This window comes from Brienomyrus brachyistius, chromosome 6, assembly GCF_023856365.1.
Source record: "Brienomyrus brachyistius isolate T26 chromosome 6, BBRACH_0.4, whole genome shotgun sequence".
Taxonomy (NCBI): domain Eukaryota; kingdom Metazoa; phylum Chordata; class Actinopteri; order Osteoglossiformes; family Mormyridae; genus Brienomyrus; species Brienomyrus brachyistius.
The window spans coordinates 30,162,194-30,283,466 of NC_064538.1; the positions used below are offsets into that span (position 1 = coordinate 30,162,194).

The following is a 121,273-nucleotide window of genomic DNA, read 5'->3' on the forward strand; positions in this document are numbered from 1 at the left end:
TTGAAAAGCACTCACGGAAAATTCCTGGATACATGTTTATTGAAAGAATTATTTGGTGTGAGTGAGTTGGAGTTCACCCCAGTGAACAAGAGTGTCACTTTCCTTCGACTTTGAGTGGGGGGACTGGCTCTGACTGTTGTCTGTGTGTAAATGCCAAACACCAGTTCTGAGTATCCGGCCATCTTGGAGACCTTGGAGGGGGTGCTGGAAGGTGCCCTTTCTGGGAAATCTATTGTTCTGCTGGAGGACATTAACGCTCATGTGGGTAATGACAGTGAAACCTGGAGCGGTGTGATTGGGAGGAATGGCCTGCCCAATCAGAATCTGAGCAGTGAATTGTTATTGGACTTTCGTGCTAACCACAGTTTTTCAATAACAAACACCATGTTTGAACATAAGAGTGTTTGTGGGTGCACCTGGCACCAGAGCACCTTAGGCTGCAGTTCAATGATTGATTTTGTAATCGTATCATCGGGATCTGTGCCAGTATGTTTTGGACACTCAGGTGAGGAGAGGAGCTGAGCTATCAACTCCTCTCTGATCACCAGATCTCTGGTGAGCTGCATCTGATAGTGGGGGAAGATGCCAAAAAGACCTGGTAGACCCAAATGCATAGTGAGAGTTTGCTGCAAACATCTGGCAGAGGCTTCTGTCTGGGAGATCTTCAACTCACACTTCCAGCAGAACTTCTCTTGCATCCCAAGGGAGTCGTCAGGGAACATTAAGTCTGAATGGAACATGTTCCGGGACTCCATTGCTGAGGCAGTAGTGCAGAGCTGTGGCTGTAAGGTCATTGGCGCTTGATGTGGTAGCAATTCCCAAACCTGGTGGTGAACACCAGCAGTGAAACGAGCTGTCAGGCTGAAGAAGGAGGCCTTCCAAACTTGATTAGCTTATGGGACTCCTGAAGCAGCTAACAAGCCAAGCAGAAAGTGGAAAAAAATTCTGGCATACTGTCAGGGGACTCAGGAGGGGTAGCAGGGCTTTACCCATGCTGTTTAAGGGAGAACTGTATATAACCTCAAATGAGGATATAATAAGGCAGTGGAAGGAATATTTCGAGGTTCTCCTGAATCCCACTAATACACCTTCCTTGGAGGAAGTAGAGCTGGAAGACTCAGAGGACTTGCTCATTTGTAAGGCTGACGTTATCAAGGTAGTCAAAAAACTCATATGCAAGGCTCCAGGGGTGGATGAGGTTTGCCCTGAGTTATTGCAAGCTCTGATGTTGTTGGGCTGTCTTGGCCCTTCAACATTGCGTGGACATTTGGAACAGTGCTTTTGATTGGCAAACTGGAGTGATGGTCCCAATGTTTAGGAAGGGGGACTGGAGGGTGTGTTCCAATTTCAGGGGAATCATACTCTTCAGCCTCCCTGGGAAGTTCTATGCTGGGGTCCTGGAGAGGCGGGTCCACCCATTGATCGAACCTCAGATCCAGAAGGAACAATGCGGATTCCTTCCAGAACACGGAATGCTGGACCAGCTCTTACCTTTAAAGATACTTGATTCTTCATGGAAGTTTGCCCAACCAGGCTACATGCATTTTGTGGACTAGGAAAAGGCATACGATCATGTCCCTTGGGTGGGTCCTGTGGGGGAGAATTCAGTAGTATGGGGATGGAGTCCGCTGCGGGCCATCAGGTCCATATATAAATGGAGCGAGAGTTTGGTTCACATTGCCAGCAGGAAAGAGACTCATTCCCGGTGTGTGTTGGACTTTGCCAGGGCTGCTTTTTGTCATTGATTCTGTTCATAACTTTTATGGATAGAATTTCTACGTGTGGCCAAGGGGTGGAGGGGGTCCAGGTCAGGGGCTTCAGGATCGCGTCTTTGCTTTTTGCAGATGATGTGGTCCTGTTGGCGTCATCAGACTGTGACCTGTAGCATGCACTGGGGTAGTTTGCAGCTGAGTGTGAAGTACCCAGGATGAGGATCAGCATCTTCAAGTCTGAGGCTATGGTTCTCAACTGGAAAAGGGTGGATTTTCCTCTCCTGGTGAGGGATAAGTTGCTGCTTCAAGCAGAGGAGTCTTATTCACAAGTGAGAGAAGAGGGGAGAATGACAGACGGATTAGTGCAGCATCGGCAGTAATGTGGACGCTGTACTATTCTGTCGTGGTAAAGAAGGAACTGAGCCGAAAGGTAAAACTTTCGATTTACCAGTTGATCTATGTTCCTCACACCAATGGTCATGAGCTCTAGGTAGTTACTGAAAGAATGAGATTGCAGATACAAGCGGCAGAAATGAGTTTTCTCTGCAGGGAGCCTGTGCTCAGCCTTGGGTGAAGAGCTCAGACATTCGGGAGGAGCTCAAAGTAGAGCTGCTGTTCCTCTGCATTGAAAGGAGCTAATTGAGGTGGTTTAGGTGTCTATATGTAGGATGCTACCTGGGAAGCTCACTGGTGAAGTGTTTTGGGTATGTCCAGCTGCGAGGAGGCCCCGGGACAGACCTATAACATGCTCGCAATTGGCCTGGGAACGCCTCAGTATTCCCTTTGTGGATTTGAAGGAGGCGACTGGTGAGAAGGAAGGCATCCCTGCTTAGACTGCTGCCCCGGCGACCCGACTGCCGATAAGCAGCAGAAAATGGATGGATGGGATTCACCATGGAGATGTAGTTCAAAATTGGTGGTGGGATGAGAAAGTCTGCAGTTTGGTCAGTGCTTACCACTTGTATATGCCTTTATAGATGACATCACAGTCCTGACAACAACGGTCCCCTGCACCAAGAGACCACTTGAAAGCTCCATTGTAACACTACTTGGGCTAGGATGAAACTTAAACCTAGCAAGTAACTCTATTGTCAAAGGAAAAATCACAGAACAGAGACCCCATATTGATGCAATACAAGTCTTGGCAGTTTTAGAAATGCCATTGAGCTTGGATGAATGGTACGATTCAAAGTTCACAAACACCGAGCATACTAGACAATTGAAAGAGGACATCATCAAGTACATGGCCGGACCTTACTGTAAGGAAAACATAAAGTGTGATTTGGTGTTCTTCCAAGACTCATGTTTTATTATCAGATCTACTTGTGACATTTTTCCTCCTCCACAGAACCTACCCCTATGGTTAAGAGAAGATCTTGCATACCTTCTATGTAAAACATTTGCATCACTGAGACACATCTCAACTGGATGCACAGCAAGCCTCACACAAGGCCGGTATACCTGAAGACAAAACCAAGTCCTGAGGCAGCTGGTTTAAATCTTACAAACACTGGTGAACAACACCAATGGAAAATGCTATCTTAGCTCCCAGAGCATCCAGTAATATCAAAGGATGCAAGCATTCTGCAGGCAGCTTGGGACTGGAAAATGGAGGTTGTTATGGACCACAGGTTCATATTACCACCAGAGGTTATAGCCACAGTACTCAGGCCTGACAGTCCTGTGGTCTACAGCAGCCAAGCTGATATACACTGCAGAACTTACAAACACTTTGAAAACAAAGATTTTGTCATTGGAGCAGCAGGGGATTTCCCAGATAACAATTTTTCATTCTAGAAATGTTTATTGAACATAACAAATAAGGTATTGAAATGTTCACAGTGTTGAGTCTCCTGATGTCCTCTGAATGTTATTGCACTAATACTATGGCTATAATGTTATTACTACTACTATAACTAAGACTAATAATGTATAAAGACGCAAAGGGCATGGTGAGGCAGTAGGTAACACTGTCACGTCATACCTCTAAAGTTATGGGTCCAAGGCTGGATAGTGTGCTTGCAGCATACCCATGTAGAAATTTTATAAAATAACATTATTATTATAAACCAATATTTTTCTGCATTACATTAAAAGGATGCTCAGGCAATTATGTTATTGTGTTAACACTGACAGAACCCGAGTTAAAATGTAAAAATGGAAATAACATTCATTTAACGTTACAGAAAGAACATTCTCTTCAGCTTTTGGAAATCTTTCACATATCTATTAGCTGGGTTGTTGCTTCATCAAGCAAAGATGGGAGTGAAGGGTCACTCTTACCAATACGCCACTAAGTCCTTAACAAGTGCTGTGAAGAAGCAGAAACTGGCTTTGGATTAAGAGGCAAGAGAACACCTGGGCTGTAAAGTGGAGAAGCATGAAGGAGGGTTTGACACCGCGGGGTACATCAAGGAAGGAGGAAGCCCTTATAATGTGTCTATCCTCCCTCCCACTCCAATCTGACTCTCAGTATTAACAAATATGTTTGAAACATAAAGTCCTATAAGCTCTGACTTTGACTGGGGCACATTATGTTTTCTGGGAGTGCAGCTCTCTCTAGTTACATATATTGAGTAATTACCAGTAATTTAGTTCAAACAGCTATAGGAGCAACATAGACCCTGGATGGCACCAGAGGATTGGCTGAATAACTGTGATGTGCCAGAAGATTGGCTGAATAACTGTGATGTGTCCCCATATAGCACCCACATGGAACTTGAAGCTGGGCTCTAGATGGGTCTTATGTACGTTGCCCAGTTGGAGCCCACCTGTACCCCAGTGAAATACTGTTTGAAACCCACATGGGCAATTGTCATGGGGCCAAAATGAAACCTGCGGACAATCCCACGTGGGGCCCATTGGGCAATTCCAAATGGGGCCCATTTTTCAACCCACTTTGTACCCATATGGGCCTCACATACAAATGTTGGCTGGGATGTAGGATGCCTCCTGGGCAGCTCACTGGTGAAGTGTTTCGGGTATGTCCAACTGCGAGGAGGCCCCGGGACAGACCTATAACATGCTCGCAATTGGCCTGGCTTTGACTGGGGCACATTATGTTTTCTGGGAGTGCAGCTCTCTCTAGTTACATATATTGAGTAATTACCAGTAATTTAGTTCAAACAGCTATAGGAGCAACATAGAACCTGGATGGCACCAGAGGATTGGCTGAATAACTGTGATGGTGCCAGAAGATTGGCTGAATTACTGTGATGTGTCAGAGGATTGGATGAATTACTGTGATGGTGCCAGAGGATTGGCTGAATTACTGTGATGTCAGAGGATTGGATGAATAATTGTCATAGTGCCAGAGGATTGGCTGAATAACTTTGATAGTGCCAGAGGATTGGCTGAATAACTGAGATGGTGCCAGAGGATTGATTGAATAACTGAGATGGTGCCAGATGATTGGCCGAATAAATGAGATGGCTCACACCACCTCGAGCTTCATGTGGGCTCTGCCTGGTACCGTAACACTCATACTGAACTGATGCATTATGGATCTTTCAAAGTTTTCAAATGATACTAGCACAAAAATACATTTATGTTGTCCTTCAAAAAACATTACACTGTAACATTTGATGTTCGTTACATATATGTAATATTTCTGATTTTTGGGGCAACTTCAATTCAATTCATTTAGCTTTCTGCTGTTGTAATATGTTTGGTTATATTTGATACCTAAAATATAATGGTAAGTGATACATCTGAGACCTTTTATGATGTAAAAGAGACATTAAAACTGAACTAAAGGCTGTGCTGTTTAAAAACAATCTCTAATCCCCAGTGCCTCCTGTTTTCCCAGGGTGTCATTTGTGGCTACCGTTGCCCTGACAACATCTTGCTGGTGCCACCTATAACCCAATGCATCATGTCTGTACTGCAAAACCCACTGCAATGCAGGTCCGACCTTAAGAAGAACTTAATAAAAGTGACAGTATTATATTTTAAAATACATTTTATGACATATCTTAACTGATGAGTAATGTATTTACTAAGATTTGCCATGTCTGCATTTTTTTAAAAGCATTTCAAAAACTATATATTTGGTTGAACTTTACTGGCATCCCGTCCAGGGTGTAACCCCAGCCTGAGGACAACCTGCAGCCTAACCAGGTCTCCACTCACTGTTTATCAAATCACACATTCTCATATTTTAATGCATATGCCAAATTTCCAGGTTCAGACATAAATTATCCTCAGAACCCTAAGATGTTACAGCAGGATCAAAGCGATGGAACAATGCTGCTCATAGATCCCCCTGGAAACAGCATAGCAATAAAAGTTTTATTGAGAATAAAGTTACTGCAAATACTACCACACTCATGCTCACTTCTGCTTTAAAGACAGCACCTAAATTAAACAGGGTTTTTTTCCTAAAAAAAATCCAAAATCAAAGCTTTCGCTACATGGATAATTTTATGGAGTGAAGGAAATGCTATATACTAAAATTAAGCATTTTACTCATCTTCCCTCACTTCTGCTGACATGTTGGTCACCAATTCGTGTGTAACCAGCAGGGGGAAGTCAAGAGCATGTCACGTTATATTTCAGGGAGTGGACAGGGACGCTATTAAAGAACATGTATTTCAATGGACCAGTATCCTGTATTCATGGCATGAATCATATTAATGCCTGTGTATAAAATCAAAGTTGTAGTTTTAATTTTTATACAGATGGGTAATATGACCTAAAAAAACACGTGCAACTTTCCCACTGCTTTCCCCAACAATGAGTGTATTAAACCATATAATTCAGCAGCAATACAGTCTCCATTTTCAGTTTGGGAAAGACTGAAGCTAACACCAAATATGAACATTTTATAATATGTAGCACTTGCGATTATCCTGTAGATTTCTCAGTCAATAAAAATGCCGAATAACCACACCAGGAACTGAACACACATCATCAGAGAATATTTTTTTCCTCCAATCTAAAAAGCTGATCCTCCCAGTCGATGTTAAACCAGTATTCCCCCCCCACCCCCTAGCAGGTGGCGCTGTGTGGTCTGCACGGCTGTGGGGCTCGGCCTGCCTCCCCAGCTTCTTCCTCGTTGCTATGACACCTGCTCCACTGGTCTCATCTGCAGATCTCCAATCTGGATGACAGAAGGACAAAGAAGACAAGCTTTCCCTGTTTTGTCATAAGATTCGTCCTCATAACAAGCATCATTTTACAGCAAATTCCTGGTTGTCCTTTCATTCTACTTGCTTGGCCAAGTAAAATTTATTTTAAATAAATTTCAGTTATTCCCAGCTATTAAAAACCTCAGGCATCAGGACTTGAAATTCTATTCTAATGAATCTTATTTCCTCTCGTAATGTATAACAGAAAATAGCACGTCATATGCACAAAAAGTACAAAACAAATGACTAATATAGTGAATATAAAATTATTTTATACTAAAAGATAAAGTGAACTTTAAAAGATAAATATTTGCAGTTAGATTTAAGGAAACGACAACAGTAACGGGGAACAGTATGTCACCTACTCAGCAAACTGCTGTAATGGCGCCCCCATCAGATTCCGACGCCTGACTTACCTGCACATGGGAGGGTGCGCTCAGCACATACGTGACCGCATTCGCTATGTCCTCTGCTTTCAGGCACTGTGGAAACCAGCATGCTAAGCTGATAGAGCGTCACAGCCACACTAATGTCTTCCCCGTTTGATGACCTCCCCAGACTCCCTGAGGTCCATCCCTGCCCCCTCACCTTGATGCTCTCATAGGTGGCTGCGGCCTTCTCAGGGTCACTGTTATGGTGCCGGAAGGCGAACTCCGTTTCCACTATTCCTGGGGAAATGCACTGGGGAATATCAGGGAAGGTGTTATACAGAGTCCGGGATCGATGGCTCACAGCACCGAGATCATCGCGGAGGTGACATGGGACGTTGGCCCGCAGTGTCTTTTTATGCTGGGTCAGTTGGTGGTGACGATGTGGGCATGGCGGCGAGAGCAGGTCTGCCTGGTGGCCTCACCGTGGCCCGGATGTGTGTGTTGGCATCCCGCAACTCCTGCCGGAGTCCCTCGGTCAGCGCAGTCACTGCGTACTTGGTGGCACAGTAAAAGTGCTCGTCAGCGCTGGGCACCATCCTGTGGCCCCCCATGCTGCAGGCACAGACAGAGATAGTTGCAGGTGAACTTTCATATCCTTGCCAGGTCCTCCAGAATCATAACATGAAGGGATGAATCTGTGGATAACTGTACTTATGATTCCCAATAAGCTAAAAATGTCAACGTGTCAGTTTGTGGAAAAGGATCTTAGAAAAGAATTTACAGTGCCCTCCATGATGTTTGGGACAAAGACACATTTTTCCTTGATTGACCCCTCTGTTCCTTGATGTACCCCTCAGTTTAAAATTTAAAATCAAACAATTCAGACATGATTAAAGTGCACATTCCAGACTTGCAAGGACTACTTGTCTGCAATTCATAGACATCACCAGGTGCTCAGTATCTTATTTGGTGATTCACTGCCAAGCCTCTATTTCGGCCTATTTAGAGAGTTTGCTGAAAATGAAGCATACTCCTACAGTATATACTCCCAGTCTGGTTGTGTGTGCTATAAACTGTACCTACTAGGAACAGCCAAAACAAAGAGACCTGCAAATGAAAGATAAAGAGGAAAGTCAAGCCGCACAGGTGACCATATATGGGTTGACAGCACAGACACAGTACCTGTTTATGTTGATGATGTGGCCATCATCCACGTGTCTTTCTTTCATCGACTGGTAGGCCTGACGCGTGCATATGGCGAGGGCGAGCACATTCACCTGGGGAGCAGCGAAAAAGCACACAAACGCAGGACACCATCACCCATCGTTTCAAATTTTAATATCATTAAAATCGCGGCTGATTACCACGCTTTGAAAAACTCACATTAAATACTGTCCAGCATCAACCAAAGTTGGCAACACTCTGCCAGTCACAGGAGGTTGGACGCAGAATGCAGGGTGGGTTTGTTTGGTGTCAGTGAATACGTGGTGGAAGGCAGTGACAACGCTCCACAGGTTTTAATGTTAATGCACATTCGATGTGATTTTCACGTGTTTACATATGGTATTGGCTGTTATTTTAATGTTCATTGTAATAAAAACTGCAGTGAAGCTAATTTTATTTACGGTTTTCAATATAAAGCTTGGTGAAAGTATAAACTTGTGCATCAGTACTTTTTGAACATTTTCAGCGAATTTTAACATACTGAGATACTGATAACGGTGATAATTCCCGTCACTATAATTATGACATTAAATTTTCATTCCATTTCATCTCTAATGTGTAGCAAGGACTGGTGGGACAACGTCCTAAAAGAATTTATCATGTGGGCATTAGGAAAAACCTCAGAAAGATGCAACATTCCCATACATCCACTTATGCTTGCCAGTTCCCTGCTATATTTCTTCAACTCACAATGTCATTACTGCATGTAAGAAACATGCTCAGAAAGTACCAAACACAGAGGGACAAGCATTTAAATGGCTAATATTTTTATATTTTGCTTATCAGAAGTCTAGACCACTCCTTTCAACCCAAATTGAAATGAACTGAAAATTCAATTGGTTTGGGGTAATTTATCCTTATTGAGGTGTTTACATAAGGCGATTTCATTAAGATCAATGTAATGAATTAATGTAGGCAATGTAGCGATAATAGACAGGGTAGGAATGAGGTGATCGTTAAGCTGCTTTGTTTCTGAAATGTCACATTTGCTTTCTGTGAATATCTTCTAATGGTCTTACATATAATGACATGTAAGTAATAACATCACATGTTAGGTGTGCCCTGACTTGACCACAGTGTTTGCTGGGATAGACTCTGGATGACTATGACTCTACAAGGATTAGTGGGCAAACAACACGGACAATTTGATGTATTAAGCTATAATCTATAATACTGCTATTTAGGTGGCATCCGCTTTGCTTCCAAGCATTAAGGGTAATACAAGTTTATGAGACATTTTAATTCTTTTAAATGTCTCTTTTACATGATAAAAGCTTTCAGAAGTATCATTATATTTTAGATATCAAATATAACTAAATGCATTACAACAGAGGGGAACTCAATGAATTGAACTAAAGTTGCCCCAAAAATTTGGGTAAGGTCTGGATCATGCCAGACCTGCGTACCAGAATAACATCTCCCTGCAGTCCTACAGCATTTCATTGATCTCTGAATCAACACACAGGCTGAGATGTTCAGGTTTAGCAGTGCTACACAGAAGAATTATCTTACTCTCACCCCAGTCTTTGAAAGTTACATTCATGCCAGAAGACTGCAACCTCCAATTGACTAAAAGATGCAACTTTCATTAAATAAAACCAAGGCTCGGGCTGCTTAATAAAGCCTGATCGTCTCTCTGATGTGAGCCCCCCCCCCCCCCCGTCCCTCACACCCACGGTGAACCTTCACATGCGTACAGCCATCTACCCAGTATCGCCAGGGCTGTCACCATTGCCACGGAGATTGGCCTTGACTGGGGGCAGGAGGAAACAAAGGGTGAATATCTAAACACAGCGGGCTTTCTGAAGCATCCAGTGGACATCAATGACGTTAGTATTTCAATCACCAAAACAAGACACAGTCACTTCTGAAACATAATGTCCATCAATCCAGTAATGTCAGTATGATGTCAATGTTGTGAACAATAAGGGCTAAAAAATACACCAAGATCATGAACGCTGCTTGTCTAAATCACAAAAATAATAACAAATAAACAAATGCTGCCTATTAACTTATAATTTTGATTTCCTGTTAAAATATATGGATTTTGTGGCTTTCAAGACGCCAACATATGTATGTGAGCGGAAATACTGTTTGCTAATGTTAAAAGAATTAAATGAATGAGGTTTAAACAAAGGAAGTCTCATTAAATGACAAACATGAAGTGTGGCTCAAAACAGGTCAGGCGTTCCTGTGATTAGATGCCCAGTGATAAAGACACCGGAACCAGAGTAGAAGAGTGAGTCACAGGGGCGCAGGTGCGAGCTATAGCAGCACTTGACAGGAAGAGGAAGAGGGTCAGTATGCAGACCTCAGCGCTAAAAATACTCAGAACGCATTTATCTCAGGAGCCATGGCAATAGCTGGACGGCCACAGGAAACAACGCGCGTTTCGCTAACCTGAATAGCATAGGCCTAAAGAGTCACCCAGGCAGTATGAAAAGGCAAGGAGCTCCCACAAGCTGCCTTTTGTCTGGGGCCGAGCCTCTCCTCGCAACCAATGGGGAAGCTTCCTGCGAGCGATCACCCCACCAAGCTGAGGGCCGGTCCCCACAGACAGGGCCTGGCTGTCAGTAACCCCCCCACCGAGCCGAGGGCTGATCCCCAAAGACAGGCCCTGGCCGTCAGTAACCCCCCCACCAAGCCGAGGGCTGGTCCCCAAAAACCGGGCCTGGCCGTCAGTAATCCCACGAGGGCCAGTCCCCAAAGACAGGGCCTGGCCGACAGTAACCCCCCCACCAAGCTAAGGGCTGGTCCCCAAAGACAGGGCCTGGCCGTCAGTACCCCCACGCTGCTGTATTCTCCTCCAGGGTCACCACCGTCGAAGTACAGACACAAAAAAAGCTGCTTGTTTTTGGAAAGTGATCCTATTGTAGCAGAGAGTGAACACTGCCCCTAGGTCATAAAAAGAAAGGAACATAAATAAATAAATAATGGAAGAATAGTAAATTTATTTGTATTTGGAGTTTGCATGCTCTGTCCGTGTCATCATGGGGTTTCCTCTGGGTTTGGCAGATCCTCTCCACAGTCCAAAAACATGCTAAGGTGAACTGGAGTTGGTGTGATTGTATGAGTCAATCATGTATGTGCCCTGCAATGCATTGTTGCCCTGTCCTGGTTTATTCCCTGCCGACTCCAGACCACCGGGACCCTGCACAGGATAAGCGGGTACAGAAAATAGATGGATGGATGGAGTTAAGTAGTTTTTGGTCAATCGCCTACACAATGAAGCAGACCTAGCCAAACTGGTTTTTATTCTGAAGACACATAAAAGGCAGCCTCATTCTGGCATCAGTGGGTCAAGATGTCCTACCTCCACGCCCTCCATTTTCCTGTTTACAATCTCAGAACGCGACAGTGTTTCCCCATCAATGAGGTAGCTGATTCCTGCAGTGGACTCGAAGGAAAAGATCCTTTGGATGAAATGATCTAGGACACCAACATACAAACCTGCTGTCTCCACAGACACAGCCTATATCTATTCTGCCTATAAAGTAAAGTAATAACACCTTCAAAAGACCTACATCTGCACAGCACTTTAAGTACTGAAATCTCTGAGCATGCTGTCAGCACAGGAGTCTCTTATCCAGTCAGCACTGCTGTGATCCAGAGTCTATTCCAGAATGCACCGGTGTATGAGGGATAGTCCTATAAGGGACAACAGGCACACACCCATAAGTACACATTGACACAATTTACAGACATCTCCTCACCTATCATGCAGGTCTAGTGACCTGAATAGGAAACCCGAATAGCTGGAGGAAAGCCGTCTTTCACACCCGCCTTCACTGAATAGAGTTAAAACCCTAAAGGCTGTGTTGCCAACAGGCCTGGGAACCTAATAATATGAGTAGTTTAATTAGCCACCTGAAGGATGTGGTCGGCTTCCATTCAACATAATACACAGGAAAAACCCAGCAAGACTAGCCAACGCCCCCCCCCCCCCCCCCCAACTTCAAGCAGCCACACAGGGACTTCCACCCAGAAGGCAGCCATTACACCAGCACCGCCCACCTTTCTCATGATACTGGTTCCAGCAGGCTGAAGATGAATTGCTATAATTTCTCTTATCTTTCTGCCTCAATTTCAGAACATTCAAAGCTGCTGCTAAAAAGATGTTCAGTTTGTCAGCTGGCTAATGTGGACACCTCAGGTCAGTCTCAAAAGATGCTGCACTTACATCAATCATGTTTCTCCAGCCGCTGGTCCTCCCACTCAGCAGGGGCTCTGCTCGGGCCAGGCCGGCGTTGTTGATGCACACATCCACGCCCTGGTGCAGAGTCTTGATGGCAGAGAACATGGAGAGAATCTCCTCCTCGTTAGACAGGTCACATTTGTAGGGGATCAGGGTTCCAGCATAGCCAGCACTCTGACACTCTGCTGCTAGCTTCTGTAACCAAGAAATGAACGGCATTAGCTTGATGCTAATGGGATTGTATACTAATGTATAGCTCGACAGTAAAGGGATCATATACTTATGTACAGTGTTGGGGAAGCTACTTTTAAACTGTAGCGTTTCAAGCTACAAGCTAATTATGTTTAAAAGTAGCTAAGCTAAAGCCAAGCTGCTGTTTTAATATAGTGGTTAGCTACACGACAAGCTACAGAGAAAAAGCAGTTAACCACATCAAAGCTATTTCATCTGGCAATACTTAATATTGGTGCTGTAGTATACTCTTAAAGCAAATTAATTAAATGTGAAACGTGATGTTAAAAGTAATATGAAAATCTACATTTGTTCTAAACAATGTAATGTCAAATTACAATAAGGTTTCAAAAAGTCTCTTAGTTTGGTATAAACCCAGAGTATTTCACTGGGCTGTACGAAAATTAGAAGGGTTACAAGAAAAAAGTTTTTGATAATCTATCCAAGAACCAAGTGCTCCTAGGCATTTTAATGAAAGTGTCTGAAACATTGTTTGCCGTGAATTATTTTTCAACCTTTTAGCATCCATCCCCACAGTATTCAAGCAAATAACACTAATCAGAAATACCTGGCAGCTGAAAATGCCTATCTTTGTAAAGAGAGAAAAATAATACAGGTTATTGAAGTATTAATCAGATGAAACAAGGCGAAAAACTGCAGAACTAGGGTCAAGCGTCAACAATGAAAACAGCAACAGACATGGATAGGGTGGAGAATGCAAGCAAGTGGATGGAATCAGTGTGAATTATACCTGACCACACCCTCAACATAATCTTACCCATTTTAACTGGCCAATTGCCTAGAAGGTAAACAAAACTCAAGATAACTTGCATCACAATCCTAAAGCAAGCTACTAATGACCAGAAGATAACATTTAAAATGTGCAGAGACATTTAAGGACAATATGATACAGACAGAAAACGTGGTGTCTCTATGTGTCCTTATCAGAACAGGAATTCAGCTTTACAGCATTAACAGCTGTAGAATTTTCTGTACAAAACATAAAATGGGAAGAACAAGGAGGAACAGGTAACATGCTTGACGTGAAGCGGCCATTACCGTGACACAGCAAGACCCTGTGAGTGACAGCTGCTGTAAAACTGATTCGGCATACATTCATGCCTCCAGGATCCATTAAAAATACGTTACTTAGGTTCTATGTGTTGTCAAGCTGTCAGATTTACCTAGTAATACACGACCAACTGCAGCATAAGGATTAACTCCACAATGCTTTGGGCAGGGATTCCGTAAAGCACTTTGACACATGTGAAAGTGCGCTACACAAATAAAACTGAATTTAATCGAATTACAGTGATGATGAGCTTCAGCTATGGGGGTAAAGGAGGTTTATGAATAACTGTCTGATTTCAAAAGATACACAGGATAATCAAGCAGCTTCAGGGAGGGTTTTCCCTCTTGCTAGTTAAGGATCTGACTGTAAGTGTAGTGAAGAGAGCATTATCAAATTGGGGATATCTGATCATCATAGTACTTCGAACAGGAAGAAAATCTGAATCTTTGTGGCTCCAGCCACACAGTAAATTTAGTGGGATACCTTTCCAGTAATCAGCCAGAATCTGATTCGTTTGAAAAAGATCCATGAGAAAAGGCAAACCTATTTCCGTCATGGTGGACATCCGTTGCTTACCCTCGGTGTTTCACAGTAATTATAGTCAATGTGATTCTTAGGCAGTATAGGCTTTCAGTGGCTTCTAATCCAATTTAGAATTGATTTTAAGATTTTACTGTTCATTTGCCTGTCCTTGAATAGATCATCACCACCTTATATTTCTTACATGTATACTTCCCAGCAAGGTCACTTAGGTCTTCTAACTGCATTAATACATATTTTTATTCCTGTTTCTTACTTTTACACTTTTCTTGTCTTTTAATTCAAATATGCTTATTGGTTTCTGTGCTCTACAGCACTTTGGTCAATATGTTATTTGAAAAGTGCTTTGTAAATAAAGTTGCCAGTGACTAGATAAGTGCTGTTGACTTTTTCATTAATCACTATAAATAGCCTGATTTTGAGGACCAGGTGTGAGATGGAAATCTGTCTATTCATGGTCCAGTGGTTCAGACATACTCTAGGCAACACTGCTGTGCATTAACTAGCATTCTGCTGAACTTAATAAATGTTCAATTAGTGCTGGATTATCACAGCTCTGCTCCATAAACCACAGCAGTAGGCTAGGTGCTAGGTCCGAGGTTATCGGCATGGGCTCCACAGAGCACGCTCCCATGGTGCATGGGCTGCACCAAATAAGGGGATCCATCACCAGATTGCCAATAGTGCAGGTTGTGGTGGGGGTTGGTACAGCAAGGCAGCCCAGGGGGCTGTGCCATCAGACTCTGCTGATGCTGACACCAAAGGCTGATATGATTGGGTCACTCAGGGTGTACTCTCACTTGGCCCAGCTGCCCGAGCATGACTCTCCCCCCACTCCACTCCCCCACTGGTCACCGGTCGCATTGCGCTTAACAATCCGGGCCCAAGCACGCTTTTGTTATCACCGTGTGACTTTTTGCATTTTGGAGTTATTTTTGAAGCAACGCCGTTACAGGTTTATCAAGTTATCAGTGCAATGATTTTCATTTAATCATGGTGCATATATGAATATAGTCCCGTATTTTACCAAATATACGAGTTTTTGTGTTACGCATCCAGCTATTCCTGTTCCTCGCCAGCCCAAACTTCCGGGAAACACTGAGCCTCTGCAATAGACCAAAGTGACTCCTTTACTACGAAGTCCTTCTGGGTCCAGTTCATGTATAATGCATATGTGTGCATGCTGTAATCATCATGTAAGCAAACTGAGCCCCTGTGCATCGCAAGTAACATAGACAATTAATAGGAGATGCAGAAATGACACCTGTTCTTCACCTTCTTTGCACACCTGGACATTGGGGGATACTGTTGTAGAGAATAATCAGCCTCGCGCATAAGCACAGGGATGGAACTGTTAGGTTACAGAAGGATGATTTTACCATTAGGGTACAGAAAAATGCCTTCACCTTTAAGAAACAGAAGCATGCCTTTACGGTTGGACACGTCTTTACTGTTGGACATGCCTTTACTGTTGCAACACATTGCCACATAGTACAATTACGGATTTGCAGTAAAATCAAACCCTGTTTGCCCAAGATCAGGGACATAGCTAGCTTGAACGCCTCTGGAAATTTGCTGCCTCTTCCAGTTGGCAAAATCTACCCAGGAAGTACCCCCTCCCAAGTTGAAATCTATCGTGGGTCTCCCCCCCCCACCCCTAGTCAGCAAACATCTACTAAGGGAGACCCCCTGGTCGGCAAAGTATACATATACCAAGGCGGACCCCCGCAAAATTTGGCTAAAGGCCAGCTTAGTGCTGTCACTTACTAGTTACTTGTTCCCAGTCTCCCCCCTCCCCCGGAACACCCACATCTCAAAGATAATGATGGCTGCAGTGTTTTAGGGCTTTACAGACTTCTGCCACATGCTATCACCATACACATCTTTGTTTCCAAGCCTGTATCATATTCCAGAACTTATTACCAGTAAATATTTCTGTACTCCTTTTCTAATTAAGTTATAGTGCTGTTACATCAGTTGCTCATATTTATGACATAATATTAGCATCCCTTGTAAAATATGTTATCCTGAACAGCAGCAGAAACTATGCCATTGCACTTATTATGAACCAGCAGGGCCTTCACTGAACATCTCCTCCATGCTGTAACAGAATTACAGTGCAACGGCATAAATCCATTTAGTTTGAAATGGCGAGCCTCAATGCATAGTGAAGGAAGTCAGAACTACAGAATAAGTGCATCTGGCATTGATGTCTGTGTTGGATTTGATCTCCCATTTGAGATGTGGGTTTGCTGAGTAACCGATGCGCTCGTTCAGAAAAGCACCTTTGTGAACAGAGTTTATTTCGGAACCCTGGTCAAAGACACCGCCGGGCCGAACTCCTTCAAGCACCTTTAACATAACACAATGTGTCTTGTAGCATTTGATATCTGTTCTCATTATGATAGCGACTAGCACTGAACTCACAACACCAAAAAAAAAGATAAATAGGGCCAGATGCGATGACGGAGAGAATCGAGAACGAGGATGAAGGACGGATGTGAGACAAAGCATCCTGCTGTGCTGGAAAACAAGCAACATGGAAAACCATGCTGACTGCACTGATGGAGGCCCGGCATTTGACCCCCACGTCCCCCCACCTATGGTCAAAGCATTTTTAAACTTGTCTAAACAGGGAGCAGCAGCTCAAACATCAAACATTCATGACATGCACACAAAACACAGATTTTTCTGAAAATAATAATAAAACAGTACTGATTTTTATCCCCTCATCCATTCTTTGAGATGCAAAAAAAAAAACAAAAATCAGAAACAGAAAAGCCGGAGCCCTGGAACAAGAATCCATGGAGAAGCCGCAGTTTATCCACGTGCTGTTGTTCATTCCACACTGAAATGTGACACTTTGCAGCTGAAGTTGTAGGACACGAAAACACAAGATTATTGTCAACAGGCACCAGCTGAATGTTCAAGGAAAACACATTTCAAATAAATATTTAAGGAAAGGACAATCCATCCTGAAAAAGCGATGTCGACATTGTGGGAGTGGTGGGGGCCCACAGGAGTCCAACATCATCTGAAGACGAATGAACTGGGGAGAGGCGGTCACTGATACCATTTTCAAACAAGCATGTTCCTTGTCCATTTGTAATAAAGTGATAAATAAGATGAATGGGTCTGAAAATGTTTCTTTTTTTCACCAAACACATTCACCAAAAGCTTCCTGTTTAGAAAGTGTGCGGGTTATTTTGCCACTAGGACCATTCTCCTTGGTGGAAAAAAGCATAATTAAGGTGCAATTAGCTCCATGGCAGCAGGTCCAAAGCTCACGCCTTTACTGCGTGCAGAGCAGCCACCAGAGAAAATTACACAGCTAAGATGCATTAAATAGAGAACAATAAAAATTCACATGTAAACACAGGCGCATTCACTTCTCCACCAAAAGCGGTCAAGAGACAGACATGGAAATCCTCTCTGGGGATCTGTGGAGCCCATGCCAATAAACCGGTCGTGCAGGTAGAAAGCGGCGTCCATGGTCATCCAGCTTTTTATAGAATAAGTATTGTCTGATGGGTGTGCCGGCGTGAAAAGCCGCCACACCTTGCACCCATAATGAATGCCTCGTACGGTGAAAGCTGCACCGGATCCGCCCGCCTCCCGTTCAGCTGCGCTGTCTTATCCTGCCACTGCTCCCAGCCCAGCAGAATGTACACGATGTTCCCTGCTTGACCTGTTAGACTGGTTATGGCCGGAAATGCAATCTCAGATAAAGTGCTGCACCTTGCCCACATGACGCCATGCTCACCAAGGCACCGTCAGGCTACACATGAAATGAACGAGACACCACATCACCTACTTACTCAGCAAAATGATGAGGAATTTAAAGGACCCCTGTGTCTGTATACATTCTTATGACATACACTACCAGTCACAAGTTTTTTCACACCACAGGTGTGGTGGCGATGCGAAGTACCACCGGGTCCGAGAAAGCCATGTGCGGAGGCAGTGTACGTAGAATACACTGACATCTCAGAGAATGCCCAGTGCCGTGAATGGGTCATCTGCCCAGCTGTGACTGTGTCAGGCCAGTACGCTATAGAATGCCAGCCAGTTGCTTGGGGTAGCACTGTGTTTACAAGAGGCAGAGGGCATGTTGTGGAGGAACAGACACCCCAAGGCCTGTATGTCACCTATGGCTCATCATGTGGTTTTTATACAACTCTCCCACTCAAGCACCCCCTACTGGTTCGGCCACAGCTTGACAGAGGTTGCCTTGTGGGGTCTGAACTGAGTGTCACAGAGTTTCTGTTTCTCCTCTGGCGTTTATCTGAATGAGAAGCACTGGTCTTGGGTTCTACCTGGCATCGTTTCACCAAGATGCCACATGGTTCTAGTGATTATAGCGGTGATCATCAGGAGCTGATAGTTATTAAAATCGCATGCTTGCCATTTTAACACAAAGAGCCCAAACATTCTTAGAAGCAACAGATTCCATATATCCGAAACAGACCATCACTTTTATCCTGTCCACTTCTGGTTGTCCACACAAAGTCACTATTGACCAAAGAGCTATAAAATGATGAAAAGCCTCGGTGGTGTGATGAGAGAGGTTGTACAGACTGTCAGGGCTGCCCAGCCCTGTCTCAGCAATGGAGTATTCCTTGTCATATGGCGATGACAAAAGCTTTTGACCTTGGGGGGTTGCAAAAATGAAAGTTTTCACCCGTGGGGCAGTTGAAATGGTAAAAGTTGTCAACCCTGGAGTAAATGCAACAGTGAAAGTTACAGAGTGGTGGTTGCAGTGGTGAAAGCTGTCGACCCTGGGGAGGCTGAAATGGTGAAAGCGATCGACCCTGGAGTAGTTGCAATCGTGAAAGTTGTTGACTTGGCGTAAGCTGTGATGACAAAAATTGTCGACCTTGGGGTTGGTGTGATGGTGAAAGTTGATGACCTGGGAGCATCTGTGACGAGAGAGTGAAAGCTGTCACCCTGGAGTGGTTACAACGGTGGAAGCTGCCGACCTGAGGGAGATTGCAAGTGAAAATTGTCCTGCCTGGACCAGTTCTGACAGTGAAATTTGCCGACTGGACCAATTCTCTTTTCATGGCCAGTCTGCAGCACCTCGTCATTTTGCCTTTGGTTTAGGCATGACAACATGGGCTAGAAAATGCGAGTCTCATGGGTAAAGACACCTGTGCCCTGACATTTTTGATAGGCATGCGGGCAGTGCTCAAGTTAGGGGCCCTTAACTGCAGAATGCTGTCCTTCTGTCGGGCTCCGCATTGTCTAGAGCTCCTGGGGGCCAAACAGCCCCATCTTAGTGGGCTTGCATGAACCAAGATTCTTAACATCCACTTATCTTCCATCTGCTTATTCTGGTCAGAGACATGATGGGGGGGGGGCAGCTGGTGTCCATCCCAGGTAGCCCATGGCTTATAGCTTGGGTTCCAACCCTGATGGCATGTAGATCATGGTTAGGCTGCTGACTAGAACATTCAGCAAAATATCACTGAGGTACCCTGAGCAAGGTATCACTGCCAAGCACTGCTGCCCAGGTGCTAAATAATAGCTGTCCACTGCTATATCACATATGGCGTCATCTTAGATACAAGCCCCTCATTTAAATCACATGTAAGTGTAGCATCGAAGGCGTGCTTCTTATAGCTAAGCCAAATCGCCAAACTGCGACAATTTCTTACTATTCAAGACACTGAGAAATTGATACATGCCTTTGTATACAGTAGGTCACACTACTTAAATGCTCTGTTATCTGAGGGCACACGCTGTACATGAAATACTTTGCAGCGTATTCAAAATGCAGCAGTTCAAATTCTCACCAGGAGCAGGAAGTTTGAACACACAACCCCTGTTCTTAGTTCCATGCATTGGCTTCCTGTTAGGTTTAGAGCTGACTTCAAAGTTCTCCTACATACATATAATACAGTTAAAGGTCTAGCTCCTGCCGACCTGACAGAATTTAGTTTACAAGCCGCATTGTCCACTCAGATCACAGAATGCAGGTTTCCTTGTTGTTCCACATATAAAGTGACATTTGACAGTAAATCATTCTGCTACAGGGCCCCTATATTGTGGAATGGTTTACCAGGTTATGTTTGTGATGCCGAATTGATCTCAGTCTTTAAATCTTGACTGAAGATCTATCAATTCAGTTTAACTTACCTGCAACCTTACACACCATAATTAAGGCTGCTGGTGCTGCTGTACATATCATTTTTACCTACTATGCTTGTTCATTAATGTGTCAATGCATGTTCTGACCATCCATGCTCTCTGCCATGTCATGCCATGTCTGGATGTTCCCCGGTATTTATCAGTTTCTTCCTGTGCCTAGATATGTGGGTACATTTACAAACATTCCACAGCACACTAGCATGAAGCTAGATGACCAAAATTTTAAACTTCGATTACTGATTTTTTTTTACATAGATGAAGTAAAAAAAAAGGACAGCTGTCTGCAAAATGTGGGACAAAATACATACTTATAACCACTTTGAATTTCATTCAATATTTTAAGACCCAAACTAGCAATAACTTGCAAACGTGGAACGTGCAAATTAGCATTTTATTTTAATGTTAAATGTCCCAGTGCTCTTGCTGACATTACAAGAGTCATTTTCGAGCACTGACAGGAGGCTAGGGATGGGGTCAGAAAGCCAAACTCCACAGCGCTGGTTTAAAGCTCTGTGTCATTATAGTATTACTGCTGGGACCTTCTATTCATGTGTACATGTATAGTTTTCTTTTCAGTGTTTTGCTTGTTGATTGTTTGGTCTCAGTTCCTGCGGTGGGAAAGTGCCTACAGTGACCCTGAATTTGATAAGTGGTGCGACACATAAGGCTTTAAGGATTGAACATGTTTACAAAGACACTAGCATGCCTATCATTTTTTAAAAATCAAGAGTTCTTTTGCTCGTATGTTCTGCCAATACCAGGGCAACAAAGCAGAAAGAAAGCATTTAATGTAACAGAGAGACATAATCTGTCAACCAGTAGATTCTGCCGCTGATCTGTATGGCTGGTGACAACTGGTAAGGTGACCACAAGCAAGCTGAACAGCCAGTAAACTCATTCACCCAGAAAATACATACACAAGTGTCACTAAGAGTTCCTCTAAAAGGCTCTAAACTAATGTAGCATATTTATGACGGATGGTGCTAATTTTCACTAAAGGCAAAGACAGTGTTGTTTCAGATTCCCCACAGAAATATGTACTCCTTTTTGAGACTGAAGTGTTCTGTGTTAAAGAGGTGAAGTCTGGAGGTTTACTGCAGTGCAAACTGCTAGCTGCAAACCTATAAAAAACTGGATGCTACTATATAGTCATTAAATAATTCATGAAGTGAGAAGTGTCTCTTTTTGGATTTGGCCCACTTTAAAAGAGTTTTTTTCTACCAAATCCACAAACTACTGTTTGGATGGCTGTCGGCCCAGACTCACATTGAAAGAGGCACTCTCACTCACTGAGGAACATGGGGCACTGGAAACCCGCAGGCCATGAGCTCAGTCCACCCATAGGGGAACGGCAGCATAAATTCACAAAATGCCACCATCTATACAAAACACGACTGAAGACATTTTGATCAAATATGTGAAGCGATGAATACAAATCAGATGAGTCAGGCCATGCTTTCAGCTAATAGTACTAACACATTACTGCTCCAAGCTAACACATTACTATCCTAAGCTAATACGGGACTATCCCAAGCAAACACAGCTATCCCGCGCTCACAAATTAGCATACAACCCTCCAGAGCTAATACATAGCTATCCTGAGTAGGGCTGTGCAATATCAAATCAATACAATATCGCACATGCAAAATAATCGCCAGGGCTTCAGATGACTAGCGAAGCAATTGGCCAGAAGCCAGCTTTTCGGCACTATACAGATGTTTATTTACGCCCATAATTTGTTAAGCAGATTAATAGTATGGCTAAAATATTAATGAGATGTGTTTTGTGACAGCCAAAAGTTCATAATATGTATACATTTGGCGTATCTTTAAATTTATTCAATTCAGTTAACGGAGCACAGCAAATAATACAGTTTTAGTATGCTATGGTACTTCAGTACAATACGCATTGAAGTGGCGATGAAGAAAGGAACAGCTCAGCAGCTGCAACATCTTTTAAAAGAGGAGACCTTGTGGATAAACAAGTGAAAAGACATTGGTGGTGTGGTGGCACTTTTTGATATTAAAATTCAGTCAATAAAATATAAGGATATGCTGAATTTATGCTGATTACAAAAAAATATTATTTGATATTTTTAACTTGTGTGGCAGTGTTAATCCAGACTGTGGTTCTCTGAATTCTGCTTAATAAAAGATGTCACTTTTGCAGACTTCAAAGCGTCCGAGCAGAACGCCAGTGCTTCCACATTGTCTTCCAGACAAGCTGGCTTTAGGGGACGCTGGGACTCTCTGAAAAGCAGCTTTTACTTTCAAAAATGTGATTCATCTGTCAGAAATGCAAATTTCCACTTTTTGCTAACTGTTCCCAGGCAGACAATCAGGGCGTTTCTCATGAAGACCCAGATGAAGTTTTGCTGTGAGCCTAACCCAGCACAGGATGCACATGTGGCACTTTGCGTTTATGTTCAGTTATCCTGCTAATGATATGATTTTAGCCGCAAAAGGTCCCCATCCTTTACCCTCTGGTATCCACCTGATGCTACTTCAGTGAAGGTCTAAGGGTGTTAAGCTTCCAGCTTCTAAGATTCTATTGCCTGGAGGCATCAAGACCTCTTCATCTTTGACAGGTTCTCCTTTGGGCGATAAGCTGACCCAGCAAGCAAGGTGCACCTTAAGGAAGAGAGGAGGGCACAGCTTCTCTATGGGACCCAGATACGGTGACACTGAGCACTCATCCTCCAGGTGGGCTACAGGACTGGCTGCTCACCCTCTATTCGGGGTGCACCCCTCAATTAGGGGTGAAGGGCCTTACCCAAGGGTCCAACAGTGACATCACTCTGCCAGCCATGGGATTTAAACCAGCAACCTTCTGATCATAGAGAATGTCCTAACCTGCAGAGACATAAACACTAAAATACAGCCCTTAATGATAAAGGATGGCTACAACACTAACAAATGCAACATTTTAGGCGACCTGGCATCACAAATGCTGGTTTCATTCATTCTAAGTGAAATAATTTTTTTTCTCATATTTTTCACCTCTGCGAAGCAGCAATCATTTTTGGGGATGTACAAGGCCATAACAACATTTATATCCAACCAAATACTTAGATCAGACACTTATCCGAACTCTGCAGTTATTGAGTGAACAGAGCAGTGGCCACTTTTATGCATTATGTGCCTCAGCGCTCGATGATCCTGCTGTTACTGTATCTAGCAGTGAAGAAACTTCACAAACTGCAAAGGTGACATCCTATGACATTACCAGGCCTGAATTCCCTTGAGCTCTTCTGAACAACTCATTCTTTCACAAATGATTATAAACCTGACTGCATGGCTAAGTGCTTGATGCTATACACCTCTGGCAATAGGTCTGAATGGAACATGAATTCAATGATTAAGAGGTGTGTCCCAAAACTTTTGTCCATCTAGTGTAAGTAAACAGAGCAGTCATTTAATTGGGCAGCAGAAAGGATGTACACACACTAAAACCCACTTATATGTCGCTGTGTTGGGTGGGAATGGAAGCAAAATGGTGAGTTCTACCCATTAAATCTATCCCCAGGCAACCTAGTAACATTAGCGATGTGTGACACTCACTCACACTACCCCCACACCAAACCTCTTGATCCACAGGACACAATGTGTATATAAGGTTGAGTGAGACATCTTCAAGAATCTTAGAAATGCAAGCCTTAGTAAAATAAGTACAGTGTACTACCTCACACTGTAGCAGGCCATGTTTCACACAGATAGACCAGCTGTGTACTCTGCCAAGGATCTCCACCCAAAACTCCTGTGACATTTCCTCTCCAAGATCTGGATCCCATAAAAGCTTGACTGAACTGAGAGAGTCTATACTTAGGTTATGAATATGGGCATAAATCCATCCATCCATCCATCCATATTCCAAACCACTTATCCTACTGGGTTGCGGGGGGTCTGGAGCCTATTCCGGAAGCAACGGGCATGAAGCAGGGATGGGCCAGCCCATCGCAGGGTACACTCACACACCATTCACTCACACATGCACACCTGTGGGCAATTTAGCAAGTCCAATTAGCCTCAGCATGTTTTTTGGACTGTGGGGGGAAACCGGAGAACCCGGAGGAAACCCCACGACGACATGGGGAGAACATGCAAACTCCACACACATGTAACAGTGCTAACCACTGCACCACCAAGCCGCCCCCATGGGCATTAATTTTTAGAGATGGAAATGGAGTCAATAAAAATCAATTTTGTGATTCCTCCAGTAGATTAGGAAAATTAGGAAAAGTGTTGTCTAGAAAGCTACAGACCTGCAAGTATCTGAAAAAGTGTTATTTAGGCAGCCGGAAACATTATGACAATTGCTAAAAGGGTGCAAAAACATGTCAATTTATAAAACTTTAAAGGATGTAACTCCTGCTTTGGACCACACCAATAAGCCATTTTAATTCCATTACTGACAACTTCTACATATTCCATGAGATATGTGCTAGCTCAGATAAGAGAACTTACCTACAGACATTCAACAGCTTAAATTTCCAAAAAAAAAAAAACTACCCTGTGTGTGATTTTTCCAGGACACATGTCAAATGTTATTCCCATCACACATACAGATTCCATCCACCAATCTGCATACATCCTGCTCAGGGTTGTGGGGGACATATACAAACTGACCAAACCTAATGCCTATAATATAATGGCACATATAAAACTGGCAAACCATCAATACCAGCCTAGCTGGTGTCCAGTGAAATTCAGCACTTGCATGTCACCCCAAAAAAACAAAGCAGTCCTTGTGGACAATTGGATGCCATTAGACACCTACAAAGCACCACTGAATGCTGTTTTCGAGAGCCTTTATTTCACTATAATTACAGCAGACCCCGTGATCCCAGTGGATGGTGACAATGGGGCTTTGTGGGCCACGCAGATGGCTCTTACATGCTCGCGGGTGGTACTGTTGATCGCTGAGGAGGGATCTGGCCCACTCAGAGAATGTGACATCTTTTTGTAGACTGACGCCAGGTTGAAGTCATTCTAACTTTCCAAGCTACTTTGAATGGTTGCATCAAATTTATTGCCTTTCTTAGCCTTGCTTTTTAATGCAGGGTCTGGCTGAACGAGACACTTCAACATGCGTTGATGCATTAATGGTTCCATGAAGAAATTATTAAAGTCAGCCACATAAATTTTCTTAAAACTATGGGCTTGTTCACTGTGCATTCTGCAGCACTGTACACAGTATATTGGTAATATACAACTACAAGAAGCCCAAAATTTTGCATAATATAGCAAATACAACCAATGCATGGCAATAACGATCCATCCATTTTCGGAAACCATTTATCCTATTCAGAGTTGCGGGGGGCGGTTGCGAGGCCATCCTGGAGGCTACAGGTGCAAGGCAGGGAACAACCCAGGATGGGGTACGCTCAAACCCCATTCACAATGTGGCAGCTCCAATGAGCTGGAGCATGTTTATGGACTGTGGTGGAAACCCAGCATAAGAAACTCTACAATAACAACAGCAACACAGAGAACATGCAAACTCCCCAAACATGGAGCCCTAGCAGAGACTTGAACTCAGGACCCAGAAGTGCGAGGCACCAGTGCTAACCACTGCACCACCATGCCATCCGGCAGAGCAAAATAAAGGGGCAAAGGCAAAAAAAAAAAGTCTTGAGAAGGCCATCGGGAAACATACGGGAAGCTGGGAATATCAAAGCTAAATCACGAAAGCAACAAGAGCGTCACAAGAGAGAAATGAAAACGAGACTTGTAGACGGTCACGTTTGGTCAGTGATGCTGCGCAGAGGTGTCACTGATCCGCGGCTCCCTCCGCACACGTGTGGATACCATCATGTTACCAGACGTCGTTTTCCAGGCACTGATAACTCTATGAAGTACCACTTATGACATCACATAACCCGTTTCAAGAAAATTAAAAAACTCGCTACAAAATGTAATTTTAGCAATGTGCACACTATTGATTACTGAAATTTGGACAAGCAAAAATAATAGTGATGTTCACCAGTCTGATCAAATCGTACGTTTTAAAAACCATTTTTAAAATAAACATTCCATTAGTTTTTTTTTAAACTTAGATGTAATCTGCAAGAGTTTACTCACCATAATAGAAAGGATCAAACTGTCGGAAAAAGTCAAAGGCGGCTGCTCCAGTAATTAAGCGTTAATGTTTGACAGGAGGAACTACAGGTGAACTTGTACATTAATAAGCGCCGTTATTGAGAAACCGAGTAACAACTGGGAGGGTTAATGCTGTGTGCTGGAGTTACGCTAAACAAACACTTATTGCTATAATGTGTTATAGTACTTCTTAACCTCAGGCAACATCGCGCTGTATTACGTGTTACAGTACAGCAAAGAAATGCAGTATCTACACTCGGCAACAACTTCACTGTTCACACGTTATTCACTCTTTAAAAAGAATAGAATTTAAAATATATCTATCCAAATATTGGCCAAACACGTTAAAACACATTTTTATGCAGCTTGGGGTTTAATTTTGAACCAATTTTGCACTCAGTATATTTGAACAGTACCATTTATTTTAAATGATCGAAGTGTAACTTTTCATCCACACTACTCCATGGATCAGGCTTTTAAAAAAAATAATTCAGCGCGAATAAGTCACGTATTACTCAAATTAGTAATAGAATACAATAGTTTATCGTGTGATGCTTAATTACGCCCATGACGCTCTGTGCTGAGACACGAAAATGTTTGACAATGTTAATGTTAAGTGTCAATTTTGAAGTGTATTATTGTACTTCATGCAAACAAAAGCAGGAAATAAGCATGTTTCTGCAACAGCTATACAGAAACAGTTGAAAGTATTAGTTACAGCAGAACTAAACACACCGCACATTAAAGTTTCCAACCTCTATTTTGTCCACGTTCCTGGCACAGCCGACCACTCTCATACCCTGCTGGACCAGCGCCCGGGCCACCGCCGCTCCGATGCCCACAGAGGCTCCGGTCACCAGCGCCACCCTGCCCGTCCAACGCTCCATGTCCACCGTGCGTAGCAAAGCTGCCACTCTGCGATACGGCCGCGGAGGAGGTTGCACTTTCTCTCCCTCCCTGGCGTGGAAGGCGGGCAAGACCGCTGTCAATCCGTCCCCGTAGACATTGGCGGTCACTATGCGCCGCGTTAAAAATGAAATGGCAAAGCGAAGTTGGCACCCTTAGACTGACAGCGCCTCTCGCTTGTTTCTGCGCTTATGGTGTTAATTATGCCTACTAATAGTTCGAAAAAAGATGTACGACTCGGTTTTCTACATGATGGTTTCTTTAATATACAAGTATTAAGAATTGCTAGCTTGCAGGCTAATTCTTGCTTTTAACCAAAATGTGTTGAAATTATGTTGAAATTTATATTAAGCTTTAATATGGAAAATACAGACAAGAAGTGGAGACAGATCGTGTTGGTGTGTATGCTAATGGATTCTTGTAGGTTTTGCTAAAAGGTACATTTTCTCCCCCAGATTTTGAGAATCCAGTATATTTCGCGATACAATCCCAGATACTGTATATCAGCCATCCTGGGAGAGCGCTGTCGCCACCTACCGATGGACCTGCGAAACCAGTGTTTCAGGCCATAACTTTCATTACTGCAGGTTACAACAAATCCGCACTCGAATAACAGCAACGCAAAGGATCATTTATACACAAGCATTCAACACACCCAATCATTTTGCATATTAATAAATATTCTTTATTTTGTAAATTTTGCGCATCTTAACATTACATCTAAACCTCTTTATAAATGGATGCTTTGTAAAATCTTTATATTCAGATAATTTCATTTCTGTACACATTTATTGGTACAACATTGCCACTAAACTGAAGTGTCATAGTCAGAAAACAAAATGAGAACAGAGAGGTCAGACTATCACAGTTACTCTAAACGTCACACAGCTTGCAAGCCTGAAAAGAAAAACTAAGAAAAAAAAAACGATCAGTTGTGCTCTCCACCACCAGCCCTAACAATGATGCCAGAAATTAATACAAAAATGTGGTCTATGAGGAATGGAGGGGATCAAGGAGGAAATACAAAAGAAAGTCACTGAACGAGACACCGAATGTACTTCAGAAAGTTGAAAGGCGACACAATGCTCAGCATCTCCTTAAAAAGACAGGGGGCGCAGTGTGTGGAGAAAGTTAGTTTACTCCTGTAACGGTCAACCACTCCCCACTGCAGACCGGCTTCTTCTGCACACTTGAGTGGCAGTACTTGGTAAATTTATCTTTCAGGTGCTGTCGGTACTGATCTCTGTTACTGTAAAAGGACTTGTTGTTTTCGAGAAATGACCGGATCTCGTCTTGCGTTAGACAGTTCTCCTCATCTGAAGTTACTTCCGACTCGTCCTGTTGTTTCGGGTAAGGAAAGAGCATAGAGATTAGCAAAATGCTGTCTGCACAAATCCATGTCTGACAAGGAGAAGGTAAACAACTTTAAATACCTCAGAATACACCTATCTGAGGACATGACACGGTCACACCACATCCACGCCCAGGTCTCCAAGGCAAATCCAAGGTCTCCCCAAGACTTCCTATACTAATGCTTTAGAAAGTGTAATCTCAACAAACATTTCATCCTGGTATGGGGACCGCATCGTACAGGATCGCAAAGTGCTGCTCGGTCAACTCTCCCTATCCTGCAGGATATCTGACACTGCAGGAACATCATCTTTATAATAATAATAATAATTGATACTTTATTGATCCCCGTAGGGAAATTGTCTTTACGCCTCCCACAACTTGCTCTTTTTTCATAGAGGAAGTTGTCTGCGAAGGGCTGCCACCCGTAGCGGCGCCCAGCGAGCTGGGGGTTAAGGGCCTTGCTCAAGGACCCATAGGCTGAGGCTGGGTTTGAACCTGCAACCTTCTGATTACAGGCACACAGGCTTAGCCCACAGAGCCACACGCTGCCCATCTTGTTTGTATATATAGTATATACAGTTTTATCCATCTTGCCACCTCTCCACACTTTAACCATTTAATCTGTTTATTTGTTGTTTTGCTTCATAGTCTAAGGAGCAACCAGATCTGCATTTTATCTACAAACTGAATCAATCTTGACAAATTCTCAAAATATAAAATCCCTCCAGATGTGCGAGTTGCAATTCAGTCATTTCAATACATTTGTCAGAAAATCTTTTTTTTTTTGTTTTGCTAGCAACCCTTGTAAATTATAAAGGTTTGCTAGCAACCCTTGTAAATTATAAAGGTTTGCTAGCAACCCTTGTAAATTATAAACCCTTGTAAAGTATAAAAGTAAAGTAAGACACCCAGGTGCATTTGAGTCATTTGGTTAACAAAAGCATAAAACTGAGTTACTAACGTTTCACAGCACAATTTTAAACCGGTATTTTCAGTCGCGTTCCAATGTCATCACTCATTCCAAGTGCTTACCACTTCAATGTAATTACAATTTCTGAATACTCAGGAATTAATTGCACCATCCATCCTCCATACCTAGGCAGACTGGATGAAACACCAGGCCATCACAGGATGATTTAGGAGGTGGCAATTTGTTTAATCAGCATGTGTTTGTACCATGGAAGGAACCCAGAGCACAAAGAAGAAATCCACAACATGGGGAGATCATGAAAACCCCAGAGATGTGCAAGTGGGAATCGAATCAGTGCTGCACACCGTCAAACCAGCAGACTGTTCAACCATGAAACCTTGCAGCACATATCCAGTAAATGTAACCCAAATAAATTCACTAGTTTAAAATAAGATATGCTGAGCAGTAGTTTCAGCGCAATACTACATTACGGTGCCTAATTAACTGTGGCTAATTAGCAGATAAGTAGTTTTTTTTCCCATTCATATTTAACATTTTCAGACGTTAAATTGACAAAAATAAAATGCAGGGCTGTGTTTCATCAAGATGTTTGTTTCTGCATTCAGCTATAAAACAATGCAGGATTAAACATACTCACAAGAAGTTCCATTAGTGTTTTTACACTCCTGTCCCAGTGCACACATGGGTTTACTTCCGGGGATCCTGGAAAGTAGTTCTTGGTGTTCTGGTGCTCGGCCCATGGCAGCCGGAGGGCGGCACTGGTTAGTGCGTCGCAGCAGAGTTTCACACAAGTATCTTTGGTCCTGCACGCCATCGATGCACTGAGCCCCTTTCCTGTGTTTCCATAGCCACCACTGGCTTTATGACCCTGGTGAGGCAGGTGAAGCTTGTGAGAGGCGATTTAAAAACAGGGGATCTGCAGGATGGCAGGTGGTCCCTGGGGGGGGGGGGACTCACCTGTTCGCCAGGTACGCCTCTGCTCTTTTTCTTTTTCTTGCTCTTGCCCTTCATATTCTCCTCGGCGTTGGCCCAGCACTCTACGCAGCTGTCGATGCCGTCCTCCTCCTTGTCCACACTGCAGCGGTGGCCGCAAGAGTAATCACCTTCTTGAGGGGAAGAGAAGCAGGGTGAGGCCCGTGGGGGTGGTGGTGAGGCCCTGGAGCCTGCTGCGGCATGTGTGGGACAGACCTGCTTCGTCATGGTTGCAGATGCCCTCGGTGCAGGCCACGTCGGAGCCTTCCGGTGAGCCCATCTCGCTGCCCTCCATGCTGGAGGAGTACCCGCAATCGCTGCCGTGGCTGTGGGGTGACTGGCCTGCGTGTCGTATAGGAAGGAGGACAGATGCACTCATTGACCCTTCAGCTCATTTCAGCCTAAATGCCGGATGAGGTCACACATGAAGGGGCATACCAGGAGAGTACTGGCCAACAACACATGACCAACAGACCCATTTTATCTGCATTCACTTTCACTGAACTAGATCATTCATGTTTAAACAGTGCTTGGATAATAATTTCAAAGGGAAAATTTGTTTATACATTTGTAGTACAACTGCCACAGTTAACATCTCTCTCAGTGCTGCTCAGAGACATGAGATGAAAGCAAATTATTGCTGGTGCTCTAGGTAACAAAGTGACGTTACCATAAACAGAAAGTAATACACAGATAAGACAGTCTCTCTGGGGAGAAGCAGAGTCACAGGATTTACAGATTTAACAGCATCCATAAAGGCATTCTACTTATTACTGCTTTTATTGTGTTTAAATGTGTTTAAATACCTGATGCCAAAACAGGCACATTGTTTTATATTTTTACTACAGCTTTGCAATACTTGCTCACATATCACAATAATTCCATTTTGAATGGCTTACCCATTAGCACTGCACAGTATTTAAAAACTTACATACTGACAGAATTAAATTCAGAGTGACTGTTTAATGCCACACCTTGACAGAAAATGTAAATGTATTCAGGATATACAAGTGTTATATTACATGCCCTTAAATGTTCATTTATAGCACAAATCAAACAGCTACCAGTTGTTACGTGAACCTGCTATCTAACTGAATCCCAGTTCAGCGCGAACCTTTTTTGGCCTTTGGGGATCCCAGCATTTCCCTGTCAGGGCAGCTGCAGGACGTGGCCTCGTTGGTGACGACCTCCACGCAGGCACTGGAGTCCTCTGAGCTACCGCAGGCTTCACAGCCACCCTCCATGGCCTCAAAAGAAACCTAGGATTTAGCAGAAGCGCAGTGTTGCACAGGCCATGTTAACCGAACGCCAGGTAATGAGCCGAATGATCTGAGCGTGCAAAGTAGGAATAACCATGTCACGTCAGTCAGTTTAAAAACTGTGCTTAGATCAGACAGTAAACATTAATATTGTTTTTTTGACTGAAGACCCTCCAGGTGACCAACTAGAAAAACAGCCAAAGGCTGCAGCATCAGATGTTTGCATGGAAGAAAGCAGCCCAATCTGACTGGGCCAGAGGGCAAAGCGATACCCCTGCAGAGCCAGGAGGATGCTGGCTCTCCACGACTGCAGAATCACCTCATCCAAGCCCTTCTCCTTGTTGTCGATGTCTCGCTCGGGCATGTCGAAACTGCATTTATTCTTGCGCCGGTTCTTGCGCTTCTGCCTCTTCTTCTCCTGTTTCAGCTCCCTCACGCGCTCCTCTTCAGAGAGCTCCTCACAGAGCTGCTCGAGCCGACTGATCCCTTGTACCTTCTCCACTGCCATCTGACAAGAGCAGAAGGGGCCATGAGTCTGATGGACGCTGTGCCGAAATGCCATCTGGGTGTTTCGTTAAACAGACGTACCTCAAAGCTCTTCCTTAAGGCATCAACGCCGAGATAGAAGAGCATCTGCCATGTCTGCTCCTCAGCCCTCAATTTCTGCCAGATTCTGTGCAAGCGCTCATACAGGTGGACACCCAAACACGTGAGGACTTCTTCTTGAGCGATATCAATGGTTTTCGCATGCCTCTCTCTGCGCCTAAAACCAAAAAGTAATTTTTAGAAGAAATCCTACATTTTCACTCCGTGCGGTTCAGAAGTGTGCAAATGTGTTATGCATGCTTCATAATACTGTGTTTTGCCATCCATATGAAGAGAAGATGACAGTCAGAAGATGCCTCCTCCAATAAATACAACCTTGGCAATGAACTGAGACTTGAGCCACCTATTCAGAAGGCGACTGAATACCACTATTTTGAACGTGGGCAAAGACACTATCACCACTTCAGCCCAAATCACATGCTAGGCAAACAGAGAAGGAAGACCCTCTGCAGTTTTTTGCTTCAGACTAATCCATTCAGGGCAGAAACCACATCACATCCATGAACACTGTAAATGTATGAATCCTTGCAGGCCAAAGATGATGGAAGGTATGCTTTCATGTTCCTATCTGCCCCAGCTGACAACATGCATCTAGTGGGTTGCACCAGGCCCATCAGAAGACATCAGAACAGATTTAAAGGCAGTCCTCCGCATTCCACAGATCATCGTTAAGAAAGTATCCAAAGACACAAACTACAAATGTGTGGTCTCAGAGAAATAAATGTGCTTATTTCCCAAGTAAGTGGCATCTTGTCCAACCACCACACATTTTGTCTTGTTTTTAACCCTGATGTGAAGGTTCCCATTAGCTCCAATGCATGTAGTTCTTGCTACCAGAGGGAAGGGAGAAGATTCTTATCTCACATACACTATATTGCCAGAAGTAAGGGGACACCCCTCCTAATCAAAGAATTCAGGTGCTTCTGCTGCTTCTACAAACATTTGCAAAAGAATGGGTCACTCTTAGGAACTCAAGTGAATTCAAGTGTGGTACCATGATAGGATGCCACCTGTGCAATAAGCCCACTCCTGAAATTTCCTCACTACTAAATACTCCAGAGTTAACTGTTAGTGGTATTATGACAAAGTGGAAGCAATTGGGAACAGCAGCAACTCAGCCACGAAGCTGTAGGTCATGTAAAATCAGAGCGGGAACAACGCATGCTGAGGCACACAGTGTGCAGAAGTCGCACCATCTGCAGAGTCAATAGCTACAGACCTTCAAACTTCATGTGGCCTTTAGATTAGCTCCGGAACAGTGCATAGAGAACTTCATGGAATAGGTTTCCATGGCCGAGCAGCTGCATCCAAGCCTTACATCACCAAGTGCAAAGCAAAGCGTCAGATGCAGTGGTGTAAAGCACGCCACCCCTGGACTCTAGAGTTGGGCTGTGAAAGGAACTCATAATGTCACAGCATTCAAAGCCATTTTGGACAATTTCATGCTTCCACTTTTTGGGAACAGTTTGGGGATGGTCCCTTCCTGTTCAAACATGACTGCGCACCAGTGCACAAATTAGAATCAGAATTTAGTGATGAGTGGTCATTGTTGACACACCACAGCACACAGTATACAACAACAAAATGAGCCCTCTGCATTTAACCCATGTGTGACATAGCAGGGGGCAGCTAATTTAGCACCCGGGGAGCAGTGCTTGAGGGTGGTACCATACTCAGGGTACCTCAGTGGTGCCTTGCTGGTCGGGGATTCGAACCAGCAATCTTTCCATTACAAGTGTGCTTCCCTAACCATTAGGCTACCACTGCCCAGGTCCATAGGGACATGGATGAGAGTGTCTGGTGTGGAGAACTTGACTAACCCGCACAGCCCTGACCTCTACCAAAAGAAAACACCATCGGGATGAATTATAGCGTAGACTGTGAGCAAAGCCTTCTCATCCAACATCAGTGCCTGACCTCACAAATGCTCTCCTGTAGGAATGGTCAAAATTCCAATAAACACACTCCTAAACTTTGTGGACAGCCTTCCCAGAGAAAGCCGTTAGATGCAAAGGGTGCGCCAACTCCATATTAAAGCCTATGTATTAAAAATAGGATGTCATTAAGGGTTGCGTGTGTAAAGGCAGGTGTCCCAATACTTTTGGCAATATAGTGTATGAGGGAATGTCAATTCACAACATCACTTAACAGCCAGGAAGACTAAACCACAACCCATCTTAGAACTCTTCCAGGATTTTTTTCTGAGAAGCTTGCATGCAATTAAAGATTAATTGAACAGCCTTCTGAACAGTAACAAAAAGCTATTAAAACTTTGCTTTACAATCTTAGCTAGTCGTAATGCAAGTAATACATTAAAGCAGTGCTGTTAACTTGATTTGTCTCTTAAGGCTTTTTAAATGTAGGGAGCAAAGCTGGTCTTTTTGAGACAGTTATATGACCTATAAAACAGATAAAACCCAAAACATATAAGCGGCAAGACCTTCATCATCAAGATACCAACAAAGGCTAAATTACACAAAAAAAGAGATTTCAGAGGTGTGTGGGGAGAGGGGGGGAGGGAAAGCCAATAAAAACGCTAGATAGCCCATTCTAGCAAATTACATACTCATACCCTCCAGCAAACTCGGGCTCAGCTCGGCCCAGGAGATGGGCAATGAAGTCTGTCTCACAGCACACGTGGATGTGACGCTCGTGGGGGCAGCAGCGCAGGCCCTCATATAAGGTTGCACAGTAGCCCTTCTCCTTGCTGCAGTCCAGTTCGCCAATAAGAATGTTGTAGGCCCTTAGCACCTTGTTCTTGCAGTCAGTGCAAAACCTGAAAGGGGTTAAAACAAAAGAAACCTGCTGTGACTACACAATTCGAACATTCATATTCTCGGCCTATGGGAATCAAGAAGACTACATTTTGGAAGGAAGGAACAGGAAAGGATTCAGATCAGCCAAAGCTCTCACCGATGTTTCCGCAAGTATGTCTCCAGAGTTTCTAAGAGACAGGTGCTGTCAATCAAGACGACTTCATCACGGCATTCCTGAGACATGAGTTCCCACACATCCATCCAGCTTCCACTGTAGAAAGAACCTCCATTAAGACCATCGATAACATCACTCCAGTAAAGGGTTCATCTTCCTGCTGTCACACACATAAACTGGGGTGTTACAGAGGAAGGAGTGCACACTCTTTGCTATGTCCATTTCACACTCACAGGTCAGGAGAGCCACCACTAATTAGATGACCTCACTGCCGCCAATGATTCAAAGACCAGTGTGAATCTGCTTTTCTGGTCACAGTCTCCAAAACTACAAAACTTGTGATCAGTCTGGAACAAAGGCAAAACTCATTGATTTAAGGAAGTCAGTCTGGTGCCAAAAAGAGTGTGTTGAACAGACAGGTCACTGAAAAACCCCAAAAAACGGGCTCTTAAATTCACAAAGCACATATAAGCAGTAGACGCTTAAGTATGTACAGTACAAGGGCTTTGATCAGCTTGAGCCAAAGGACGTCGATGGTTTTTACTCCTACTTCCGCTACACTCACTCATGTTTTTCAAGCTCGTCCTTTGGAGGCTTCACAGCCATTCCATGTTAAGCCCCATCAACTGATCTAGCTAAGAAATACACTTACACTATATGTTCTAGCAATGGACACTCCGTCCATAACCAGGGATGTACATAACTGGTACACAAGCATGCACTCACCTTTAAAAAGCAATATGCGCAGCAATCAATTGTTGTAACAATGCAAACGCGTACGTATTTTATTTGCATTTGCGCTGCTACGAAAAGAAATTACTGTGCATTTTAAACTTTATACCGCATGATTAGCATAAAAAGGATAAAATGCACAATAATTTTTTATCATATCTGTGCAAAAGCACACAAAATAACGCATTAGCGCTGTTACAACAATTGATTGCCGCATATATCTCATTTAAAGGTGAATGTGTACTTGCATACCAGTTATGTGCATCGCTGTCGAAAACACAAAACAGTATATGAACAGTATGACACATCCCAAACCTGACAAACTGGTACACGCTGGTAGCTGCCGAAAACAAGCTTACTTTTAGTCCTTTCAAATGACATAACGTTAAGAGAGACTCACCCCAAAGGCTTCGGCTTGTGTGTATCTAAGGAGTGCAGCTGACAGCGTTTGTTCTTTTTGCTTTTTGGAATTGCATCGATCATATCATTTAACTTTGACCTGTAAAACACATGGCACTTGATAAGTCCCTTAATGTGCAAACAGTTGCCTGTTACCAGAGGGAGAAACTGATGTTACATTGATAATTTGCTCGATTCACTTATAAGTGCACACTTCAATTTTGTTTAATATTCGCACAAATCCAGCTCATAGTTTTCCAGTAGCTTTGAAATAATGAAAGCCCCAGGTGGCACCCGTACCCATGCACGTAGAACAGTGTGTACAGCATCTTGGCATCCGCCATGCAGGCCCTGGTAACTGACAGCACGCCGGTAGAGCCCACAGCCAGGGGCTCCAGGGCTGGGTTTCCGGACTCCACCAGCTGGGAAAAGAGGCGCTCGACACTGCGCCGGCAGCCTACGCAAGGCACCATCTGGGAGAGCGCGCTGAACACCTCGCGTGAAGTCACCATCATAGCAATGCTGAGATCCTGTTGCTTCAGCATACTGTGAAACTGGTGGATGGAGGAGGACCAAAGTCAAAACTGTGCTGCCATCTGTGTTGCTCCATGATGGTTTGTATGAACCTAGCCATCCACACAGTTCCCTTAAAAACTTTTAAATTTTTGGCTCAATAATCAAGACTCTCCAGGCAAAATAAGGAAGCATGTGATGATGTATCTCATAAGGGACACCAGCCTATCTCCGTTCACTCACTCACACACTTAGGAGTATCTAGAGCCAGATTCACTTAAACTACCAGCGTGCAGCTGTGAACCGGCACTACCTAAAGGAGTGGTGAGCCCATCCAACTCACTCAGAAATTAATTCATGCTACTCTGTATCACAACTTGCAGAGCATGTTTAAAAAGTATTATGTGGCAGTGGTCCTAATTTTACAGATTATTTTATTAAAATTGGCTATGCATGCATCTGGAATAATTGCAGAACAAAACAACCTGAACAGAGTCTAATGAACAAATTCTGCAACTCTCCAGACTGAAAACTTTCCCCAATACTAGAATAACACAAAAAACCACTATAAACTAAACTCTACATCTACCGCACTACATCTACCTTGTAAAGAAAGAATCTGTATTCATTTCTTAACCTACCAAAAGTATTTTACCACAGTAAATTGCACTACTCAGACAGTGCTGCAATTCATTTACCAAATTAAAGAAAGCAAGGGTTTCCCTATAATTTATTACATGGGGGCTTTTCCTGCTCTCCGGCTTTAGTGTTAGAGACATCCTTACCTGTATGAACTCTTTCATCTGTGAACTGTTTATCTGATGACTTTCAAGATTCAGCATATTGTCAGAAAATTCCATCACCATCTGAAATAAGAATTATATGCATTTTCAGAAACAGTTATACTCTGCATCAATATCCACACGCAACTCCTTGGGACGTGACTTTGGTATCTCTGTATAACAATTTTTCAGATAACTGTTCAATGACAAGAAACAATTACAAATGCAGTGCATCTATTATCATTACACTAACTTGCTGCCTAATTTTCCACTTTAGTAGTTCCACACTGTTGGAAATGAAGCTTAATCTAAAATCCAGGAGAGCATATGTAATTGCTAAAAGTCTGAGTTACTACAAGACTTACAAGACCTTTTCTGAACTTGCTTATTAACTTCAATACAAGTTAAAAGCCCCCTTATACAGCAAATGAGAAATTTTAAGGTTGTTACTCTTATAGTTTTTCAGTAACAAAAGGCACTACTTGCTATTAGACAGTGTGAAGTTGTAGTTTCTATGAAATACACCCTTCTGAACCACGACGACACCCCTTAAAAACCCTCCAACATGCCTTGAACTAAGAGTCTTTATGAAAAATAAATAGTTTTGTCACGGGCCAGAAGGAAAGCAGGGGGGCTAGAACAGGCGAGCAGCTACCTCGTATACATTCAGAAATATTACTGGTGCGTAGCTTAGGCCCGGCTACCAGGCGTTGAGTAAAACACACAGCCCGAGCGGTTTAACATTAGTGATCGTGACAGGTAAGTACAACTACGAGCTAAAGATCCCAAGTCCATGAAGTGTCGTTTTAAAGCACGTAGCAATACGGCCTGTGGACCAGGGCCACTAGCCGACTAGCTAGTTTGCGGCCTACTCCATCCAAGCCAGTATTTTCGCCCAGAGTTTCCCGGTTAGCTAACTTCAACGCGCACAGGAGGGGGAATAAAAAAAGAACCCAGCGAGGCGACCCGGCGGCCTACGTACTCACCGTGAGTGTGTCGTCGATGTACAGAGGGATCTGCCTGGAGAGAAATGGGAAATCTTCCTCCCCGTCCCTGCATACGGCCACCAGGCGCGCCATGTCTCCGTCTCGCTGGTAGTTAGACGCCTGGACGGGGAGAGGGGCAGAGCAGGTCCGACGGCGCCGTTAAACCAGGAACGAAAACTCGGTGGCTTGACATGCAGGAAGGGCGAAACCCGGGCGGCTGTCAACCGGGCCGGCTCTCCAGAGCGCCCCTAACCAGAACTTCAGGCAAACTTCAGCTCGCTGGATAACCGCAGGCGCTAACCGGCTAGCTTGCGTGCAGCGTCACCTCGGCGGCGGAGAGGACAGGAGAGCCGGCGCAGCCGAAAAGTAACGTGTCCGCTAGCAATACCCTGCATACGGAGCATCCGTATCACACCGGGACAGTAAATCGGCCTGCTGGTTAGCTAAAACAATCGGGGGCAGCACCGCACATGAAGACGTACCGATAACCACGGTGCCGTTAACGACCCTAACTAACTCCAACCCTGCACCGCTACCAGCTAGAGACGGACATGCACCGGGGAGTTATAAATTAGCACAGGCGTCGCTTCTTGCTACTCCAAGAACCCGCGGGCTAGACACGACATCAGCGTCCCCGCGAACGACAGCTAACAGGAAACACATAGAAAGAATTTTTTTAAAGTGCAGCAGATAAAAATGCTACCTTTATACTCTCCTTCACGTGCTGCAGTTTCTACGTTATTCGAGAAAAGTGTGAGAGACGAACGGAGCCCAAAACCGCCTGACACTGACAGCTCCGCCGGGAGGACACCGGCTTAACTCGGAGCGCTGACCGATTACCTACTTAATTAAGTTGGACTTTTCCATGCACAACTGGACTAGTTCGGCAGCCACACGCTAGTTACCGAGCGCGGATCTACAGCCCAACAACAGCGGCTCGTACCTCGTTTCCAAGAAAAATAAAAATCACCTTTTTTGTGGAAAAACAAGCGGGCGCTGCCTGGCTGGCGAATCGTCGGTGACTCCGTGCGACCTTTGACCCGCGCGACGCTGCAGCGAAAACGTATATCCGGGCTCAAGAAGGTGGAGGCCCAGCGCGGAATGCCGGCGGAGCGTGGGAAATTCAAAGCTGCAAAGTGGCAGCGCGATGGTCAGATACCTGCGGTGACTCGGCGACTGTCTGCGATCGGTGAAATTACGGTGTCACGGCTCCACGCTGCAGTAGATACAGATACTAATAGAAACATTGTGATTTTGAAATCAGCTAAATATGTTTACAGCAAATTTCCAGCCGTACACAATGCATGTAGAACATACGTTGAATAACATATTTGGTTTGTTTTAATAATAATTTATATGAAAACAATGAGCCTTGCACATCTACCTAGAAGAATTACATCCGCTTTTGCGCGAACGATTTAATGTGTCCCCTTTTGAGAATTAGAATTTTAGTGATCAGTGTTAGCACAGCACACAGTGCATAACAACAAAATGCGTTCTTTGCATTTAACCCATATGTGACTTTCGTGACATAGTAGGGGGCAGCTAATTCAGCGCCCGGGGAGCAGTATCTTGCTGGTTAGGGATTCAAACCTGCAAGTTTTTAATTACAAGTGTGCTTCCCTAACCATCAAGCCACCACTGCCCACATGAGGTTTTAAGAGGTCTTCTTTGATCACTGACTAGTTTAATGCCCCCCCAAATTCCAGCACCTGCTCCTTAAAAAGTTTGTGCAGGGGTACTGCGAAACAAAGTGTGTATCTTTGGGGTGAAATTGTTATATTTGATATCTTGTATTAAGTAAGATATTAAATGTGTCAACAAACATAGCATGCGACTGAAGTCAAGTAATAATAATAATGAAATAATGACATTTTATGCAACAATTAGAGTTCCATAGGACTTAGTGGGCAGCACCATTACCTCACACCCAGGTTTGAGGGATTTAAATGTGTGGATGGAGTTATGTTCTCTCCATTTGTGTGGGCTTCCTCACACTGTTCAAACCTGTGTCTCTTTACTGCCTGCAGCGTGTGAATACGTGTCCTGCAGGGGACTGGCATTGCATCCAGAGTGAACCCCACAGTCTTGTAGTGCTGTGATGCCTGGGACAGGCCCCATCCCCCCATGATCCTGTCTGTGATAAATGGTTGTACACTGGATGCAGAAGGAACTACACTATTTTATTAGCCACATGCATTATTTATTTAAAGAATTATGTACAGATTACATATTACACTTCATGTGCCACATTCATATGTTACCAGAATTTCAGTGTAATTTCCTTACGATGTAAAACATATGTGATAAAACTAGTGATAAACATGTATGAAATGAGTATACACACTGCAATCAAATCATGGCTATTAACTGTATCTACTAATACATTGGTCAGTCCAGTCATGATGTTGGCCAACATGAAAAATAACAGCTGGTTCCTGTTCACAGCTTGAATGAGACAGAGACCTTCGAGTTTCCGCTTAACTTCCTTGTGAAGCACTACGCTTTCGGGATTGCTATGTTTTACTGGATCCCATGAGCAGGACACCAGCGAACAATTTGATAACATTTTTGCAAAGGTCAGAATTAGATCTGCAATGCTTAAAAGGGAAAGGAAAAGGAGGGACTGGGCTACAGTCCAGATACAGAAGGAAAGGTTTGCCATCCTGCGTGAGACTGGCTCTAAAAATACCTGACAAGGATACAAAAACACCCACAATACAACACTTCCCAAAAGAAGGTTACATATTGCTCTGATCCAGTCTTTAACCAGGGTTCTGTTTTTCATTACATAAAATCCTATTTGAACCCCAATCATATAAATTGCTATGTAACCTATGACTGAAAACAACCCCTCTTTGTTGGCGCTTAAAAATCCTCTGGTTCTATCACTATCTTGAATAAAGGACTTTAACTCAGTTGCCTCAAGAGTCATCTGATAAGCTACTGCAATAATAAAACCCAAAATCCATGACTTCTTTATTGAGAATATAGCCAACAGCACTGAGGCAACCATTCGAACTATAGCCAGTGTGAAAAAGAAGTTCCAGTGTACTCCATACTCTGACATATGCTCATGGTACCCTGACACTTTGAGACTTATCAACCTCGCCATTCCTAGAAAGATCAATGGCCAGACAGACAGCAATTGCTTAAACACATCGCTAAACGTAGACACCCGTCCCTCTTTCTTCCGCACTTCAGGGCAAACCAGAGAATTGGCCAAAATGTACGCTCCAACTCCAAAATCCATAACCCCAGTCCCATAGGTTTCGGTTTTCGCATAGCGTCTTGGAAACACGCTGAAATCAACCGCAAGGATGCTAATCGCAGTCTTCACGTTCACAAGGACTCGGAAGGCGGTCACGAAAGGGACGCGATCCATCTCCAGGTTCATTGACAAAAAGTTCTTGATCTCACTTTGGATGGGCAAGCAGATTCTGCGCTTTTTGATATGGTGCACGTAGATAAGCAGAGTGATATTTACCACTGCCATGCTCACAATGACAAGGTGAAGGATGTCACTTAGTATTGTGCAGGATAGGACAAGGGGCAGAATGATAATGCTGAAGTCCAGGAGAAGGTGCATCTTACTGGAAAGTGGAAGGATGCCTTGACAATGGTGATATATAAGAAGAAAAAGTCCCCTGCTGAGCAAACAGAGAGGGGCAAGGAAACAGCCCAGGGACACTTCACCAAGGCTTGTTCCATTTAAGTTGCTCACAAATGCCTCTTTAAGCTCCCTGTCAGACATGTCTTTGTCCATTTGGTAGAACTCCTGGAAAATAAATGTATTAAATCATTAAAAAAATATATGGCGCACACAGGAGTTATTTTGCATTGTCGGATCAGCTAAAATTGAAACTATGATGGAATGTGACAATGTAATGGACAATGTTAAATGCATAAGATTAATGTTGCAAAATCCGTACAAAACTACTTATTTACATTTATTTACACTGCAATGCATTGATGTTGTCATATTACATAATTCTCATTTTTAATTTTTTTTCTGCAAATAATCCGTAATGCAAGACATTAAACGAGATCTGAAAAAAGACGTTACGTTTCCCCACTGTTGACCGTTCAATTAATATCGAGTTACCTTTTACAATGCGACGTACTACACAACTCAGATCATTTAAAAGAGTTGATCGATTCAATAAAGCCGTAAGGACATTGTAAATTTGTTTCACGATCGACGCGTTTTAAAATCCCATTTCAAACGACGAATTTCAAGATATGAGCCACACCAAAACCACATGCAAAAATGTACAGCAAAAGCAAAACGAAGTCACGAGTTAAACGAAACCCACTGTATTAATTCCGGGCCTTATACATAAACCAGTGTGTCGTCTTCATGCAGGTACAATTACCTGAGCTCACGGAAGTGATGAATACAATCTTCTACCAGTCACTAACTTACGTAGCCGGTTAGCCACCTCACTATGCAACTTCTTCTGTCAGCCGCTAGCCGGTTAGGAACCTCGTTAAGCATGCGCTTCAATTAGCCGGTTAGCCACCTGGTTATGCAGGCGTTTCAGTTAGGCTCTAGCCTAGCTAACCGGTTAGGCAACCCTCCATGCAACCGATTCTATCAGCCGGTAGCATGGCTAACCGGTTAGACTCCGCGCTGTGCAGTTTTCTACTATGTTACGGCGAATGTAGCTTCATTTGCTAAAGTGTCATACAAACGTCCGTGAACAGGATCTGAAAGCGGGTGACTGTATATATAACATGCAGCTATTTGACATTTTACGCTTCTAATTCAGCTGGAATATGCCGCACATCCGACAGGTCCGCAGCACCTGTTCTTCCGTCTTCCGCCCCGCACTTCGGGCGTTCCGGGCTGCCTGTCACGGAGGGGGCGGGCCGGCCGGCAGTCTTCCAGCTTCTCAGTTTGAGTGTGCGAGGCGGGCCGTCCGACTGCTGTTTGCCCTTCATGACTCAGAGGAGCAGTACATAAAAGCGGGAACAGAGCCGGCCGGCTGTATGATAGCCGTATAGTCTGATCTGTGGAGGAATCGGCGGCGAAATTGGCCACTTTATAAGCAGACGGTGCATTTCACAGCAGAAACACGGGATCGGCGCCGGATCCATGAGTTTGCGGGGAGATCCGCGTACGGAGCCGCGGGGAAAGGTACTGACATTGTACTGCGTTTAGGAAAGGTACCGAGATTGTACTGCGTTTAGGAAAGGCGCTGAGATTTTAGCACACTTTTTACACATGTTCCTTGGGTTCTCTAGAGTAACAGTAGAAAAGTACATTGAAAGGTCAAATTAGCCATCAAATTTACAAATATTGTTTAGGCTATATAGGTATAGTTATGTGATGTATAGTATATGCATGACTGCTGTTGTTAATAAAGTGTATACATGGGTCAGTAATTGAATTACTAATAGAGTAGATAAAATCGGCTAGCACCAATCTTCATTTTAGTGTCATACAGTAAAGAGGTAGATTATTATTATTGTTATTATTATTATTAATAATAATAATAATAACAATAATAATAACAATAATAATAACAATAATAATCATAATAATAATAGTAGTAGTAGTCTATATGACATACTAATACGCCCCTAAACACATTTTCCCTCCCCAAAAACAATGACGGTCCTATCCCGGTAATCTATGACCAGGGTAGTTTAATCTATTAGTCAATGCCCGAGTTTGCTTTGTAATCTGAGGGAGATTACCAAACTCATACCCTTTATCTAGCCATACTGGGTGCCGCAGAGCTGCTTCTCGCTACACTTCTTATCAACTTCTTTAAACCTGTGCGCTCATTGTATCAGGTTTAAATTGTTTTACACTTTGTCTGGTTGAAAAATACAAGCCTATTTAAAATATAAATTTAATATATAAACGCTATACAACAGAAACAAATGATTTCGTCTTAAACATTACAAGTGAAATACGCATTTTACCGTTGCAAACGAAATAAGAATTTAGTAATCTAACTTCCAGGTAACTCAAAACGCTTATCTTGTTGGGTCATTTGATAGCTTATCCTGGATTTTTAAAATATACCTTAAGGGCGTAATGGGGAGGAATACCAGCATCCAGGTTTCTCTGTAAATTATAGCCAATATACATCTGATTTGCAGTTTATGTATGCATTGTGAAATAACTCACGAAATATTGTTCTTTTTGCTGTCGTTGTGACAAAATGTATCCGGCAGTTTTATGAAAACACCTGAATGCCCAATAGTCGAATTACATTTGCATTATTTTGTACAAATTGCTCTCGGTCCTTTTCAAAGCACGTTTGTGTTTCACAAGGCTACCCTGTACCTGGAGCTCAAGGTCAGAAAGGTCATCGAGCCTGAAAACAGCCTGAGTTGAGGTCAGCTACGTCACATTGACAGGACCAGGGAACCGGTTAATGCTGCAGGACACCGAACACAAACACATGTCTTCCCAGCAAGCAGAAAATGTGTGAAATTCCTCTCAAAATTGGCAGAGAACATTCTTACTTTATCAGTAGTGGAAAGTCATTTCCACCAATTATTTTTTAATGAATAATGAACATCTTTTTAAGACAAATGTTATTAATGTTCAAAATAGTGTTTATAACAATAACATTTTATTATTATGTATTGATAGTCTTGAAGCTATCACCACTATCGTGTAACATGACGGTGTTACCCACTGCTCTACTCTGCCCTACATTTGTTTTTGCGATATTATTTTTAGTTGTAGTAGTGGGATAACGTTCTAATAACATAAGGAAAACTGGAGTCTTTCAGCATTTTCATACCTTAATCGTTTGGTAGATAATCCCAGAGCAAAAATTTGTTTAGTGTGGTTTGTGGAAATTTGTGTTGGCACAGCCTCCTACAGTTAGACATCATTGCAATAGACAACTAACAATTTGGGCATAAACAGACAGAATAAATGCTAGACACAAGATGTACAACAAACAGTAGTAAATGCAAGGCATGTTATAGAGGTTTGTTAAAATTTAAGTAGTGCAGGGCTGAAAGTTGACACAAGTATAATGCATACAACATACATACATACATATAGTGCATGACGAACATCACATGCAATACGCTATTATAATGTACAAAAAGATTATCAGGGGTCTGTGCTGGTAAGTATGTAAACATTGAAATGGTGCAGGGGGAAATGTTGAGGAGTCTGGCGGAAGGGGAAGAAGCTGTTCTTGAATCGTGTTGTTTTTATGGAGAGTGGACTGAGTCGTCCTCCATAAACTTTTTGGCACATTTAGTGGTATGTTGAATGTATAGTTGTTCAATCGATGGCAAGACAAAACCATAGATCGGTGAGGTCTTGATGACAAGTCTTTTTCTAATGGAAGAATCCGTTTCGTTATACCAGACTATGAGGGAACTGTGATGATGGTCTCTGTGATGGTGGTATAGAACTGTACAAAAAGGTGACTACTAACTCCAAACCTCATCTGTTACCTGAGGAAATGCAGTCTCCGGTTTGCCTCCTTGATGAGATGGTCCAAGGTAATCTGTCATTTTAAGGAACTGCAGATTGAGGGGCCCAGAAATTTGAAAGAGTCCGTTACTGATATTTGCAGTGTCTTGCGAGAGCTTGAAGTCCACAACGATGTCAAGGGTTTTGGATGCGTTGAGCTGGAGGTCTTTGTCAGTACAAAAGGCTAAAGCAAGTGAGGCTAGTTCAGGACCTTCTTGTGAACTTTCACCAATGTATGGTGCAAAGTGTACTGACATACTGCATCACAGTGTGGTACGCCAGTTGCACAATGGAGGGTTACTCAGGGTACGTTTCCCGAGCTGTAACGCCAAGAGATGGTTTTCCGTTATAAATCATGCAAACCATACCTGAGCCATACCTGCTGACATGGCCCTGCTTAATAGCACTGACTAACGCAACGAAACCATGCTGGATACGTCACTGACATCTGACTGGTCGAAATGCAGGGAGAGACTGGTGATCTGCATCGATTTGTGCTATTATATATAGTATATATAACATTTAATTACACATCGCAATGTATTGATACATTCCTTGGAACCTGAAAATTTCCAACCTCCTACTTAAAAAATGTACTAGAGCACGGCTGAACAGAAAAGTTTTGTAACGCAAACTTGTGCAGGCGCTGCCAATTTCGCTAGCGCTTGATGTTAACATACTATGACAATTCTCACAGGAAATTAGCATAGTAAATCATGATGTACACCATGTGACCAGTAAATAAGCGTCTCTTCGATGTTGTTTCACTGTCGCTCTCTAAACTCGACGATGCCTTTATAGAACCCACCCTTCTGCAGTGGAAAATCAAACCCAGCTGGAATTGCCCTGTAACTAGTGTCTCTTCGCAGTATGTGTCAGGTATGACCTGTTTCCTGCATGCCAGTGGAAAAGTGCCATATGATGGCTCAAAACATCACTGGTCTACATCATCCAGCAGGTCAGGATCTCTGCCCACTCTGCACACCACCTCTTTCAGTTGCTGCGCTCTTGAAGGTGTTATAGGTTGATTTCTTCATGCACCACAAGACTGAAAAATAGTTTCTTCCCCAGTGCTGTTAAACTGTTGAATACCATCTGACCATCCCTCTAATGTTGCCACCATGTGATTGGCTGATCAGTAATTTGCGTCAACGTGCAGTTGGACAGGTGTGCCTAATAAAGTGGCCGGTGAGTGTATATTCTTTTTAGACTGCATCTACTGTTTTATTGTTTTAATTTCTTATTTCTTCTTATTATGATGCTTATTGTCATACCTTATCTGTCACCATTTCTGATCATTGCACTTTATGACTAGTGCACTATTGTTTTTGTTTACGTATCGTAGGCTTGTTAAATCAGGGAATTCCATCGTAATTTTGTTGTTCTTACCCCTGCTGCCTGCTCTATCCACCTATATTTCATACTGTACTTCATTATTGTCAGACATGCTGCCAGTGATGGTGGTATCATCTGCATATTTGGGAATTTTCATAGAGCTGTCCTGTGATGTCTGCTTGTTTATGAACAAGGAAAAGGGAAGTGGGGAGAGCATGCAGTGGCCTTGTGGGACTCCAGTGCTGATGGTCAGAGGAGTGGACAGTAAACTGCACACCCTGACAAACTGACGTTGGCAGGATAGGAAGTCCAGAAGCTTGTAGCCGAGAGCGGTGCAGTGTCACTGCCCACCCCCATTAGTTTTTGGGAAGAGTGAGAGTGGGCTAACCGTACTGAAAGCTGAGCTGAAGTCCATGAACTACACACAGAGGTATTGGTGTCTGATTGATGAGATCTTCTACAGATCTGTTGGGACAGTAGGCAAATTGCTGTGGGTCCAGTATTGAGGAGACTTAAGATGAGACAGAACAATCAATATATTCAAACGGTTTCATATCCACTGGCATCAGGGCATCAGGTGAGAAGCCATTAAGACAGCTAGGATTGGAGGATTTTGCTGTGGATTTATGGTGGCACTGTTGCACTGACACAGAGAGTGGCTGATGGTGGCTGTGGACGCAGAGGCCAGTCGGGAGGCACGGTGGCTGAGCACAGCAGAGGTTATATAGTCAGGACTGACATCTTTCTTCTTGTTCAGTTTCCTCAGGGAAATTGCACCTTTTCCTCTGTGACAAGAAAACGTGTTGAAACATGCATGAACATCATTAAGTTTGCTTGGGAAGTCTGGATCATCTTTGTCAGGAGAAGCTGCAGTCTTCTTCTTTGCCATCTGCAGAAAGATTTTCTAAGTCATTCTACTCTATGACTTGCATTGCTGTTCCAATTTGAGGACGTGGTTTGATTTTTTATTTTTTTTCCCTCCCTTATGATAGTGCATAGTTTCTATGTTACTGCATTGTATTCATCTTTACCCCCATTTATGAAAGCAATGTAGTTCATACTTTGTAGGTTTTGCATTTTCTTTGAAATCCACAGTTTGTTGTAGAGTCTCATTTTATGTGCATTTCTTCGCAGAATTTTATGTATGATGATGCCACATCAGTGTGCTAATCTAAATTCTCTGATGAGGTTTTGAAATGTTCCAGTCAGTGTCCACAGTGGCATCCTTCATCGATGAAAAATACTAGTCTTAGTTTGTTGTGACTGTAGATTAAGCAAGAGAAATGAACTCCATATTGCAACAAAAGCTTAGTTTTCTTAATGAGGGAAAACAAATTTTGTGAGTATATGCCACATTCTTTTTCCTTCCATACCTATTTGCACGATCTGTGATACTTTGCGTAGGACGATGGATTCGGACATGGGGATCGCTGTTATTCGCAGCTGCTCGACGCCTCCCTGGATGCAGAGCTTAAATCCTTCCTGATCGACGAAGATGAGCTGCACACCTACGATGATCTAACCAAAGTTAACCCTGTGACCCCCAGCACAGGTAACTGTTTAACAGTATTTGTTTAGTAGATTCCATTAATCAGAGATTTTGATAGTGTTGCCATGTGTTCCTTGATGCAACAGTCCGTGTTCCTCCCCCTTTGAGGGTGGTGTAGGGTAATACATTAAGATATAATATTTTCTCGCTGTTCTGTGTTTTGTATTGTAAGTGTGTTGCACTGTGGTCCAGGGCTGGGATGCCATTTTGTGTAATCCTGTGTATGGATGGTATGTCAGCAAAGCCTACTTGGTTGTTATTATTATCATTATTATTATTTTTATTATTACTTGCTCTGTATAGTCACTGCATGCCTACAGTATATGTGGATGATATGATAGTAAACCCAACTTCACTTGAAAGTATAAGTGGCCATCAGTTTGGTACCACAAGATGGCATTTGCCCTGGAACAGGATGGAGAGGTTTAAGGTTAGGGAGAGGACCTCTCTCAGGCGGCTGGGGTTAGGGAGAGGACCTCTCTCAGACGGCTGGGGTTAGGGAGAGGACCTCTCTCAGACGGCTGGGGTTAGGGAGAGGACCTCTCTCAGGCGGCTGGGGTTAGGGAGAGGACCTCTCTCAGACGGCTGGGGTTAGGGAGAGGACCTCTCTCAGACGGCTGGGGTTAGGGAGAGGACCTCTCTCAGGCGGCTGGGGTTAGGGAGAGGACCTCTCTCAGGCGGCTGGGGTTAGGGAGAGGACCTCTCTCAGGCGGCTGGGTTTAGGGAGAGGACCTCTCTCAGGCGGCTGGGGTTAGGGAGAGGACCTCTCTCAGGCGGCTGGGTTTAGGGAGAGGACCTCTCTCAGACGGCTGGGGTTAGGGAGAGGACCTCTCTCTGACGGCTGGGGTTAGGGAGAGGACCTCTCTCAGACGGCTGGGGTTAGGGAGAGGACCTCTCTCAGACGGCTGGGGTTAGGGAGAGGACCTCTCTCAGACGGCTGGGTTTAGGGAGAGGACCTCTCTCAGACGGCTGGGGTTAGGGAGAGGACCTCTCTCAGACGGCTGGGGTTAGGGAGAGGACCTCTCTCTGACGGCTGGGGTTAGGGAGAGGACCTCTCTCTGACGGCTGGGGTTAGGGAGAGGACCTCTCTCTGACGGCTGGGGTTAGGGAGAGGACCTCTCTCAGATGGCTGGGGTTAGGGAGAGGACCTCTCTCAGACGGCTGGGGTTAGGGAGAGGACCTCTCTCAGACGGCTGGGGTTAGGGAGAGGACCTCTCTCAGACGGCTGGGGTTAGGGAGAGGGTTAGGGAGAGGACCTCTCTCTGACGGCTGGGGTTAGGGAGAGGACCTCTCTCAGACGGCTGGGGTTAGGTTTGTAATCGGATTCTTCACCTGGTTCCTCTTACTTGCAGTGCTGAAATGTCTCCAGGCAAGGTATTCCGTCAAGGTCTTCTACACTCACGCTGGCTGCACTCTGGTGGCTCTGAATCCATTCCAGCCCATTCCTCATCTGTACTCCCCAGAGGTGATGAAGGAGTACCACTGTGCTCGACAGCCTCAGGTACGAGGCTGCAGTGTTAGGGTTTAGCTTTGAGCTACGTATTTGTGTTGATCTGTGTTGATCTGTGTTTTTGTTGGCATTCTGCTTCTTGGGCAGGAATTCAAACCACACATCTTCGTTGTGGCCGAGGAGGCCTACCGAAATATTCAGGGCCAGGTGGAACCAGTGGACCAGTCGCTGGTGGTCAGTGGGGAGAGTGGTGCAGGAAAGGTAGGGCATGCTCTCCAGATCAGGATACTGCCATCTGCACCTTTAAAGAAGTAAAAATAATGAAAGACACCACCTGTTCCTTCACCAGACTTGGACAACCCGCTGTCTTATGAAGTACTACTCTACCATTGCGGCTTCCTCCTCCCAAAAATGCCAGAATATGATCGAGAGAATAGAGAAACGGGTTCTCGATTCCAACCCCATCATGGAGGCTTTTGGTGAGACGCAAGGATATGATTCGAGTCGATCTGCAGTCTTGGCTTGTGGGAGTTTTACTTCCTCAATTTTTCTGAAGGCAGAAAGAAAAGTCAGATTGTGGAGGAGATTGGTCCCAAGCAACTGGAGGAGGCGGGACCAAGACATCTGATTGCTTAGATCCACCTCCTCTACAATCTGATTGGTTATCCCCCTCAACCAATCAGTTTTTTTTCTGCCCTCAGAACATTTTCGTGCAAGTAAATCTCCAGGAGCGCAGTCTAGTATGTCGTGGAAACCCACTTATGCCATGTTGGTCACTTCACAGGCAATGCTTGCACTTCAAGGAACAACAACAGCAGCCGCTTCGGAAAATATATCCAGCTCCAGCTAAACACGTAAACGTCTCCTGGTGTTTCGCTGTAGGACTACACTGGCAATGCTTTTCCTCTAAATAAATTCACATTTACTTCCACTGTACCTTTTGGTTTCTTTAAGGCATCATCTAATCTTCCATCCATCTTGTAATCGCTTATCCTGATCAGTATTACAGGGAAAAACATCAAATGATGTTGCTTTCATTATTATCATTATTATTATCATTATTATGCAGATCACAGCTGCTGGTTGGAGCCTCTGTTCAAACGTACCTTCTGGAGAAGACCAGGGTAGTTAAGCAAGGTGCCGACGAGAGGAATTTTCACATATTCTACCAGGTATGGAAAAACCTCTAGAGGAATTTCCACATTCTTGGATCGGCTTGGGTATTGTGATGTCTCTCTGATTTACATGCAGTTGATGAAAGGGGCTACAGAAGAACAGAGGAAAGAGTGGAAGCTACCGAGAGACCAACATTTCATCTGGCTGCCGAACGCTGAAAGAACGCTGGAGGGTCTGCTGTCCCTTCACCTGATTCGGGGGGGGGGGGGGGGGTTACTGTCTACGGTGTGACAGAGGGATGTCGCATGGTCGCTTTAGGGGACTTTGTCACTGATTTAGAATATGAAAATCTCATGGAGATCATTGTAATGTAATACATAATTTGACCAGCATCCTCTTTGACTTCCAGAGGACTGTTTTCAGGACACAGTGGCTGCAATGGGCCACATGGGCATTGCCACGGAGACACAGGGACAGATGTTCCGGGTAAACAAAGTGATCTGGGTGATGCTGTCCTTAAGTGGTAATCCTATAATGCTCCTGCGTACATGACGGTGCTTCTGATCCGTTGTGCGCCATGTGACTCAGATGCTGGCAGGTCTCCTTAATCTTGGCAACGTGACCTTCTGCCCGTCAGCTGATGAGTCCCAGCCCTGTGACCTCCAGGAAGAATCCACAGGTAAGCCTGCCTGTCCTCGCCTTGTTTTCCCGCACTTCTATATATGTTAAATTTATGATCTGTCATGAATAGAGTCTTTTTGAGCATAAATTCCAGTGAAATCATAAATCACGGATGTCAGCTGGTAGGTTGTCCTGCATCCGAGGTACTGGGGTCCCCAGCTGTTTTTACTCTGAGGACCAAATTCCAAAGGCAACACAAAGCCAATGTTCACTGCATCTGAAAAAAATCTGTCATCAGTTGGTCATCGCTGGTCAAGGATTAGTTATCATTTTCGCTGAGATCGTCATAGTTTGCTTTGAACAAAATCTAAGCTTCAGGCCTTTAAAATGCTTTTTTCAGCCCGCATATGCTATGTTGTCTGTATATGGTCTTTGCGGAAGGGGTCATTTGAAAATGTAATGCTGGTTTTTTTTTTTTTTTGCTCCTACCCTGGGCCATGCCTGGTTGGGCCTCCCGTGTTGCCGGCCATTTATAGGCTTCCTGCAGGCCGCTGCCTCCCTCCTGCTCGTCTCAGCGGAGGAGTTAGAGTCCTGCCTGAAGCTGAGGGTCCTGCGGGCCGGGAAACAGAGTGTACTCAAGCCGTGCTCTCGGGAGGAGTGCGGTATCCGGCGGGACTGCCTGGCCAAGCTTATCTATGCCCGGTGAGACGTGTGGCTTCAGGTTAGGGATCCCTGCTAGTGTCCAGAAGGTCGTGGGTTCAAATCACAAATCATCTACATGTATGTCTATACCTCACATGCAGAACAAGATTTCTGCACAGGGGATTAATTTCATACTGCTGCTACACTCTCTGTACTGCTGCTACACTCTACATCTGCTACTCTCTCTGTACTTCTGCTATACTCTTTAGGCAAAACTACAAAATAATTAACAGATTAATGGAATCTCAACAAGAAATTGGCAGGCATGTTGCATGCATTTAATGAAAATCACTGTCATTGATTATCTAGCTTAAGACATTTTATAATCGAAGACATACATTTTTCATGTAATTTTGTTAACCTGTTTATGGACCTTGGCTATCGTGAGTTAATAGTGTATATTGGGGATGATTTAATTACGCAAGTTTACCATGTTGTGTTTTTATAAGGTGATGTTTATGTTTTTCCTGCAGCGTTTTTGACTGGTTGGTAGCGTTCATCAATAAAAGCATGTGTGCTGGCTCATCCAGCTGGTGCAATTTCATAGGTATGCACCTCCCACCAGCTTATAAGTAAGTTATAGTGCATTGTCTGTGCATGTGTGTGAGTCACTAACTGCGTCATCATGGTGCCATTTCGACCAGGTCTGCTGGACGTCTACGGCTTCGAATGCTTTGTCCTGAACAACCTGGAGCAGCTGTGCATCAACTATGCCAACGAAAAGCTGCAGCAGCATTTTGTGGCCCATTACCTGAAAGCCCAGCAGGTACAGCTCACCTCCACCTCCAGGGCCGGACTGCGCCCTGACTGACCTGCATGTCCCTGCCACCTCCTCCTCCGGGGCCAGATTGTACCTGACTGACCCGCATGTCCCCGCCACCTCCTCCTCCGGAGCCAGACTGCGCTCTGACTGACACAAGAATTCCCACTGCCTCCTTATTGGAAGCCAAATTGCTCAGGGCTAAAACTTTACCCTGACTGACTTGCGCGTCCCTGCCGTGTGTGCCCCTGCTGCAGGAGGAGTATGTGTCGGAGGGGTTAGTGTGGTCCTTCGTCCAGTACCAGGACAACCAGAGCTGCTTGCACCTGCTGGAGGGTAGCCCCAAAGGCATCTTCTCTCTGCTCAATGAGGTTCGTTCACACATTGCAGTAATGCTCCAGCGTAGTGTTGTATGTAATCTACCGGGGGGGGGGGCTTTCTTGTCCCTGGCCCCCCCTACCACCCACATTTCAAAAAATAAATACCTAAGTCACCTAAAGAAGTACCCAAACCATAGCCAATAATGTACCTTGTACATTGTATGTTGTATGTCATGTGGCCCCTCCCCAGGAGTGCCGCCTCAACCGGGGCACCGATTCTCAGCAGTTCAGGAGGCGCCTGCAGAGGGAGCTGTCTGGGAACGCTTGCATGAGCTGGGATACATTCAGCAAGCAGCCACACTTCACCGTGTCCCACTATGCCGGCAGAGTCAGCTACCAGATCGAGGGAATGGTGGAGAAGAACAGGGTAGGAGCTGGCGGGCGGCCCTTAGTGAATGGGCGGCCCTTAGTGAGTGGGCGGCCCTTAGTGAGTGGGCGGCCCTTTGTGGGCAGGCGGCGGGCGGGCCTTTGTGGGCAGGCGGGCCTTTATGGGCGGACGGCGGATGGGCGGGCCTTTATGGGCGGGCGGGTGGGCCTTTGTGGGTGGGCGGCAGGCGGGCAGGCCTTTATGGGCGGGCGGCGGATGGGCAGGCCTTTATGGGCGGGCGGCGGTCAGGCGGGCCTTTGTGGGTGGGCGGCAGGCGGGCCTTTGTGGGTGGGCGGCGGGCGGGCGGGCCTTTGTGGGTGGGCGGCGGGCAGGCGGGCCTTTATGGGCGGGTGGCGGGCAGGCGGGCCTTTATGGGCGGGCGGCGGGCAGGTGGGCCTTTGTGGGTGGGCGGCAGGTGGGCAGGCCTTTATGGGCGGGCGGCGGATGGGCGGGCCTTTATGGGCAGGCGGCGGTCAGGCGGACCTTTGTGGATGGGCGGCAGGCGGGCGGGCCTTTATGGGCGGGCGGCGGATGGGCGGTCCGTAATGGGTAGGCGGCAGGCGGGCGGGCCTTTGTGGGTGGGCGGCGGGCAGGCGGGCCTTTGTGGGAGAAGCTCAAAAAATAGCTAGTGAGTAAAGTGAAATGATCTTTCCCAGCTAGCTGGTTAGTAGAACATGCTGCTTTAGCACCTCCTGAATAAGGAAGGTATTTATTTTATATTTAGCATAACAATTGTTTGTGGTCAGCAGGGGGCACAGAAATGCATGGATTTTTCAGTGCTGCACACAGCCTTTGCTGGAAATGGTGTCTTCTCCCCACCTCAAAGGCGTGTCTGTTTCCATTTTTGCTGTAGGATCCTGTCCCTCCAGAGCTCATACACATGCTTCAGGGGTCTCAGGACTCGCTGCTGCAGAGTCTCTTCGCTGACAGTAATGCAGATGACAGCAGTGGCAGGGGACACACCAAAGTGGTCACCGTAGTCTCCAAATTCAAGGTGAGGGTAGTCTAGTCTGTGATCTTGTCCCTGTGACCTTCTCCCTTAGAGTCAGTGGTTTGTCGTGACCTGTGAGTGTGTCTCAGGCGTACTGTTAATCTGCCACTTTGGAGATGAAGGCTGATTCCTGTTTTTGCAGAACTCGCTTGAGAGCTTGATGAAGATCCTGCACAGCACTACACCTCACTACACCAGGTGTATTAAGCCCAACCCAGAATGCAGACCACTGACGTTTAAGAAGGAGGAGGTTTGTTTAATACCCAACAAACAATTTGTGACATAAGTATAAAAGCTGTAACTCATGTTAGCAGGTGGGGACCTACAGATATTCAGCTGATCCTCTGCATCCGCAGATTCAACCAACCACAGATTGAAAATATGCAGGGGAGAAAACATCCAGAAACTTACAATAGGCAAAACTTAAATTTGCCACATGCTGAGCACTGCAGTGAATGCACACAAATGATTTGAGTCTTGGATATTGATGATAGTTTGTGTGTGTGGTCCAGGTATACCTTACCTTGTGGGGACGAAATGTCCCCACAATGAGATGAATATTAGTTTTTTTTTTTTTTTAACCTTATGGATTATTACTTATGATTATGGTTATGGCTGGGTAGGGGTTAAGGTTGTCATAGTTAGCGTTAGCATTTTTCCCATAGAAATGAATGAGCAGTCCCCAAAAAGATATGATAACACGTGTGTGTGTGTGTGTGTGTGTGTGTGTGTGTGTGTGTGTGTGTGTGTGAGACTATAATTTTTTCATTAATTATTATCACAGTGGAATTTACACAGTATTATGTATTATATGTAGTCTAGAGATGATTTATAGTATATGGGAGGATGTGCGTAGGTTATGTAAATACTCAGCCATTTTATATAAGGGATTAGAGCATCTGTGGATTTTGGTATCTGCAGGGGGTCCTGGAACCTGGAATCCGCAGGTCCATCTCCTGTGGATTTGGAGAGTCAGCTGTATTGGAAAGATATACATCTTATATAATATACCGGTTAAAATTAATCCTGTCATAATAACTTTCAGGTTATTCTTCAGCTGGAAGCTTGTGGCATTGTGGAAACCATAAATATCAGTGCAGCTGGTTTTCCCATCCGGTAAGTGACAGGGAGTATATTTTATGACATTATAGGAAATTGAAGTTAATCCTCTGGGTTTTCGAAGGCATGTCAAGTCACTTTATTTGATGTGTACATTGATGTGCCTTTACTTGTCAGCAAGTAAAGATAAGTGTGTATTTCCAATTCACCCAGGATCCCTCACTTGTGTTTCCTCAAACGTTATGGGCTGATGGTCAACTCCAAGATTTCGTCTCAGCCAGTGGAGGAAAACGGTGGGTCTGCCTGGAATACGGAGGGAGACGGGACTCGAAGACTGCGAGTCACACTTTTATGTTTTGTTGGGCACAGGAGGCCAGCGGCCTTGTTTTACTAAACTAAAATGTCTGGCCTCTCCTCTCCTCTCATTTAGCCACTTCTCTCTCTCTTCTCATCGTTCCTCTCGCTACAGTTCCCCTGAGCTCCTTCCCTTCTGTCTAAGGCTGAGATGGGATAATTCTTAGGGTCGGGGTTGCAAATATGTCGCAGTTACACGACGTGGCGTTCGACCTTGTCTGGCAGGTAAAGGCACGCTTAGCGGTTTGCCAGCATGATGCTCGGTATTTGCATCCTGATAATCGACTCTTTGGACTCTATTTTAGGCTCTGACTGATAATTCAATGTTGAGCCAGAGATAAGGCATTTGCTTGTTTGGCTTCTGTAGCTGAACTATCAGTGTGAAGATGAAATTGAAATGAAATTAGCCATGAAAGTGGATATAGCATGACTATTATTTACCATGTGGATCTCCTCACCCTCACCCTCAGTGCCGGAGGCTGGCAGTGACACCGTGGCCCGTGCCGTTGTCGCAGTTCTCAACATGGTGCTGAGATGCCATTCCCTGGAGCTGTTGAGCTACCCTGGAAAGAGGACACACGGTTCTTTGGTGCACTGTGGAGAGACCAAGGCCTTCCTGACGCACTTTATGGTGGGCGCCACCAGTGGGATGGGAACACTCATTGTAGGACTCAGGTTTCCCTGATCTGACCGACTTCTCCTTCTGCTGCCATGCAGCTTGAGCTCCTGGAGGACCACAGGGGCCGAGTGCGATCCCAAAGGGCCTTCGTGATCCAGTGCTGCTGGCGTCAGTACTGCCGAAGGAAGCGCAAAGCCCAGGCGCGCGCCGCCGCCAGGATTCAAGCCGGTACAGCTATATGAACACTGACACCTACTCCTGATGGTTGAACTATGCAATTTGATTGTCTGGCTAAGCGGTATCAGCTTTTGAACACATTTATTTATTCATTTATTTTGTGTAGCGGATGCTTTTTCCCAAAGCTACTTATATGTGAGGCACATAAGGAAAAAAAATCATGTGAACCATATATTAGGCTAATAGCTCAGTTTTTAGTTTTGGCCATGTCAGCCAGTTATGCAAGATATGGCGCCAAATGCTTTTCTACAGCCCATTCATGCTTTTCTACAGCCAATTCATACTGCACTCCTCTGCGGGCACTTTTGGTGGCGCACAGGTTGAGGTGACGTAAATTTCGTCATCACAGGATTGCACTGGATGGCTGCGAATGGTGCACAATGTGATATTTTCAAAGCAACAATATTCCAGCATTTAAAATTTTCAGCAATATAATTTGCCATGGGGATCCTGGCTAATTTTGTCATAAGGATTTCAAAATACCACGGTACGCCATGGTACCTTAACGCCGGTTCAAAAAAGGTTTACTCATTTCATTGTACTGCTCGTGTTTTTTATTGCAATACATCGTCTTGGTGTGGTGGAATATCACTGCTGCATGCATCCATCAGTTGCGAACATCTGCACCCCCAAGCAAATGTAGTTTGAGCACAAGATTCCGAGCTCATGACCGCATTTGGATAAGTGAAATATGAACTTGGTTTTGGGGTATAGTAGCTATATACTAGCCAGAGTTACAGGAGGTAACGTTTGGTTATCCAGCTGTGTTCTCACTTTTACACTCTGACTTACCCAGTGTAGGAATGACCAGCTCATATTTTCTCATATTACATGATCCTGAATCATCTAAGGCTGTGTCATTTACTGGAACATTGGTGCTCTGTTTTCCTTCAGTCGTGCGATCCTGGTTGGTCAGAAAAGAAGTTCTAAGATGGTGCCGAGCCGCCACCATCATCCAGAGGCAATGGAAGGGATGGAGAGTGAGTATGTCTGCATCCCGTTGCCGAGGTTTGGCAGGGATGGAGAGTGAGTACAGCTGGATCCCGTTGCCGAGGTTTGGCAGGGATGGAGAGTGAGTACGTCTGGATCCCATTGCCGGGATTTGGCAGGGATGGAGAGTGAGTACGGCTGGATCTTGTTGCCGGGATTTGGCAGGGATGGAGAGTGAGTACGGCTGGATCCCGTTTTTCCTCCAGGCTCGAATGGAAGCCCTGGCTGAGGCCGAGTTGGATGACGTCATGGACACGGAGAAGACATCCTGGGGCTGCACCATTAGAGACAGGGTGTCCTTGCAGTTGTCCACCCACCAGGAGCCTGTGATTTTCTGGGCATGGCCGGTTGGACTTGCCCTGGCATCAGCCCCCACTGTCACAGTGACCATGACTGTCACCAACATCCAGAAGATGGTGTCCTTGTTGGCTTGTCTAAAGCTATCCTTTCGAAGGCACAATTACAAAGTGGAAACCAGTCAGTTTGAGCAGGGGGTGGCCTCGATCAGAGCACAGCCGCAGGTAAGACGCCGCATACGGCCGTGTGCCTCCGTAAATTAGGACTCTTGTCTCTCTGATTAGAGTCACCCATATGAATAAGGTGTTTGGCAGATGTCTGCATTGGGCTCTTGATCAAAGCTCTTAACCCCTAATTCCCAGGGACTGGCTCACCCTGCATTCTCACTTTGGATTTAAGTGTCTGCTAAGTAACCGCAATGTAATCATGCTGTGTTATAAAAAGCCTTTTTCACTCAACTCACATGCTGCCCCCCCTTACAGGAATCCATTAAGTTCCACTTCCAACGCTCCCCACTTCCATATGCTGACACCCATCCCGCAAAGAGAGGAGTCACTGGCTTCAACCAGATCCTGCTGAAGAAAACATGAAATGCATTTTTTTTCTTTTAAATCGTATCCCTTTTACCTGCATCGCTTTCTTAAGAAGCGACTCACTGCTGGAGATTTTTCCAGAGCTGCATTTGAACTTATTTTTTCTGAAAAGTAACCAGTATTGTTACTCTCAGGCTGATTAGATCACACTAAATTGCCTTTATGTCTATGCCTTTCGTCGGGTGTGGTTTGCTGTTCCAGTTCCCCTAGCTGCTTGTCTATTACACTACAGTGCTTCATAGCTACAGTTCAAAACTCTATTTCTAGATGTTTCTTTTAAAGTTTTAAACATTAAGGTTAAACCATAGTAAAATCATTTTAAAATGACATAAGAACAGTGATCTGTAAAACTGACAAAAAGTTGGTATGATTTAATACCTGAGATTTATTTATTCTGTACACTGAATATGCCGTGTAGAAAATGTGTTTCAAAATGTAATCCTTACTCCCTCACGGGGTCGGATGGTACATGCTATATTTGCATGGTTCAGTAATTAGCGATATACTAATTACCTTGTTACTGCACACTACATAAACCATAGAATCTGGTGAAAACCAGCAAAGTACAGGTAATAGGTATCTACATCTTCTCGTATCTCTGGCTTAGAAAGAAAACTAGGCTTTGGAAATAGAAGACAGGATAACAAATGTCGATACTGTGCTGTGTTCAGGGAACAGGTGTGGTGCATAATGATTAAATTATGAATTTATACATGCATCTGGCATATACACATGTACAAGTAAAGAGTGTTTGCCTTGGCATAGTGCCCCATCAGTAGCTTGTTAGTATTTTCAGCCTTGTTTTCCCGCATGCAGGTAATGGTGAACCTGTTCATTAGGATACAATTAATTTAGAAACATTGTTATACTATATTTTCCAAATGAGCAATGGGAATTATGAAAATTGACCAAACCAACCTTCGTACTCAGGTAAAACCAAATATGTTTACCACAAAGTTGTCATTTTATGTCACCAAAGTAGGGGTGGATTCTGTTAAATGTGTGTGATACCCTGGTTAGATCATGAAAGCTATTTAGTTTTAATAAACCATTGACTTCTATGTACTGATTTTGCAGCAACTGATTGATAATAAATGCATCACTATTGCACCAGTGATATATTCTTTAGACTGCTAATCATCAAATAAAGATTTGAGATGCTCTACCTTAATAACTGTAACAGGCGCTGTGATCATTCACTTCTGCTGGAAAGTTGTACTTTTAAAGCTTCTAATTAATGCTTCCCAAAGCAGGTCTCATTAAATTCCCCTAAAATTAAAATAATTACCTGTTTTAAAGGTGCCATAGAATGAAAATCTGACTTCACCTCAGCCGAGCTGAATAAGGCGAATTACATGGAACTGACATGCCATGGATCTCAAACACTGTTGTTTCCCTTTTCCAAAAAAATCCTAGACTTATACAACAGCCTTAACTATGCCCCCAAACTTAACATTCACCAGGCCACTTTCAAGCCCAATGGATTTGCACAACGCGCAACACATTTTCTTTCTCAAGGGTCATGCGTGCGTAGTATCCAAAAGTGCACCTGTTGAAGAAAAAACATATGTACTGGCAGCCATTGACATGTTACTAGCAGGCTAAGAAGGTAAGACCTATTCAGGTTAGCAGGGGAGTAGTAAACAACATTACAAAGTCTGTAACTCCGACATTGACAAGAAGCTTCTGCACTGCCTGTAGCTTACTTTTGGTTATCTTAATACATATCAAATCAGCACTGAAATAAAAAAAAATGATGACAAACACATTTATGAGCTTTTTTGGAGTTCTTGATAAAAAATTGCTTGGTGTGCTAGCATCGTAAAATCATCTGTTGACTGAGATGCAAATTAATTGCAATGTTCTTATTACAATGCTAAAAACATTTATGACTATGCTAATGTTGTGCCTTGGCTTAAGTAGGAGTATTAGTTATGTATGGCAAAGTAGATAGTGTACACTCTAAAAGAACAGTATAGTAAATACATAAAGCTATAACATAGCTGTTTACTATCAAGCATTATGTACGCTGCATAATTATATGTGCTATACTTTTACACAATTGACAGTGCAGTAGGTTTGCTTATGCCATCATCACAAACATCATGAACAACCCACATCACCCCCTGCATGAGACTGTGAGTGCGCTGAGCAGCTCCTTCAGGCAGAGACTGATATACCCTCGCTGCAGGAAGGAGCGCTTTCGCAGATCATTCATCCCGACAGCAGTTAGACTCTAAAACACATCATGATGTCATGAGTCACCCAGATGCTACCCCTAAGGTCACCATTACCTACCACTTCATACATAACGCACCTTAAAGAGGTATGGGCATGTGCATGTATATGTGTATGTATATGGTTCTGCATCTACAGTTTACGTATATGTAGAGGCATATCTGTATATAATGTATGGATGTATGTATGTATGGATGTATGTGCATTGCACGGGTGTATATATGTACATGCCAATACCCAGCACTACCTGAATAGTAAATTGTAGCTATAGTAGTTCAATAGTTGATATTTATTATTACTTGCACTTTTCCACAACCCACTATCCATATTTCATACTGTGTATGGGTGTACATAGGCACTACTATCGTATTAGTGTTTTATCTTATTTTATATTATTTTTATTTTGTATTCTTATTCTTGTATTTTTATATTCTTTACTCTTGTAACTCTTTCTTGCTATCTGTCTGGAGCTGTGATAACACACAAATTTCCCCACTGTGGGATCAATAAAGTCCTATCTTATCTTATCTTAACATGCAAGTGATGCGTTGCACTCCAATGTCACTAGATGATAGTTTTCGCACATCTTGATTTTGCCAAGTTCAATGTGTCCGTGTCAGTCTTTGCTTGAGTTTCACTTTAACCAGTTTTACAGTCTGCATTGTATGACATTACTACACTAATAAAAAAAGTGTTTTCTATTAAGCAGCAAGGTGCCTGAATTTGTAAAGTATTCATTTTATTGTGTATGCCTTTTGTTAAGGGACATATCAGAGATGCCAAACAGAGGCTTCTGCAGAGGCTGTACGGAGCAATGTAAGGGCATGTTTATTTCATGAAGATGATGATAAAACAAGGCTTGAACTGCCAATCAGCTGAGCCACACACACCCCCGGTCAATAGATGAGTTGGAAGCCTTGTATTTGAAATTTTTTTTTAAATGGACCAATGTGATGTCTACTCGGCAAAATCAGAATGTTGAGAATCTTATGGGACCAGCACTGTAAATGAATGTTGAAACCAGAGAACAATTTAATATACTGAATAAAATGCATTCTATGGCACCTTTAAGACATCAATGAATGGGATCATATATCTAGGTAGTTTGCATTCCTCAAGCTTAACTAGAACAAAGACATGAAATTATCCTCAAAGGAAGACAAACATCTTCAAACATTCAATTAATCAAACATTAAGATAACATTCAATTAGCTTTATTAAAATGGCTTTGGGCAAAGCACAGCATTCAACAAAAGGTATTCAGCTTGATTCAATAAAAGCACCTTAAAATGATGCACTGGATACAATCTATTTACAGTTCGGAACCAGAGGAAAACTCCCACCACCAACTACTGACATTTGATTGGTCAGTCTCAGAAGTCCTCAAATTCCATTGGCTCTGCAATCCTCAAGCACTGATCAGCAAACTCCATAAACAGAGGCTCCTGCATCGCGACTTTCATGATGTCCGCCTTGTTCTCTGCTCCATCCACAGCGAGCAAAAGCCTCCTAAGGTGGGCATTATGTAGCAGGGCTTTGAGTTCTTCTGATTCACCTGTAAGCAAATGCAAATGTGGCGATGAAATTCAAATTACGTAAAATCAACTTATGGGACGATTTGACACATGCATATTTTAAAACTCACATAGCCAATTTTGCATACATTACAAATTTAGAGAATGATTAATTTTATAAGTTGAGGAGATCTGAACTTCAGAGGGGCAGTTCACCCAAAAACTGAAAAGGATGCGTTACAGAGGGGCTTTAGTGCTATCCATCTATCTAGGTTGTTCTGCTGGAGTTGCCTAGTTTTGGAAATAGCGGCCATAGAAATGGCAGGTCTCTCGGGAATATAATGGAAATAAATGGCATTCTTTCTGTGGTGAAACTAGGCAACTCCCAGCAGAACGACCTACATCAAGAGTGTCAAACTTCAGTCCTGGGAGGCCAGAGCCTTGTGTAGCTTAGTTCTTTCCCTGTTCCTCCACAAATGATTCAGGTCAAGAGTTGTGTGATAATTAGGAAAAGGAGTTGAATCAGATGTGTTACATGAGGGGAAACTCAAATACTGTGCAGGGCTCCGGCCTCCAAGACTGGAGTTTGACACCCCTGACCTAGAATAAATATCACTAAAGCCCCCCTAAAACACATCTTTTTCAGTTTTGGAGTGAACTACCCCTTCAAGTATATAATCAATATAGATCAGGTGGACAGACATGCACCCACCTGTCAGCATTTAACAACATTTCAAACAATTGTGACATTAACAATCACCCAGTTTTTTTAGTCTTTCTAATGGAACTTTGTCTGACTCATCCTCTTCATCGACGAGATCTTCCACAGTCCAGTCACCATCTATAACGTTATAAACACCAGGAATTAGCTGATCTCCCGATTTCACACATTATAAATGAGAGTCCTTCTTGCAATCCACCAACCTCTACGCCACGACCCGCCAGGTTTGGGTAACACTGCGGGCGGAGTCTCCTCCACAGGCAAACAGCCATCTAAGCAAAACAGTTTAAAAGATACCATTGTAATGGAGAATACTTGAAACTGCCAATCTGGCCGCCTCACCACCTTTGCAGGATGATATTTATGAATATATCCCAAACATTATTCACATATTGTAATCTGCCGGCAAGTAGTTTGGATTTCATGTTAGCTAGCTGCATTTTGGAAGTAGTAAAAGGAGATGGGACCAAAACTAACTTCAATGCTTTGGTTTGAGTTATTCAGTTATTCTCGTGATGCCAGTGTTTGCTTAAGACTTCTAGAATACTAACTATCGAAAAACACGTTTGATATTTTTCTTAACGACTGTAATTGGAACATGTATCTTGCACAATGTCACGACTGTTAGGGTGTGTACCACCAATAAAGTAAAACTGCCGTTTGTAGTGTAATAAAAGTCGATAATGTAAGAACGTGAATTGATTCAGAAATGTTAGTATAGTAATGGTAAGTTATTACTTTATCGACTTATTACACCACGTTATTGGCGGCTGCAGGGTCTTACATGTCTAATGCACAAAGCATTAACAATAGATGTCTGTATTACACCTGATTAGCGAGAGAAGTTTTATTGCCCCCTTTCAGTTGGTTAACGTCTACAGGATAATTATCATAGCAAGATTCGATGTAGGCTACTATTCACACACACAACTGGACATATTAAAATGCCTGAACAGAGCAGACGCAGCCACTGTAGCCATTACTGCTGTACTCTAACTCATGACTCCCGCTACTTGTTGGTTGTTATGAAAGAATTCAATACAACGAGAAATAAAGAATTGCGTGAAATAAAGTGTTTCAACGTACTAAGTCAGAATTCTGAGATATTAAGTTGAAACGAGTCAGAATTCTGAGATAAATATGTTTCCTACAGCTGGCGGAAACGGGAGTCCATACTTTTGAACTTAACCGTTTATCCAAATATTCTACAGCATTTTTTCGAAGTAAGCGATTTACAGTATATGCGAATCGTGAGTTGTTTAAAATTAACTACAGAGATCTTCCATTTAAATTCATGAAATTTAAAATCCTTACATATACAAAGTTATTCAAATGATCTCAGATTTGACAATTCGCTATAAGCGAATAAACAATAGATGATATAGATGCGCCATACCTTTATGTTTCTTATAACAAATCACTGAGCAGCTGGAAAGTAAGAAAGATAGTTCAGTTAAAGACAAATTCCTGGTAATTTCCAAAATTGAATCTTACAACGAGTGAATACCACGGATCCACGCTACCAGATATCTAGTCAAATGCAAAACACAATAATCGGTTTAGCTCATACGGTATTCCCTCCACGCAAAAACAAGAACATATATAAGCAGTTATACTCACTATCTGATCTTACAAGTCGGGCATCGATATTTGGGGACCGTCTCACTGCATACATTGCAGACACACATGCTTAAAGCAAGAAGTTGCAGTCTACGAACCCTCCACGTGAAAACATCCGCTCTGTCTCTTCCGGGAGACGTTGTGACGCTTTACTTGTGCGTCATCGATGCGCGACCATCCACCGAGGGTCCACATTACATGATTTTCCAAAACACAAGATAACCAAGGGCATGTACTTTCGTTCGCCGACGTTTGAAATTAATTTTAATTGGTGCCTCCTCACCCTACACACAGACTTCTAATAATCTGTGATCTATGAAGAAACGATTCGTGATATATCATGCGCACAAAAACGGCTATGTAGTTATGCGAAGTCAGTGTTTTGTTATTAATATGGTTGCAAGCTGTTACTGCAAAATGAAACGGGGCGGAGCGCCAAGCCAGCCGACTGCATCTCATGGCTATGATTTATAGTAACGAGGATACTGATCGTAAGTACACTGTTATAATGCATAGCCCGTGATGGATTGGGACAAACGGTGTTTCTGGTTTTCATGTCTAAGCAAATCACAAGCTAAGTAGTTAAAACACATTCATAAAAGCCTATGCCTATCAGCATGTAATGAAAGAAATGTTCTTACAGCTAGTGTTTATTTGGAATAACGTGTCCCTAATACCTATACTTTATATAAAAAGACATAAAAACCTGTCGGACGGAGTAATAACCAAAAATTTGTACATTTATATGTTAATCCTGACCATACATTTCTCCAAAGATCCCAATGAAGAAACAGGAATTTTCACACAAAAGGAGATTATTTCAAATAATGTCGGTGTTCTTTCTGATTTCCATGCTAATTTACCAATACAAAAATATAAAATAAGTCTGTAGTAAAAAAATGTTTTAATTGTTCGGTGTGTATATGGAATAATTAACTATTGGCCATTCTTCATAGTCCATATAGATTTCAATAATATTCATCTGTAGTATTTTAGGGTTAAACGTGAGATAAAATGTGTAAGATGGAAAGTTAAAATTTGAAATAGAAAATACGATAATTTATATTCACTTGCTTTATTATAAATGATACCAGTTGCAACTTTCCACGTGAACTTCAGATAAAGGTTGAACTGATTCATATTTGTAACCAGCTGACGTGACAGATGTCATCTGCTATGTACAGACGGTACTTTGATAGGGAACATAAAGTTATGGCAGGATCCATGTTCATGCCAGCACATCACGTTCACTGCTTTCCAATCTTGAGTAAGGATCGTCTTTGAAGAGCCAGGCACGTAAACAGCAGAACTACAAAAAGAAAATCCAGCAGTTGCAGTTGTTAAATGCAATAAATAAATATTTATTGTATATAAAAGCATGAGTCGTCGAAGTTTACTAGTAACATATTTTATTGAGAGGTGACCATTTACACATCCGGATATTGAATAATTTAGGCATTTCTGTATTCTCGTGCTTAAATGCATTCATTATTGAAAGGCACACGCGTTCAGATATAATTCTAAAGAAAATCACTTGATTGGCTATATTCTTGGCCGTTTTGTCGTATTTTGTTTTCTGTCCCGATGAAGGCAAAGCATAACGTGATACAGGGCCTCCATGTTGGAAACTGGGTGGGTAGTACGACGTTACAGTTCCTGGCTATAACGATTTAATAGTCTAGTACACGAAGGCGCCAGTGCGATTTCTAAGTATCATATATAACACCTTACGACACACAAAGAAAAGCACACCATTTGTTCTTAAAAAGAAAACAACACCATAATGCATACACTGGTCGTCTTAACAGTATTTGAAGTTCGAATCTAGTCTTCTGACAGTCTTCCTAAAATGGCAGCTGATAAACATATCAATTTGGTTGAACAGCAAGATCAACAATCACGTGCATAAACTGCCTTAAGACTTAAGGCATGCATACAAAAACAAGCATCTGATCTTAATTCTATGTTGATTGTTTTACTTCTTTCTCTGTTATTACCTAAAATCCAGTCTTTAAGAAGAGCAGCTCTTAGTCCTCCTGCGCTTCATCTCGCTATTGTGGTATTTCTCCGCTATTTTTCGTTCATGCCCAGCAGGAGAGTGGCGGTTCGTGTTCATTCCTATTTCCCTTTTGCTTCTACCTTTTCCCCCGGCATGGCAGGGATACTCGATCAGATTATAATAATCATACTGATCGTAGTGCTCCTCTTCGAAAGAAGTTAACGTCTCGATATCCGACGCCATCGCTTGCTAGAATCTCACTGTACGTGTTTATAAACAAACATGACTGACTGCGGGCGTGTAGGTCACGTGTGTCTCGCTTCGAAACACTGCTCTGTGATTGGCCTTCCTGGTGAGCTATGATTGGCTCCTTACAGTGCTGTTAAAGGATCTCGCAAATAAACCCGCCGTAAGGGAAAAAAACAGTAGCAGTTTAGAATTTAAACTAAGTAACGTGATTTTCTAAACGCTATTGCCATGTTCCCGAGCGTGCAGCTTATGGTGCGTTCGTCTTTCTCTCGGAACTTGGAAATTCTAAGTTGAGTGACATCACGTCCGACAATCTCCCGTTCGAGCTACTACATCTCGGAACAAACATGGCTGCTTCCATGAACACTCTGCATGTGTTGTTGCTTTATATTTTAGCAGTTTTGGAGCGAGATTATTTTTCCGAGAATCAAACAAACAAGAAACACGAATTAGTCAAACCACATTAAAAGCTTTATCAAATATTTTAGTACATTCATAGCGATATTCTTTTTTCGAGAGGCAAACAAACTACAAACAAATCAAAGACACAAGTCTGGTAAAAATCTGATATTGCATGCTAGGATACTGTTTACGGTTACGATATGGAATTCTTTAAATCGAACTCGTGCAATTACATTTATTACTACATTTAACAAAACATTTTTTAAGATTTATAAAATAGAATTACTGTTGAGTGTGTAAGCCGCCATGTTGAAATTACTTCACAGGGGAACTCGGACAAGAAAATTTAAACCTAATTGCTGTGTCCCTTTAAAAAATCAGCTGAACGCCACCAGAGGTCACTCTTTTGTTGTCTATCTTGAACCATGGGCCTGTATCACGAAGAAGGATTTCTTGATTATATGACTTGTGGGATTTAAGGTAGACAGAGCTAAATGTATGTGAACGAAGGCAAAGTTACAAAACAAAAACATATTTGACAGATTTGCACATCTGCAGTAATATGCAGTTTTAGGGAAATAACAGTCCTACGACTAGCAGACGGCGAAACAAAATGAAACCGGGGAAAGGGTTCGAGTTACCAGAGTCAAGTCAACAATGATTTTACGATCGTTATCAAAAAGCTGAAATCAATCAGTAAAGACTTCTAGTACCAATCCGGTGCTGTCAGTTTACCTTCGATAATGCTATTATTGTTGTGCTTAAATGATCAGATATAATTACTATTATGTCAGTGTTATTGATTTATTTCCAATTCCAGGCTTTTGAATTTCGGGATATTCAGTTTTGTACTTTGTGCATTTTCATTTGCCTGCACTACGTTTATTTCTTTGTATGCGTACTATCTTTGCACTTTGTCTTTTATGTTTTAAACTATGTATGCAAGTTTGTCTGTGCTCTATGTACTTGTTGCTGTATGCCCAAGAATTTTCGCCTGGGGTCAATAAAATTTATCTGAATCTTTCCTCTTTAAAATCTTTTATATACTATGACAACCAACTGGATTGGTAAACATAAGGGGAAAATAATTCAAGATGAAGAACTATTTCACTCTTTATGAAATACAGCCGATTTACAAATGATCGAAATAGTGAAAACAAATGTTTGCGAATAAACATTCACCAAATTCTGCGAGTATAATTAGCAAGTGATTATTTGAAAGACAAAGGTACATTGACAGATATTGCTGCCCCAACCTAATTTCACCAAGTTTCAGAGTTATTGTTTCAGTTTACAAAATTTTGTATTATGAAGGCATTAAGGAAATTCATTAACATCTATGCCGAATCAGAATAAAACATTAACAGCCTATTATTTTGAATATGAAACAACTGGTTAGAAATACAACGTATATTACTGAATAAGTGGTTAAATGCAAATTATTAATATGAGGGGGTCACGTCAGACCTTGCCGAGTCAGGTGTTTTTTGCGGGAGGGGGGAGGTGTTTGGTTACAAACATCATCCCAGTGGCCTTGTGACGTCACAAACGCTTTCGAAACGTTCCGAACATTCAAACCGGAAGTGACTCGTGACAAATGGATATTAAATGTACATATTTTTGGTTCTGTTAGAGTTCAACATTTCACATTAGGCGAGCTATTAATTTGTAACCCGAAATGGACGCGAGGTTACGCTGGTAAAGGCTTCCGGCCTCGGCGCGGTCCCTGGTCCGCCGGATCGCTCCCGCTCTCTGTACGGAGCGGCGGCTCAGTCCCCGGCCTGACACGCCCCCGGCGTGCCGTACACGTCGCAGCTCCCGGAGCCCCGAACGCCAGGCGGCGGCCAGAGCTTAGCGAGGCCGGAAAAAGATGGCGGCGCCCGTGCTGAGAGTGTCCACCCCGCGGTGGGAGCGGACAGCCCGGCTGCTGGTCTGCCTACTGGGGGCCCTGCTGTCTCTCTACGCCTTCCATGTGGAGCGGGAGAAGGCGCGGGACCCTGACTACCAGGCCATGTGCGACATGGGCACTTCCGTCAGCTGCTCCAAGGTGTTCACCTCCAGGTGAGGCCGCCGCCTGTCAGCCGGGCTAGGGGGGCAACGTGCAGGCCGCCGTCTAAGCTGACGCCGACCAGCGAGCATCTCACGGCGTAACGATGTCCCGAGGCCCGGGCGGAGTGGGGATGCGGCCCCCTCGGCTATCGGCGGCCCTTGCGCGGGGACCCCCGGTGAGCTCGGCTCCGGCCCGGGGGCCGCTTTTCTTTATGTTTGGGTCGGAATCCAGCGGCCGCCGGCTCTGTGCCGGATAGCCGACTGCGGGCACCGGAGTAGCATATTTTAAACTACATGTCTAATATCATCGCATTTATGGTCCCTTTTTATTCATCACCAGCGGCCGATGAGCTGAATCGTTCGATGCGTCCGGAAGCACCGCGAGACTTTCCAGCTATTTCTTATATATTTATATGTTTATTCATATAGTCTCAGTATAGTATTTATATTTTTAAGATGCGACTATCGCTTTGTCACCGTAAAGGAGAGACTCGGTAGGAAGCTGGAGGCCAGCGGCTGTATGCCGGATCCTCGCTGGGCTCGAGCCGACGGGCCGGGAGCACTGGGGCCCGGACACGTCGCTCCCGCCCGCCGCCTCGGCGGAGCCCTTGTCTGCAGATGTGCCGACGCTGCTGCGCGATACTTTGGACCTTTTCGTGCGCTATTGATTTGTCGGGTCGCCGTTTTGCGTAATGTTAAACTGAACCGTCATCGGAGGAGATAAGTGGGCCATGCGAGGGGTTGGAGATGGTTAGGGTTCGTGGGTCTCTTGCTCATGGTGTCCATACGTCTAGCAGAACTAAATGTGCACATTGTGGGTTTGTATGTAGAACAGTGAAGATAAGAATGGGATTGTTTGTTGCGGTGAATCAGCCGTAACATTCATGGTATGAGAGATTAAAGTAGAAGTCATAGGAAGCAGCAGTGCATTCACAAGCAATCATTGTAGAGGCTGTCTTGTGACATATCTGTTGAGTCACATAGAAATACAATTAACCTGATCCACATTTTCAGCATATTCAGGTGTGATTCCTTGTCCTGTCTTAGCTTATGTTGAGCGAGTAAAGGGATCATGGAAACTGATGAGTAATGTACCCGGTGACTTACTCTAGCTGTATTTGAAATTAGGATGTAGTTCTTCTGTATGCTGTTCTTGGATAATAGCCACACTAATATCCTGTTCCCTGACCATCGATGTGTTGAGATAAGAAGGAAAATGTGGCTGGCTGGCTGATGGCAGGGCACACCCTGGACTGGATGCCAGTCTGACACAGGGCAGGGCACACCCTGGACGGGATGCCAGTCTGACACAGGGCAGGGCACACCCTGGACGGGATGCCAGTCTGACACAGGGCAGGGCACACCCTGGACGGGACGCCAGTCCATCACGGGGCACGGGGCAGGGCACACCCTGGACGGGACGCCAGTCCATCACAGGGCACGGGGCTGGGGCACACCCTGGACGGGACGCCAGTCCATCACGGGACACGGGGCAGGGCACACCCTGGACGGGACGCCAGTCCATCACGGGACACGGGGCAGGGCACACCCTGGACGAGATGTTTGTGTGCATGTATGTACCCTTTGATGCACAATCTCACTCCCTGGAGCTATGAGGTGGCAGTGCTACGCACTGAGCCTAAGTCTGCCTTAGACATCTGTTTTGGAGGTGCTGGGTTTAATATTCATTAGGAAAGGCACAATGAATTTGATGGGTATTGAAGAATGATGGGACAATAAATGGATGGTTATCATTCCTGATTACATTGTTGTGTAATTTTGCCATAACTTAAGCAGAACCTGTTTTGAAGTAAGTTTTGCCTTTTCCAAGTAGTAATAGACCAGATGTGTTTTGTGACTGAAGACTGTGTTGTTCCTAGCATGCTGTGCTTAGCCACTGTTTGTGAGTGTGGGGCAGTCAGGTGACATTGGTGCAAAAAGTGATCCGTTCCTCTGATTCGATTCCCTGTACATTGCTTTCTTGCCTCCAGTGACTTCATGGGTACATTTCAGGAAATCGCATGGCATGGCAAATAGCTGTTGAACTGTCCCTAATGCTTTTCCATCTGGTTAACAATATTTGTAAATCTTCTGGTGCCCACAGACATTTCAGTATGTACAAAGAAAGACAAAGTTGCTGTGTTTGCATGCCATATTGGAGTTTTTAACCTAAGTTTGAGCTAGCCAATTTTGGTATGCGTGACTGGCTTCTTAACATATTTGTAACCCTTTTTCTGACAATGACTAAATCTCATGAGTGTTATTAATAGGGCTTTCTGTTGGCTTATAATTGAGTCATTTGAGACCATATGGGAACAGACACCCTTTTTCTTTCCTTGTGTTGCTTTAAATTTGTGACTGTACTAAGTAGGATATAGATTTTCCATTTGCCTTCTAATGAGTACTTTGCTGTGTGTAGATACCTGAATCTTTCCGCACACATGGAGCCTGACCTTGTACTGGCTATAGCCTTTTAAAACTTTGTCATCTTTATATAATGACTTTGGCTCAGACTTGCTGTAACATTTAGTGACAAGTAGTAACCAATTCAGAAAAGAAAGCAGAGGGATGTGTGCAGCTCTGCGGAAGCCCTTCTCCTTAAACCTTCTGCTCTTTCTTTTTAGGTGGGGTCGAGGATTTGGCCTGTTGGGGTCCATTTTTGGCACAAACAGTGTGCTGAACCAGCCAAACAGTGTCTATGGACTTTTCTTTTATGGATTGCAGCTGTTACTAGGTAAGTGTGATTTATTGGGAGTTTACAAGCCAATAGTGTCGCTCAAAACGGAACAGAAACACATTCACCCAGAAGAGCCTCTGTCCCCCCCCCCCCCCCCCCCAATGTAAGTCACATGAGCTGGTTTCAGCCGGCAGTTATTTTTTAATGGGCCATGATCTCGTCTGCAGAGCAGGTGTTGGAATTGCTGAAATGTTGAAGGGAATCTCCTGTCACGCTGCAGAGTTACTGCAGGTGGGGAAATGAAGTGTGCAGTACTGCAGGGGGGCAGCGGCTCCGGTCCTGAATAGCAGCAGTGAGGTTTGAGCTTTAATTGGTGCCTGATGATACCCTCCAACAACTGTGTGCGATTGTTGGGGTGATCACAGTGATGTTAAACTTTAAATGCCCAACCTTGTCAAGCCTTGCACTGAAGGAGTAGTTAGCCACACCAGTGAATAACCATAATCTGTGAAAAGTGTGTGTGTGTGTGGGGGGGGTGTTAGTGTGGCATCATTCTGGTGACACTTTATTAATTATACTTACCATTAACCTCCTTTATTGGAGAAGCGTATTCCCCCTTTGATTCATCTGGTGTGGATTGAGAGTTCACCTTCAATAATAAATGCTGTACACATTTTAGGTGTGTGTCCCAAACTGTTCAAATTAGGGGCAGGAATAGTACAACTTATAATAATGCCAAACCATAAGCTACTTCGCATGTTTCGTTTCTCATTACAGATCATTTATAAAATTTAAAATCAAATGTCTTTTTTTCTGGAAAAAAGTCCACCAAAATAACTGTTACCTGACGTTTTCTTACCGAGCCAGCAGTGTGGTAGGTCCTGCCTGCCAAGGGAATCGCTACCTGTTGAAAGAGCCCACTTTAATTTCCAGCCCTTGTTCAGTTGCTAATGCTTATAGAGAATATCTTGGTCTTTGTCCTCTTGCTGCTGTTGGTCTTTATTTATAGACCGAAATTCAAATGTACACTGTCATCTTAGAATCGATTGGTAAGGTACAGCATTTTCAGTGCTGTTCAAGGAGCTTTTCAATGAACTTTTGAGGTGTGGTGTCTTTTTTTTGTCAGCAAGGTAAATGTGATGCTTGATCATAACTTGAACTTCTTGTTCACAATTTATGAATCCTGTCATGTGATATTGTGGAAGAGTATTTCAACACTTATAGACTGGTTTTGAATAATTGTTACTAGATTTTCCTGTCGCCAGTGACCAGCTTGTGCCTGGTGAGATGTGCTCTCAGAAGTGGCAAACTCCTAGGCCTCAGATGTACATGTTAATATCAAGGTGGCGCATTGCTCTTAGTGGCCAGTGTCCCTCAGAATGGGTGCCTGGGGGTTAAGAGGGAAGGTTTACACAGGTGATTTTGACACTTCTTAGGTGTGTAGAATGGTTTCCTTCATAACAACCAATCAGATTTGTTGGGGCAAAAATATTGCTTTCTATTGGTGCCTTAATAACCATCCCATACCACAAAGATGGTTCTCCATTGTAAGTTGTAAATTATGTGAGGCATACTCAACCTGTATATGCGGTGACATGGCCTTGCTTAATAGCCTGGTCAAAAGCAGAACTAGCCTATAGTGTGCTGGTTGTGTCACTGACATCAACTGGTCGAAATACAGGGAGATACTGGTAGTCGCCGTCAATATGCATGGATTATCTGAAGGAAAAATGGGCATATTCTATATATAATTGCAGATCGCAATGAATTTATGCATTACCGTAAACCCAAAACTTGAAAATGTCCAACCTCCTGCTTAAAGTACTATAGAACATCAGAATGAAATGGATTTGTAATGCTGATTTACACAAGCTGGGGCGGCATGGTGGTGCAGTGGTTAGCACTGTCGCCTCACACCTCTGGGACCCGGGTTCGAGTCTCCGCCTGGGTCACATGTGTGCGGAGTTTGCATGTTCTCCCCGTGTCGTCGTGGGGTTTCCTCCGGGTACTCCGGTTTCCCCCCACAGTCCAAAAAAACATGCTGAGGCTAATTGGAGTTGCTGAATTGCCCATAGGTGTGCATGTGTGAGTGAATGGTGTGTGAGTGTGCCCTGCGATGGGCTGGCCCCCCATCCTGGGTTGTTCCCTGCCTCGTGCCCATTGATTCCGGGATAGGCTCCGGACCCCCCGCGACCCAATAGGATAAGCGGTTTGGAAAATGGATGGATGGATGGATTTACACAAGCTAATGCTAATTTCACTAGCATTTGATCCTAGCACAATATGGCCATTCTCGCATGCTAAAAGGAATTAGCCCACTGTAAATCATGATGTATCCCATGTGAACAGTAAATAAGCATCTCTTGGGTTTTACATCACTGTCACTCTTCAATCCCAGCAAAGCCTTTATTGAGCCAACCCTTCTGCAGTGGAAAATGAAGTGATCTAGAACTGCATTGTAATTAGAGTCTCTTTGTGGTACGCATCGGGTGCAGCCTGGTTACTATGTGCTACTGGGAAAACTGCAATATGTGCCCAGAAAAAGGAGTACCGGTCCTCCAGTGCCCAAAAGATTTTGTCAACCAAAAAGATTAAATGTTTTAGCACATGCTTATCACTGAACATTAGTAACTCAGAATTACTCTTCATACTCTGAATACACTTCCTCGTCCACTGGTAAAAGTAAAGTTAGTTCTCTCTCTCTCTCTCTCCCTCCCTTCGCCAATTTCAGTATGAATTGCTGTGTACAAATGAAGGTTTGAAGGTCTGCACTACACCTCAAAGATCATTGGCCCCTGTGTCACAGTTCTAGCCAAACACCCTGAAAGGTCATACTTCTCCCATTTGAGTAGAATAAAGTCATCATGAAATTCATGCATGCCATCCCAGAAAGACAGCTGTTGCATACATGGAAAATAGCCTGTGGAGGCCGTCACCGTTTGTGGTGACGTTTGGGGCCAACGTGTAGATGTCACACGAGCTACCTATAGGATAGGCTTCTTGTGTTCTCATTTTGCAGAGTATGTGATAGATATACTTATTGCCCCTAAAAAACAGGAAAGAGCCATAATATGGTGCACCAAAGCAATTTTAGTCTCATATTTTGTGAAACATGCTTTGCTGTGGGAAAAAAAACGCACGCACTTACCAGTATTAATGTTGTGTAAAACATGAGGAACCTGCCAGTAAATGATATTTACACAGTTCAAGTTAAGTGGGTTTTATCGTCGTGCCATCTATGTACAGGTATACAGCAGCAGGAAACCAGTTTTTAGTTACATTGCACTATGCAGACATTCTCATAAATGTACTCAAATTTGTCTTATTGAAGTACCTTAATTTATATTCGTGATTTGTTTAGTTTGTATTTACTGGAAGTGGAAAGGACATTCAAATATTGCAAACTGTTGAATCCTGGTAAAATGTTGTGTCAGCACTTCGTGGTCTTCATTCCATAGGCAATGAGTGGCTTGCTTTAGTATGACCGATAAGATTTATCAGTACTCTTCTGTGTGTGAAATTTTTGCTGCCCAGGGTCCTTGTGCTCCAGGTTTCTGATAAAAAATCAGTCCAAATTCGGATGGTTCGTGTTCTTTATTTTTATGAGTGTAGCTGCCCAGGGTGAACCACTAATAAGAATGTAAGTCATCCAAGATTGAACCTAATTTATGTCTTATGATCAAGTTCCATGGTAAAGGAATTGATTATATTAATGACTGAGAAGCAGAGGTGGATAGTTCAAATCCAGAAAGTAAAAATCCAGACCTTGAGTTTTTCAACCAACCAATTGAGTACTCTGTGACTGATTCTTTATACTCAACTGGTTGGTTGAAACAAAATCTTGGTCTGGATTTTTACTTTCTGGACCTGAACTATTCACCTCTGCCGAGAAGGCACAGTGTTTTAAAAGCCTTTCTAATGGTCTCTTCTGTGTGTGTGTCTTGCAGGGATGACTGTCAGCGCAGTGGCTGCCCTGATCTTAATGACCACGTCGATCGCATCTGTTTTGGGCTCCTTGTACCTAGCCTACATTCTCTATTTTGTCTTGAAGGACTTGTGCCTCATCTGCATCACTACGTATGCTCTGAACATCATCCTGTTTATCCTCAACTATAAGCGATTGGTTTACTTGAACGAGGCTTGGAAGCAGCAACTTCAAACCAAGAGGGACTAAAGCAGGAAAAACAAAACAAACAAAAAAAAAAACAACAAAGACCTCTGAACTTCTGTCTCACCACCAGGAGATCTTGCTTCCAAACAATTTCTTTTGCAGTTAAAACACTTTTGTTGGACAGAGAACACATGTTATATAAAAGGAAGGATGTAAGGAAAATTGACATTCTTGTCTTTCTTTTTTGCCCCCACATGACTATTTTATAAGGGATGGGGTTTGGATAACATGAAGGACCAAGCGCTGGTGGAATACTCCAGTAGTGACTGTGGAGGTCGCAAATGGATTTAACAGTACTTAAATGGATAGGGTGAATAATCATTTAGGCCTAAACTCTTAGGGAGCGAACCGTGGCGATAAGTAAATGCATGATTAATTTGTTTTATAGTCTAGAAACTGTTTCCTGACAAATGGTATTGACTAATTGCACCTCCAGATACGTTGAGTTTATTGTTTTGAAGAGGACCACTGAGGCACATTCACTTCTCAGAATGGCTGCTGAAGGCAGCTCCAGGCTAGCTTGTTTTCATTTTGACCAAAATCTAAAAAGCCACCATCTGGTAGGATAATGATTGCACTACCAAATTTGTATGTGTGTGTGTGTGTGTGTGTGTGTGTGTGTGTGTGTGTGTGTGTGTGTACATCGTATATTCCACCATCCAGGTAAGGAATGAAGCACGCTATCCTCTGTTGTATGGAAGAGTAAAGTTCTCTTGCCATTTTCGAAATCCCACAGGGGCCATGGCTCAAAGGGACTTGGGGTGTTTCATCCGCCGTCTATCTTCAGTGTCGGTTTTGGCCGAGGTACGACTCCTGAATCTGGACGTCACGCTCATCACAGAATCGTGTGCCTATGACGGTTATTCCTCTAGTGGGGTTTATATTCTGAGATATGTTGTTCTTTCTGCTCAGCTCTTTTTTTTTTTTTTTTTTTTTTTTTTTTTTTTTTTAATCGTTTATCTCTGAGGACATAAATGCTTTTAAAAACATTATGAACTCCTCAGTGAGGTCTGTGATGGATCTTTCTGCAGGCCATTCAGATAGTAGGGTGTCAAGCAGGCCCAAGGTGGGGTCCCTTTGTTGCAGTGATGGTGATGTCCCAGTGTTTGTGTGTGTGCACCAAGCTGCGCTCAACCGCAATACAGAAATCCTCTCTGTAGCCTGATGACCATTCTGCGTTTTATTGAAGATTCCATTGGTGAAGTTCTTTGTTAAAACAGAGCTCTTCCACAGGAGCGGAGTCAGTCCACAGCTGTTAGCGCTGCCTACCCATAGAAACCCAGGCTGATGTGATCATCTGTAAATGTATATTTTTGCACAAAATGTGCATACAAAAAAAGTTCAGAAGTCATATTGGCTAAAGGGCAACGCTGTGGTCTCTGTGTACTCTCATTGGCTGAAAGGCAGTTCTGTGGTGTCTGTGTGTAGTCTCATTGGCTGAGGGCATCTCCGTGGTCTCTGTGTACTCGTTTGTGTTCATCATCCCCGGGCTCCGTCCATATGTGTGTATTGTTGAAATGTACAGTACTTCACTGATACTGTCAGAATAAATGTTCAACAAAGGTTATTCTGGATTCTAATCTGGTTCTTTTAAGAAGCACCAAATGTAACGGACTTTATGCTAATAGTACTAAGATTATGGTGCTTAAATACATCCTCATTTAAATTTTAAATTTTTTTCATTCAAACTTCCAACATCAGTACATATGCTTCTAATACTTCATGTTCTGTGTATCTTCCCATGTGAATTGCATATACGGTCAGCTTAGATGTAAATCCATCCAAACTGTGGTGTAATGGATTACAAGTTAAAACCCATAATCGTTACTTAAGTGATAGTGACCTTAATGAAAGGGGTCTAGCATTCGATACAGGGGTGATAAAGTTGAATACCTGAAAAAATGCCAGAAAAAAATTACACCTAATCAAAATTGATGTTTGGAGGTGAAATGGTGGAAATAGCCAATGGTATAAATAAAATGAGAGTTCTGGGGTTTATCTGTTATTTGTAGTTGTGTGTCAGAAAGGTGGACATGCCTCATCCATGTCTAAGATGCTGTTGGGTAACGTTTACATCATTTTAAAGTGACCACTGTGCTGTCATGTAATTTTAATTTTTGGACATACACTGTAAAGTACTTGCTTATGTGCACTGTTGTACTGTGATACTTGCAGATGATGAGCTTCACATGGGTTGTTTTTTGGGAGATAATGTATTATTTTTTTTTATTGGACAGTTGTCAGCTTTGTTCATTTTACACGCAGATAGAAGCTTCCAGAGTGAAGTCCCCTGGTTTTGGAGCCTACTATCGTAACAGGAAGCTTAAAATGGTATGAAGAACAGTTTTAATGTACTTGCAACAGTGGATTGCCTTGAAACGCTGATCAGCCCAAAGAGTGCCTTCTCAAGAGTGGTAAACAGGCACTTCTGTCAGCTTCATTGGGAAATATACCGATTGTCACACATCCTCCACACGTTATTCGCCGCAATGAGCATTTCGGGGGAAAGGATCGCCCACTAAAACCTTGTTTTGTAGTAAGATTGTGCAGTTTTGTTTGTTCACCCCATGGCGTTCCTTAAGACTCAAACTTCTTTTTTAAATCACATTTTTGTCTGTTAGGAGTTGTCTGTCTAGTGAAGCTGTTATTTCTCTCCTCATGTTACATGCAGGGGCAAAATACCATCACTGAGAACTTGAACTATATGAGCTTAACACCAGGGGTTTTTAGTAGATGATTAAATGAATTGGGGTGGGGGGGATGGTTGCTGGTGGAGACCTTAAAAGATATGTTTCTGTATTTGCCAAATATCTGTTGTTTAAATGCTGTCTTTTCTTACATAAAGTGTTAATGGTGGCTTGGAGGACGGAGCCCCGGAATGGTGTAAGATCCACTGTGTGATGGAGTCACCGTGATGCTGGGATCCTTGTCGTTGTTGTGTGGAAATCGTCGAACATTAAAACATTCCCTCCGAAGTGACTGGTCCCTTCTACACTTCCCGTGTCCTATTTACCTGACCTCCAATGGGGAGCTTTTACTTTTTATTTTGCTATCTATAGTGTGGAACTGACAGAATGCACTGGTATTAATATAGAATTTAGGTCAAAGATCATAAGCTAACAAATTATTCACATTTTGTAATTAGGACATTTTGTAAATTTGATGACAAAATAATTTTATTTGCACAACACACATCTCATTTTTTTCCAAAATCACCCACTTTGAAATCTAGCAGATGTTGCATATATGTATTTGAAGTAAGGTGACAGTCTGCAGCAGGGCCTGGGTCAGTGCTGATTTCACGCCATTTATCCTACATGATTTAAAAAATTTGCATGCACTTCCAAATTTCTCACAGAAGTTAAATGTAAAAGTAATGAAAATGTCACACACGGAGGGTAGAGTTTAAACCATACGGTGCTGTTTGTGAAGCTTTTACAAGGAGAGTTCACTGAATTATTTTTTTTAAATCGCGTAATGGCCTGGGATTTGAGGTGCTGAGATGTAAATTTGAAGTGCCACTGGTTCGCATAATCACGTGTCTGTGTTAACCTGACAGGCAGAAATGGGAGACGGGAAGGGCATTCAAAGTGACCAGTTAAGGCCCCTTACTCCATAGTATTAAAACTGAAGATTACTGGCTGGCTTTAAGTGAAGTACATTTAAGGGTATACTTAAACTTGGCCTGGTTGCCTTGTACCGTGCTCAAGCATCATTACCTCCCCTCCCCCGCTGATCTGTACTCCTTCCAGGTCCGGTTCATGTACGTGTGCATGCGTATGGCAGTCATGTTTGTGCTCAGGCAAGGTTGGCGATCACACTAGATGTGTATCATGCCAGGGCTCACCTCTTCAAGTGGACCTGGGCGTGGTTTGTGTCCAGAGAGATCACTTAATTGATCATAAAAAAATGTAGCTCCACAAAAGCCTGCAGGGTTCCTGTTCATTTGCCCATTGGGGCATGCATGGAGGGGGGGGGTGGTTTCTATTTGTATTCGTAAAGACGGCCATACAGGAGCACAGTTTATGACGGCATCGCATTCATTCCCATTTTTAAGTGTAGTAGGTTGGTTCCCTATTCGAAGAGAAGTGACTAATTAACTGGTAAGAAGTGTCCAGCATGTCTGGTTCAGAGAAGGCACTGGTGGGGGTGACTGACGGTGACGACCTCAGTGGCAGGGGTATCTTGTCCAGGGTGGGAGGATCCCCGTCTCATTGGCCAACCTCCAGTAACGCTCCTTCAGCAAAAACGCCCCTGCTTTGGGCTGCCGCTGGCGACTGAAGATGCCCTTCTTGTTGCCAACCACACGAGTGATGGCTGAGGATATAAAACAAAACAAAAACACGACACGCCACCATTAGTCAGCAAACAGGACTGGTCAGGGAGCCGTAACGGAGCCATCTGGAATGCCGTTAATTCAGCCTGCAGGGCTGGCAATGAGCCAATGCCCTGCAGGGTACTGAAGTGTCAGGCATGTGAGACCGTTTTCAATAACCTGTTAGTTCAGCTTTCAGTTCATGAATGTCATGGAATACAAGCACATTAAACGGCTGCAGAAGCAGGTTTGTAAAGGACTGCAAGAGCTGTGACGACTCTCGCCGAGTCGGCAAAGCCCAGGCAAACACGCAGCTACAGCCAGCCAAACAAACGATGCCAGCGATGCCCACTGATCACGTACACTGCGCCGTCATAAAATCTGCAAAGTTCCAGATCAGCTCTCCGACGACGTAATCCTTCCGCTTCTCGTCAAACACTCTGTGGTAGTTTTGTAGGACCGTCTTCTGGTACTCTTCTGTGAACATCATGGGGGGGTCCTGGGTGGGGGTGGGGCTGCATGAATCATTTGTTTTTATATAAAGAAGTCAGTTTATTTTCAGTTAACAGAAGAGTGGCTGGTTTTAGAAAGTAACAGGCTGTACTTTAGCACTTTAAGGTATGGATCCGTTATGAATAATTACATAACTATGTATGGTGCTGAGACTTTGTTTTTATGTTGTTGTAGGTGCTGTGTTGGATCCATGGTTGGATCCATTGTTTACAGAACACATCTGTAAGGCCCTGCAGAGACCGTATCCCAGGATCCTTTCAAAACAGGAAGAGCTGTCTTATCCCAAGTACTCACTGCATGCAGGCCTGGAACGACATCCGCCCCATACTCGCTCTGGATGATGGGCTTCTCGTACTTCCTGTACCAGTTCTCAAACTGGTTTCTGAGCTGGATGGGAATCACCTCCAAGTGTCCTGGGTCGTGGTACCAGGAGAAGTAACTGTTCACACAGATGACATCCACATATGGAGCCTGCAGGGGAAGACAGTACGGAAACACCACAGTTATACCCCCATACAGCAGCTTTATATCACACTTGCATATACACACACACACACACACAGCTATATCCCCATAAAGCAGCTATATATCACACTGTGCGCACACACACACACACACATACAGTTATACCCCCATACAGCAGCTATATTTCATACTGTATATATACACACACACATAGTTATACCCCCATACAGCAGCTATATTTCATACTGTATATATACACACACACACACACACATAGTTATACCCCTATACAGCAGCTCTATATCACACTGTATATATACACACACAGCTATACCCCCATACAGCAGCTCTATATCACACTGTATATATACACACACACACACACACAGCTATACCCCCATACAGCAGCAACATCATACTGTATACACACACACACAACAACAAATTTATTTTTGCATAGAGCATTATCACAACATTACATTGTCTCAAAGTGCTTTACAGCATCTGTACCCAAAGCCCCCAGTGAGTAAGCCATAGGCGACGGTGGCAAGGAAAAACTCCCAAGAAGGAAGAAACCTTGGGAGGGACCAGACTCAAAGGGGGAGCCCATCTTCCAGGGGCCGGCAGGGAGAGTCAAATTGGGGAGATGGCTAAGTCATACTGTCCAAATCATAAAATTTGAGACACAACCGGGGAGATGACAAGCCAGTGCCGACACTCCCTCCAATTGCCAGGCAACCAGAAGTAAGGCAGCGGGTCATACATGGATGATGACACAGACAGAACACACACACAGTTATACCCCATACAGCAGCTATACATCATACTGTATATATACACACACACAGCTATACCCCCATACAGCAGCTATACATCATACTGTATATACACACACACAGCTATACCCCCAAACAGCAGCTATACATCATACTGTATATATACACACACACACAGCTATACCCCCATACAGCAGCTATACATCATACTGTATACACACACACAGCTATACCCCATACAGCAGCTATACATCATACTGTATATATACACACACACACACACAACTATACCCCCATACAGCAGCTATACATCATACTGTATACACACACAGCTATACCCCATACAGCAGCTATACATCATACTGTATATACACACACACACAGCTATACCCCCAAACAGCAGCTATATATCTCACTGTATATATACACACACACAGCTATACCCCCATACAGCAGCTATACATCATACTGTATATACACACACACACACACACACACACACACAGCTATACCCCCATACAGCAGCTATACATCATACTGTATATATACACACACACAGCTTGTTGGAGAAAGCGCCAAAGCTTTACACTCCAACTCACACACTAATTATGAGAAAACACACTTTAAAGTTTTACTTGCGCAAGGGTAACCACACTCTCTGCAGGATGAGCTACAAAGGAATGTGTTACGAAGGGTGGTTCCCCTTGGCTCCTTTATTTATAGTCAGTGGGAGGCGCAGGGGTCAGGTGAGAGCAAGAAGAGAAAGTTCTGGTTTTGCTTAGGTGGGCAGCTGTTGAGCACATACTCAGGGTACGTGCAAGCTGAATGCTATTATTAATATAATCTAAAGTATGAGGCTAGAGGAAAACAAAATAATGTATATACATATTTACACTCATTGCTGATTATACAGAAATGATAACAAATGATTAATAACAGTTTCTTCAACCTAACACAGCTATACCCCCAAACAGCAGCTATACATCATACTGTATATATATATATATATATATACACACACACACACAGATATTCCCCCTATACAACAGCTATATATCACGCTGTATATATACACACACACACAGCTATTCCCCCATACAGCAGCTATACATCATACTGTATATATATATATATATACACACACACACACACCCACACACACACAGCTATACCCCCATACAGCAGCTATATATCTCACTGTATATACACACACACACAGCTATACCCCCATACAGCAGCTATATATCTCACTGTATATACACACACACACACACACACAGCTATACGCTTCACACAGCAGCTACTTTTAGTGGTATTATAACAAAGTGGAACAACAGCAACTCAGCCATGAAGTGCTGGGCCACGTAAAACCACAGAGTGGGAACAACGCATGTTGAGGCACACAGTGTGCAGAAGTCTCACCGTCTGCAGAGTCAATAGCTACAGACCTCCAAACTTCATGTGGCCTTTAGATTAGCTCTGGAACAGTGCATAGAGAACTTCATGGAATAGGTTTCCATGGCCGAGCAGCTGCATCCAAGCCTTACATCACCAAGTGCAATGGACTCTACAGTAGTGTAGACGTGTTCTCTGGAAGGACAAATCATGCTTCTCTGTCTGGCAATCTGATGGACTAATCTGGGTTTGGTAGTTGTCAGGAGAACGGTACTTGTCTGACTGCATTGTGTCAAGTGTAAAGTTTGATGTAGGGGGATTATGGTATGGGCTTGTTTTTCAGGTGTTGGGTTTGGCTCCTTAGTTCCAGTGAAAGGAACTCTTAATGCTGCAGCATTCAAAGCCATTTTGGACAAACACCACACACAGCTATACACTTCACACAGCTGCTATATATCACAGTGTAATAATGGGTAATAAACTAGTACACTGTCATGAACATAAAGGCTAGTCTAGTAATGGATTGTTTTCTTTCCCCACGAGCCTCTGAGGGTGTATCTCTAAGGCTGGACAACAAGCAGCCATTAGTGTTTACCCTGGGTATCCATACCAGCCTGCCCCCCACTCACCCCCTTGTCCCTCTCAAAGTTGCTGTTTGAGATGAAGGTGACGGGTCGCAAGGGATCCAGAGCCTTGGTGTGCGAGATCAGCGTCCTGCAAGCAATGGAGGCAATGAGTGAGATACAGGGCCAGCAGGACGGTAGGGGGTCCCTGCTTCACCACCGGCATTTGAACACAAGGTACCTGGGCAGGGGGCTCCTGTGGAAAAAGGGCTCAGCCCCCCCCCACCCCATAATAATGTGACCATGAGTGTATAAGCAAATCATTTTTTAAAATGTATTCATTATTATTAATAGTGATACGTAATTTTGAATTGAAATGTTAACTTTGAAAGATGGCTAGTATGATTACTACTCTGCAGCACATCTCGTCTGTCAGGTGAGAAGAGGTTACATTCTCATTGAATCACGGTGTACACGGAGTTCAGCATTATACACTGTCTGTACCCTACAGTGTGCTTTGGGTACAGCATAGTGCCTCAAATGGTGAGTTAGACATGCAGTTGGGAATTCGAACAGCACCACAAAATGGTGGGCACTCTACATTGTGGTTTTTTTTTTTTAATGGAATGGGGGTGATTTCGAATTCAGCCTTTGTTCCACGTATAGCCACTTTCTGGGTCTATTAAGAAACCTTTGAGACAGTAAAAACCCATAAAAAATGATGTGATACTTCAGCGCAGAAATAACTGTGCTGTGTTTACAGTAACACCTTCACATTCACAAGCGTTAGCAGTGGAAGATCCCCATGAATGTGAATATTCACAAATAACACTTGAGCCCCTCTATTCTCAACCTATAACAGCTATCTAACCTGAACAATAATATTAAAAGTCTATATTGTCAATTTCTAAACAAACAGTACTATACATTTGTATGTCAAACTGCTTTGCCAATTCCTATCTATACCTTTTCATATAATATAGAAACCACCTAAGTTATGCCCCTTAATGTACAAAGTTACTACTGTATACACTGGGAGCACTACGTTTTAGACCCATTATTAAAAATTAAAAATTATCGGCACTGAAAAGTTTAAGTTACTACAAGAATGTGAGATTGCACAAATTCAACTAACTTGTGAGTGAGGTTGGTTGCTGAGACAAAGATACATGGCATACCCAAGTTAAGAATTAATATTAAAGATATAGTGACATTAATATTTATATATACGATATGATTTTAGGTCATCAGAATGACTGTGTTGTTTTTGGCTGACACGTTGTGTGCGAGTTTCTGCGATCTTTCAGCAAGCTCCCAAAATTTTCCCGTTTAATTGTTCACAGCAAATAACAAACCATAGATGTCAAATTTGCAAATGTGAAGGGGTTACTGTATCCTTTTCTGTTCTTCAGACACACTGCACAAGACAGAACTGCATGCTTGCATGTCCTTCCTTTGTACAACAGCCTGGTTTGCAAAACCTGTTGCAAGTCCCCTACATCACACGCAGCTGTTTCAAAGCATTATTCACATTAAAGGCAGTTTTAAATCTCTTAAAACACATGCTTCCTTACTTGAAATAGTAGCTGGCTGGGGACAGCTCAGCAGCCGGTTCATTAGCTACAGACCACATGACCACAGAGGCGTGGTGTTTGTCTCTCCTCACCAGCTCCTCCATCACCACTAGATGGTGGGCAAGAGAGGCGTTTCCAAAGCTGCGTCTGAAATTTAGACAGATACACTTAAGGTACATATCATTCATGTGCTACAATATAAAATGAACAGTTGATTATGGCTTTTACAGCAGGTCTCTAGTGGGTTTTTTGATACCAAGTACCAATATGAGTACAAAAAACAAAATATCAATGACCTAACCTGGCATAACCAGTCCAATACGCAACCAGGCATAAATAGACTAATAAGGCTGACAAATCTCTCACTAGATACCAAAATCTGATTGGGCAGCAAAAAAAAAAAGACAAAACACAGCAGCATTGACTTATTAGTAATATTGCAATTAAATGGTGTCGGTTCTTGGTATCGGAGAATTTTTATGAGTATAACCCGATGCCGATATTAGTATCGGTGCATCCTTACTCACAAGACAACTCTCAAGACAGGCATAGACATCGGGCCAGCCCCATTAAGCAGAGTGTGACGAGGCCCTCACATATCTTTGATGCCCACACCAGGACACTCGTCTATGACCACGATGCCATGGCGGTCACACATCTGCAGGACCTCCTCGGCGTATGGGTAGTGGCTTGTCCGGAAGGAGTTGGCCCCCAGCCACTTGAGGAGGTTGAAATCCTTCACCAGCAACGGCCAGTCCAGGCCCTTCCCTCGGATCTGGCCACATGACATACCAATTAGCAATAGGATTTCAAATATGGTACAAAACCAGAACATTACAGAAAACAATCGATGTAACTCTTAGAAATGTACTGAACCAAAATGTAGTGTGTGACCTAATTTCAGTGCAGTGTAACACTGCAAAAGGCTGCCCCCTGCTGGAACTTACATCAGCGTCCTCATGCTTATTCACTCCATGGAAGTAGAACGGCTTGTTGTTAATGAGGACCTGGCTCTTGGTCACCTGAACGGTGCGGATGCCGACAGGCAGGGAGTAGAAATCCTCATACTGTGCGTTATGGTCCTCTGCGTTCATGTGCACCTGAAACAGAGAAATTCCCCTTTAACTGCACCTGTCTGTGCCATTCATCTTCCTTAACTGCTAACCCATTTCAGCAGCACAGTGAACCTTGTTGTTATCCTAGAAAGCACAGGACTCAAGGCAGGGAACACCCTGGATGGGACTCCAGTCCAGTACAGGGAATTATCTTAATTTTTTTTGGAAATACTTCTTTGTAACAGGGACACATGCAAGTGTTTGGGTCCGTAGATACTCTGCATTCATACTCTGTGGACTACTTAGGGGTGGCAGTTAGCATAACCACATGTTGCTGGACTGTGGGAGGAAACCAGAGCACCCAAAAGGAAATATACTGAACAAAAATATAAACGCAACACTCTTGTTTCTGCTCCCATTTTTCATGAGATGGACTTAAAGACCTACAATTCATTCCAGATACACAATATTACCATTTCTCTCAAACATTTCTCACAAATCAGTCTAAATGTGTGATAGTGAGCACTTCTGCTTTGCTGAAATAATCCATCCCACCTCACAGGTGTGCCACATCAAGATGCTGATCTGACATCATGGGTAGTGCACAGGTGTACCTTATACTGCCCACAATAAAAGGCCACCCTGGAATGAGCAGTTTTTTGCTTTATTGGGGGTCTGGGGACTCAGAACCGGCCAGTATCTGGTGTGACCACCATTTGCCTCATGCAATGCAACACATCTTCTTCGCATAGAGTTTATCAGATTGTCAATTGTGGCCTGTGGAATGTTGGTCCACTCCTCTTCAATGGCTGTGCGAAGTTGTTGGATATTAGTGGGAACTGGTACACGCTGTCGTATACGCCGGTCAAGCACATCCCAAACATGCTCAACGGGTGACATGTCCGGTGAGTATGCTGGCCATGCAAGAACTGGGACATTTTCAGCTTCCAAGAACTGTGTACAGATCCTTGCAACATGGGGCCGTGCATTATCTGTCTGAGTGGCTGGTCTCAGACGATCTTGGAGGTGAACCTGCTGGATGTGGAGGTCCTGGGCTGGTGTGGTTACACGTGGTCTGCGGTTGTGAGGCCGGTTGGATGTACTGCCATATTCTCTGAAACGCCTTTGGAGACGGCTTATGGTTGAGAAATGAACATTCAATGCACGAGCAACAGATCTGGTTGACATTCCTGCTGTCCGCATGCCAATTGCACGCTCCCTCAATGCTTGTGGCATCTGTGGCATTTTGCTGTGAGACAAAACTGCACATTCCAGGGTGGCCTTTTATTGTGGGCAGTATAAGGTACACCTGTGCACTACCCATGATGTCAGATCAGCATCTTGATGTGGCACACCTGTGAGGTGGGATGGATTATCTCAGCAAAGCAGAAGTGCTCACTATCACACATTTAGACTGATTTGTGAGAAATGTTTGAGAGAAATGGTAATATTGCGTATCTGGAATGAATTGTAGATCTTTAAGTCCATCTCATGAAAAATGGGAGCAAAAACAAAAGTGTTGCGTTTATATTTTTGTTCAGTGTAATTAATATTTATTATAGCAAAAATAGCTGGACTGAACAGCAGTAGCGCGTTTCACCTAAAGGTGCTGAGTGTCATTATGCTGGGTTATGGGTCCTGCTCAGGGCCGGTTTCATCCACAGGTGACACATTACTAGTTTGACAATCACTTGATACAAAGCTCAGTGTGTCCCCTAGGTTTACAGCTTTGGGGGGGGGGGGGGGGGCAGACGCACACCAACAGGATTCATGGTGTTCATGTGTTTCTTTTAATGACAGCAGTCAAAAAAAACACAGATATTTTTTGTCTGTTTTTCAGGTGGTTGATGCAACATGTTTTCCGACATACGCTCTCTGTCCGCTGGTGTGTGTGTGCTCACCTGAGTGTGCGCATGTGCGTGCGCATCAGGGCGGAACTCCGCCATGAGCGATACAGAGAGCAGAGGAGAACTGTAAATGCGCGACCGTGTAGAGACAAAAGTGACAAGCTGTTGTGTAAATAAGATAAATAACATAAGGCTATTTAGTTTGTTTAATAAAAGGACAATGTTCTATAGGAAAGGTAACCTTAAATGACTTCTGTTGTGATCTGGCGTTATATAGAAAATATAATTAAATTAACTTGACCTCTGGGGGGGGGGGGGGAGATGCCATTGGGGGGAAGGCGCTCCCCTAATATAATGGTAGGGGAAACACTGCAGCTCCTCAGGGCTACCTGGTGCAAAAAAGAGGGGCATGCATACCTCCAGGGAGTACAGATATCCGGGGTTTTCGTGCATCAGATAGGGCCACCAGAGGTTAACGTTCAGCACTTTGATGGTCCCTGAAGCTCCGCTGGAATTGGCCACACAGCGGCCCTCTTTGTCCGCCAGCGTTACAGTTACTTTTGGGTTTGGACTCCCAAGGACGGAGATCTGGTAGTTTATAATCCCTGTAACATTACAAAACAAACACTGAGCCCGAATAAGGTCACAAGATCTCTGCTGCCATACAGTCACACATACCCACCGATACTGTCAGCAAAGCTGGTCTGCACTGTGATGTCATCAATATGTGCCTTCGGAGTCGTGTACAGCAACACGGGACGGTGTATCCCAGCGTAGTTAAAGAAATCAAAGTCTGTGTTCTGCACAAAATATCCCGTCGGATACCTATTCATTGGGATATTAATAGAGGAATTACTGAAAGTGCAATTTATGAGCATGCCATGACTGCTGCCTAATCAGCCATTCAGAATGTCAGAAATTACAGCACCACTGCCTGTAAGAAGCTAAATTCTGGTCTCTATATGATGAGGCAGAGCGAAGCAGCCCAGCTCTGGGTGTCCCTTCATAAGCACGGCGGTCTGGAGGACGCTTACTTCGCAGGGTCGTTCATGTACTGGATGGTGCCAGGCGGTAATGTCTGCAATGTCAGAGTGTTGTTCACGGCGATGGTGATCCTGCAGGACACAGCCGGGTCCTTCCGGAGCACGTCACTGATGTCCGCTTCAAAGGGAAGATGGCCACCCTCATGCTCCATCACTTTAGCTCCATTGACCCACTGTCAGATATGAAGGAAAGCTGATTAAAAAGAAATACTTTCCAAAAAATGTAATATGGGTGTTGTGTGGCTAAGCAGGTGATGACATGTGATCAGAAGGTTGTTGGTTTGAATCCAGGGGCCATTAGACTGATGCTGATGTTATTTGCCTCTTCTGCAACTTTGGTCGTGCAAGAAAATGTGCAAAAACAATAAAGTCATTCTATTCTATTCTATTCATTCCATCTATAGCATACAAAGTTAACGTTGAAGTCAACTTTATTATCATTGTGCATGTACAAAAATAATTCTGCAAACATCACAAATAATTTCTGTATTATCTGCCAATTTCCTTAAACTATGGCTTTATGTGGGTAGCAGGAATTCAGAATGATGGTGTATAAAGGATATCATGATGTACAAAGACTGCGGGATACTCACAACCATAGAGTAGTAGTGCGCACTGCCCACCCTCAGCACGACCCTCAGCCCCTCATCAGACAGCCAGCGCCTGGGAACCCACAGCTCCCGCTCGTACCACACCCACCCGATGAAGTCCCTGAGCTGAGCATCCTGGGTTATATCATTAAAGCTGGCAGGCACCGGCATGTCGATAACAGGACCCGTCTGCACACGACACACACAGGAAACGAGGGGCATTGCATACTCCAAGCTCTCCCGGCACAGAGCTAATAACTTCCATTATAAGCAAGAGATCATATAATAGTGATGTCTTAACTTACATTTTGTATAAAATCCTGTGTTTTCTATGGTAAAAAGTAACTTCCTCAATTTTGCCTCAACAGGTTGCCTCGGGCACACGTTATTTTTACACTAAAATGCAGAATGATGTACTACAGTATATAGTCAGGTCTTAACTAAGGGAATTTTAGAAAGTCATTCGACTGACAAGGTCTGAAAACATATGCAAAAAAACTTTAACTTTTTCCAGTAATCATTACAGAAATGCACTTAGATTAGCATTTTATCAAAACGGAATCTAAGCCCTCTATAGCCTAATGCAAAACCGGAAGCCAACGCATTTCATCACAGTGACATTTTTCTATTTCCTTACCTCTGACAAAGGGCTCTTGAACCATGCCTGTTTAAAGCCCATGTCTCTGCTGGGAGAAAAATCAGCTCTGAAGCTCCATAACCCATTCAGCTCCTTAACCTCCCGCGACGGCGTTTCTCTAGGGTAGAGCATCCCGCCGCTTAACGCGCGACAAACACCCCATACTGCGATAATAAAAGGCAAACGTAGAAGAACCCATTTTCTGCATTGAGCCACCATTGCAACATCATCCATGAAAGCTAGAACAGACTTCATGCAGTCACGTCACATGACAGGACTGGTCATATGGTCAGCGGCAGCGTTGGTCACATGGTTGACACTGATCACGTGAACGAGGGGTCGTAAAAACTCGGTCTGCGCGGCATTTTAAAAAAGCGAGAGATTAAATGTCAGCCGGAACTATGTAAAGGAATAAACGACGGATTAAAGCTATTCCAACAGCAAAAATTCTTCTCAGAACCTGTTGGTAAATCGTTAGACCTGCGACGTTGCTGTGTGCATTGTGTTTTCTATCCTAGCGGTGTCTTCCTGTAAAAAAACGCAATACGTTTGCGCTGCTAGTGTCGGGACACTAGGGGGCGACAAACACCAACTTAAATCTTTACCTTTGCAAAGAGTCGTGTCGTATGTAACCAGAATCGCCTTTATTCATTTATACTTGCGAATGCATTGACCTACAGAATTAATAACTTGTATATAAATTTAGGTACATGAGTTGTTCTAGAAAATTTTTTTTTTTTTAGAAACTAATACATATATTACATGAATGGTGATTTTAGGGATGCATTATAAATGTAGTATTAGCACTTGACAGTCAGATATTCTGAAATTTCATGTTCCCTATGGCAATAAAGATTTACAGCTGAATTTAGCAAATAAATTGCTTTTTCTGTACTCTGCTGGAAGTTTTGTTGTTTTACCGTGAGTCAAGTAACACTAGACTTCCAGTCCACTTAAGCGAAAATGAGCTGCAATATAAGACAGAAGTATCTCTTCTCCTTTTAGAAGACAGACAGATTTTCCGTGTCTTTTTCAGGTGTCTCTTCAGGATACCCAGCACACTTTATGTAACTTCAGTGCGTCATACAAGACGCTTACTTCACTAACAGTAATTCTTAAGTAGATTAATTATGTATCAAAGGTACGTAAGAGTTGGCACAACACATTGTTCAGGTTCAGTTGCTTTTATTTAGAAGATCTAATTAAAACTTTTTCTATATATGTTTTAGCCACACAATTCATGATTACCTACTCTGAGCTTACAATATTTCAAAAAGTAGTTTATGCTTTAGAGTTCCAACATACACATTGATGTTACAATGTTAAAAATGCATGTTGTTTGTCATTGGAGATTAGGTATGACTTCATGTGCCCAGGAGTGCTGAGAGAAAAGTTTGTTAAAGCAGCATCTATAAAGCTGGTGGATTTTAATGAACGCGCCTAAGCCAGATTTTCATCATCAGATTTGGACTTTTAAAGCAGACTTTCTCTCTGTCTCGCAATACAGACACTTGGTTTGTGGGGTGACTTCATGAGATCCACATCAATGTCTCCACAACCTCTAATAACTATACGGCTGCCATTTACACGTTAATGAAGTGGTGCAAGAATATTCTGGAAATACCAAATACTTTAATTTATTTTAAGAAGCATAGTACTGATCAATGTTTTTTTTTTAGATAGGGAGTAGCTGCACCCCTGTTTAAGCAATTACGCCCTCAATTGAGTACTATTTAAAGTTGTAATATCCATCCATCCATCCATCCATCCATTCTTTTTATGTAGCCATAGTATTTTACAGATAAATCAATTTACAAAATAGATAAAAGCTACTGCTTGTTTAATTATATTCTCCAATGTAAGACGATTGTCTTAGATGCTGCTAGACCTGTCACAGCAGGAAATGTGTAATTTAGTCAGTTATGCTATGTCTCTGTCATGCGATGCCTGTAATACATAGGTAATTTATAAGACAACATATGAACGCTCAGAGCCTTTATTCCGAGTGATAAGCAAGTGGATTTATTTTATGTACATCAGAGAAAGAATGTGTATTTTTCTCTTATTGAATTTATGATCATTGCCTCCAAATGAGCACGTAAAATGTGGAATAATTTGCCCTCCAAATAAAACTGTTCCTCCTTTGTATATGTTATTTATGATCTGTGATAAAAATGTTGCCCGTTGAAATTTAGTGTCCTTCTAACATCATGAAAATAAGTACCGGTAGCACTTCGAGACCTTGGAGTTTGTCCGGCATTAAAAGATTATATAGGCCTATAACACCAAAGTCGTGGGAATGCATTTAAAATCTGGTATTACGTTGTCATGCTGGTTCGTTGCTAGATACATTATTATGCTGTGTATTTTCAGCATTTGGCTTGTTACAAAATAAAGATAAAAGAATACTGTCAAAGAAGTACACTAATTTTCATCGATAAGAAGCAGCTTTTCTTAATGCATTTTCACGTTCGCCCAATTATAGTCATTACAGCATGTCCCGATCTACACTGATCAGTTTTTTTTTTTTTTTGGGGGGGGGGGGGGTTACACAGCTTATCACACAATAGACTATACCACAGTTCAGTAGTAGCCCGTGACCAATAAAAATAGTTGGGGCGCAGGGACATTTTCGTACTTCACGTTTCAACTATTTGTGAACCGTACATCATGATCTCCTACGGATCCCTCTAATCAATAAAGACGAATTAGTATTATTATTATTATTATTATTATGTGATTTATGTAAGGTGTTTTGGATAGAAGTATCTGCTATTCAAACATAAACTTTGACTTAAAGGTTTATCTGTTGATCTACTGAAACACTAAAGGGAAACTTGGAAAGTCAAACTCATGAGCTGATATATAAGAACATAAGAGCGGGACATGAAACAGTAAAAGCTAATTACCAAACCATAATCAATCTGGCCGAAGTGATCAAGGGAGGTGTCACACATGTAGGAAGTGTAACTGCCCACTCGATTCGAAGGCGTCTGTTCTACGTCTATCTCACGGGAGCGCGCACCACGGAAAACAGCGAAAGGAAAGATTTTTTTTAATAATTTGAACATTATCGTTTCTGTTCATGTAAACTCATAAAACCTATGTAACATATTACACGACAATGTATTTCGTCAAAATACAGATATGCAATAAACAGACATACAAAAATTTGTCGCTGTTCTGAAAAAATATTATTATCGAGTTTTAGGCTATCACATCCATTTTAATATAGGCTAGATTTAATATTTCAAAACAACAGACATGAGTTTAGTGAATTTCGCAGTATAACTCTTACATTCTAAGTGTGTATCTAATGTACAGTAACAATGTTCTTGTTTTCACGAAGAAATAAAATGTTGTTCAATCTTTATGAAACGCCTGGGTCTCGTTATAAAGTACGGCTAAAATATTCACCCACTTCAGCCCACTTACTTGTCACCAAGTTGTATTGAAAACGTGGTTTATGCTGGGATCAATGCAAATGTAATGACACAGGTGGTGTGGGATGTATTTTTAATGTACTTGCGAGAAAATGCATCTGCTGTTTAAAAGTCTGTACTGTCATGACACCCACACATACTCGTATAAATTATAAGAAGCTTTTGATGATAGGAGCTACAGAAATGCAAAACTAAAGGGTACTGCATGCTTTTTTGTCACCCTGCTGCCAGAAAATGCATCCCCTAGTTAGTCTGGCTGTACTCTAGCTACACATGTGAAACCTGCACAGGTTAGTGATGTCACTCTCAGATACAAATGATAAAAATGCACTTGATGATGGGGCCAACAGAAAATTAAAGGGGATGTCTCAGATCTCTGCAGGTTGTTCTGTTAGAATTATTTTATTTGACTTTAGTAGGAGCTATTGCGGTGTGCTTTTGTTAAGCTTTAATAAATGCTTGGTGTGTTCATTAAATTAATTATTAAACTGTCTTTAGATTTTAAAGTAATGTAAAGAGACAAATTCCAAAACAAAAATGCTGATGTCAGTTGCAGACCGTGAAAATTTCTTGGGATGTGCAGCTGAAGGTCAGGGGATTAATTGAAGCAAGATTTCATGACCTTGTGGTGAAGGGTGTAGAAGCAATTAAGGAAACTTCAGGTCCCCCCCATATCTCTCTCATTTTCAAACATAGTGCAGCACCGGCGGGGCGCATGTCCCAGCATGTCCCAGCATGCACCAGCATGTCCCAGCATGCACCAGCATGTCCCGCATGCAGTTGTAAATAGCTCTTGCATTGTTGTTAATGTTAATGGTTATATTTCCTTATTATATTCCTTATTATTCCTTATCGTGTGTGTATTTGACAACCTTGTGTTTCCGGTGTGTAATTGGTTCAGTGCCCGTTGGCTGCCTGATATTGTTGCTTTTCAGGCCCGCTAATAAAGCGCGCATTCGCCCCGGCAAGCACGTGTCCATGCTTTTCTGCTGCCGCGCAGCTTCGGTCTGCCCGACGGCACAATATACTGGATAATCTTGTGCTATAACGTCTGCACAGTATGAAGGTATGAAAAAGCCTCATCTCAGGCCAAACTGACTATCACAGCCCTTGCGATGTGAGGATTTCATTAACATAACATGCAACGCTGGTATTCATATCAGCCCTATAGTACACTACAGTCAGTATTGGGCATTTCAGATCCAGAAGCTACAAATCCAGACCATGATTTTGTTTCTAACAACCGGGTGAATACTCTGAGACTGTGACTCTTTATGCTGAGTAGTTTTTGACCTGAATTGCCAACACTGGTGTTGTGATGTCATTCAGTGTAAGTTTACGCCAGTGGATAACCAACGACTTATGTCATTCACAATGGTCACTCCCCCAGCACCCCCCTTGAACTGAAGTCATTGGATTTAAGGGGTTTAAAACCATGTTATTGTATACGGGGATGGTACTGGTGCATTTCTGAGCAACGTTCACCACCACCCCCCCCCCCCCAGTATTGCAGAGGGGTCTGTGCTCCCCTATGAACAGTTCAAAGCATGTTTGTTTTAAAAGGGAAAAGAGTCACCAACATGTTTCTTTGGGGTTGTGAAAAGCATTTTTCAGGCTTTGTACTAGATATTATTTGTCATTGACAGACAGTATAGAGAGTGCCATGAAATAAGTGCTACGGGCCCAAACTGAGCTTATGTGAAGCCCTCATCCAAATGACTGCTTTGTTTTATGTTTGATTAGATTGTGTCGTCATTCATCTCCGTTCGTCAATGTGCTGCTGCGTTGGAAACCTGAGAATTCTCACTCCTTACATTTTATCAGAAGAAACAGCTTCTGCGCAGGATTTATGAGTGCAGATATCGTGAATGAAAGTATCTGACTTCCTAATTAGAAGGTGCTGAAATGTCAATTCTTCCATGCTGACAGCAAAAAAGATAAATGATTTAAACTGACGAACGTTAGCTAACAGTTAGGATATGTCGTGCTTCTGTATGGAGGCTTGGTCAGATTGCTCAGCCTTTACAATAGGACGCTCAGCTGAACCAGGACGCAAGCAGGACGCTGCCCGGCATTCCTGGGCCCTCTGATGAGCCCGTCTGAAGCTTCTGAATGATTCATGCAGCCTCCACTGAATAATGAAAGACTGGTAATTACTGTAACACATGCTAATCACAAGGGCACAGCCTCTACCAGGGTGTGAAGTCTATCGCCTGTGGGAAATCCATGTAGCGCTTTAACCTTTCCTACACGTGTCAGCTCCATTTCTCAGGCTCAAAGGGAAGAAAATGGGAGCCACCAAAATCCGCACTGTATAAAAACATTCAAAGCTGGCTTTACACTCTCATTCGGTTATGCAAACTGGGGGCTGAAGCAAAAAAGCAAATCCTGAATGAAAGGGCATCTTTTTCTGAATAATTCATTGATGTGGCAGAACTTTGTGAGTCAGGGCTGGGCTTGTAGGGTGGGGGAGAGGTGGGCATGCTTTGCTGTAGTTCTATCTTACCTGCTGCCGTGAGGCTTTGACGTGAGCTGTGGCATTTGCGTGTGAGCCCTGTGTCCCCCTGAGTGCTGTCCACACAGGCACATCAACGCAGCACGGCCCTCCTTCAATTATTAAGGTGTCTGTCTATGTCTGGGCGTACTGGGTGTTCGGGCAGCCGCCAGTCAAGCGGCCATCTTTTTACGGCCGTATTCCAACACCACTTATAACCAACATCGCCAACATCGCACTTATAATTGTCATGTAGACATCGAAAAGAAAAGCATAATCCCAATCTTAAGTGGTGAAGACAAATGAAAGAGATGAATGGCTGATTGTGTTGCAGCGCATTATTGCCCAACTAACTCCCTTGCATGTTTTCATTACGTATCCTTGACTTCTTTAAGCATTGACTGTGATGTTAAGGTATTCTCTGCACTTCTATAAAAATTAATCATAGTTTTTTTTGGCTAAAATAGTTCCCAATATATTCCATCTTGTTTTAAATATCGCCATGACAGATCTATTTTTGGAGGAGCAGATTAATCTGACACTTGCCTGTGATTAAGGTCAGGCACTGGTGTCCTGAACTAATGAACTAATTTCACCAGAAGGATCCAGGGGTGGCAGATGGCTACTTAGACTTGGGCTCTTCACGCCCTGGTCTGTGTGGCACCATTCTGCTGTGTGTAAGACTGCTGTCCAGTGTTGTTGAAAGGCCAAGATAAATGCACATGAATTGTTTATAATGTTCCTGCCTGCATTAGAGCCAGAGTCCAGACCAACCGCTCATGTAGAACCTAAATGGCATTTAACGCAGACTTTCATAAGTAAAGTGATTAAAATGCTATCTTTGCCTTGATCTGGAAGGCCAACAGACCAAAGCACAGCTGGTGCTCTGTCTCTTGTTTAGATTTTTAGTGGTTTGAGTTGCTACCATTTTGGACAGTGAGAAATTGGTCTGCTTTGTTTTTCTTAATACAAATACTGCCCTACAACAGCAAAACACATTGACTATGCTGATGCTAAAAATGATGAAAAAGGGCTTCGTAGTTTTTTGACTGTCCACCTGTATGTGTAGTAGATATATACTGTAAATGATGGCGTTTTCTTCAAAGCTGAGCATAGCTGAACTATGATACTTTGTCACAATAAAAAACAGCATAGAGACTAAATTTCAGTCCTAACTTTGTTTCTGTCTTTTGGGTACACTTTCATTGGTTGAGCCTGTGTATCTTCCATACATGATTTGCTTTTGCATTTATATTTATATAAATATTTAGCAGACACTCTTGCCCAACGTGATGCACAAACAAGGCAAATCATACATTTCAAACATACATGCTGATAAGGAGTCACCCAGCGTATAAGAGCAGCTAGGCTGCACTTACTATGAATGTCCAGATACAAGTGCAAGCAGTATTAGAGCATAATAAAAAGCTAATAAGACTACGTAAGGGCCAGTATGTGCCGCACAAGAGTATTCAAAGAACAACTATCGGAGGACCACACAAGAGAACAATCTAGAGTGACACTCCTGAAACGATGGAGGGAGCTCTAAGTGGCGTCGGTTTACTGACATCTGTCGTGAGGAGCCTTTTGATGGGTGCTTGTCCATTAATGGGCCGGTAATGCAGCACCAAGGAACTGAACTTGATGCAAGTTCTGATAAGGAGCCAGTGAAGAGAGACCAGGAGGGGTGTGACATGAGAACGTTTGGGCTGATTGAATATCAGATGTGCTGCCGCATCTTTATTGTCCATGTTGTCATATTCCCATATTCCTCTTTCTAAGAATTTATTACATAAACTCATGTGTGCTTTGTGTGCATCAAGCAATACGCCTTTCATATAATAACCCTTACAGCAAGTCACCTCAGACAAAGGTCTCCATAAATGTAAGTTATCAGTGGTGTCTAAATATGAGCTTGCCTTAATATGGAATCAACCAGATAAGATCTATCGAGAATACCTGATAAAATCTTGCAATAACTTCTGGAAATAGACAGTAATTTCTAACACCACCGTACTGCCAAGCCAACAAAGGGGAATTTGTTTGCCAAAGAGACAGGCCATACAAAAGAACATTCCAGAAAAATGAGCCCTTTAATCAGTTTTAAACAAGAAGCAAACATTATTGTGGTCCTCTTTCATTTTCAATAGAAGCTAACAAGGGGAAAGCTGTTGTCATGTTAGGCTTGACCCTTTACCTTGTGCTCCTTACCCTTGATAGTGTGGTGACGCCCAGTGGTCTTCAACAACATTCAGTCCACTATCACACACAAGATCCCGCTTCCTCTTCCTGGGAAGAATGAGAGGCAGAGCCTGCAGAGGATTCCAAATGACAATATAAAGCAGGAGGACACCAGAATGTCTGGTGATCACATTCCCATCCCTGGCTGTCGCTGTTGCCACTGGCCCAAGGCGACACTGTGACCATCCCTAAAAAAATTCCTGAGTGGGGCAGAAATCCCCAAACCAAAACACATCCCTTCTATTAACGCAGAAGATCTGAAATAATGGGAGGTGGGACAAACGGGTGGGGCAGGGAGATGTTGTAACTGGAGCTTTTGTCCATGAGCCTGGCAGGGAATCAAAGGTGACTTTTCAAAGTAGTGAGTAGAGAATTAACAATATAAGTTCTTCTTACCCGGAGACACATGCTGCAAGTTTTACCGAGACTTCACTCAGCTTATGACATTTATATACAAACATGCATTGGAGACTGAAGTGTTAGCATGTTTTCATTTTATTCATTTCATTCTATTAGCAACTTTTCATTCTATTTTCACTCAATTTGTTCTATAAATAACACAGACTTGTGTTTCCATATATTTTGTGAATGTGTGTCTTTCATATTTGCAGGTCAGTCAGCGTGTGGGATATTTGGTATAGATATGGCAGACTTTTGTGAAGGTTTCCATGTCACACACAGAGGTTTAGCCTGCCTTGGATTTTAGCTGCTCTGAGTAAAAAAATGCAAATGTGCCAGGCCTCACAGGTAATGGGTGTGTTTGCACAACAAAAGCAGGAGGACAATGGCCCAAGAAACTCTCAGCAGGGATGCTAGTAGGTGTTAGGCCCAGGGAATTTACGCAAATTTGCGTAGATTTGGCAGTTCTAGTGTTAAATTGCTTCACTGCGAATGCCGTTGATTTGTTGATTCTCACACTTTCCAGGACATTCCAATGCATGTTAATATTCTTTACTAATGATACCTTTACCTAGATCCTCCCCATTACTGGGTAATTGTTGTTTGGGACTGTTTGATTGGACCCTGGTGACTCAAACTGCAGGGCTGCCTCAGCCCCAGAGCTTACCAGATACCATTATGCCCATGGGACAAAGACCATTGTTTGTTGGTCATCAAAAAGGACACTGTATTCATGATTTCATCCCAATGAATGGAATAGAATAAAACCAAGACAATTTGGCAAGGAAAGAAAACTTTGTCAAATAGAGAACCACCTTTATTCTGAAGTACATTGGTAGGAAACTCTTGGTCTATTTCCGTGGGATTGTATTCCTGGTCATTCTGCACACCGGTCTTCTCAAAATACAGTTCTGAAAAAAATTGAGACCACTCCATATTTTTAAAAAATCTGCATTTCTCAATCCTGGTTTAATCGTGGTTCTGCTGGCAGAAGACTATGCTGAGCAGCAGGTTCCTTCCAAGCTCAAAGATTCTAAGACAGCAGTACACAAGAATAATGTGAAACAGGAGACACTGGCAATGACCAAAAATCAGCCAGGTAGAGGGCAGAAGCAACTTATCCAACAGTGTCTCATAAATCGGAGGTTGACCTCAGGTGACCTTCAGAAACATTTGCTGCATTTGATTATCTTGGCAAAGCCGAAAATTTCGAGGTGCATGACATCACATCCGACCAGTGTCCTGCCCGAGCTACACATCTCGGAACAAACATGGCTGCCTCCACGGACACACTTTTGTTGTTGTTGTCTGAGCACAAATAGCTCATAGAAAGACAATTTAAAAAGTTTATAAATTAGTTTCAAAGCAATATTCCTTTTGCTCGAGAGGCAAACAAATCAGAAACACTAACCAATCAAACCACATTAATAGCTTTATAATATTGTAGTAGATTAATAGCGACATTCTTTTTTTCGGCAGCCAAACAAATCGCAAACAAACAGAAGACACTAACAAGTCTGGTAAAAATACTGATATTGCATGCTAGGATATCGTTTATGCTCATTATACAGTATTCTCTACATAGAACGCGTGCAATTACACTATTGACTGTGTAAACCGCCATGTTGAAATGACGACACAGGGGAATCTCCTACAACAAAATTCTGTCCAACATCAACACCAGAAAAGGGGCCATGTTTCCACCAGGAAGTGATGTTTTCAACAAGTTTTCATGACGTTTTTCTCCAACTTACGACTCGAATAGAGATCATTGAATGGAGGAATTAAATAGTGTGAACTGCACTACTAGGGCAATTCACAACAGGCTCTTAGAAGCAGGACTGATGACCCATAAAGCAAGGAAGGAGCCCTTCATCAATGAGAAACAGGGAAGAGCTAAGCTGGAGTTTGCAAAAAAAAAAATGCATATTTTACTCAGGCGCATAGGAGCATATCCATAAATTGAGAAATGAGTGAAACTGAATTTTTTGCTGTGGTCTCTTAATTTTTTCCAGAGCTAAAAACAACAGTGACAGTACCTACTCCTGATCGAATTCTGCACACATCTGCACACACACACGAATTCTGAGGTATCCTGAGCAAGGTACCACCCCCAAGCACTGCTCCCTGGGCGCTGAATTAGCTGCCCCCTGATATGTCACATTGTCACATATGGGTAAAATTCAGAGGACATATTTCGTTGTTGTGCACTGTGTGTGTCAACAATGACCATTGATCACTAAATTCAAAAATCTTGCTTGAACTCTCTCAATACCTCATCCATCACCTTATTCAAGGCAATGACTCACCTTCTCAGATTTTGCAGGGAGCCTTGTGGGTCCTTTGTTAATGTCGGAGCCTGGTTCCCAATAGAGTGATGCATCGCCTCCCCTCAGGCTCCTCTCATGTCTCTGTTGGGGTTAGCATGGTGACCAGTGTTTCTCAAACTATGGGCCGTGGACTGGTGCCAGTCCATGAGAGGGTTCCCGCCGGTCCGCGGAGCCTCGCTTCTGCACCAATCAAAATTCAGTGAGATCAGCTCAGATATAATAATAATAATAATAATAATAACAACAACAGCAACAATAACAACAACAATAATAACAACAACAACAACAACAATAATAATAATAATAATAATAATAATAATAATAATAATAATAATAATAATAATAATAGGGGCGGCATGGTGGTGCAGTGGTTAGCACTGTCGCCTCACACCTCTGGGACCCGGGTTCGAGTCTCCGCCTGGGTCACATGTGTGTGGAGTTTGCATGTTCTCCCCATGTTGTCGTGGGGTATCCTCCAGGTACTCCGGTTTCCCCCCACAGTCCAAAAACATGCTGAGGCTAATTGGACTTGCTAAATTGCCCGTAGGAATTGTGTGTGAGTGAATGGTGTGTGAGTGTGCCCTGCGATGGGCTGGCCGCCCATCCTGGGTTGTTCCCTGCCTCGTGCCCATTGCTTCCGGGATAGGCTCCGGACCCACCGCGACCCAGTAGGATAAGCGGTTTGGAAAATGGATGGATGAATAATAATAATAATAATAATAATACTATCTATCTATAATAATAATGTCTATCTATCTATGTGGATACGCATCCGCGGGGGTTGGGGAGGGCGGTCATTTATGCAGGACCCTGCAGCCCCAAAGCCTGACATGACTGGTCCCCAGGACAAAGAAGTTTGAGAAACGCTGCCCTAGACGACAGGCTCTGTGGGGACAGACCAACAGGAAATCATGCTCCTAGGTGGTGGGGAGAGGAGGAACACTGTGCCTGTGGTCAGGGGTAACTGCTGCATAGTGACAGTGCCCAACAAGATGTTGATCTTTATTGGTAATCTTAAGGCTATTGTGACATATCAGCATGAAGGCTGATCAAAGGTTTAAAAAAAACCGGATGCAGAGCATTTTTGGTACCCATCTAGCCAACTGACCATATATCTTCTGGTGGAGGAACTTTGTGATCCTCGATCTCAGCTAATTCCTGGCAGTACCAGTTGGATTTTCTTAAAATAGCACAGTTCCTAAAAAAACTCATGTAGTACCTCAGTAATCCACTCACCCTGGACCATAAACAATTCTGGTCTGTTTGCACCTACTGGCAGTAAAATGAGTCCTGATTCTGAGTCTGATTCTGATTAAGAGGACTCTACCTGGAGTCACATTCGAGGAGGCAGTGCAAAGGGATTTAGAAAGCACATCACTTTCACACTTAGCAATATAGAGAAGCTCAGCTTAGTGGTAATTAATATGTGATTTATGTGGAGGCAAATTATTGTGAAAGATCCCTGTAACATGGCCAGAAAATGGGAGTCAAAGCATTGTGGTGAAACATGGATGTTCACAATCTGAAGATCCCTTAATCATACAATACCATAATCTGCTCCACTCTCTACCAAAACAAGTTTGCAGTCTTCTTTCTTTCATCCAAGCTCTCCAGACCATTTTTAAGAATCTTTAGGCTCAAAGCAGCCAAATGCCATTTCTGTTCTGATGATACTCAGGGATTACACTCAAGGTGTTTCTGTGCAAAAACCAGTTGTGTGTGGTCTATTTGCTGTGGTAGAAATAATGCTAAAAATATGCAACAATGTTGGGAAGTGAACCCCAAACTCTTGGCGTAGTCTATATCAAGATGCTACAGGCTTTTGCAGTGGACAACAATAAACACAGAGCCTTCAAAGCCCTATCTCCAAGGAACGTGGACAGGACGCCTAGTGTTTTCTTTCCTATTCTCCCATACTTATCACTCCGCCCACAATCCCTCCCCCTACTGTTAAAATCCCCTAGCAAAAATAAGCAAAAATGGTCTCTGAGGTTCATGTTAACCCACATCCTACTGAGTGCTGTGATTGCCCAAGAAACTATCCAATGGTAGGATGTCCTTTTGGTCTATAGCTAGCATAGCCTTCTGTTGCATCCTGCCCCGATACCCCCCATTCTTAGGTCCTTTGGTTGTGGCATGGTAGGCACATGAGATGTTTCCTGGAAACATATTCCAAAAACAAATCATAAAGAACATGTAGAAGAACAAGGCAAGCTCTTCACAAACACGTTTTTCATAACGACCTAGCATGAAGCTCAGATGCCGCTCACCCAGTGACTGTCAGAAAACGCCCCCCCACCCCAACTCAAAGAGATGAATATCATAAACACATGTAAATGTTGAGTTTGGACATCCACATGATACTTTATCAGCTCATGACTTTATACCGTCTAACCAGAGGTGGCAATTTCAGGTCCAGAGAGTACAAATCCAGACCAAGATTTTGTTTCAACCAACCAGTTGAGTACTCTGTGACTGTGACTCTTTATACTCAACGTCTGCATCCAACAGCTTTGAGAACAGAACTTAAGCAGAGCTGAGTCACACTTACCAAACCTCATGCTGGCCTGCTGAGCAGCAGACAGGCACGGCTGCAGATCCTGGGCCGAACGCCATTATTTATTGATTGGAGGCTGCTGACGTGTGAGACGCGGACCTTGAGGCACGGTGGGAGACAGCCCCATAAGCATGCGAGCACAGCACTCGTGTTAACTCTCAAAGTGTGACTGATTCCCCGCGCTGTCTTTGCACATAATATTTTTTCCCATTTTCTCTGCAGAAAATCTCATTTGGTGCTGGTGTCAGGGGGAGGATGTGTATATAATGAATAGCTGGGCAGATGGGGTCTAATGGGGTTCTGAAATGGGGGTGAGAGAGTGTGAGAGGAATGAATAAATGGATGCTGTGAATTTATCTACACGCCACTGTTTAAATTTCAGTTTTATATAGGTGGAAATTAGCGGGAGAACATTTCAAGCTGGATTTAAGGAAGCACTTCTTTACACAGCGTGTCAGAGTATGGAATAGCCTTCCTGATAATGTAGTGCAAGCTGAATCCTTGGGTTCCTTTAAATCAGAGCTAGATAAGATTTTAACGACTCTGAGCTATTAGTTTAGTTCTCCCCAAGCGAGCTTGATGGGCCGAATGGCCTCCTCTCGTTTGTATAGTTCTTATGTTCTTATAATACATATCAATTTATGGTTAAAATGACATATTTTATAGGCCACCCAGAGAATTAACTCTATTTCACAAAATTATATTACTTATATATTACACTGGCTGTATATAATATCCACGTGCCCATCTCCTTATCCTGTACAGCAGTGTTTCCCAATCCGGTCCTCGGGGACCCACAGCCGGTCCATGCTTTTGCTCCCTCCCCTAATGGGTCTCCTTGGACTGGATTGGGCAACACTGCGGTACAGGGTCACAGAGGCCCTGGAGCTGGCGCTGATTCCAGCTGGGCTTTACTCTGGTGGAGATGCCAGAGGGATACACATACAATGGGAAATATGGAGAAGCCAATTAGTCCACCTGCATTTCTTTGAGCACAAGAGGAAAATGGAGCCCAAAAGGGTGGGATTCGAACCAACAACTCTGGAGGTATCAGGTAGCAGTGCGGAGCCACTATGCCACCCATATATATATATATATATATATATGCATAAATATATATAAATATATATATATTTTTTTGCCAGCCCTACCATCCACCATGACATCACTGTTCAGCTTGGATAATCCACATTGTCACCATTAAGGTTTGCCAGGAACCTAGAAAACTAGCTGTCCTTTGCTGAGCACACAACAGAGCTCTCACAACCTGGCAGATTCACCTTGTATAGGATCAGGAACATCAGGCCTCATTTAATCTGAGTATGCAGCTCAGCTTTGTTGTTGTTTGCAGTTGTTACTTCACAATTAGACTATTCCAACTCTGAACTACAAGTTTTATCAGCTTGTGCTATGAAGCCACAGCAGATGATTTAAAATATGGCAGCACATCTGATATTCATTCAGCCTAAATGTTCTCATCTCACTCCCCTCCTTGTCTCTCTTCACTGTCTCCTTTTGTACTCATATCAAGTTCAAGTCCTTGGAATCTGGCTTTCAGAGCCATTAATAGACAGGCACTCGTTTCCATCAAGAGACTCCTTAATACCTACATTCCATCTCACCATCTTTGGTCAGTAAACCAACGCTGCTTGGAGCTCTTTTCACCATGTGAGAAGGTTCACTCCAGATGGTTCTCTTGTGTGGTTCCCCAACAGTGGAATGAGCTACCAAACCACATCTAGTCATCAGGCTGCCTCTCTACCTTCAAGAGACACCTCAAGACTCATCTGTTCCAAGAATGTACATGTAAATGCTTTGCTCCTATCATGGTGAAACCTAGAATAAGACTAATAACTTGTGTGTATGTGTTGTAAACTTGATGAGAGTCTAGTTTATAAATCAGCATTTTTTTCCCTTTTGCAAAAAACTAACCTCATTTATGCATTGATCCATGATGCCAGTGTCCTTTGTTGAGTGCGGTCATCTTTAACTTTTAGTGTGTGAAGTTATTCCTCTGTGTCTACAGTGAAAATGTCATGTCCTGCCCACCATGTCCACCAGACCCTCCTGTCTCCTCCCTAGTGTGACTCTAACAAGCCACGCCTGTTTCTCGCTTGTCTTAGCTCTCATCCCTATCCCTTGTGTTAATCGTTCCCAGCTGCTTCTTGTTAATTCCCTTGTTTGTTCCTTATGTACTTGGTTCCCAGTCCTGTCATTGACGTCGTACCTTCTGGTTGTCTGTCTCCAACCTTATTCTAATCCTCCAGTTTTGATCCCTCAGGATCCCGTTATTTCTAGCTTTTGTTCATTGAGTTCAATAAAACCCCTTTTTGTTTCTCCACCATGCCTGCCCTATGTCCCTCATCCCATCAGTCATGACAGAAAACATCTTTATAAAGACAGTGGGTTTCTTTTCCAGTGGATTGATTCAGCTGCAGATATTTACTAAGCATCTGAAGCCAGAGGCAGCTGTGTGACATGACAGAGAAGCCACACCATCCCCACACTGCCTATTTAAAGTAAGTTGTCCTCATCAGCAATGCTTGCATTAGTTTAACTATAAGAAATGATTAAATGATTTTTTTTTGCCTTTTGCAAATATATAGGTATATTGGAACCTTTCTTTTTTGCATAGCTGATCTTGCTCTTCTTTGAGGCACATGCATGTACACATACCCACACACATGTTGGTAATTATCTTTGTGGGGACTCTCCATTCATTTCTATGGGAAAAACTTGAATCCCTACATGATGACCTTAACCCGCCAGTCCTAACCTTAACCATAAGTAACCAAACAAAATATGAGGCTTTGGGCATTTTTAGGTTTTTGATTGCATTCACAAATCTTTGTGGAGGTCCCAACGATGTCAAAATAACAGGTTTTTATCACATCCTGGGGGATATTTGGTCCTCACAATGTAATAAAAACATAACACACACACACACACTCACGCACAGCTGAGAGCTTGGGGTCTGCGCAGAGTCAGCCATTCAGCCAGCACCCCTGGAGTATTTTGGCAAGGGTTGGGGGTCTTGCTAACTGCCCACTGGAGATGTGATTACATCCAAATAGCAGGCACAAAAGTCTAAGCCACCGAGTCAGACACCATCTACAGTTAGAACATAAGAACATAAGAACTATACAAACGAGAGGAGGCCATTCGGCCCATCAAGCTCGCTTGGGGAGAACTTAACTAATAGCTCAGAGTTGTTAAAATCTTATCTAGCTCTGATTTAAAGGAACCCAAGGATTCAGCTTGCACTACGTTATCAGGAAGACTATTCCATACTCTGACTATGCGCTGTGTAAAGAAGTGCTTCCTTAAATCCAGTTTGAAATGTTCTCCCGCTAATTTTCACCTATGGCCACGAGTTCGTGTATTTGAACTAATGCTGAAGTAACTATTTGGTTGAACAGCATCCAAACCTGTTAGAATCTTATATACCTGGATCATGTCCCCCCTCAGTCTCCTTTGCTTGAGACTGAACAGATTTAGCTCAAGTAACCTTTCCTCGTATGACATTCCTCTAAGACCAGGAATCATTTTTGTGGCCCTACACTGCACCTTTTCTAAGGCCACAATGTCCTTTTTAAGATATGGTGACCAAACCTGCACACAATATTCTAGGTGAGGTCTCACCAAGGAATTGTATAATCCTAGCATTACCTCCCTTGACTTATACTCCACACACCTGGAGATATACCCCAACATCCTATTGGCCTTTTTTATTACTTCCCCACACTGGCGAGAATGGGACATGGAAGCATCAACATACACACCAAGGTATTTTTCATGATCAACTACCTTTATTTCACTGGGACCGATAAAATACCTGTACTTTATATTTCTGCTCCCTTCATGGAGTACCTTACATTTGTCTACGTTAAATTTCATCTGCCAGGTATCGGCCCAGTCACTAATTAAATCAAGATCCCGCTGTAGCTGCTGAGCCGCTAATTCAGTATCTGCTACACCACCCACCTTGGTGTCATCTGCAAATTTCACCAGTTTGCTGTATGTATTGGTATCTATATCATTTATGTAAATTAGAAACAATAGTGGTCCTAAAATCGAACCCTGCGGTACCCCACTATGGACGCAGGCCCACTGTGACATTGTGCCTCTTACAACTACTCGCTGTTTCCTATCTGTTAACCAGTTATCAATCCAGGTCGCTACGGTACCTAAAATACCTGTCGCTTTGAGTTTAAGTAGGAGTCTTTTGTGGGGGACAACATCAAAAGCCTTTTGGAAATCTAAGTAGATGACATCATAGGCCTTCTTATCATCAACTTCCTGAGTAGCTTCCTCAAAAAACTCCAACAGATTCGTTAAACAGGATCTACCTCTCCTAAATCCATGCTGGCTATCCCGCAAAATGTTATTGGAGTCCAGGTAATCTACCATTTTCTCTTTGATTATAGCCTCCATAACTTTACCAGTTATACAAGTTAGACTGATTGGCCTATAGTTTGACAAATTACTTCTATCCAATTACTTCTATTACTTCCTTTTTTGAAAATGGGCGTTATGTTGGCATGCTTCCAATCAGAAGGTACCACACCTTCAGATAAAGATTTTTGAAACTGTAAAGTTAACGGTCGGCAAATAATATCCCTCATCTCTTTTAACACTATAGGTAAGATGCCATCAGGGCCCTGTGATTTATTTATTTTGAGCTTAGCTAGGCTTTGCAAAACATCAGCTTCAGTTATATATATATTAGTTATAGACGATGCTGGATCAGAAATAAGAACTGGTAAGTTACTAATGTCCTCAACAGTGAATACCCATGCAAAACTATCATTGAACTCATTTACTATATCAATGTCGCCTACGCTGTAACCATACATGTAGCCTATGCTGTAACCATACATGTAGCCTACGCTGTAACCATACATGTAGCATACGCTGTAACCATACATGTAGCCTACGCTGTAACCATACAGTTGCCACCTATCCCATATTTAATGGGATTATCCCATTTTGAATGAAATGCCATGTCCAGGTTTGAACAAATACAGGATGCAATTTGACTATGCAATATTATTGTCAGACCCCCCGACAGCAAATTAAATCAAGGTGGGGAGAGGACAGCTCCTATATTTGTTCAGTGGCAACCCTAACATGAGCCCCCATATAAATGTCCTAAGAACATTGTTTATTTGGAAATATATTTAGTCAAATTCTTGAAGTATTAAGCTCATGTTAGATTTAAAGTTAAAGAGTATTAAAATGTTGTGATTGTTGATAAAAAGTGCTAAAAAGTGTGTCCTTAAATTACTCTTGTAAAGTGGCTGAGCTGCGCTTAATTTGGTGTGTGACGTGCATGGTCACATGACTTGAGCCCGGTAAGGTGTGGCCTGAAGCATCATGGGATGAGTAGCATGGATGCCACGGCAGAGCAAATAGTCTGTACATGGTCATGGGGCGCACACGTTTTCACTATAGCTGCACTGGTCTAATAAAAGGCACGGTCTCCAAGATAAGGAAGGAACAACAGCGAAATGGGGTGTGAGTATCCAGAGAGGAAAAATTAGGTCTGACACTAGATATTATATACTACGCCATAACCATACATGTAGCATACGCTGTAACCATACACGTAGCATACGCTGTAACCATACAAGTAGCCTATGCTGTAACCATACATGTAGCTTACGCTGTAACCATACATGTAGCATACGCTGTAACCATACACGTAGCCTACGCCTGAACCATACACGTAGCTTACGCTGTAACCATACACGTAGCATACGCTGTAACCATACACGTAGCTTACGCTGTAACCATACACGCAGCTTACGCTGTAACCATACACGTAGCTTACGCTGTAACCATACACGTAGGCTACGCTGTAACCATACACGTAGCCTACGCTGTAACCATACACGTAGCATACGCTGTAACCATACATGTAGCCTACGCATGAACCATACACATAGTTTATGCTGTAACCATACATGTAGCCTACGCATGAACCATACACGTAGCTTACGCTGTAACCATACACATAGCCTACGCTGTAACCATACACATAGCCTACGCTGTAACCAAACACGTAGCTTACACTGTAACCATACATGTAGCATACGCTGTAACCATACACATAGCCTACGCTGTAACCATACATGCAGCTTACGCTGTAACCATACATGTGGCCTATGCCTGAACCATACACATAGCTTACGCTGTAACCATGCACGTAGCCTACGCCGTAACCATACATGTAGCCTACGCTGTAACCATACATGTAGCATACGCTATAAGCATACACGTAGCATACGCTGTAACCATACATATAGCATACGCTATAAGCATACACGTAGCATACGCTGTAACCATACACGTAGCTTACGCTGTAACCATACACGTAGCATATACTGTAACCGTACACATAGCATACACTGCAACCATACACATAGCCTATGCCGGAACCATACACATAGCTTACGCTGTAACCATACTTATACTACGGGACCGTTGAATGCTTGAATCTGATTGGCTGACGAACGTTCTGAGGTGTGCAATTATTTTCAGGGAAACGCACGGCGAACGTAGTTCCAGGTAGCTCTCTTGACCGCATTACAGTTCCATATCACTTCGCATAGTTAACTGTAATAACGGAAATTAGCATACAGTACCTATACAGCACACAGGACTAACAAAAACAACAACATGATAGATGATTTTCCGAAAGTAATTTTTAATATTTACGGTGAATATGAAACTTTCAACAACTGGGCTGCAGCAGTATTAGTTAGCCTAGTGTACCAACTTAAAGGCTACACATGACATTTCTCACTAGCGAGGTAATAACAGCGCTGCATCTTAAAGCAGACTTACAGTTTAGAGACGGTGCTTCAGAACACTGTTGAGGGACACACAGAGGTAGCCTAATTCATACAAGCTCTCTCTCTCTCTCTGTTTCTATTTATCTGTGTCTCTGTCTCTCTCGCTCTCTTTCTAATAACTTCATTATTAACTGCATTAGTCTGCTATCAACGGCTCAAGCCTCCATTGCCAGCTTTAAAATGACGTTTTGGAACTAACAAAAGAGTCGTTGGATGAGATGCGGAAGAAAGAATCCTACTCACAATAGCGATTTAAGTAGAAAAACCGGACGAATCCCTTGAAATATATCATCTGATCGATGTCTTGAGGTGTGGTAACCGTAGTATAAGCGGAATAATTGACTCCGGACCGTTGAATTATTAGAAAATAATGCACCACCTCGGGTGTGCATTATTTTCTAATAATTCAACGGCCCGTCGTCAATTATTCCTTACATGTAGCATATGCTGTAACCGTAATAAGAATAATTGATACTTTATTGATCCCTGTGAGGAAGTTGTCTTTTTTTTAACTTCTCCCTCAACCTGCTCTTATTTGTTTTCGCTGCATGTGGCTTTGGCACCATTTGGGAGATCAAGCTGGCCTTACCAGAGCCCCAACCCCTGAGAACACTGGACATGACAATAAACGGAAATCTTTAGTAACCTCTAACAGGTCAGCAGATGCCACTTGCAATCAGCCTCCATCCCGTTTGCCTGTACAGAGGGTATGGAGGTTTTGTCTAAGTCTGAGCTGAGCTTTAATTTCCTGCCCTGAGGAAAGAGCTTGTTGTACATAATATGTAGTTTAATGTTATCCCCAAATACCAATGATCAAGGTGCCTCAGCAGGTATTGCAGTTGCCTGGTGTTCAGGGTTGGCGATCTGAATGGTGCCTTTGATCAGGTGTCCTCTCTACAATACAGTCTTGAATACTTCTGGAGTGACCACTTCAAAGAGGAACTAAGAAGATTGTTTAATGAAATGTGAATTATTTCCAGAAATTCACAAACAGTTGCACTCTACAATACACTGGAGTTATTCAACATAGGCTTGCTTTGTAAATACGCTGAAGGTTGCGCACTTCCTTTGCAAGGCTTGTTCTCCTGGTCCAGATTTACTTCATGATAAACTGCATTCAGAGGTTTAGGCAATGATGCCAAGGCAGAAGAGTTTCTTCCGGTTCAGTTAGCCAGCTGCTTTGATTGTGCTTATAGTGCCTTTATTATAATCACCTGTAACAGGTGACACAACCAGACAACTTTATATGTTTGTCTTATATGGGAGTGACGGTACAGAATGAATCCCAGCATAGCAAAGGTCAGGACATCTCTATCCTTAGATTATTCATTGACCATCATCTTTGATAGTGAATAATCCATGTTTAATAAAACTACTGTTATCGTCATAGCGTTCAAATAGCTGTGGGTGCTGAAGTGATTGTCATTTTGGCTGTCAGGAAAAACATTAAGCTCCCGATTAGCTTCCGTGTTTAGAACAAAGAGCCTTCCAGACCCCTGAGCAGAGGGAACCAGAACACAGAGTAAAGCATTTCATATAGCATTAGCTGGGCTGGTTCTTCATTTTTTGCCAAACAAAGGAACATTTTCCATGTTATAAAGAGAGATGGGATTCTTATAACAAGCTTATTTTGGAATGTTTTGTAAAGGCATTTACAGATGTTTTTGGAATTAATACCTGCACACCCAAAAGCTTTGTAAGAATACATGCAACTCTCGACTTATAGAAAACCGACATATCCAGATTTAGGCAAAAAAATTACTGAGGCAAAAAAGGCAAAAAATTATCGAGATACATAATTTGTGGCAGCGTTAATGTACAAAGGCACCATACGCATTTTTTCATTTATTTAATATATGTTTTTTAGTATGTAGTGCTAGTATATTTTTGTCTTTTCTGCAATAAAGTTTTATGAATAGCAATTCAACTTACATAAAACCTGACACACTTGAGGATTTGTGGAACGGATTACTTATGTCAGTTGAGAACTGCCTGTAAAATATAGATTCTAACAGAAACTATAGATAGATGTTACGTGTCTATACAGAGTATATGATATTCAGACACTCCTCACTTAACGACTTACCTGTTTAACTCTACTGTGCAGACTTATGACCAGCTCTCTGACCAGTTGGTATTGTACACTGTACAATATGCAAACCTATGTAATGTATATTACAGCTGATTTCTTCTATTCTGTTTATTACAGTACACAATACTCTACTGCATAAACATTTATAAATATACAAAAAATGTTATAAATGGTGCAAAGGTGACATTAAAACGATATCTAAAGTTGGCTGACACAAACCCACCACCAATACTTTATGCTTGAAATATCGGTAAGGGTCGGCTCCTCGGTTATCTAACCATTCGTGTAACAACATAGTCGTAAGAATAGAACTCGGTCGTTCAGTGAGGAGTGTCTGTATTTCAGCTTTTTTTAAATGATTACTCCAAAGTTTTGGTCATATCTTAATTGTTGCTAGAAATTCATTCTGTCAGCTATAATTCCCTTTGAAAGTCGTGTTTTCGCGGTCAGAGAGTTGCTGTTTATCCTTCCGTCATATTCAGGTTTTCTGTGTAATATATCATCTGCACTGAGCTCATCTGGATGGTTAGAAACCACTTCTTTGCAAAATAGTGCTAGAACACACCATGCCTGTGCTCCATGTCCTGGTGACACGGCTGGGGAGCAGCACGTCATCCGAACCCATCGCCATGACTACATGGCAGTACCGCTGAAGATGAGGACGAGAAGTGAGTCCTGTGGGTACCCTGGCGGTACAGCTGTACCATGGTAAATCGCCAGGTCTCTGAAAAAACGGTAGATCTGCATCACACTGAGTGTCAGTGTAGGAAAGGCTTTAATCGTTGCTAGTTGCCATATGACAGGAGTCTGCTAGCCGATGTTACTCTGCACGTCTGTGGAAGCTGCATGATGCCGAGGTATTAGGACGATGCTGTTCTCGTGACAGGAAGATCGCCGGTTCAAATCCCAGGGCCGGCAGAGTGATGTCAGCATTGTTGTGCTTGTATACCATGTATGTGACAAATAAAGTATCATGCATCTCTCTCTTGTATCTCTCTCAAGGGCCCAATGGTGACATCACTCTGCCGGCCCTGGAATTTGAACCGGCGACCTTCCTGTCATGAGCACAGCATCGTCCTAACACCTCGGCATCATGCAGCTTCCAAAAGACTTACAGAATACGCCTTTAGACTCCAATTTCTCCAGCTTTTTTTTAATGTTTGTCGCTTTGGATAAGAGCATTTGCTAATTTCATTTTAAAAAGAAAAATGAGTGCATTAGGTTAATTGCAAGGGTCCTTCAAGATGGCCGAACGGACAGCCTATGCCTTCCCTGATTGGACTGTCGGATATGAGAGACTTTAGAAATTAAGCGATCATTGTTCAGGCAGCCTTTCAACTGACAGGTGCATTATTGTCAAAGGCGGCACAGCCGGGACCGCTATGGCTTGTGGATATTGTGCACAGGAAGGAAGGAAAAGCCTTATTTCACCTTTGTGGCTGCTCTCTTCCTGTTGTTTTCCCACTGCCGTCTGGCACTGTCATCGTCTGACCGATCCTTTGGCTCCCTGAGCTGTGACGTTCCCAGGCTAGCATTACGACTGTTTATCGTAACCCTTTTTATTACCAGGAACTGTATCTTTTGACATACACATTGTGTAGTATTGATTCATTCGTCTTCAGTAGATCATTTATCTGTAACAACCATTCTGTGTAAATATACTCTGTATGAACAATGCTGTTGGAATTGTAATACAAGGTCAGTTATAGACTACAGACACGCTACGAAACAAAAGTTCATTATTGATATGTGTGATTTCAATAATTAACACAAAGATTTATGCAGCTGTAAATGGAAAGCAAGTCAACTGAGGTCACAGTCAACATCAAGGTTACAAGGAAACTACCTGAAGACTTGCAAGAAGGGCTCAAAGAATGTTCTTACGTACCCTGGGGCTTGTAACCGCAATGTCACGATGCTCTTGTTTACAGTCCATAACCAAGTAAGTTTTCCATCCTTTGTGTTTCTTATAGGGTCACAGTGATCCTTGAGGCGCCCAGGTCATTCGGGCACTCTGTAGGGGGGTCACATCCCACAATATTTTGGGCTGTGTGAGAAAACCAAAGCATGTGGGGGAAACTTGCCGATAGATAGGAGATGGTGCAAACACTGTGTTTACAGTGAAAACATCCTTATAAAGGCAGCGGCAGTGTTTTCCACTGGATTGATTCAGCTGCAGATGTTTACTAACCATCTGAAGCCAGAGGCAGCTGTGTGACATGGCAGAGAAGCCACACCATCCCCACGCTTCCTATTTAAAGAAAATTGTCCTCTTCAGAGATGCCTGTGTTAGTTTAATTGTAAGAAATGATAAAATGATTTTATTCGCCGCTTGCACACAGCAGAATAGGTACCCTGGAATGCTTCTTTTTGCATAGCTGAAGCATATCTTGCTCTACTTTGTCACACACACACACACACAGCCCTATATAACTAAACTAATTAAAAATAAATTTCCCATAGTGTGATGAAATTTCAGAAACAACTCACTGGGAAAACAGAGGAGATTTACGTAATACATCAGAAATTTTACACATTTCATTAGATGAGTATTGTATGTACAAGGAATCTGTGAATAGAAAAAAATAAATGAAGTAAACATATTGAGATGAATTTCACAAAGCAGAGGGAGTATTTGCATTTAGTTAAAGGCTGACATAACCAGTTATAGGACTGTTCTTTTCAGGACACTGCACAGTGCAGAATTGTCATTACCTGCCAATTAATTGCCAGTTTTGTTCACTGATCTTCATATTCCTAGAGTCTAGAATAAATAGAATACACTGCATGAAATGTAAAAACTGTATAATCGCCTGTGTGCAACCTGTGAAAGTATCAGAATACAGATACACCATGTGCACTACCTGATGTCTGAATGTGCAATAGTACTCTGCTGTAAGTACAAGGCAATGCATTGACTTCAATCTTCAACAGCACGGGAAGAGATTCTTCCATTCAGAAACAAAAAGTTGCTTCCATTCCAGCTTGGAATGAAATGAAAACAGCTGCTGCATATTAATAACAGTGACATTTCCCGGATTTGATTCCCTGCTAACCTAGCACAGCACCTAGTAGAGTCTTGTGTCTTCATTTGAGTGGTTGAAAGGTCACTATGTCTTACATAATTTATGTTTCGCTCACTATTCTTCACGTAACACTCATACATGTCACCCTCTTCTCATCTCTAAACGGATTCATTTGTTAAAGTGTATTTCTGTTTGTCTTTCGAGGACCAGCTCTGCCTCAGGATGTTATTCCGAATGCAAATTTGCATATATTGTCCTGTTGCCCTGACATCAAGGTCAATCATCATAAACCGGTAACAACGAGGGCTAGCATGACATGTGGAGTGTAGTCTGCTTAGGGAAGGGGTGTTGTGGGGGGGGGGGGGGGTGTCCCAGGGGTCACCATGCCTCTTCCATTGGCCCACTCATTGTGTGCAGTAGGCAACATGGGGTGACTCATTAGGCTTAGTTGCATGCAGGGATATACTGGCCAAATAACATGGCCCCCAATCAATTTTCCTTTTGCTCCTCCTTCTCTTTCATCTGTACTGCCCAATGTACTGGTTTTACCCTCCCCAATGCATAAACACACACAGACACACACACACACACATAGACACAGACACACACGCACGCACACACACCGACACACACGCACGCATGCACACACACACAAACACACAGACACACACACTCACGCACGAGACATGTCCACCATTATGGGAAAAGTACTGCATGTGTCCTCACATATACTGCATAAGTTCACCTAATGGTTCTGTCATCGTAATTTATGAGTAGATCTTTTTCTTCCTTTTGCTTCTCTATCTTTCCTTTACTGACTTAGTGTCACTGTGTTGTGTGCTTCCTCACTTTTGAAAAATAAACTGTATTTCACCACTTGGACATTACTGTACTGTTTTGAAGAACCATTTGTAAGAACCATTTTATTTGGAACGACTTACCATACCACTGATGCCTTTTTAAAATATTATGCATAGTAAGGAACAGGAGTGGTCAATCCTACAGGCAACATATATGGCCTCCTAGGGTGACAGCTACTGAGGGAGTGTCTACTGATGAACCAATTTCAGTCTGCCTCAGACAGGGGGTGCCGACCATGATGCTTGTCTAGGGTGTCTAATCAGATAGGACCAGTACTGCTAAGGAAATATATTATTTTTAAGATAGATCACAGTCACACCACATTCTTCATGAATAAATCAATAAATTTACTAAACATCAAGAGCATCCTGCCTGGGAGCATCACCACCTCTTTTGGGAACTGCAACAAGCAGGGCAGCATAGCCCTACGCAGGTTGTTGTCCCTGATCAGGTTGTGATCTCCCTAACCTACAGACCACCTACAGAAGGCGGTGCAAGGACAAATCAAATAATAAGATATCTAACTCACCCCAACAATGGCCTCTTCTCTGCGATCAGGGAGGTGCTGGTATAGGCCAAATCTGAGACACTGAGAGTTTCTAACCTCAGGCAATCCATACTCTGAGTGGGACCCTTAACAACAAGAGGCTGATTTACACTTTTGTGTAGAATCCGCGACATCAGTAGCTGTGTAATCTTGCAGCCCGTGCTGCAGCCTGATGCTCGTAGGTACATTTCTCGGAAAGTGCACGTCAGGATACAGCATAGTGTACATACTACACAGCTACTGATGGCGTACATTCTACGCAGAAGTGTAAATCAGCCTAAACATGCCACATGTACTGTCATTCCTCACTACACATCTGTCTCACAAACACTGGCTTATTGTCGCTCTGGTGAAAACCTCATATATCCACTTTTTGACAATTGTGACTTTTTACTATAGATGGAATATAGTCTGTGTGAGTGAATGGTGTGTGAGTGTGCCCTGCGACGGGCTGGCCCCCCATCCTGGGTTGTTCCTTGCCTCGTGCCCATTGCTTACGGGATAGGCTACGGACCCCCCGCTACCCAGTAGGATAAGCGGTTTGGAAAATGGATGGATGGATGGAATATAGTCATTCTCCTCTGTGCAACCCTATGTTTACAGGTCGCATCAGGTACACTGGGGAATTGATATTATTTCAGTGTGTGTTGAGATTCATGGTTATTTGGTGAATAGTACACATGCGCATAACTTTGGGTTGAGAATTGGGGGGTTAAGGTCTCCAACCATTTAAGGGGGTCCAGGGGGTCCAGGAATTGCTTGGTTTTGATTATTGGGGGGTTACAACCCTCGCTCCCACCCATAATTTACACCCATGGTTGGACAAGAGTCCTTTGAAGGGCTAGTAATAAAATGCCCTTGCATTTGGAACAATGCTGCCTAGCCTCTTCCCTGCCTCACGGGAGCCTGGGACATTGGAGCGTCACAGTATTTTATTGTCTTGTTTTATTTAGTTTTTTTCTTTTTCCTTTTTATTGTCTATTGTCCAGGCTCCCTGCTACCCTATGGGTAATGTACAGATGGATGGATGTTGAAACATGAATGGGTTGGAAGGAAATCCCAGGCGATTTCATTATATCCCTAAATGATCTATGGAATTCCTACAGGACTAATAAGCCTGGTTTTGTTGGTTTGAACAGAAAGATTATTTTCTTCTACTAATAGGAATCCTATGGGTTATGTGAAACCCATTACAGCTCAAAAATACATTTTGGGTGTATAACAATTCAATTAGGGTGCAGCCTGGTGGCGCTGCCACCTCATGCCTCTGGAACCCGGGTTCACGTCTCCATGTGTGTGGAGTCTGCATGCCCTCCCCATGCTGCTGTGGAGTTTCCTCCAGATGCTCCAGTTTCCACCTATAGTCCAATAATATGCTGAGGTTAATTGGAATTGCTAAAATGTCCATAGACGTGCATGTCTGTGTGTGTGTGTGTGTGTGTGTGTGTGTATGTGTGTGTGTCTGTGTGCCCTGCGATGGGTTGGTACCCCATCCTGAGTTGTTCCCTGTTTTGTGCCCATAGGCTCCAGATCCTCTGCAACCCTGAATAGAACAAGCAGTTTCTGAAGATGGATGGACAGAACAACTCTACTAGTGATAATTATGCTGAAATATAACAAGTCAGATTTAATCAGATTTCATTCTTGAATTCCACCATGTTAGTAATACAGAAACAGCATGAAAATTTGGAGAGTTCCCAACTCTCCAGTAGTTGCTCAGCCTGGGAATTTCACTTGTGTATGTCTATAGGCAAATATGGAAATGGGTTCGGTGTCCATTGCTATCAGATTGGCAAAGGCAACCAAGCACATGAGGCTGGCAACAAGAGCCTTTGATTCCCTTCCAGGAGAATGTCACCTTTGTGCTTACAGCACTGAAACTGGGCAGTAGGCAGTGAGGGGGAGGCTCCACGGACATGCCCCGAGGAGCATCTTTGGGCCAAAGGGGGGCCATTTGCTGCTGGTCACAGTAAAAAGAGCTGCACTCAGCAGAGCAGGCATGTGCATCCTGAGCAGCAAATCTCACACACTCCACAGCTTCC

The 121,273-nt window shown here is 43.2% G+C and overlaps 7 protein-coding genes across 18 annotated transcripts; 2 read left to right on the forward strand and 5 right to left on the reverse strand.

The window, feature by feature from the left end:
• Positions 1-5,981: 5,981 nt before the first annotated feature.
• dhrs11a (dehydrogenase/reductase 11a) lies at positions 5,982-27,760 on the reverse strand. 2 transcript variants are annotated; one of them, XM_049016762.1, is made up of 7 exons: positions 27,478-27,751; positions 12,617-12,826; positions 8,395-8,489; positions 7,695-7,824; positions 7,430-7,522; positions 7,258-7,323; positions 5,982-6,813 (listed from the first exon to the last, which is right to left on the reverse strand). In XM_049016762.1, exons 1-7 carry the CDS (start codon positions 27,607-27,609, stop codon positions 6,772-6,774), a joined length of 768 nt encoding a protein of 255 aa, XP_048872719.1. In that variant the 5' UTR covers positions 27,610-27,751; the 3' UTR covers positions 5,982-6,771. The 2 variants fall into 2 exon arrangements, with proteins under 2 accessions (XP_048872719.1, XP_048872720.1); XM_049016763.1 differs by lacking the exon at positions 7,258-7,323 and having other exon boundaries at positions 27,478-27,760.
• Positions 27,761-28,290: 530 nt separating this feature from the next.
• On the reverse strand, positions 28,291-40,160 carry ggnbp2 (gametogenetin binding protein 2). Of its 7 annotated transcripts, none has more exons than XM_049016761.1 (14): positions 40,063-40,160; positions 39,093-39,212; positions 38,110-38,190; positions 37,112-37,365; positions 36,813-36,911; positions 35,663-35,776; positions 35,322-35,525; positions 32,732-32,906; positions 32,463-32,651; positions 31,999-32,143; positions 31,101-31,226; positions 30,870-31,015; positions 30,550-30,780; positions 28,291-28,966 (listed from the first exon to the last, which is right to left on the reverse strand). In XM_049016761.1, exons 2-14 carry the CDS (start codon positions 39,183-39,185, stop codon positions 28,760-28,762), a joined length of 2,064 nt encoding a protein of 687 aa, XP_048872718.1. In that variant the 5' UTR covers positions 39,186-39,212; positions 40,063-40,160; the 3' UTR covers positions 28,291-28,759. The 7 variants fall into 7 exon arrangements, with proteins under 7 accessions (XP_048872718.1, XP_048872716.1, XP_048872715.1 ...); XM_049016759.1 differs by having other exon boundaries at positions 30,870-31,018; XM_049016758.1 differs by having other exon boundaries at positions 35,316-35,525.
• Positions 40,161-41,273: 1,113 nt separating this feature from the next.
• pigw (phosphatidylinositol glycan anchor biosynthesis, class W) lies at positions 41,274-43,914 on the reverse strand. 2 transcript variants are annotated; one of them, XM_049017599.1, is made up of 2 exons: positions 43,469-43,914; positions 41,274-42,870 (listed from the first exon to the last, which is right to left on the reverse strand). In XM_049017599.1, exon 2 carries the CDS (start codon positions 42,856-42,858, stop codon positions 41,353-41,355), a length of 1,506 nt encoding a protein of 501 aa, XP_048873556.1. In that variant the 5' UTR covers positions 42,859-42,870; positions 43,469-43,914; the 3' UTR covers positions 41,274-41,352. The 2 variants fall into 2 exon arrangements, with proteins under 2 accessions (XP_048873556.1, XP_048873557.1); XM_049017600.1 differs by having other exon boundaries at positions 43,409-43,914.
• Positions 43,915-43,976: 62 nt separating this feature from the next.
• LOC125745101 (unconventional myosin-XIX) lies at positions 43,977-61,709 on the forward strand. Of its 3 annotated transcripts, XM_049017595.1 has the most exons (24): positions 43,977-44,232; positions 49,291-49,438; positions 50,788-50,936; positions 51,033-51,146; positions 51,235-51,364; positions 51,670-51,739; positions 51,955-52,057; positions 52,137-52,233; positions 52,411-52,487; positions 52,590-52,680; positions 53,159-53,324; positions 53,798-53,871; positions 53,969-54,090; positions 54,342-54,455; positions 54,655-54,831; positions 55,685-55,825; positions 55,965-56,072; positions 56,868-56,938; positions 57,095-57,174; positions 57,706-57,866; positions 57,953-58,082; positions 58,986-59,071; positions 59,288-59,602; positions 59,861-61,709. In XM_049017595.1, exons 1-24 carry the CDS (start codon positions 44,191-44,193, stop codon positions 59,966-59,968), a joined length of 2,874 nt encoding a protein of 957 aa, XP_048873552.1. In that variant the 5' UTR covers positions 43,977-44,190; the 3' UTR covers positions 59,969-61,709. The 3 variants fall into 3 exon arrangements, with proteins under 3 accessions (XP_048873552.1, XP_048873555.1, XP_048873554.1); XM_049017598.1 differs by lacking the exon at positions 59,861-61,709 and having other exon boundaries at positions 58,986-59,117; positions 59,288-59,454; XM_049017597.1 differs by lacking the exon at positions 59,861-61,709 and having other exon boundaries at positions 58,986-59,209; positions 59,288-59,428.
• Positions 61,710-63,407: 1,698 nt separating this feature from the next.
• On the reverse strand, positions 63,408-66,359 carry znhit3 (zinc finger, HIT-type containing 3). 2 transcript variants are annotated; one of them, XM_049016298.1, is made up of 5 exons: positions 66,163-66,359; positions 65,841-65,872; positions 64,648-64,716; positions 64,484-64,564; positions 63,408-63,764 (listed from the first exon to the last, which is right to left on the reverse strand). In XM_049016298.1, exons 1-5 carry the CDS (start codon positions 66,177-66,179, stop codon positions 63,583-63,585), a joined length of 381 nt encoding a protein of 126 aa, XP_048872255.1. In that variant the 5' UTR covers positions 66,180-66,359; the 3' UTR covers positions 63,408-63,582. The 2 variants fall into 2 exon arrangements, with proteins under 2 accessions (XP_048872255.1, XP_048872254.1); XM_049016297.1 differs by having other exon boundaries at positions 66,065-66,359.
• A 3,888-nt stretch (positions 66,360-70,247) lies between these two features.
• Positions 70,248-80,586, forward strand: vkorc1l1 (vitamin K epoxide reductase complex, subunit 1-like 1). The gene is made up of 3 exons (XM_049016296.1): positions 70,248-70,775; positions 73,388-73,497; positions 77,388-80,586. The coding sequence occupies exons 1-3, from the start codon at positions 70,585-70,587 to the stop codon at positions 77,612-77,614; spliced, it is 528 nt and encodes a 175-aa protein (XP_048872253.1). The 5' UTR covers positions 70,248-70,584; the 3' UTR covers positions 77,615-80,586.
• A 183-nt stretch (positions 80,587-80,769) lies between these two features.
• On the reverse strand, positions 80,770-92,886 carry gusb (glucuronidase, beta). Its single transcript, XM_049016294.1, has 12 exons — positions 92,385-92,886; positions 91,751-91,936; positions 91,149-91,330; positions 90,797-90,939; positions 90,532-90,719; positions 88,160-88,312; positions 87,809-87,987; positions 87,213-87,359; positions 85,705-85,789; positions 82,734-82,910; positions 82,290-82,425; positions 80,770-81,928 (listed from the first exon to the last, which is right to left on the reverse strand). Exons 1-12 carry the CDS (start codon positions 92,637-92,639, stop codon positions 81,780-81,782), a joined length of 1,980 nt encoding a protein of 659 aa, XP_048872251.1. The 5' UTR covers positions 92,640-92,886; the 3' UTR covers positions 80,770-81,779.
• Between the last annotated feature and the right edge of the window lie 28,387 nt (positions 92,887-121,273).

Bases quoted from the DNA above. Each gene is read 5' to 3' on its own strand.
- dhrs11a (XM_049016762.1), bottom strand. From the start codon at position 27,609: ATGGAGCGTTGGACGGGCAGGGTGGCGCTGGTGACCGGAGCCTCTGTG. The intron at 8,490-12,616 runs GTAAGTGCAGCA...GCTGCTCCCCAG, and splicing joins GCTGGAGAAACATGATTGAT to GTGAATGTGCTCGCCCTCGC. The intron at 7,523-7,694 runs GTGAGGCCACCA...GATATTCCCCAG, and splicing joins ACACACACATCCGGGCCACG to TGCATTTCCCCAGGAATAGT.
- ggnbp2 (XM_049016754.1), bottom strand. From the start codon at position 39,185: ATGGCGCGCCTGGTGGCCGTATGCAGGGACGGGGAGGAAGATTTCCCA. The intron at 37,366-38,109 runs GTAAGGATGTCT...TCCATCCACCAG, and splicing joins AGATGAAAGAGTTCATACAG to TTTCACAGTATGCTGAAGCA. The intron at 32,907-35,315 runs GTATGTAATTTG...TTTTGGTTTTAG, and splicing joins GAGTTTGCTGGAGGGTATGA to GCGCAGAGAGAGGCATGCGA.
- pigw (XM_049017599.1), bottom strand. From the start codon at position 42,858: ATGGACAAAGACATGTCTGACAGGGAGCTTAAAGAGGCATTTGTGAGC.
- LOC125745101 (XM_049017595.1), top strand. From the start codon at position 44,191: ATGAGTTTGCGGGGAGATCCGCGTACGGAGCCGCGGGGAAAG. The intron at 50,937-51,032 runs GTACGAGGCTGC...CTTCTTGGGCAG, and splicing joins ACTGTGCTCGACAGCCTCAG to GAATTCAAACCACACATCTT. The intron at 52,488-52,589 runs GTAAACAAAGTG...CATGTGACTCAG, and splicing joins CACAGGGACAGATGTTCCGG to ATGCTGGCAGGTCTCCTTAA.
- znhit3 (XM_049016297.1), bottom strand. From the start codon at position 66,132: ATGTGTGTCTGCAATGTATGCAGTGAGACGGTCCCCAAATATCGATGC. The intron at 65,873-66,064 runs GTGAGTATAACT...CTTACTTTCCAG, and splicing joins CCGACTTGTAAGATCAGATA to CTGCTCAGTGATTTGTTATA. The intron at 64,717-65,840 runs GTATGGCGCATC...TGTTTTGCTTAG, and splicing joins TTGTTATAAGAAACATAAAG to ATGGCTGTTTGCCTGTGGAG.
- vkorc1l1 (XM_049016296.1), top strand. From the start codon at position 70,585: ATGGCGGCGCCCGTGCTGAGAGTGTCCACCCCGCGGTGGGAGCGGACA. The intron at 70,776-73,387 runs GTGAGGCCGCCG...CTTTCTTTTTAG, and splicing joins TCCAAGGTGTTCACCTCCAG to GTGGGGTCGAGGATTTGGCC. The intron at 73,498-77,387 runs GTAAGTGTGATT...TGTGTCTTGCAG, and splicing joins TGGATTGCAGCTGTTACTAG to GGATGACTGTCAGCGCAGTG.
- gusb (XM_049016294.1), bottom strand. From the start codon at position 92,639: ATGAAGTCTGTTCTAGCTTTCATGGATGATGTTGCAATGGTGGCTCAA. The intron at 87,988-88,159 runs GTAAGTTCCAGC...TCATGTGGCCAG, and splicing joins ATAAGCATGAGGACGCTGAT to ATCCGAGGGAAGGGCCTGGA. The intron at 82,911-85,704 runs GTGAGTGGGGGG...CTTCCCCTGCAG, and splicing joins ACTTTGAGAGGGACAAGGGG to GCTCCATATGTGGATGTCAT.